We start from the raw sequence: 144179 nt of genomic DNA on the forward strand, positions 1-144179 counted from the left end.
CGATCAGGTGTGGGTCCTTCCTTCCCAGGGATTTACAAGGTTTGGCTGAACAAAGGCATAGCTGGCATGGTCCAGTGTCAGTGACCAGTCATCCTGCTGTGAGCACAAGGCTCCAGTGTTCCCATCTGAGCAGCACATCTATGGGACTGTGAAAGTCAGGTGTTCCCCCACTCAGCCCTTCTTGTCTTTCTCCTGGAGTTAGCCTGTGTTTCTGCACGTCTGAACATACATCATAAATGCTTTTCCATGGCTGGTCTCTTCTTGCTGTTCACACTTAGCAGGAAAAATAGATACTGAGGGTATGTGGTACTGCAGTTAATTCCAGGTTTTAGCTAAAAAAAACCCCAACAAGGCAAATTTATTTATTATGTCAACATTTGAAAGGTTAGAGACTTGCCAAATGGTTTTGTGATATCAGATTTGCTTTTAGAAAATTAAGGTCATCTGGTAGGTGACATACAGGAATTTGTGTATGCGTGTGATTTGCTTGGCGTTGTTGCAGCAAATTGTCAAATATAGAACAGCCAGAAAAATGCCTTTTTCGTTTGTTTGTTTGTTTGTTTAATAGGCACTCCTATACTAAATTAAAAATAGCAGACTGGAGCAAGGTGAGCATCACAGATCCTGATGTGGAAAAGTACTTTGATAGAAAACAAGGAATAGAATATGTGATGAAGATTGACATCACAAGTAAAAAGGAAAAAGAAAAAAATAACACAAAATAGCAGAAATTCAAAATGATTAGGGAGCACTGAGAGAGAGACAGGAATGGAAAGTTGGTGACAGATGAGGTTGATAAGGCAAAGGGCCTAAAGGAATTCCTTGCCCCACTAATCACAGAGGCAGCAGAAAGCAATATCCCAGGAACTGGGATTTGTTTTCCTCAGGGAAGGAAGGAAAATGTCAAAAGGTTTTACTCCTGCACTGGAGTGGATAATAAGGCAATTAGTACTATTAAAAATTCTCAGAGCACCCAGACTGGAGTGATAAATCATACCCTAGGATTGTAGAGTGAGATACTGGAAAGCTTTTGTGAGATAGTTGTAATAACGTACTGGAAGGGGAATTTTTGAGAACTGGTGAGTGTTTAATGAAGTTTCGGCATTTACAGATCTGTGAGCTTGACTTCACTTCTGCAGGAGAAATTAGATACTGGTGAGTCATGGCTGCGTACATTTGTAAAGTGACAGCATGAATATATTATTAAAAATACATTATTTGAACATACATGCCGCGGGAGAAGTATGTAGAATACAAATGATTTGGAGTCTGCTGCACAAAAGGTTTATGCAAATCATCTCTATTAATAGGATTTTTTAGTGCAAATCCTTTCTCATCAATATAAGAAGAGGTCTTGACAATGTTACACTCATCGTTTACCTTTCAAAAGCTTTTCTGATTTTTCTACAGTTTCAAATGTTGTTTTTCTCTACATTAATATATGTTACAGAGAGGCTGTGGCTGGGCAGGGCTGCACCACAGCTCGGGTGTGGACCAGGACGTGGGTCTGCACCGGGTAGCAGCTCCCACAAAAGGCTGCCCACATCTGCATCTCCCACAGTCCTCTTCCCAGCACCGGCTCAAGGGTTCCATTAGACCAGGTTGCTCCAAACCCCATCCAACCTTGCCTCCAGCACTGCCAGGGATGGAGCAGCCACAGCTTCCGGGCAACCTGTCCCAGTGCCTCACCACCCTCACAGGGAAGAATTTCTTCCTTACATCTAATCTAAATGTGTCCTCTTTCAGTCTATAGCCATATTTTATCACTATGTACCCTTGTCAAGATTTTCTCTCCAAGTTTCTTGTAGGCCCCATTTAAGTACTTTTCCACACTCTGCTGCTCAGGCAGGACATGGCCATCCCCCTTGTGCCATTGCAGCAGTATCCCTCCACACATTGAACAGAATCCCTGAGGCTGGGAGGGACATCTGGGCTACAAAGTAGGATCATGTACCTTTGCTACAAGGGATGACAGGCATTTCAAACAGCTGGCTATCCCTGTGTAGTGGGAGGTAACACCATCAACTTGACCCAACTAACTCCTAATTTCTAACCAGTCCCCAAACAGTTTCACTTTTTGGTTTTTTTTATTTATTTTTTTTTAAAAAAGAGGATTCAGCACCTTTCCCTGCAGGTGTTTTCCCTCCAGAATTCTGGAGCTCTACAACAAGCCTGGTTCAGCATCCTCACCTCTGACAGTAATTTTACCTCCTTTATCTATGTGCTGATGTTCCCTTGGGTTTTTCTCAGCAGCCTCACCCAAGGTTACACAGCTGTGCCGTATCAGAGCTGAGCCTTGGGTCCTTGAAACACAGGCAGCTGAGCTCCCTGTGGGAGGTTACAGAGATAGTGGGGTACAGCATGGTGCTTCCTGTGGCTTAGTGTGGGTGTTTTGGGAAACATAACCAAGCCTACAAAACCATGATTTATTCCTCAGGTCACACAGCAGATGGGCATTGCTTCAATTCCTATTGAACTGGGGGCAACAAGACAGTGCCCACCACTGTCACCTATCACTTTTGCTCCTCTGAGCTATCATGTCACACCATGGAGGAGCTATATATAACATGCAAACATGGTGTTTTCTGAGTAAATCTTGAGCACAAGTATCTCTACAAATGGCTAAAAGAGAAACCATTCCTGTGCAATATGCATTGTTCTCAGCACTAATTTTGAGTTTCTTCCAGCCTGCTCAGCATTGGGAGACGGAGCCTTGTTTGCTCCTTGCTTCTTCCTCAAACTGTTCCCTTTTAAGATAATGAGCAGCGACAGACTTGATGTCCCCAGTTCCATATCTAAACTGGAACAGTAGTGTGAGGCACCCACAGGTTTTGCACTGCTTTTCAAAGGCTGTCATCACTTCTCATGGATGAATGGCAGCAGCACCAACTGATTCTGGGTTTCAGACAGGGTTCCTCTTCCTTGACAAACGGGTTTAATTTTTCAGAGAAGGCAAATTGAGTTTTGTGCAAGAGGTTTCTTCCTGCAGAGAGGAGGAGATGTGGACACACACAGCTCAAGGTTTGCACCAGGAGCCACACATGCACAGCTAAGGGGCAGCTTCGGTCCTACACAGCTGAGAAAATGCTCCTGAGTGATTTCTAAAATCAGTGTTTTTTGGTTTTGTTGATTATCTGTACTGCTTTTCCTAATCTCCATCTTCTGTAAGAAGCAGGAAGTCTATTGTGTTACTATCCAGATTACCTAATATAACTCTCCTTGGCTCAGCAACTAGTAACTTAGGCCACTGCAAGTGCAATAGGGGATTAGAGGTACCAGTCAGTTAAAGTCTTCAAACATTTTTGTTGGAATAAAATTGCAAACCTTTATCTCACCAGAAGGATTTACAGATTACACATGACACCGATAAATAGGAGCATCACTTTAATGTCTGACAGGTCGCCTCTCAGAGGACTAAAAACCTGCGTTTGCAGAGGGATAGAGATGGTTATCAAATGATCATTCCTGTCTCTTTCTTTTATGAAAACTGCCTATTTTGAGGCCAAGTGCTACAAAAAGCAAAATAATTTGGAAGAGTTATTTTAAAGCCAACACCAAGTTCTCAGAAAATCTTTTTCCCAGTCTCCCAGTATGTACAAGGTTGTTATTAAAGAGGATTATGATCAACTGCTCACCACGTCCATCAAAAGGACAAGAAGAAATCAGCTTAAACTGAAGTAAAGAAGATTTAGGCTAAGCAATAGAGAAAACTTTCTAATGGTGGGAATCATGCAGCACTGGAAGACATAACCCAGGGATGTTTTGTTCAACTTTTCAAAGAGAAGATTAAGGAAAGATCCAGCACTGATGGTTCAGAAATGTTCAGCCCTGCCTGATGCATGAGGCAGTAAGAGCTGGGAGGGCATTCCTTCCAGCTGTGAATTCTTGTGACTTTGAGATGCACTAATCTAATGCAGTGAGAGGCTTTTCAGGTAGCCTAGTGTTGCAGAGGGATTCATAGGGCATAATGAAGTCTTTCAGCCATTTTGCCCTTTTCAGCAGCCAAAATTTCACCTGATGAACCTCTATCAAAAAGTGCCATCCCTGTATGCATACAATTGTTTGTCCAGGATATTGGAGATCTGGGTGCCACCTCATCTCTGCTGGGGCAACAGAGGGGGCAGGACTCAGGTAACCTGAACCAGGAAGGTCCAGTTCCTTGGGAAACCCCAGGATGTCTAACCCATCCATATAGGGTTTTGTGTCATCTCTACCAGCTATATATGGATGACTTGGATGCTTAGGGTGTTCACATTTAGACAACTGAATCACAGCCTGCACAGATCCAGCTTGTCTCTACAGCTGGAAGTCTCATCCCCACCTCTATACAGCTGCTGTTTGAAAATATGCAACCAACTCCCAACCTGTCCTCTTCCCAAATGCAAAACTGCTGACCCTGAAATGGTTTTTGAAAAGGGGGCTGGGTTATTTTTCCAAATACCCTCACAGTTACTCAAACCTCCTGTAAATTATCTGCAGCAAAACAGAGCAAACGTTGCATCCCAAGGAGTCTCTCAGCTGAGAGAGGAGTCAAGCCCAGAATGACCACACACCACATGGACTGATGTCCCTTCCCTATCCTAGGACCTTGAGTTGATACGACATGATCTGAAAGGCAGATCTGCTCAGCTGTTGCTGGCAGCCTGGCCCTGCAAAAATCTTTGTGCTTTAAATTACCACCACAGCAATCCTCACCATGGCTGACCGAGCACTGAGAACATAGAAAACTGTGGCCAGCCATAGCACAGGACAGAACGCGACCTGCTTACCATGGTAATGGGCTGAAACCATGCTATGCGTGACTTGTCATTTGATGCACAGACTGTAAAGTTGTGATTAGACAATCTCTTCTCATCTTCATGTCCCACCTAGGGAGAAACTTGACAAAACATTGGAAAATGTGATAGCAAAGCTATATAAATGAGCAGAGGGATCCCAGGATCTGTTAGTTTCTGAATTTATTTAGAATGATATTTTTTTAACTGCCTAATTTCAGTTTGATGGGTCCCTTTGAGCACTAAGCAGGTCACAGCTAAACTAAGCATGAGCTTGTCTTCTTTATGAACTGCTTCTGAGTCATGTTTGTGCTCAAAGGGAATAGTGTCACGCATTAATTGAGTCTCACTGGTTTAATTTCCAGTTGACAAGCAAATGGTTCTGGTTCTTAAAAAATTACGCAAAAGAAAAAACTCTGAATAATGCTTTAGTGACAGTCTTCTCAGGTGCATGTTGGGGTTTTTTATCTTTCCAGATCAGCACAAACTGCAAATGTGGTCAATATTGCATCATTCTGTTCCAACGAATATTGTTATAGTTTGTTGTATTAATCTGATTATACATAATTTTGGCTCTTATTTACGGTTAAATTTACTTATTCAATACAGCTGCATGTTAAACACTAACAAAGTTGCTAACCATTCCAGTAAATTTGCCTTCTTCCCAAAGCAAATTTATTAAATCTGCCAAACTGCTGGGTGAGGTATCTGGAAGAAAAGCAGTATGGACAGAGTGTAAGGGTCAGCCTTTCCCAGCTGTTTACAAATGCAGAAGAGAATTTAGGCCTGTTGATGTCTCCACAGGGAACAACAAAGTTGGAGTGCTTACTTTTCTGATTATAGAAATTACAGAAAAATCAGCCTCTCCTTTTGCCAGTTCTGAGATTGTGCTAGGGTGGAAGAATCCTGGTGGGGGAAGACAGGAAGCAAAAGGGGATTGTGGGAATCTTTTGTGTATAGATGTCAACCTATCACCCTAACTGGGTAGCCCAAACCAGCCCAGGCCATTTTTGCCACAGTTGCGTACTTGCTTCTTGTTAGAAGATTCACATATTTTCCCAGAGGCTGCATCCTTGGTCAGAAAAATAGTCCATCTAATCCAGACTCTATACTGCCTCCTAAATAATAAGGGGTCCTCTGAATAATCATCTATATACCCACAACTAAAACCTATACTGCTGTACAGAGGGATTTAGATCACAGCTACAAAAGAAGCCTTAATCCTGGCATCTCCTGTCTTTGAAGCTGTAATGTTTTTTCAGTCTTTTTTTAGATCCTATATTAATATTAATATGCCAATTAATTGTGTAACATGATGAGTAGCATTTGCAGTATCTCTTTGTGATCTAGAAAAGAGGTAGGGGAGCAATCTTTGAAGGTGACACAAAGTTATTTAGGTTAGGCTGAGCCAATGGAGAGGAAAGAATCCTTGTCATGTCCAGCATGAGCATGTGGGCACTGGGATGACAAAGCTACGTTGGTGCTCATTAATGCAAAATCATGTCCAGCAGATGTACTAACCTGAAGCATTCTGAACAGTGTTTGGTCCTAAATCACAGTCAAGAAAGTCCAGGAAAGACTGGGACATTCACCTGGAAGCTCAGTGTAAACCAGTAGTCAAATCACAAACAAGATGTTGGGATACATAGGGAATGGGATGAAAAATACACTCACTATTATGACATTACAGTGCCATCAAGATTTAGTGATTCACCTGGAGTATTGCATTTGGTTCTAGTCAGCCTGACACTCTACAGAGACCTATTCAGAAGAGGTAATTTAGCTTAAAGAGCTTACTTTCCCTGTGATCCCTCTGCCGACAACAGCGAGCTTAGGGTTCTCTCCTAGGAGGCATTTCAAGCATCTCACAGTAGATTACTGTTCTCCACCATCCTTCAGAATAACCTGGTTTTATCCATTCAAACTGAGGTTAATGTTAGTACTTTCTCTATCAAGACACACAGAAATGTAAGCTATGGTTAATGAAAACTCTTAGGGAAGTTGGGAACAAAACCAAATTAAGACTGAGGAAACTGTTTAATTTATGGAGGGAGCAGTCAGAAGTGTACAAGCTAAGGAAGTCATGAGCAGGTAGACCTGTCACTCTTCCCAACTGTTTCACATGAACAGCAAAACCCATCAGTGACATTGAGAGGCAGGCAATGTGAAAGGAAGGCTGTTGCACTCAGCGAGGGGGTGAAGCTTCATTGCGTCAACTGCCTTGCAGGATTAAAAAAATGCCATCCACTCCCTAACTAATGAGACTATCGACAGTTATGGTAGCCAGGGTTAACCTGTGAGCAGCCTCAGGGCTGGGGTAGCAGTGCTTCAGATTAGGACTTAACTTCTTAATGTAGAAGCTGGAGTCTCATATTTGCCCTTCTTCCATGAACAAGCAGTTTATTCACTGGTTACCCACTCACACAGCTTCTGCATTTCTCCCTAAGGTGTCCTGCACAGCTACTCCCAGAGACAAAATATCCTACCCACTGGACTGGTCCTTGGTTGAGTATACCGAGTGACACAGCTGCTAGCTATGCAGAAGGAGGAAAGACCACAGGAACAAGCCTGAATGTGCACCTCAGAGCAAATGATGAGCCAGGTGGCCCTGAGTGAAAACTCACCTTTCCAGTGAGGTTCCTGCCAGGCCATTACTCCAGATACACATCATAATATGGCTGAAAAACAGTAATGAAAAAGGCTGCACAAACTCATTGTAAACGTCCCACTGACCTTGAGGTGGGTCAGTTCTACCTAAGCCATACCTAGCAGAGATCTATCTAACCTTTTGTTACAAGAACTGGAAGATGAGGATGCTGTGCTCAGCAGGGGCATGTCACTCTTCTTCACCATCCTCAGCACTAGAGCATTTTCCTAGTGTAACTGAATTACTTTTTATCATGTCTTATCCACTATGTCCATTAAGCATAAAGAATCACAGCTCCAGAGAGATACTTTGAACCTTGGGCTTTCTTACATGCAGCATCTTTCCCCACACATAGTGGTCTCCTTCAGGCACTGGGACAAGCATTCGGGTTGCAGAAGCACAGTGAGATGCTGTCAGCACTGGGAAGGTTGGCTCCCCTCTTACTTGCAAGGCTTTTGGGGGGTCTTCTCCTTGGCCACACCTTTTCCTGCTGTTCAGCTCAGAAGCACAGAATGCTCAAAGCTATGCAGCAAAAAGCCCCGCACCTGCTCCCTGTGTCCTCCCCTCCTCACTGGGCATCCTCTTTTCAAAAGGCCCACAACTGCTCCCGGGTGCGAGAGCACAGTGAGAGCACACCCACCACTTATGTCTCTCTCACAGCTCCCTTCTGCTCAGGTGCTCCCTGCATTTTACAGTCTGCTGCATGAGCACTGGCAGCAGAAACCACACGGGATCTCACATTCTGCCTCTGTTTGAAAGCCCTCCAAGTGTATTTGTGGTGCGCCTGTCCAGTCCCTCCCTGACTCTCAGCACAGATGTACACACACACATGTGTACACACTTACGCACACACACATCCACTCCCCTGTGTGTGGCCCATATTGCTCCTCTTGTACCTACAATCATAGAATCATAGAACAGCTAGGGTTGGAAAGGACCTTAACATCATCTAGTTCCAACAACCCTACCTGTTTCCCCATTATAAAAGGAAATTTGGTGGATTTAGAAAAAGGCAAATCATATCAAGCTGCATCTCATTTTCAAATTTTATGGAACTATAAATCACCTGATTGGTTGTTTTAGTCTTTTTCTCAGAAATTACAGGTATGGTGATTATTCCTAATTCCCCAGCTCCACAATTCCCTGCCCCTACTTCTAACAGAAGCATTCTCTTTGTCTTCTTCTAGTCTTCTTTTAAAAAGGCACTAAGCTTTCTGAGCATCATCTGCCAATTTTCCTACCCATGGAGTAATTCTTCCTCTGGTTTTCCTCTTTGTTGCTATCAAAAATGCCCTTAAAATGCTTTATTAGTATAAGCAAAGAATAGAAGTATTTTATTTTGTGCTTTAAACTTCCTGATTTTGTCTCTATATGCTCACACTGAGGTTTTTTTAAACATTCATTTTTAGATATTTGACCTAGTTTCTATGTTCTGCACACTCCCTTCTTGCACTTGAGATTATTGAAGAGCTTGTGATTTCGCAGATAGCTCTTACTGCATTTTCTATCCTTTCTACACACCAAAATATTTTGTGATTTTGTTCCCACTGTATTTTTGTTTTGGTTTGCTTTTGTTTGTTTGTGGGGTGTTTTTTTGTTTGTTTTGTTTTGTTTTGGGTTGGGCTGGGTTTTGTTTGGTTGGGTTTTTTAATTTCTTTCACAAACCATCAGCTCTTTCTGGAGCTCTTTTCTTCCACAGATTCAATTCCTAGAGATTCAGAGCAGCCCTGTGGAGAAGGACTTGGGGGTGTCTCCTTCTCTGGAGACATTCAAAACTCGCCTGGACGCCTTCCTGTGTAACCTTATCTAGGTGTTCCTGCTCTGGCAGGGGGATTGGACTAGATGATCTTTTGAGGTCCCTTCCAATTCCTAATATTCTGTGATTCTGTGTTGGTTGATGAGAAAATGAACATGAGCCGGCTTCAGTGTGCACTCGCAGCCCAGAAAGCCAACCGTGTCCTGGGCTGCATCAAAAGGAGTGTGACCAGCAGGTCGATCCTGCCCCTCTACTCTGCTCTCGTGAGACCTCACTTGCAGTATTGTGTGCAGTTCTGGTGTCCTCAACATAAAAAGGACATGGAACTGTTGGAACAAGTCCAGAGGAGGGCCATGAGGATGATCAGGGGAACCGGAGCACCTCCCGTATGAAGGGAGGCTAAGAAAGTCGGGGCTGTTCAGCCTGCAGAAGAGAAGGCTGCGTGGAGACCTCATAGCAGCCTTCCAGTATCTGAAGGGGGCCTATAAGAATGCTGGGGAGGGACTATTCATCAGGGACTGTAGTGACAGGACAAGGGTTAATGGGTTCAAACTTAAACAGGAGAAGTTTAGATTGGATATAAGGAAGAAATTCTTTACTGTAAGGGTGGTGAGGCACTGGAATGGGTTGCCCAAGGAGGTTGTGAATGCTCCATCCTTGGTGGTGTTCAAGGCCAGGTTGGATGAGGCCTTGGGTGGCATGGTTTAGTGTGAGGTGTCCCTGCCCATGGCAGGGGGGTTGGAACTAGATGATTTTAAGGTCCTTTCCAACCCTAACTATTCTATGATTCTATGATTCTATCATAAGAATTTACCTGCTAATATCCCCTGTGTTCATTAAAGTCTGCTGCCTTCAAGTCCTTTGGCTTCAGGTTTATGTTACCCTTCCTTCACTCACTGAAGCTTAAAAATCCTGTAACTCTCTCACCACCATTGTCCTCCACCTTCACACTTCCCCGCTGTTCCTCTCCTGTGGTAGGAACTGACTCCAGGATTGCCACCTGGGGAGCTGCTTTCAGTATTGCTGCATCACAAAATGCCAGTGAGACACTCATTGAGCAGGTTGTGCCCTTGTTCATCACATTCTTCATAACTACTGGAGTAGTTAAAGACACCCCCCCCATCCCTCCCAAACCAAACAGCCCTGTTTCTTTAAATTATTCTGCTAGGTGCTCAAAAAAGAGCCTCACCTGTCTGAGGTTCTCAGGGAAAAGAAGATGAGTGTGATGGACATGATTTTTTTTAACCATATGATTTCCTGCTACTATTTGAAGATCTGGTCCATCATGTTCTACACTTTTTGTCTGTGAAGTAATGTGTGTATCTGCTTTTCCCTTGCCAGTTCATGTTTCTCCAGTTCACTGCTTTCCATTTCTTCCTCATGTACGCAGCCTTATGTAGACTCTGCAGAGCATCCTAGCAGGAGGAGAGGGCAGAGATCTGGCGGTCTCTAAACCTTCCCTGCTTGTGAGACGTGAGAGTTCCACAGAGGAACACCTCTAAGGGAGATTACTTCAGTCTTCTAAAAGGTCACATAAATTAGGCAGTAAGATTTTGCCCAAACCAGCCATGATTTAAGTGTGAGGACCAATTTATTTCCCACTTCTTTACTAGGCAGCTTTTCTTCTTGAGCCGAGACAATTTAAAATTTCATGCTGAGACCATGGTGGATCACTCAGTTCAGTTTGATTTGATTATATCATCTTCATTAGGAATTGACCCTACAATCTGAAACAGAAACATCGTAGTTACATTAAATACCAATAAAATTATGTGCAAATACAAAGATTAACTCATTCTAATGTGACTTTTTTGCTGCATGATTCTGTCATCCTCATCCACATAAAAATTATTCAGCTGCAAAAGGCCCTTGAGCATAACATGACATTTACAGCATCTCTGAGTATTTCTTGTTTATTTCTCATGAATTTCCTTTGGTAATAACTTAGTCACTCAGCAGCACTCTACAGTATACACATACATTACATGATCACCTCGTTTTTTATACAACACACGTTAAAGTAATTAATTTTCCCAGGCAAATGTCATACCATTTAGTTCATCGTTAGGAGCCAAATATTTGTGCAACCATTTGTTACAAATATATGCAGAACACTTCATCTCCGTGGTATTTATTAAGCGTAATTTAAAGGGACATTGCCGAGGTTGTTACAGTATCAACCTTCACATTAGTTTTTGTTCAACTTGAAATTTCTTTAAGGATTCAACCTCAACTCATTTCTTTCTTTGTCAACTATCCTTGCTACAGCATTTAGCACACAAAAATAAATACGGTCTCACTGTGGCGTGGAACATGCCGGCGACCAGCTAATGTGGTGCCCTAGCATGACACAAGGTTTCATCTCTCATTTAAACCTTCTTTATCTTTTTCATTGACAAGATCTGGAGTTTACCCCACCTTTAAGGTAGAACCATAGCAAGTAAGAATAGGTACCTCCTTCATAAAAAGAACTGAGCTTAATCACAAGTTCAAACTGAACTTCAAGTTAAGACAATTCTTTCTGTGCTAACACGAGTTACCTCCACACAAATAGACAAAATGCCATCAGGACAGTGGCTCTAATTTCAGCAGATAGAAGAGAAGCAGGCCATGCAACATCAGGACCAGTTGCCTTGAAAAATACATTTTAAGGGCATGAAATCGCTCTGATAGGTAATGAAGTCTGCTTCTCCCATTCCCTAAATTAGGTCTTACCCATACCCCTCACACGCTGATACAAAAGCCCTTCAGAGTACGTTTAGAGAGAGGAAGGGCAGCAGCGGAGCTCTGCAGTAAGAAATTGTGCTCAAAGACTTGACAAGGCTGAACCAGATAGCTCCATTCAAGCTAACAGCCCAAGAAATCTTATTCCCTGCAGACCACTTATTCTTCAGCACTTTCAATCATCAGGTTTGGAAAGGGGGACTTGGCACTTTTCTCACTTATTTTGGCCTTTGATGAGAAAAGCAGCAGTGAAGAAAAGCAGCAGCACAAAAAGTGGTGCAAGTGGAAATGAGAAGGGGTAGGAGGAAGCACAAGCCCAAGAAAGCAAAAAGACAGGAGAAAGAAATATTGAGAAGACACAGCAGAGTGACAGCAGAGATGAGAGTGACTGGAACAGTGCAGCACCTTGGTGAGACTTCTTTCAGGTTATTGTGAATAGCTACCTTTATTCAAGGAAGACACAGACTGGAACAGGCAGAGAGAAAAACAGACAAAATTAGGTGCTCGGAAGAATGATGAACTATCACACAGTGGAGTGCCAAAATGTCTGGTTCGCTAAACTTGGCAAAGAGCTGAAAGGAGATGTGATTGCTATCTGCCATTACATAAGGAGCAGGCATCGAACGGCACAAAAGACACATTACTCAAAGGACAATGCCAAAACAAGGATGAAAAGGATACGTTTCCCTTGAATGCCTCTAGGCTGGAAGTTAGAATAATGTTCTAATCAGCAAAGGGATTACGTTTGGGGTAAACCTCAACTCCTAACTTGTTCATAATTGACCCATTTCAGACAGTTTTGAGAAGCTGGCATTGACCAAGGCTTTTGATCCATACAGATGACCTCACTATCATTAAGGCAGAGCTTGATTAATTTAAGAAACGGTTTCTGCTGTAGTGCCCGCAATTGCCAGTGTCTTGGTCTCTCTGACTGAGGGGATTAATGTCACTCCTGTTCTGTTATTATTCTGGCAGACTTCACCAGGTTTGAGACCACTGCTTGGAAGCCCAAAATGTACTTACTCCTTTGATATCTTACACTGCCTTGATTTTTTCTATGGACAATGCACTATCATATTTGAAGCAGAATGGATGAGTTCTCAAAGCAGCTTTGATCTGTCCTAGATCCTCAAAGCTGACTGCAAGCATAGCTTGAAAGCTTTTTATTTAAAATAAGTGACATTTCCTCCCCTTTCATTTTAATTGAAATAGATGCTGAATGCAGGGCAAATTGTATTGTAAGCTTGATTGCAGAAAGCAAGCATACTTCTAAACCAGCCTTGATCAATAACTGCTTCTGGTAACAGACTGTAATCTATCTATCTATTTATTGCCATGGGAATTTTAAAAATTGTTGGGGATTTTTTGTTGTTGTTTTATCCATCAGCTGAAGAGATGAAGCTGGAAAATGGAGGATGGGAGGAGAGGGAGGAATTGATCAATCATGCAGCCTCAACCAATGGCATATCCTCCAGGCAACTTATAAGACTTGGAGAAATGCAGACAGAATTTTCCTAGGCAGAAGGAAACAGACTGGTAAGTCTGGCTGAACAGAGCCAGGGCTGGGGTTTTTGGGTTCTTGTAGTGCCTCTTGCAGTTGGCTGGATGGGAGAGCTTTGACAGTGAGCACGGAGATTGAAGCTCCAGCAAGTTACACCACTGGTGGAAAGGAGGAAAGATGTGTATTGACACTTCTGCTGAGCCAAACCCCTCATTTCTGTCAGCAAGGCAGTGTGAGAGCAAGAAGAGGAAAGTCATTAAATGTTTGTGACGTGGATGGGTTTGCTCCCATTGGCATCCCAAACAGGGCAGGAGTAAAGGAAGGAAACACAAATACAGTCAGGAGGGAAAAAGCTGCCTCCCTTTTTCATTGTGGCCATGAGTGTGACCATCATTCCGTGGTGTCTGACACTGTCATCAGGTGTCTGGATGCTGCAGTTGAGGTGACAGTGGCATTTTGCTTGCTGTCTTGTGGCTGTCTTGGGGTGGCTGCCCTTTTAGGCTGCCACTGTTGGAGAGTCACTGTGCCCCCTGCAACAGGAACTTCACATTCCCAAGTGATTTGTTTTCACTCTGAAACAGATATTATCTGGAGGGATGAACACATGCCTTGGTCTTTGTGCAGGTGATGATATAACCTGAAGGCCTTCGCTGTGTTTTGATGAATGGTTATGTGTCTGCCAAGTGCTGTATTCCTACTTTCCTCCTGTAGGTTTGTTAGTTTTGTTACCTATCATGGGTTTCTCCTACTTTTCCCAGCAATTACTGCATGCTGTATTAAATGCACAACTACAGTTTAATTGTAAAAAAAATCTGTATTCTGCTTCTGAATTAAATTAGAGGGTTTTCTGTCAGGTTCATTTTACTAGTGTGGCTGCATCTCAAATCAGCCCACATAAGGAGAGTGAAGAGGAACTGAACAGCTACTCCATACTGCATCTCTCACTGAATATATGCAGCGGGGCCAACGCAAAGGAATCTACTATCCCAGCATATTTCTTTCTCATGTACTTTCAGAAGTGTGGGGGACTGAAGAAAGTGGCCCCTCATATTCTCCCTGGCTTCAATGATGGGGAAATTGGGCTGATTGCAAACATCCCTCAAAAGCTCACACCTTATGTAAAAGAGCTGGGTATCAGATGAGTAGGAACTTCAGAACGCTTTAAACTGGCATGGCAGTGAAACATGCCCACCAACCTTGTTCTGTGAACAAGCAAAACTTCTTCCATCAAGTTTAGAGGCTGATGAATTTGTGAGATTGTGTGATGGCATGGGGACAGGGAGGGAGGAAAACCAGCCTCCTAATTGAGGCTGCACCAGGGAGGTAGCACCAATGGAGGTACCACAGCTCCTACCCTTCTCCCTGCTCAAAGCCTCGCTTCCCCAAAAGTCCTTGCAAGTTGGAGTGAGGTGACTCAAGTGCAAATGGTCCTTTTGTGCTGAATTGAACAGTTGGCCTTGGAAGGATCATTTGGGCTAAGGAAACCTTCCAATGAGACCAGTCTGGATGTAACTGTTTTCTCCTGTCCCCCACAGCATCACCAGGAGAAAAAGGTTATGGGCCATAAGCTGTGGAAATTCATGCTTAATACCTTGTCTTCTTGGAGCAGGGAGCAGCTGCAGCAATAATGTGTCAAACACCTGTGTGGTACATGGCCGGCACAGACCCATAGCTGCAAAAATGCCCTATTTTCCTTGTGTGTGTTCTCTGAAACACCCCAAAGCTGCAGCCGAAAATTATAGTCTGTGCATTGTTTTCTAGCCCCAAAGAAGTATCTTCATATGCTTTCTACATGTTTACTGACTGCTGAAAACAAAATGATTTGCCTTTCCCCCCCCTATGCTAGCTAGCTACAGGTAGCTCTGTGTGTGTATGTGTGTTTGATTCCTCTCATCTTACCCCATAGGTGATTTCTGCAATGACTATTAGTGTCTGATATTTTGCTAAGAAAGGCCTAAGGAATTTATAGGTAAGGTAGTTATAGGTAATGGTTTTCCATTCTTTATTTCTGGTGCCTAATTAAGTGCATGTCAGAGTTCAACTTCTGTTCAAGTTCCAGGGTGCTTGTGTGATGATCCGCGTGGGAACATAATTCACATCAAACTAGGCAGCCTGGGAATAATCTAATTTCGGACAGCCCAGCCTTAACATGGCCTGTAAAACCAGTCCCAGAAAGAGGATGTAGTAAAACGCATGACAGAAGCAGAGACGTCTTCACAGTGAAGTGACACTAAATTATGCTGATTTTAGTCAAACTTTCCTAATCTAAACTGACACAGCTTGGAAGTGAAAGACCTGGTCTTCCACTCAGGCAAATGGACTAACGAGGCCCTGGAGCCAATGGCATTTAGTCAGACTAAAACCCAATTTTATTTTCCTTTTTTTTTTTTTTTTTTTAAAAGACGAGCCTTTTCTGAAAAGTTCTGAGTTCCTCAGAAGTTCACAATTTGAGTACCCTCACTGATTTCAAGTTTGCTAGAAAAACACAATCCCAACACAAAGAGACTAGAATCTCTGTCTTTTCTTCACAAAACCAGTATTTTCCATGTTTTCCTCAGCTTTAGCTCCCCTCCTGCTTTCTCCTTCCTTTGAACTGTACAAATAATACAGTCTTACGTACATTCACCACTATTATCAGCTGACTACTGTCAGAATATACAGTTAATTTACTACTGCCAACTACTTGCCTTTGTTGTCATTAACAATCCTCATTTAATAAAAAGCTTTTATCAAAAAATTTTCTGTAGTACTTTCATTTTTCCCAGAAAAGGCATTAAAATTGTTTTCACTTGGTCTGTATTCTTGAGTGAATATAGAAGGAACAAAAAAGATAACACATGTAAGAGAAACCCCAAAGAGAAGGTAATGTAGAAAGAAACAATTCTGTTCTAAAGTAGAATATACTTTTTGGTTTGGGTTGGGGGAGGAGTGGTTTACTTTGGAAAGCAAAAGAATGATTGAAGACTGGTGGAAAACATCACATTGTAGCTGTCCTTTTGATGTAAAAAGAAGATGCTTCCCATCTCTGCAGCTCCCTGAGGCTGCTTTTCTGGGTGAGGCAGAAGGTAATGCTACACAGAAAAATTTGACCTGAAGGCTAAGGACCATTCATGGGATTTTCTGCTGGAAATGCATTGGAATCTGATGCTGTGCCCTTCATTAACCTTCCTAAAGAAGTGCTGCTGTTTCCCTTGCATGTTTTTCACGTGGAACAACAGTTTTATTATTGATATCAGAAGAGAATTAAGACATTTAAACTGCCCCACTATATAAAAAGCCACAAAACCCAAACAGGAGATACCAATTCTGAATGAAAAATGAAGTGAAAGAAGACACTAACTCTTCACTGTTGTGTTCTGTTGATGGTTGCTACCCCAAATGAGAAGTTGTGCCATTAGTTGCAAGGGGCCTATGGGGATTCTGCATGAACCCACAACTAGGCTGGTTTGCAAATCTCAGAGAGACGTGTTGGCACATACCTGTTATAAAATGGATCCAATCACTTCCTGAAGATCCTCAGTCCCTAATGACAGCTGCCAAAACTGAAAGGTATGTTTTGAGTATGCTAGCTGTGTCCTGTGCAGTGTTTGTCAAAAGACATACTGAAAGGATAATGGTGATCACATGAACATGCAAAGAACAACGGGTGATGCTGAAGAGCTTCACTGCTAAAGCGCGGCAGTGCGGTGTGTCCTGCAATGACTCTTTTAGAATTTGCGCCTTGTCCTGGGTTCAGCAGCAGCAGTCAGTTTTTCTCCTTCTTAGTAGCTGGTGCAGCGCTGTGGTTTTGACTTTCGGCCTGGGAAAAATATTGATAAAGCCGATGTTTTCAGTTACTGGTCAGAATGTTTACCCTGACCAAAGACTTTGTGAGTCTCATGCTCTGCCAGGGAGGAGGAGAAGCCGGGAGGAAGCAGAGACAGGACACCTGACCCAAACTAGCCAAAGAGGTATTCCATACCATAGCATGTCATGCCTGGGATGTAGAATTGAGAGTTCCGGGAAGGGCTAGAATGCTGCAGGGTGGGGGTGAGGTACCGGTTGGTGAGCGGTTGTATTCTCTTGCTTGTTATTTCCTTTATCATTATTACTATTAGTGGTAGCAGTAGTGATTTGTGTTATACCTTAGTTATTAAACTGTTCTTATCTCAACCCGTGGGAGCTGCATTCTTTTGATTCTCCTCCCCGTCCCTCCAGGAGCGGAGGGAAGAAAGGTGGGGGGGGGAAGTGGACTGCGTGGTTCTGATTTACGGCCTGGGCTTAAACCACGACACGCCTCTTCCCTTTTCCCTTCCCAGGCCAGGGTGATGGGGGCAACTTTTGGCAAAAAAATTAAAAACTGACAGAATTTTCACTGAAATTTCAGATTTTGAAATAAGAACATTTTTGGCCAAATATCAATTCAGTTAGTGAATGCTGCACAGGGAGTGCCTCCTAGGCTCATTCAGACTGAACACATTGCCCATGCTGTTCCACGAGCCTCTGTTTCAGGGAAAAGAGATGACATGTTATGGGAATTTCATGGTCTAATGCATCGTAGAGTATGAAATATGGCAGGGGAGATCCACTCCTTCTATGAGAATAAGAACATGAAGCAACTGAAGTACAGCTCCTCTGAGACAGCATGATGGCATATCAGAATTGAAATATTTGGGTTTCAGCTATTTCATCCATATCTTAACTATTTTGTCCTTTCTTTTTTTCTTTTTTTTTTTTTTTTTTTTTGTAAAAAGCAGTTCTAATTTAAAAAATATATTCCTGAACAGCTTTATGTAAAATGGAGGAACATTACGTGGCGTGGTTGCTGTTCTCTGGAATGGGCTGTGGAGGCAATCTGGAAGGCATCCTCCCTTATTAACAAGGAAAATGTTACTTCCATTAAAGAAAGAAACAGCCCTCCTCCCCCTAAGCCATCCGTGAGAAACTCTCAGTGTATTTTCTGTTTGAAATTTAAATTTGAGTGTAATACCACCCACTATATGAAATGAATGTGATTAAAACGATGGTTCCTTTCATTTTCAATTAAAATACACTTTAAATGTTTACCTTTCCGCACTAAATGCAAATGCAGGTGCATAATCCAGGGCTGGGAAACCAGAAAGTGGAAACCCACTGACCTAGTTTCACCATCCCGGTGGACTAAAATGCAAAAAATAAACCAAACAAAAGATGGAAAAGCATCCCACCCCCCGCATTCCAAGCCCGCCAGGGCCTCACTGTAAAATTTGCTGCATTAAACTCACAAAATGGGAAACAGTAAGAATTAATATGTGCAGAAAATGGAAATGTGGTGGGATTCCACATGTGGTGGGATCCATGACCCCGGTTCCAGAATTATTCTGGGGGGGGGACCCAGTCCAGCCGGTGCAAGATGGGGGAAGGAAAGAGCTGCTCAGAGCTCTGAGCCTGAGGGAAATCTAGAGAGATTTGTGGAGAAGATGGAAATGAATTCCGGAAAATTAAACACACGGATTCGCACTTAATTCTGGTTCGGTCCCAAAAGCCACAGGCACTGACCAGCCTCCCGCTTCTGAGCTCGCACCGCCGCACCCCTGCGGGGCCCGGGCTGCTGAGAACGAAGGCCAGTTCCTGCCTCCCTCCGATACCGCCTGGGCGGCCGGGCGGGCGGTAACACCAGGAGAACCGGCGGCGGGGCCGCAGGGAGCGCGCACGGGTCGTGCCTGCGGTGCGCGGGAGCCTTGAGCCGAAGCCGATCGATCCCTGGAGCGCCTCACTCGGCAAGACTTGAGACTCGCTAACGCTCGGTTTTGCTCGGCCCCGCCGCCCTTCGCCCCGCCCCCGTGACGCCACCCGTCTCCAGGCAACGGCGCCCCCAGCGGTTGGGGGGTTGTCGCGGGGCTCCCGGCGGGCCGGGGTGGCCATGGCGCTGCCGCTCCTGCCCGGGGTTTCCCGCGACCGGAACGTGAGTGATAGCGGAGGGGATGCCCCTTCTCCTTCCCTCTCCAGCTCTGGTGTCGGAGCTGCTGTGGTGGAGCCACTGACGCTGGCGTTGGCGTTGGCGTTGGCGTCGGCGTCGGCGTCGGTTGGCCCGGCCTCCCCGCTCAGACCAGGCCGGGGGCGACGTGGCCGCCACGGGGCGGGCGCTGGCAGCACTCCGCCTGCCTGACAGGGGGGCGAGGGCGGAACAGGGTGCGCTATGGCTGTCGGTGGAGCATGCCAGGGCAGATGAGAGCTGGGGCAAGAGCCGGTGCCACGGTGAGGCCTCCACCCGTCCCCTGCCCTTGCCGGGCAGGTGAAAAGCGAGGTGCCGCTGGGTGTACAAACCGCCTCCAGTTTTACCCTGGGAGTGGGAATACTGTGCGACCAGGCCGGGACTGAGGGGTCTAGCAGCTGCTGTGGGGGGATCTGAGCTCTTGAGTCTCTTAACAAAGCAAAATGGGAAGAGGCAGATACCCTCTAAATAAACCAAAAAGTCTTTGCAGAGCAGGGAGGAAACCCTAGGGATGCTAGTGTGTTTTTTCAGAGTTTCCAGTACTATTAAATACCAGCATGTGGCTATATGAATATATAAGATGGTATTTTTATCGTGAGCTACAGTAGCAAACAAAAGAGAAGGCTGCCATTACTGCTTCAAACTTGTTTGTCAAGGATAGCTAGATACACACTGAATACAATCTGTACTCTGAAATGGTGCAGGAGGTAAAGAAGGATTTGGGCATGGCCAACGTAGCTGGTGCCTCAGGAGGCAGATGAAACAAGGTGGACTTTCTTAATAATGTTACAATGCCTGGATGGTAGTCAGTCTTTTTCACACTATGAACATACCGTGGCTGTTAGAGCCACGCTGCTGCATCCTGACTAGGGTTGCTTTGGTCTGCCCTAAGAGGGACTGTTCAGGGACAATCTGCAACTGGTTTGTGAACACACATGTATTCATGCCAGTGATATAATAAGCATCAGTACCCCTTCAGTATGAGACTTCTCCAAGCTCTTAGCATATTTGAAGCCTGCTTTATGGGCTATGAATCATTTTGCAGTAAGTGTTATCCAGCTGTCAACCCCCACCTTCCCCAAAGACAGGTAGATGCAATTGTAGCTGGAACAGGCAGCATGAAATTGCACAGAAAAACGTGGACTCCCCAGCCTTGCTTGGTGTGCCAGCATTGCACAGGGATATGCGGATATGGGGCCTCTTGCAGGAGGAGCCCAGCTTACAAGTGAGGATCTTTCAGGCAACTTCCTTGCAAATAGCTAGCAGCAGGCTGGGTACCATTGTTTTGGAAGAAAAAAAAAAGGGTGAATACTCAGTCTTTCTTGCTGCATTCAAATTTGTAGTGTAAACGATTGTGTGTATAACACTTGAAGTAGCTGAGTGGGCATATCAGCAACATTGAAATAGGTGTGTACTGTTGGTATCTGCAGGGTGGAGATCAGTGTTAACTGTGACTTTATTGTTCTCCAAATTTAAATTTAACTTAATGAGTATGGATTATTTGCTTTGGAGTGTGATGGAGTGAGCTGTCTGCAGAGCTCCACTGGAGCAGTGGTGAGGTTTTGCGATAGACGTGGTGCCTCCTTTCTCAGAGAAAAGGCACAGTGTTTTGCTTCACATGCTTGGGAAGAGTTACACTGAGAAAGCATTGAACACCCCATGCTGAAGTACATATAGTGTGTATATGTGTTATGATAACCAAAGGTGTGAAAACCAAGCCACAATTGTCACAAGACAGCATTGTGAGACCATGGTTGTACCTTTGTCAGGGCTCCACATCCCTCTTTTTGACAGTCCTTGAGATAATGGAGTTCATACTGATAACATGCCTTTCTAAAAAAGTGTTTCTATCTTCACTAAGTTGTTAGCTATTAGATTTATTTTTATTTTAATATAGTTCCACAAATGAGAGGCTAAGAAGGGCATATTTAAAGGAAAACCAAAAAAAGTGCCACTTCTATAGATAAATTGAAAAGGAAGAAAGTATTTATACCTGTCGTTACCCTAAGCATCACCATCAGTGCCTCTCACTGCACAGAAACTACAGTAGCAAAGTGCCCCATAAAGAAGGACAAGTGGAGGACAGGAGGTTGCTGCTCCTGCCAGGGCTTGGTTTATAATTATGCGTATTAATTCCACTCTTACCATTGTTAAAGCTACTGCTGCAATCCTCTTTTCTCTGCCCCTAATGCTTCCACCTGCCTCGTATATAGGACCACATAGTGGAAGAGGAGCATATCTTTTTTTTTTTTCTACCGTAGTTGTGTTTAATAAGGTGGCTTGGCTGTCTCCAGAAACCCTGAGCTTTAAGGTAGTCAGGGGCACGGAATCTAACTTAAGGCAGCAGGGACTGCATTGGCAAATTGAGAGTAAGGAATCTTTTCACGGTACTTAGGTCTCTGGCCCTTGTATTACCCCTTCGTCATGATTATTATTACTTCTAGCTCGTTGTACCAGGAACGCTGAATTCCTCTTTAGCCAGGAGCAGAAACGCTTCTTCTCCGGCAGTGAGCAAGGGCAGAGAGGCCCGGCAGCTCACAGCTGCCCCTGGTGCTGGCAACTGGGAAAGGCAGCAGCCGCTGGCTGGCTTTTATTGTTTTTCCTTCTCTTTACTGCAGCCGACTGGTGCCCGATTCAGCAACGTGCCCGATTCAGCAACTTCTTGTTTCTCGAGCATCACAGCTTCTGAGACTAGAGGGGAATGAGCACTTTTAAAACAGACAGAGTGGTTCCTACGGTAGCGTAAGGAAATGTTTCCTTTGTGCTAAATTAAGAGCTGGGGTGAAAGGGGCAGTTGATGTTTGGTTTGATCGGCTGAAGAAGAATGATGGTTGTAGTAGAAGGTGTCAGGGGCATGAAATATTTACAAAGAGAGGAAAAGGAACCACCTTATTTTTTTCAAACGTCTTTAAAATCAAAATGACAGTAGTTGGTGTATACATAAGTCCACCCATCAAATAAAATCTCTTCACCTCCTTTAAAATCCTTATTCCCTGAACAGAAGTCCAAAGGTAAGCTGCTCATCAGCAGTGCCTGTCATGTTCACATGTGGGCGATCAGGAGATGTAGGACAGGCTGGGATTCTGAGCACAGATTAGCCCACCTCCTGCTCTTTTCAGGGGCTGGCTAATGGGCAGAAGTTGTGTCTTTCCCTGTTGCCGTGGCTAGGGAGGCCAGAGTCTGTGCTGGGAGTGCTGCCGCTCCTCAGCAAGCCAGCACTCCTCTGTCCTGACTGCTTTAGAGAAGGGTCCTTGTCTGCTCGGCAATGGTAGGATGTGGTACTCACACATTATTTACCATCCTGTTGCATTGAAGAGTTTATTAATTTCTTTATTTTCACAAACAGATAGTAATTTGTGACTTACCCATTTGAAAATTTCACGACCTGTTGCATACCCTTGAAAACGTGAATTCTTCAATTCTTTTCTCTTGTTCCCGACACTGAAGCCAATAAATATTTAAGAGCCACAGGGAGATGCAGGTACTTCTGACTGCAGAGCCCAACTGATACAGAAATTGTGCAATAATGAGATTTTCAGCTTTGTCCATACGTTATATGTGTGTCACCTATTTGTCAGGGCATAAAAGCACAGATCTTGATAACCATGTTTAATCCTGTGTGTGGCAGAAATGTAGCATATAACGGGTTTGCTCTGTTACCATGAGAAAAAGTTTGTGCGTTTGGAGTTTGAACTGTGTTGAGGCTGACACTGGTGACAATGCAACAACATTTTGTTAGCAACATTACTTTGTTAGTATTAGTGGTCTGCTGCCTGTTCTGAAAGGCAGCTGCCCCTTCTGATACCAAATTGATGTTGCCTTACATCAGCAGCTAAGGGAGAGGACCACATACTCACTTGAGTGAGATATACCAAGTGCTTGCTGACCAGTGTATTTTCTTGCCAAAGGTTTGAAATCCCTCTCAAAGAGAGAATTCAATGCAACATTTTTGCATGGCATTTCTCAGAGAATTGGACAATGAGTTTATAGATCTCAGGAGGAAAAGTATATCCTTGAGAATATCAGTTTCTGTCACAAACTTTAGTGGCACAGCAGAAATTCCACATCTTCTTATTACAGGAGCTTGGAATTGCCCTCAGCTGTGCTACTGCTGCTGTCTCTGTTTCCTGGCTTGAGTATTTGCTGCTGCTCTGTGATCACTGGCAACAAAATAAGACAGTTTTTCTTGAAGAAGTGCTTGCCAACCTCCTTATAAGTAAGCCTGCCTGCTGTGCCTTCCGTTCTTCTTTCTCTGGCCTTCCTGAACTAATTCCACTGCCTCCTGCACATCAGCCCCATTCCCCTAGATTTCTGTGTGTTCACAGGTGATGAACCCAAATCTTCCTGTAGCTGCCTGTCAGGGTTGCATTTTGGACCCTTTTCTTTTTATCCATCTGTTGCCTTCTCTGAGGCTGTACCAGCTCAGGCAGTGAGAGGGAGCTAATAGAATCACAGAGTAGTTCGAATTGGAAGAGATCTTTTAAGATCATCTAGTCCACCCTACCTGTAACGAGCAGGGACGTCTTCAACTAGTTCAGGTTTCTCAAAGCCCGTTCAACCTGACCTTGAATGTTTCCAGGATTGGGGCATCCACTGCCACTCTGGTCATCCTGTTCTAGTGTTTCTCTTTGTAAACATTTTCTTCCTTGTATCTAGTATGAAACTACCCTCTTTTAGTTTAAAATCATTACCTCTTGACCTGTTGCTACAGACCCTACTAAAAAGTTTGTCCCCATTTTTCTTATAAGCCCCCTTTAAGTATTGAAAAGCCACATTAAGGTCTCCCCTGAGCCTTCTATTCTGCAGGCTGAACAACTCCAGCTCTCTCAACCTGTCTTCATAGGAGATGTATTCCAGCCCTCTGATCATTTTTGTGGCCCTACTCTGGACCTGCTCCAACAGGTCCATATCTTTCTTGTACTGATTCAGGATCTTAGTGTTGGCGCACCTTGTTCTGGGGTCTGTTCGAGGGGCACCAGAGTTCCTAGGAACAGTGTCTTAAGGCATGCCTCCTTTTTCAGTGCTGCTTAACCTCTGAACATACTGAAACCTCTGCAGCAAGCTGGGGATGATAAAAGAGTTGAAAATCGGTCATGTGAATGTGGCTGGCACAGCAAGCAGCATTTGCATTTATTTCCATTGCTTAACCAAAGCGACCCGGAACAGTGTCAGCAGCCTAGAGTAGTTCAGAAATGCCACAGTTCATCCTGATACAGGATTTGAGCCAGACCTCCACAGTGCAGCTGCTGTTCTCGAGATGGGAATTCAAAGTGGATACAGGGAGGAAAACTGGACTGCTACAAGCGGTTTCTGCCATAACTCCCTGTGGAACTTAGTTAAAACCATATAGCTCCTGAGACAGCGTGTGCACAGGGCTCCCACGTCACTCCAGGTGAGAGATTTCCAGTTATGTTTGGTTCAACTGAAACGTGCAGCTCCCTGATGAGTTTGCTGTGACTCTACCAGGGTTTTAAAGAGCAAGATGGAGAGAGCATGAGGCAGTGTTCCCCAAGGACTGCAGTGGCTGTGTTTGCAAAGCTAATAGCTGCAGAGAATCCTGACCTTTGTATTAGTCACTATTGAATGTATCCTCAATATTTATTTCAGGCTTACCACACAGAAAATGGGCAGCTTTGTTCAGCAGATCTGAACAGGCCAGCCTGTTCAGTTCAGCTGCATTAGCACAGCAGACACAGTAAAGCTCTCACAGATTTCTTTTAGAAGTCATTTAATATTACTGTGGAGGTAATGTGATGTTCTGTCACTATTTTAGGTTGGATGTGGTCTGAGTGCATTAGCTGAAGTTTCCCAAGTGTCATTTTTCTCTTTTGTGATCTTCAGTTATAATTACTTTTTCCTAAACATTTTTTTTAAGAAATAACTGTACAGACTTTCAGAACTAAGAGGTTATTCTGCATATGGATGTAGGTGCTTTTTATGGAGAAGGGGCTTATAAGTAATTCAGTGGTAAGAAGTCTAAAATAGTTTTTCTGTTGAACCTTAAAAAGTTACGAGAATGCCACAGAAGATTCTTCATTGAATTGCAGCTGTTGAGCTGTGTATTTTACATATCAAATTGTGAACGGTGTTGCAGTTTCATCCCTAAATTCTGGAAGATTTCCAGCAGGTCCAAACCTGGATTACTTTGATGGACAGTTTAGCACACTGAAGGTCACCAAAACCCAGAAGCAGATGAACAGCAAATGATTCTAGAAGAAGCTTTGAGGACATGAAAAGCTCAGGAAAACTGCCACTTTCCTTGCTCAGGAAAACTGCCACTCACTGTGCTTTGATAACTACACCTTTCCCCCAACTCATGCTTTGGCAATGGGGGAAAATAATTAAATACTTGCTGTGCCATAAAGTATATCTGTTCTATAGCACTTTCAATATAAATTAGAAGTTTCTGCCTAGAAATATCCCTTTAAAAACTCAGCTTCACTATAGCTATTCCACATTTGAACAGATAAATGCAGAAAGCTCCCTTCTGTTCTGACTTCTCCGTATCAGCTTACCAAGGAACAAAATTATTAAAGGAAGAAATAGAAGAAAGGGCAGCTCGGTAGTGCCCAAAGGAGATGGAGAAAAAACATCCTAAGTGCAGATAAGTTACGAAGTGGGTGCCAGACCCCATCAGTGCCTGTCTGTTCCAGAGCCCCGTACTGGGAGAATGCCTGTGCTCACTTCTTGAGGGAGGGGTGGGATGACCACATGAAGATCCCCTCCTAATGCCTAAATGTCAGTGCTTACACTGTCCACCGAGACACGACATTTTGTATCACAGCTCAAGACAATGTGCTGATATGCCATATTTTATTTTGGGCAGTATTCCTGCAAATGTGCAGCTCTTTAATCTTGTTAAATTCTTGGCTTGAGCAATGCTGTGTGACAGGGGGGCTTGGGAGCTGACTAGTTGTTACAGAAGTGTTTCCTTTTAATGATTTTCTCTTTTATTCTGTAACCCTTGTTCTTGAGTTCTAAACATATGGTTCAGGAGTACTTCCTGTTTTCCTTTCTATTGTTCTTTGAACTGTGATAAACTTGCCATGTGCCCTTTTATTCATCTTTATTCAGAACATTGCTTACCTTTTAAATATCTTCTTTGGGGAGGTGCTTCCAAACTCCTTCCAGTCACTGTCCCCAGTATGCGAACCTTACCTTGTTTTGCAATGACTGTTTCAAAGGGTGCTGGCTGACCCAGCTTTTGTTAACCTAAGCAAGGTAGGGCCATTGATTCTTATGGCATTAAAAAGAATAATATGTAAAAATAGTAAATAATTTTTTCTACTACTATCCTTGCAAAAGTGGAATGAAAAAGCATTTTAAGCAAAAGTAAAGCTAAAGTAGTGATTCACTTGATCATGTCAAGGGCAGCTCTTTGTCCTGTGTCACAGGATTTAGAGAACTGCAAGGCAGGTGAACAGTTCAGGCTGTAACCTTCAGTGTGCAGTAGTTTGTATATATGAGCATTGGATGTTATGAGCCATGAGATTTGTTATCTGCCTTTCAGATTCCTTACTCTCATATTGGCAGAATGAAATAGTTATTTGGTTACTTTTAGGTTTTACTGCTTCACTGCTTATACTTGTTCCCGGAAAAGCTGTGCTGAGCATGTGTCATTTTGGAGCATTTGCACATTGCCATAATGAAAAATCATTATTTGTACCATTTTTTTATATATGATAGTAACTTAGAGTTGCCTACACCTTTCTGGGGAGTAGTGGTTTAAATATATCCATGTAATAATTAGTAATGCCCAGTCTTCTAAATACAGAAGGGGAAGCAATTTTGGCACTTTGCTACATTACCAACATAACCTGCTCCAGTGCTGCTATGAAAAATTTTATTGTCCAGCCTTTTCCTCCACACAGAGCCTGTTCTGTGCTCTGCCATAACATTAGTTCCTCCCCCTTAGGTTTATCTTTCCTCATATTCACCCAGTCCCAGGCTGAGGAAGGGCACAGCTGTGGTAGTCTCCATCTTCCCTGACTCGTCGTGCTGGGGTGCAGTTACCCAGTGGCCTTCTTCTGCCTTCCAAGACCAAGTGTTTCAAGGATTTGAGAGGGTGAAGAAGGGAGGAATAGTAGAGGGAGAGGAGCTAATGAGTCAGGATTGCTTCTCATGGCAGGAAGAGTTAGTTTAGCCTTCTGTTGGCTTTTCCTGTTCCCTTCTCCTCTCGTGCGAGGCTGATGTGTGGGGCTGTTAAGGGGTTGCTGCCCAAGCACAACTCACAGTGACTGCCACCATTCGAGAAAACTGGCCAGCAGATCAGGCAGCTCATTAGGAAGGACATGCCTACAGGCAGGACTGATATTCATGTCAGGCCAAAGGCTTTTCTGCATCACTGTAAGACTGGCTCCAGCTCCAGCCAAGAAATGCAAGTAGGCAAGATGGGTTTCTTTGCAGTTGATTGTGAGTATTTTTTTAAGCACTCCATCCTTAATTGCCTAAAAAAATAGCAATAATATAAAGAAATCACTACAGAGATCTTCTTTTGGAGTGAGTTCAGATGGAATGAATGTTCTGTCTTTTGATTTAGATCCAACCTTCCAAAATCCAAGTATATTCACTAGTACAGAGCTATTTATTCTGCACTTGGGGATACAAGTGTAAATAAGGTCTTTGACATAAGTAATGAGAGCAGGCTGTTCTCTGGGTACTCCTGAACTGTTTCCATTTGCCCTCTGGAGATCTGTAGAAAAGGCTTTTCCCCTCTACCTTTTGCAGCAGTTCTCGTGGGTGACTTGCTTCTTCCTATCTCATACCTCAATCCTTGTTGCAGGGGATAGGGGGGAAAAAACACCTGGTATCATCCTGTCTCTGAGCCTGGGTAAATTGCTGGGATATTTTTCAATTTTCATCTATAATGCTGGCAATTTGACCACTGAAATATATAATTTCACTTGCAGCATTCCAGTTGTTACAGGTTTTTAGACTCTGTATTAAAAGTAATTATAGAGAAACTCTTATGTGATTAATCCTCCTTGCCTAGATAGTTAAATCTCATGGATTTGAAAACAAACATACAGATTTTTTTTGTTCTCTTTTTCTTCCAAATTTATTGCAGATAGGGAAAGAAAAGTTCCACAAGTCACAGCACTGGGGTTTCTGCAATAATGTTGCTATGCTGGTTGATGAAAATAAACCTGGAGTTGGAGGTGAACCACTACCTGGTCAGAAGCTGACACCTAAATACAGTGTGTTTCCTGAAGGGATGGGAAGTGATGCTCCTGCTTGGGTAGCATTTGACAAGCAGGTACATACAAATCTGTTTCTGTATGTTTTTTATGAATAGCTACAATATGACAAAGATGGTATAAAGGTGAAATTCAGTTAGATATTTCAGAAGGTTATTTTGTGCATGCAAAGAAAGTTCCTACATAGACAAAAAGAGTGGTAGCACCTATTTTTCCATCATACTGGTATATTTGACAATTAATATAAATATGTATTATGCTGTACAGCAACATAGAAAAATATTTCTGTATATACAGGATATAATGAAAATAAGGGAGTGATTGGTGTATTTAATTTTAGAGAAGATCATGACATTGAAGCAATTATTTGAAAGCCTGCTAAGAATATAAGGTAAGTCCCAGTTCAGGAAAAAATGGGCCTCCATGGAGTGCTGTTGACTCGGAATTCCCATATGCTATCATATTTACTTGATCAAAGTCCTGCTGCCTTTGGTGTGATCTGTTCACTTGCAGGAAGGTTGGTTATGTCCATTATAGACACGGGAATTTAAAATTAATATTTGTATTTTGCATGACTGTAGTGACACCTTTAAAGATGGAGAGTTAGGAAATAACTGTAATCTATTATGGTACAAATTTTGTAGCACACTGTCATTACTCTCCATGTTTAAATTTAATTAAATTCTAGTTAGTGATGTTTTATTTCTAAAGCAAAAAGCCTACAATCAGAGAAGGAAAATGATCCAGAAAAAGAAATCATTCAGCAGATCGCTGAAATGTTGCATGACTAAATGATTATGGTATTTAAATATTGGGAAGAATGGCTAATCTTATAATTTTTACTTTGAAGAAAAGCCATGCAGGTAATTGCAGTACAATTACACATTCATTTATTTGGCAGACCAGAACTACTACAAGAAAATGTAAAGCTTGAACAGATACACGTGACTTCAGTTAGCATTGCCTCTGAAATCCGTACTATTTCTCACATAGTTTTCAGCAACGTGCTCAAGTACAAATTGGTCTAATGTTCCAAAGTGTTAAGGCTTTAGCCAGTCCTGCATGAGCTTTATCTACACCCTTCTTTCAATGGGCAGTGTGCACTCACTTCTTGGGGCTATATTTAAATTAACATGACTTGGACCCAGCTTTATGAAATAAAGAGCTTAGGTAGGAGGCAGCGGGGACCTGCAACTGGGCGTCAGGCACTGAACTTGGCTGTTGAAATGAGCTAGCGGGCCTTTTGATGTTCCTTCTCTAGTCAGTGTATTCCTCCACAGGGCAATACAGGACAGGAGTTTGCAGGTATGAAATTGGCCTCTGAAAGGCTCATGTGTTGGTATCAATTGCAGACTGTTAAAGGGCACTACCCAATTAATTTGGCTTCCCCAGTTATGAGCCTAGAATGCAGCTGTGTCCTCCAGTGCTGCAGTTTGTTACTCAGCAGAATGGACTGCATGAGAAATGGTCTGAGTAGTCTGAGTTGGTGTTTATCTTTTTAAATGTAGTCTGCTTTCTTACCATTTTAATTTGGTTTCCAACTTTCAGTAGTACCATAGTACTTGGAGGAAGGACAGGCATAAAACTTTATTATTAAGTAGTTTGAGAAATAGTTTTTGCAATTTCATATGCTTAATAGGAAGCAAGTGTAAATTTAATGTCTTCCACAATTAAGTACACACACAAGGCCTCCTAGGCTTGAAATTAAGTTTATAATTTGATTATCACAGGTGCTAAGGAAACCTTGTGCCAACTTCACAAAATGGCACAGAGTTTATTCAATATTTGTTACTTTTGGACTTCATAAGTAACATTTATTTTTTTTTAAATAGTAGGATGGGAACTTTGTACAGAGCAATGTACTACAGATGAGACATGAGCTAGGAAGTGTTACATTTCAAGTATTTTTAAAAATTAAATTTGCTTTTAAATGAAAAGCAAGCCGCCTTCTTTCCTGTTCCTTCCACTCTTCACCCTTCCTGGATCATCTGTTTTCATCTGCAAAACTGCAGTTTGTGTTGGCTCTGTTGTATGTTTTATCCGACAGTGTTTTTGTGCTTGTTACTTGGAACAGTGAAATCCACAGTTAAAAGTTACATGTAGCCAGAACAATTTTTTATTTATTTTCAACTATTTCATCTGTATGCTCTTCAGAAACTTGCATTTTGTACTACTTAAACAACCATAACCCATAGTGTGTAGATCCTTTTGTGAAGATTTAATGCCATCAGGTTGAACAGGTAACAGTTATGTCATTTTATTACAACTTAATTTCTCTTAATGGTGGCAGGTCACAGTGCAGGAGAGTTGATGCCGAAAATGTGTCTGTCATATTGTTTGATGCATGCTGAATATCTTACCCTTTGTAATAGTTTCTGGAAAGAGAGTGTTCTTCAGCCTGCCTGGGAAAAGGGAGAGTGGCCTTTTGGGAGGCCTGACTAGGGCATGGGGTGGCTGTTTTATGTGCTCCTGAGCAAACCACTAGCTCTCTCTCCCCAGATGTAGAAAAAGAGGCTGTGTTTGTCTGTTAGGGTGTTTTAAAATTTGTGTCATTAGTATTCGTGGAAGTACTTTGAGGTTCTAAAAGGCATGTGCTAAAGGAGTACAGACTCTTAACCGGCCTGTTCTGTCATATAGGGGTGCTGGCCAGCTTCCTAGATTTCAGATATTTTTTTCAAACCAGGGTCTGCCAGATGCTTATTGAAACACAGAGAAAAGCTAAGTTCTTTTTGATGCTTCAGTTTGTCTAATGAATCAGGAATAAGGGTAATTGAATTTATTAAATAGAATAATCATGCAAAATGAAGTATGAATTAGCACAGATTTGACACAAATGCACTGGGGGAAGGGGGCAGGATGAAAACCTGTTTTAGTTAATGTCTTCCTGCACATACTTACCACAGCAAGCTTCCTATTAGATAATGCACTACTAAGTAGGTACTTCTTAGACATTCCCTTAAAATTGGTCTTGATGATTAAAGACCATAAACAATACCAAGAAGTGCAAAATGTGTAGTGGTTTGCTGAGTTTGGGCTGGGATCTCCAGACATAAAGGCCACTGTAGTAAAGCACCTGACACCTCACCTCTGAAGGGATTTTTTTCATTGCATTATTTTATTGCAAGAGATTATAAAGGCCAGTTGGCATACCCTCTGTCTGAGATTTCCCCACTCACTGAAGTGCAGGACCAGGCAAGTTTCAAAATGCCAGTATTGCAGAGCTCTAAATGACTCCTGAAAAAACACCATTTCTCTCTGATAGTCTTCAGTAGCTTTCGTTAGACAGCTTGCAGGATCTGCTTGAAAAGAACTCTCCATGTACCTCAATAGTGAAGCCATTACTGTCATAATGCACTTTATTTTTCAGCAATTCATTGAATAGCAGTCTAAAATTTGCTTCAGGACCTAGGTAGCTCATTGTGTTAGCAAAAGTGCTTTGTTGAGAAGATTTTCTAAGCAGCCTGCTGATAGCTTTATATTTGATTTATTTCTTTACTTTAGACTTCTATCTCTGCTTAGATGTTGTGATAATAAAAATGTCAAGTAAAGAATTTAAAATTTATGGGATTTAATGTGGATTTCTGTTTTTACAATTCTGAGAAACAAATCTACCTCCTGAGATCCATACATTTAGTTACTTATAATCTATACAAGTTTATTTTATTGACATATTTTGCAAAAGCATTGGAGATTTTCCTGCTTTATACTTATTTATTGTTCTTAATAGGTATTGTCTTTTGATGCCTATTTTGATGAAGAAGTGCCTGACAAAAATCAAGAGCTATATAGAATCAGACACTGCAAAATATACTTCTATCTTGAAGATGATACAATTCAAGTGATTGAACCCCGAGTGAAAAATAGTGGCATACTTCAAGGTATCTATTTTTAATAGCACTTGGTTATTTTTCCTTTATATCTTTCTTCGGTACAGTCTTGGTCCATTCCAAAGGATACATAATGTGACTTCTTATAGTCAAAATGGGATGTAAGTGAACAGGTACAATTGTCTTTTCTTGCTACAGATTATAATGTGAACTTTCTTGTTGTCTTAGTTTCTGAAGATGTAGGTTTTGAAAGGTAGAATCCCTTCCCATATTCAAACATACATTTTTTTCTCTGATAGTTTTTGGAAAGCATGTGATGGTATGTCTTTTGTCAGTGTTGTGCCACTCCTGCAAAAGCAATTTGAGTTCTATGTCTCCATTCCGGAGCCTAGCTCCTCCTGTCTTGGCACTGACAGTAAGTTCTCTAGCAGCAGCTCTGTATTCTCTAGCAGCAGCTCTGTAATTGTTCATTATCTGCTGCAGTATCTCTGCTGTTACTGAAGTAGCGTGCCTTTTGTGCCTTTGTCTGTTGTTTTTTTTATGATTAATGTGCCCTTGGCACAGTAATTTTTCCTTGACGCCTCTAAGTTAAGAAGCTACTGTTCCTCAATGCCACATCACTGTGCTTGGGCCAGCCTGAGGACTTTTGGAGGCAAGTTTACTGAGCTGATTTACTGGAGTACTAATGGACTTGGGTTACATTAAGAAAATGTGACCTAGCGGTCAACATCCTCTTGCAGAAGGGGAACACAGCTGCTGCTTTTTGGTGTTTATGGGTCACTGCCAGAATTAAAAAGTTTTCAAGGGACGTAGTCCAGATAAGCAGGATGTCTTGGGATGAGTATCTTGGGATGACTGCACCTCCCAATCCCCAAAGACATTTTTTACATTCTGGTGGATCTTAGCACAGCAATTTTAAAAAATAAGTTAACCATGTAACTACCATATTCTTTTCCAAGATGAGCAGATGCTATCAATTTCTCTGTCTACAGAGCAGGATAATATTTAAAGGTGTTACGTGCATCATTACTGTTAGACCTGGGATAAAATTACCTGTGAATCTTTTCTTAAAACAGTACTTCAGGTCTCACTGTCCCTGTGTTGAGTAGTTCTTCTTGTCAGAAATCTTGTTGGCTTTCTGGCAGGAACTGATTTTGAATTCAAAGAAACCTCGTCCTACTCCTACTTGGGCAAGTGCTTTTTCAAGACCTGAAGAAAAGCATGTTGGATCTCCTCTGGGAATTTACAAGTTAATTACCCCCTACCTGCACTCATATATGTGAGGCAGGAGACTTCACTGGGTTTGGATTTTCTTTGTCTTGTGTGTCACAGGAGTGGAAGAGTCTGTTTCTGGATTTTGAGCGTTAGAACAAATGGCCACCAACAAAGAAGTACAGTTAGCCTGAGAGGCAGAGGCAATGTCTTTGAGAGAGAAGGTGGAAGCCAGGTTCATCAGAGCAGAATAAAGCTGATGCCTCCAAATCTAGCTATAGGAATGAGTAATTTTCACTGTCTTTGTAGTAGAGGTTGTGCAGGCTGTCCCTTCAGGACTAATGTTCCTGGGGTGACTGGAAGACTACAATTTCCCCCTGTTTCCTTGGTTGCATCTTGTGTTAACAGTTGTTAGAGTCACTTTGGTACTGGATCTAAAATTAACTGAATTATATTAGCCAGAAACAAGAATAATCTCAGTCTTCCATGCAAGGATGTTTTGAAGGCCTCTATGACTTTGTATGAATACTTTATATAGGATACATATGTATACATATATATCTATATAAAATATGTATTATATAATACGTATTACCTAATACATGGTATTAAACTGATGGATTAAGAAGAAATGTTCCAGGATCTCAAAAGTGCACTAAATTTATTTGTTGCTGATACCTGGGCTGGTAAGAAAGCTGTCTATATTGGTTGAGTTTAGGAAGGAAGTGATTCTGTAGACTGAAAGGCCCAAGGACTGTTTGAGATGATGATGAGGCTTCACAGTTGATGTGAAGATCTACATAAATTTTCTTATTATCATAGAAATTAATATGATGTAGAGGAAAAAATGTGGTGGAGATGCCTATCAGAGAATTCTTTATTCACGTGCACTTGGGTATTGACTTCATACTCCACAACTGAAGAACAACCACAAAGTTGTTATATTAAAGGCACTAAATATTGTTGTTGAATATATGCAAACGCAGTATTTCTTAAAAGGAAATACTAAACCATTAACTGCTAGTCTTACTCTGTTTTCAATCAAAAATTGTCCCATTGCCTCTTTTATTATAGTTATGCATACTTCTTATATTATTCAATTTCTTTGCACTGACTGAGAATTTGTAAGCCTGAGGACAATAGAAGTATAACAGTTTGCATTGTGAAACTGGTAAACTGAAGCACAAAGGAATGAAAATCTTGCCCATGATCATGCAGAAAAGGTCTAACAGGATGAGGAACTGAAGCTCAGTATCTTAACCACAATGCTGTCCTCAGCACATCTGCTGAAATACAGCATTTCAGTTAATTAAAATGACAGGGGTTTGTGGAGGGGAGTTGCAGTCTAGGGGAGCTTCAGTTGTTGAAAGGCAAACTGCACTGAACAGAAGAGCACAAGTATAGGGATGTGAGTGAAGAGAGAAGTGTGGTAACATCAGGAGCAGGGCAGGCTCATTTCTGTGTGAGCAGTTGGAGAGTTGCAGTGGCAGGAAAGGAGTTGTGTACAGGAGGAATAGCAAAAAACAGTGATGGAAAAAGTGGAATTGAACTGGTGAATACAGAAGATGGTGGTAACCTTAACTTTTATGTTTATCCTGGCGGAAAAGATGTAAAAGAGACAGCTGAAACAGCTGTTCTCAGCAGTCTTCTTGAAGAATAGGTATAGAAGTGGTGGGGTAGATCAAAGGTAGGTAGGTGGTGGGATAGATCAAAAGTAGATCTTATGAAGTTGGCTGGTTAATGCCTTGAGGCCATGGGATTACCAGTGCTTGTGCCATAACCCACAAATAAGAGCTTGATGGTCTGAGTGGGTGTCCATGGACATGGTGGGATCAGAGAAATGTAGAAGTTTCCCACTGTGTTTGCCATTGTGGGTAGTACTTGTGGCTTTGCAGAAAAAACTTGGAAAGGCTTAAGGATTGCAGGAGGATTGGTGAAGGAACAGCTGTCAAGAATTTCTAACTTTGATTATAACTTTACAAAAGTAAAACAAATTGGCTTTGAAAAAACAAAAAAAAAGGTAAAAATATGCTTTTACCATTGCTGAAATGTCAGAGTGACAAAGTAAATGATCTGTAGGAAATGTATTTTGGTGACTTTTAAAATTGCTTTATGGAATTGGCTGCTGTACTTGGACATGGATTTGGACAGATAAGGTACTACTAAATAACTGAAATTTAAACTTAATTTAATTTTGGAAACTGCCTTGCTATAGTTTGAACTTTGGAAAATATTAGAAACATTAGAAGAAATCTATACAAACAGAGAAATTCAATGCAAAATACAGAGGAATGCAGAGGCCAGTGTGAACTTGAGAAACCAGAATCAAAGCAAAAACCACCAGGACTATCAGAGTGCACAAGAGCTAACTAAAGATAAGGGAGTACAGAGTGAGGAGAAGAACAGTAAACTCAACCACATAACAAAGTCCACAATGTTCTTCCAGAGCCAGAATGCTAATTACTCTTCCCATATAAAAAGAAATACTCCCATAGAGAGCCGGACTAGCTATGGCAGTGCAAGTGTTTTGTAGATCTAATTCCCAGTTAACAGGACTGTGGCTGGCTGATACTGTCTTATCAAAAGGTCATTTATATCCCATGGGGTCGAGTGTAGCTTCCAGTGCAATCCAGGCCCTGCAAGCCAGACCAGAGTGAAGCAGCTGGCTGGTTTCCCCAAGGTCAGCCAGCTGAAAAAGAGAGAGGAGCTGCCTGCTGGCTGGGTTCCCAAGGCTGGCTGGCTGGAGAGGAAAGTACGAACACGAAAGTGAAGTTGCAGTCAGTTCCTCCAATATAACCATTATCTTAAGAGTTTAAGACTTCCCCTGAGGCCTTGAAATAATTGTGCTTTTGCCATACTTGATGTTGGCCAAATTATGACCTTGCTATGTTCTCAGACGGGTGAATAATTGAATGTATGAAGCTCCCTTGTTTATTGGGTTGCAGGGATAGTAGTGGTTGCTTCTCCTCCTTTCTGTGCAAGCAGAGTGTACAAACTCCAGGTGCTACCCATTCCTCTCTTCTCTCTAAATGCACTCTTGAGTAGCACAGTGGTAGTCAGAAACCTGTGCTGAAGAAGAGACTAAATCATTCACTGCCCAGTTTTGTGAGCTGCCCCATAGTGAAAAGGCCTATGAAGGCCTCCTTAAACTGATGCTGTAGTTGCCAAATAATCAGAAGCCTTGAAAGAGGAGAAGATATGCTACAAATTGTAGTGTGGGAACTCGATGCCACCACAATTGTCAGGGAAAAACGGTACCCAAACTCCCTTTACAGGAGAGCAGTATAGGAGAGCTTTAGCCTGGTCAGCTGCAAATATTTAAAATAATGCTTGGTGGTGCTAAATAAACTGACAAAAGACAAAAGAAACATCAAAAGTAGCCATCCGTCGTCAGCAACTCGAGTGTTGCACATGCCTAGGTCCTCCTTTAACAACTTACAGTAAATTTTTAGAAGTAGAGATGTAATTATTCTCCAGAAGGAAGGACAATTTTAAAAATGCTGAGACCTAACCTCAGCTGATCAGCTTTTATTAAATTTCAAATTCAACAATATAAAATGTATCCTCTGCATGGATAGATCAGGCACAGTGATACCTAGTAAAAGCAAAGGATTGCTACAGATACTATCTTTTCAAGACGTTTTCCATTAGGAAAGAAATTTTTGTCCCTCAGAACAAAATGGCAATGTGTATTATATTTTGACAAGTGATATGAAAAACTGGCTGAAGGCTTATTCACCAGTTCTGAGGTGAATATATCCTCAGAAGATAGCTCATATTAGAAAATTGTCAACCATTATGTTTCCACTAAAATGATGATTCAACAGGATTTGCATTCCTGTGGGGGCTGTTCTGACTTAGCACATTATCTGTTGATTTTTGTAGGAGTGACCCAACAATTAGCCAAAATCAGGTAATGTATTTTAAAGTATGTGGGTTTGTTAATGGGAATGCAATGCAGTTTTGCAGTGTGTTAAAATGTGCTAATTACTTTGTTTTCTAACTAATTTTTCCATGAGAATGCATCTTAAATATGGGTATAACTAGGTTTAAACAGGTAGAGGTTCAAAATTATCTTACAATCAAAGGTCAGTAACCAGGATGTCAGCTTTGGTACATGTGAAACATCAGGATGCTGAATGCATCTTCAAATAATTATTTTAATGGGAACTTAAAGTAAATCTGCTTTGTTGCTTTATTCCCCTGAAAAAATGAGGGCATGTTTTCGTTGTAGGAGTTAGAATTTAACAAACAACTCTGATAATGTGGTAATGGAAGGTATTTCCACGCAGATTAGTCCTTAGGGAAATAAAATGAACAATAATAAATTTCCATGAGCTAACTCAGGAATAAGGCCCTTCAAACACCGAACAAAGCCATACAAAGATATATTTCTCCCTCCTCCTCTGCCTCTATTCCCTCTCTTTCCAGGTCCCTCTCCACCCCCACCTACCTCCAAAACAAAATAGCAGTGCTGGAAAATCATCAAACAGAACTCAGTGGGAAATACTACCAGATGCATAGCTGAAGGGCACTGGATAGAGATCCAGTTCTGTAGTGAGAGATAATGAGATAGACGTTTTAGATAATTGTGTCTAATAAATTATTGTTGTAGTATTAGGTTAGTACCGGAACTATTTTTAGTCTTAGAACTTTTGTGTGTGTATTATAGTTGCCTTAAAGTTGTACCTTTTATAATTACTGAAATTTTTAAGTTGTTGGGAACCTATGGCGGCAAGGAATTATAATAATATGAGTTGGTGGTTCTTGCTGGTCTTAGCCGCTGGTTATCTGCATTATAAAGCTTGTGTTACAGAGGTGTCAAGGTTGGTAAGTTCTGCAAAGAGCCTGATGTTGAAGGCTGGACCATCTTTTTATTCCCTGCGGGATATTTTCGCACAACTATACTGAGGTATTGATGTGACAAAACTTTCACTGTTGTCCTTTTTGTTCTCTCATAATGTGGAAAGAGGAGTTCAGTCCCAGCTGTGATGATCTGCTATTCTTTGTGAACTCTAACTTCACTTGGAATAAATCATAGCTTGTCATGCATCTGCATACCTCTCTTTAATGTATGAGTTAGGTATTTGTTTAACCTACAGAGGCTGTAGCTTAATAAGCTGTTTCTAAAATATGTGTAGTATCACAAAATTGTTGAGGGTGGAAGGGCTATCTTAAGATCTTCTAGTCCAACCCCTCTGCTCCAAGCAGGATCAGCTAGAGCCAGATGGACAGGGCCATGTCCACTTGGGTTTTAAGTAACTCCAAAAATGGAGACTTTCACAACCTTTCTGGGCAGCCTGTTCCAGCATTTGATCATCCTCACAGTAAAAGTGTTTTCTTGTGCTCCTATGAAATTATGTATCTTTTTATTTGTGCCTATTACCACTTGTCCTGTCAGTGGGCATAACAGAGAAGAGCCTAGTTCCGTCTTCTTCATTCCCTTCCATCAGGCATTTATAAACACTGATAAGGTTTCCCCCCCAAGCCATCTCTGTTCCAGGCTGAACAAACCCAGCTTTCCCAATCTTTAGTTGTATGAGAGATGCCCCAGTCTCTTAATCATCAGCATTGAGTACTTTTGAAGCATTACCCAGTTCACTAAGGTATTTGTGAGTTTTCAGCTGATAGACCAATAGCAGTTTTCTTCTCTTTTAATGTGGTTAATGTAAACAAATACAATGCTCTCAGAAGAGCAGTCCTTTCATTTAAAGGCCATCAATAAGAAAATTAAGTATGTGCTTATTTTAACAAAGTTAAAATGTCTCTCTTTTTCTCTTCTTCTCCTCCATCCCTTTGCTTTCTCTTTTGAATAGTGTTCCTGTTAGACTATGGGTTATGAGTTACTGGCTCTGTATTTTTCGGGTGGATTCTTTACTAGAGCTCAGCAATCAGCCCAACTCACCTCTGTTGTCTCTACTTCCATTGTGCTCCTCAAAGAAGCTCAGTTGGATGCGCCTACCTCCATGCTTGATAGGTCACACTTTTTTTCCTTGGTGGGGCAGTTTTTTCTCTCACCTTAGTGACATATTGCTCTCCTCACGCTGCAGAGTGTATGGGCATAGAAAATTAGCAAGATCCTTAAAGCAAAGGATGTTTACTCTATGAATTTATTATATTTTATGTATTTACTTATTATTTAATTATTATTTTACAGGAACGATTGTTCGACGGCATCGGATTCCACTTCCACCTCCTCGTGGAGATCAGTTCTATACTATAGATCATTTCAATATCAACATAGAAGTAACCTTTTATGCCCGAAAGTATAAGATCACTGATTGTGACCAGTTTACAAAAAATTTCCTGAGGAAAATGGGAGTTAGATTAAATCCTCCCGCAAGTCGTCCAGATGATCCATACACCCAAGAGAGGCAAAAGGTCAGATGAGGCAATAATAGTGAAAACTTAATTTAATAGAAGTGCCATTGCTATTGCTATTAGCAATATGCATTATATAAAATACTTCTCTAATAGCAAATAGAAAGTAAGTATTTCAACATTAGTAAATACCAAGAGAAAACTTGCTTTAAAAGATTTTATTCTATGGCTCATTGTACTTGCATAGTACTGAGTTTCTCCTGATGTGTTCACACACCTTTTGAAACTTTGAAACAGAGCAAAATTAAATGGTAAAAATAAAAGAAACCTCTCAGTGTTTAACTGAAAAAGAAAAAAAAAAAAAAAGGACCTATGATATATTCTACTTATGATGATGCCTGAACTAAGGTAATGATAATAAACAGTTTTAAAGGAAGATCTAATTGGAATTGTGGTTCAAGCACACCCATGTCTTCCTGCAGACTCACTTGGTCTATTCATGAGTCATCTTTCTTCTCTAGCCCACATGTTATTAACAGCTCTTTGCATATATAAAGCAAATTCTTCGGTTGCACAGAACCCAGCACTCTGCAGTTTTTAAAGTTTTGAGGTTTTATTTGAAGGCAGTTCCCTCTTTCATGAGTATATGGGAACACATACACACCTCCTCCAAAAATCTCACTTGCAGCTCCTAGATGCTATATGGATTCCCTTCTGTAGGATTTGTGGTCTTTACTCTGGGAATGGTAGTGATGTTTTCTGTAAGGAATAGTGACAGTTTCTTTATGTTCTATTTTTCTTGATCAGAATGAGTGCAGATGGCACTGTAATTTTCTCTTGACCTGACTCTGTTAGGACTGTTGGCCCACCATATACAACCGGTTGTGATAAATCCAGCCTACTAGTCTGAAAACAACAAATACTCCATGAGTCTGTTCCATTCATCTTAATCCTCCTGTTGAGAAAACTGCTGCAGCTCTCAGTAACAAAAATGGAAGGTAGCTGTGACTGAGATGTATACAGCAATTTGCATGTCTCTGAGGCACCCTCAGGCTAGTGTGTTGGTTTCACTTAATTCATGCTTTCAGCCTTTTTGCAGTCCCCCAGTAAAAGGTAGTATTTGTAATACATCTCCTAGTTCTGCAGAGGGGTGACTCAGGCTGTCCAGAGGTTGCTTTTCCCTTACTCAGGTCTTGCAGGTAACAGGTGTGTATTAACACATGCTGAGTTGTCTTGATATTGGCAGGCTGTGTCAACATTATATATGGTACTGCATAACCTGCTTAGATTGTGGGGTTTTTTTTGTAAAAATTACAAGCAAAACATCCAAGTGTTAAGCATATGTGTGCCTGAAGAGGATGGAGAGGAGAAAAAGGTTTAAGAAATAAAAGCAGGCTAAGAATTACTAAAATCTATGTCTTAATATTCTTACTTGTTGAGGAATTACAGAAAAGTTATTCTGGCTGCTTTATGTTTTCACTTTCCTGTGACTAACTTGTGGAAGGTGATTTTTTTTATTTATTGAGGGCAGATTGCTCTGGACTGCTTTGGACAGAGTTAAATTGGTTTGTACCAGACTCCCAAAAGACAGGCAGAAACTGAAGGTATGAAAGGAAGTAAGGAATACTATGAGAAAGTGAGACCAATGAAAAATGTAGCAAATCCCTTAGGTTCATATTTCCATGTTGCTGGAGATGATACTTCATGGCTGTTGATGTTATCTGTCTCTGTGGCTGTATTTGGTTGCTTATTGCATTTTCTAAGGTCAGGATGGAGGAAAGATGGTGCTGGGAAAGTAGATAACTGACTTATAGCCTGTGAGCATGATGATGCCTGAAATGGCAAGTACTGCAGATCAGCAAGGACATTGGCAGGCAGAACTTGGTTCTGCTCTCTTTATTTTAAGATTTTATATTCTGAAATAAAGTGCCTTTTCTCTTTCAGATTTTTAAGGCCAGAAGATATATCAGTGGATAAACAGAAATTTAGACAGTGATATAAACTACTCATAGTTGACAGTTCTTTCTGTTCAGGCAGTTCAGTTTACACTGTCACCTTTCTTCTTTCAAAGCAATTTTGCAGAATTTTGTAGATTAGGACTGTCTTGCCCCTTTAACCCGTTTTGTACATGATGGATTTTGACTTAGGAAAAACACTCTGTTCATGTCACCATTTTCATGTGGCTGTAACATGTATGTAAATGCAGTCTTCAGATTCAAATCATCATCCTGGGATCCAATTTAAGGCAGTGCTACTGGTTTTGCAGCAACCATGACTGTAGATGGCCTTTGTCATAGATCACATCAGCTGGAATAGATCTTTAGTTGGAGATTTCCTATTCCTTTTCAGACTGTTGGATGTATGTGGAGAGGAGAACATATGAACCCAGCACCCATCAACTGTATGACATAAATCAAAAGTTAATAAATTATGGCTTAAAGCTAAAAGAAAGATGACATCAAACAGGAAAGAAATAATTAATTCTTTATGCCAGATGATTTATAAAAAATAATTTCCAAGGAAGTAAATTGGGAAGGTAAGGCTATTAGGAGTTGTAGTCGTCAGATTACCATCGATAATTTATTGAAATAAATTAACAATTCTCTGATCTGAAGGATGTTATTGCAAGAAAAACAAGGATCAAAACAATCCAAAATTGTTTTCATCTGTTTTCTGAGGGCACAGCAACCCTGAAAATAGTTCTTTGGTAATGGCATAAAGAGTGTAAATGTAATTGTGTGGCATTACTTGAAAATCCTAAAAGCATATTATAAGATTAGCTGGTACCCTGCAGTTTGGAATCCTGTTTTTAAGAGCAAATAATTAAAAAGTTGTTTATCTTAATTTCTCCTTTATCTGCAGATTCTGGATAGTATGACGCCATTTCGCCCTTATGAGCGCATTGACACTTTGAAACAATTTCTAGAGCATGATGGACATGTTTTACGTTTTTTCTGTGTGTGGGATGACCCAGAATCCATGTTTCATGACCAACGAGAACTTGTGCTGCACTATTATTTGTCTGATGATACTATTGATATTAAAGAAATTGTACCAGTAAACTCAGGCCGGGATGCAGTTCCACTTTTCCTCAGAAGAGATAAGCTTCCAAAGGTGAGGAATGAAAATTTCAACTTATTTCAACTTCTTCAGCTGATTGAGAAACATTAAATGTGTTGTTTTGGAAATCCTGTATTAGGATTGTAATGATATTTAGAAAGTGTCATTAGAGTATTAATAAAAATTGCATGATTAGGTTTTACACACATACTCATAGGACAGTTCAATAAGCGATGGAAAAAAAAAAGTTTAACCTTCTCATGCTTAAATTAAAAGGAGAGAAAATTTAGGCAGAAAGATATCCTATGATTTTCTTTCTCCCATGTTAATGTATTTATTTAAATGTTTCAATAAAGCTCTGCAGTGATGGAAGTCCAGAAGATTAACTAATATTGATAGGTAAACTAATGTAGAACAGAGGGGAATTCAGATTTGATCCATGACTGGTATCTGGAACATTTGGAAAAGTGCAGTTTTAGTATTCCATAACATTACTTCTGTGTAGCAAATCTAGATTGATCTCTTAAAATTAAGTTCCTAGATTTGGGACCTTATGCAAAGCTGGTTAAATAGGAATCCATGAATAAACTTTTTCAGGCATTAATCAGGTGCTTATTTGAGAAGGCTTCTCTCAGAGAAATCTTCAAGAGGGTTGTGTTCTCTGTAACCTATTATGATTATAAAATTAATGAGCTGGATACACTTCTGTATCACTCCAGACAGATCCTGATGGTGGAATAACTTAAACCCACAGCTGGAGTAAACTACTGGGGTATCTTTTCCCTTCTTCCCTTCTAATATTGACAATCAATTTATGATGCCATAGATGTACAAGATATTTTATAGTAAAAACCTAACAGCAAAATACTGCGCTTTTCTCACTTTGTGCATCCTCTGTTCTGAGCTGCTGATCTAGCAGTGGCTTTGTGTAAAGACTTCTCCTACCATTGAAGTGCATGGGGTGTCGGAGAAGGTGGTTTGGTTACCCACTTTGGTTACCCTGCATCATCAGTTTGTTAGTAATCTAAAAATATGTAGGTGTTTGTGTATTAAGTATGGTATTAGTGGGCTAAATTATTATTGTAATTTTGAAACTCCCCATAGAAATAAAAATATTAATATTTTTTCCAATAGAATCATGCTGACTTGAATCTCCTGTATTTGTGCAGTGGCTAGTAGAGTAGGACCAACCCTGAGTGGTTCTTCTGCATGTTTTTATAATTGACCAATCAAAGTAATAGCTTTTAGAACAGATGTTGACACTGATGTGGTGGTTTGGGTGTGCTAACTTCTGCTTTCTGTTTGCTTCCAAGAAAAAGGAGACTTTACTCTTAGATACACAATAAGATTCTGGGTGCTTCTTTTGGCATACAGTACTGGTGTTTGACATATATGTTGCCTAGTAGGTTTGGTGGTATAAATTTGACTTAGAAATTACAAAAAGGTCTCCCAAGAAAATACTGCAGTTACAGTCAGTCTGTAAAAACCTGCTAGTTCTAAGGTAATTGAGTTCTCTTTCATCACTGTTAACTGTATTTCTTAAGAGTTGGTCTCTTTTCTTGCAGCATGCTCCCATCGGTCTGTATCAGCCAGGTACAATCACCGATCGCACTGTTCTCAATGTGCTTGGGAATTTAGTAGGAAACAAAGGCCGTTATATTCTGGACAATCGTAAGGTCAGTTATTATTGAATGCCTCTAGCTGTTGAATGTCTTTGTAGTAGCTTTTGTAATTTCTGTGGTTGTTACTCTCTACAACAGAGACAGTTATTTGTAAAACTGTGTTGCCACTGGAGAATAGCTCAAATGAAAACTACTCAGATTTATTGTATGTAAATATCACACTTGTAAAAGTAAGGTAGCTTAGCATGACCCATGCTAAATGAAAAATACTTTCAAATGGACTGTGAAGGTTGTATTTTAAATCACACACACTAAATGACCTAGATTTTAAGGAAGGTTGTGGGATTCTGAGATTTATAGAGCTGCTGTACAAGTGCTCTTCTTTTATTAGACAGGAGCTGTGCACCAGGAATTTTACAAAGACAGTGACCTGAAAATAGGGGCAGTAATTAATGTGTGGGGAAGGAAGATAATTCTCTGTGATTGTGATGAATTCACCAAAGAATATTACAGGACAAAGTACGGAATCGGTAAGTAGTGATAATTATCCTTTCCATATGAGCATTTTTATACTTCAGAGTTTGACAGAGCTGTCTTCCAATTTTATTACTGACAAAACATGTTCATTAAAACCTTTAGCAATAACAATCTCTTGTAGGCTGTTAACAGCAAAGCAGTAATTTTGCAGGTGATCCAGAAGGGCTTTCTTCTGTATTACTCTATTGAAAACTAACACATAATGTACATGTTCTGTTCCTAACTGCCTCTATTTTAAAACTAGAATACAAAATAGTCATATGGATAGACTGCCATTTCTTCTTCTTTCCTTCACCATCCCATTCCAGTCACTGTGTTCGCAGTCAGAAAATAGTAAAGAGCGTGTAGTAGTGGGTAAGTAGAATGAGCTCAATTATTCCCCATTATGCTATATTTCATTTTATATGGATGTCAGAATCCTCACATAATAAGATCTTCTGACACAACAGTAGTACTCTATCACATTATTGGTTTTTACAAAGCAGTTTTCTGTATTCTGGACCATTAGAGAAATATCATGTGAAATTTTAGCACTGAATTCTGGAAACATTTAGCAACTCCGTCCATACTGGAAAAGCAGAATAGGTGCTTTCATTTATCTGTCTTTGAATCCCTCCAGTCAGACTTGCTAATGGTTCTATTATGGACATCTTCCTGCAAAAACAACTTAGTTAATTTCTGGCAGTTTAGTCATTCAATAAATATAGCTAAGTGTGTGTCTGTTCAGAGGTGGTTGGAAGGATCCTAATATGGCCTTTCTCTGACACTGTGAAACATAATACCTGAGTAGACTGTTTCTTTCAGCTTGACTTGTGATCAGACGGTGTCGTGTTTGGATCAAAGCTTGGCTGCTGCATTGGGGAAATTAAATGATGTAGCACTACCATTCAAACACTAAATTTCTTAATTGGCAAAACATGTCTCATTAGGACTTTTTTAATAATAGCTCAGCATGTCTGTACCAAAATAAATCTTTTCTTATTCTAGCTGGTGTGTGAGGAAGCCATATTCAATAACCATAGTATTATCTACAATAATAGTGAGTCTAACTCCAGAGATGCAAAACAGGGAGTTCTTCCCTGAGAATTTCTTCAGCCAAGACAAGACCACTGCCGCTGTTTGGCAGCAATAATCTCTGTCTGAGCAAAATATCCTGGAACAGTGAATGGGGATTTCTCACAGCAGGCAATAAATGAAATGCAGCTGACCATTCTGTATCAACCAAGCAATGCAACAACACAACGTCTCCTCTCCTCCTATACTGCTGGCTCAGTAATTACTGGTTATGTGTCTGGATGTTAAAGTTAGGTGATTTGCAAGTTAGGAGAAGTCAGAAGTTGCTGATGTGCGGAATTCTAGAAAACTGGAACAGTAGGTGATGTAGTCGTAGAATCATAGTATAGTTTGGGTTTGAAGGGACTTTCAAAAGTCATCTGGTCCATTTCCATTGTTCTGAGACAGGATAGTGTATGTACACAGATTGTCACTGGCTGGTGTTTGTATAGCCTTTTATCAGCATCCTTCAGTACAGGAGGTTTCTTTGCTGCCTGAGGTATCTGGTCCTAACCTTATTGTTAGAAATGCTGTTTAATAGCTACTCTGAAGCTGGATTGTGTAAACTGAGAGAGTAACTTTTTTATCTTACCTTTACTGGACATGAAGAACAACTGCTCAGTATCATCTTTTTATAACAACCTTGTACATATTAGAACACTATTCCAATGCACTATCTTACTACTCTAACCTCCTTCTGGGTCATTTGCTGCTAGGGGAAACCTTTCAGTCTTTCTCCATAGTCCATTCTTTAATATCCATGATAATTTTTTTCCTTCCTCCTCTCTTCTGCCCCTCCTTCCCCCAGTGCTCTCTCCAGTTTCTCTGCCTCCTTAACATGAAGCACACAAAGATGTGCTCTATCTGAGATCTTTGGGAAACTGGGAAGTCCTTTACACATATCTTTAAAGGATACATGATGGCAGAGACTCTGGCTAATATGAAAAAAAGATCCATCTTGATCCAGTCTGTCTTGTTCGCAGAAAATGCACACTTTCTTAGAGCTAAGACATTCTTAGGGTTTTCTGAGACTCTTTCCTGCTTTCCCCATCACAATTAAAAAAAAAATGGAGCTATGACTTTTTAACTAGAAGGAACTAGTAGAATCAGGGTAGCTTTTGGCTTCGAAGCAGGTTTTGAGAGAGAAGGGGTGAGGGTTCACCTTTTATTCTTAGCGAGTTACAGATTTTTCTTGTGTCTGGTGGACATACAAGATGCTGTCAGTGGGCTCAGTCCCACAAAGTGCCCAGCATTCTGCTCCCATCCAATTAAGCAGTTTGAGTCCAGGGAGACCATTTACTTGAATAGGAGTAGGCAAGTGGATAAATTAGTTCTTACATCAAGGCACAATGCTTAGCACCTCATGGCATCAATCCAGCTGTTTGTTATTGTGTTTTCACATTACTCCCCTTCAGTTTATGCTCTTCTGCCAAAGCCATTAAAGAGGCTGACATTTATTTTTGACTCTGCAGTTTCAGCATAAGTTGCTTGCTGATGGAATTTGCCCTCTAGGAGAATTAAGGGCAGTTTAGATTTCCCTTGAAGTGCATGATTATGATATCTGATATATTTCCAATGTTGGTGCCTGTTTTACTCTTTACACTATTTGTAGAAAGCAAAGGAGTGCTTTTCCATGGGTAAACAATAGCTAATGCCCTTCAATAGGAAGCTAACAACATTACTGTCATCTAGCAGTGCTATGAATGCAAGAGAAAATGTCTTAATGTGTGATATTACCTGTCCAGACTTGCTAGTGCAGCCTCAGAGGGGGAGAAAAGTATTCTATAGCCATGTACGTGTTGTGGTCACTCAGATGAAATAGACTGATGTGCAGTGGAGGAAGCTGATACTTGTTCTTCTTGCTGAATACAGTATCTTAGCACAAAGTTGAGTATAAAGTGCTCTTAAATGACGGATTGTTCCTGAAGGAACAAAACAAGTAGAATCTGGTTTCCTTCTGCTTTTTGTTCAATGTCCCAGCGCTTCCCAGGCCTGTCTGTTACGCCTTTTCGCAGCACCCTGCCATCCCTCTCCTGTCCCAGCTCTCCTCGCCCTCCCACCCCCTCATTTCTCAGGCTCCCTCCCTGACCTGCTGCCTGGGCAGAGCAGTGTGTGGGGTGATCGGCTGGCCAGTACATGTGTGCTTTTGGCCAGGCAGCTGCTGCTGGATAACAGCTGACTTCTTGCTTTTCCCTCAGTGGGGGCATTAAAGCCTGCTGCCAATTTTCACTAGGCTTGTCAGAGATCAGAGCCTCTCTGGCGTCTAACCTCTCTGCTCCATGTGTAGGAGACTGAGCAGCAGCTTCTAAATATACTTGTGCATTTACAAATTACTTTTTTCCTCAGGTAACCAGAATAATCCTGAAATAAGACTCTTCTGTGAGCACTAGATTTTCTTTAATCTTGAATGTATGTTATGAAGATGGTGGTATTGCCATCTTCTTTTACTTCTTACCTAATCTGTGAAACACAATCTCACAAAAAAACAGGTCTCAGCTGTTTGTTATACATGTCCTCTTAGGTATAGAGAACATCATGTTAACAATGTCATCCCTCCAAGGGTATCACCACCTCTCATATTGTCTAAGGCTAGTGGGATTTTTCTGTCCTGTTCTTGGCTGTAATGCTCAAAGGTATCAGTCCTTTTCCTCTGAAGGCAGAATTTCTTTCCTGTCTGCTATTTATCGATGTTTAGTATGGTTATCACTTCAATCCAAACTATGTAGCACTTGACTCTTCCTTGAAACATGGTTTCATTTAACATTTGAGGGTTTTCCTACAGTTCATTCATTGAGGGCAGAAGGTAACCTTACAGTGTGTACCAAAATCTTACAGTGTATACTGAAACTGAAAGCAGCCAAGCTCATTTAAACTGGTTTAATGCTGTCTATGTGGAAGAAAATTTCTTCTTGAGGAATTTAATTTTTCTTTCTAAGGAGGCTATCACAGAATCATAGAATGGTTTGGGTTGGAAGGGACCTTAAAGATCAACTAGTTCCAATCCCCTGCTGTGGGCAGGGACACCTTCCACTAGACCAGGTTGCTCAAAGCCTCATCCAGCCTGGCTATGCTGTCTTCAGATTGTTTATATGCTAAAGATGTGAGTGGAGCTGTTTTGTTTCTTGCTGTTCTCATTGCTTGTTCAAGTTTCACTCATGAGAAAAAGTTACTAGTATGTGGTAATCATTTGATGTACTAAGTGAAATAAACCCCCTGGTGCCAGCCCATCACCTGCTGGGCATCAGTCAGTGCAGTAACAAGGGGTGAAACTGTCCATGGGGAAATTACCTGTGCTATTCTTTCCAGAAATAGAAATTTGTAATCCCAGACTTTCAACTTACCCTCTATCCCCTGTACCTTCACACTGAAAATGTTATAGCTTTGAAGAAGAGAGCACTGATTCCTTTTCCAGACTGGGCAGAGGTAATTTTCTTAAGAAACAGTGATACCCTTGAGAGGAGTGTATTTTATGTGTAAGTGTAAGTTGTCTGTCTGATTCCACCCTAATGGTGTGTAGCAGAGCAAAGATGAAACACATTTTGAGCTGAGGTATGGCTGCATATACTGTATATATCTCTATATAGTATATATGTAACTCTCTGTCTGTATAGACATATATATGCTACCACACCTTGCTGGCCATTCAGAAGTTGCAGAAATGAGTTTTTAACTGGTTTCATAAACTATATTTCTCACAGTATCACAGTAGGTTAGAGATTGGAAGGGACCTCAAAAGATCATCTAGTCCAATCCCCCTGCCAGAGCAGGAACACCTAGATAAGGTTACACAGGAATGTGTCCAGGCGGGTTTTGAATGTCTCCAGAGTAGGAGACTCCACAACCTCCCTGGGCAGCCTGTTCCAGTGTTCTGTCACCCTCACTGAGAAGAAGTTTCTTCTCAAATTTAAGTGGAACCTCTTGTGTTCCAGTTTGTACCCATTACTCCTTGTCCTATCATTGTTTGCCACTGAGAAGAGCCTGGCTCCATCCTCGTGACACTCCCCCTTTATATATTTATATACACTAATAAGGTCTCCATGGCAATTTCTTCCTGAATTTCTTCATTCACAGGAGAGAGTCCGAATACATAACCCTTTTAAATCCTGGAAGCTGTAGGTAGCACATGCATGTTTTGTGTTGTTCTCTTCAGTGAATGAAGCAAGGTCATTTTACCTCGGATGGGATGGGAACCAAGTGCTGAACTTTTCTTTGGACTTTGTTTACTCCAAGCTGGGGTTGTGAGGGATTCAACATTCTGTCAGGGGCTAACACAATATTCCTCTTAATATGTAGTTTCCTTTTAGCTTGTAAATCTAATTTTCATCCACATGTGCTGAAGTGTATACGAAGGGAATTGCTTTAGTGTTTCTTAATGATTGTTAATGTGGCTATGCTGTGACCTGCATGTAAACTCATTAGCTTGTCTTTTATCAGCTCGACTGAATGTCCCAGCTTCCCAAACTCTTTTGGCAGGATGTGCAGTGTTTGCAACTGCACAAAGAGAAAAGGTTTATTTCTGCTGAAAAGTGCTGTTCCAAACCTCTGGACTGTGAGGGAGAACATATTAGTGGAGGTTAATCACAGAATTCTAGAATTGTTTGGGTTGGAAGGGACCTTAAAGATCACCTTCCAAATTTAAGGTCCAGAAAGTTGGACCTTAAATGCCCCAGTCATGGACAGGGACACCTTATACTAGCCCAGGTTGCTCAAAGACCCATCCAACCTGACCTTGAACACTGTCAGGGATGGGGCAGCCACAGCTTCTCTGGGAAGCCTGTTGCAGTGCTTCACCACCCTCACAATAAAGAACTTCCTCCTTATATCTCACTTAAGATTACCTTTTGTCCTATCCCTGCCCACTCGTGTAAAAGGTCCCCCTCCAAATTTCTTGCGGGCCCCCTTTAGGTACCTGAAAGGCTGCTCTAAGGTCTTCCTAGAGCCTTGCCTTCTCCAGGCTGAACAAGCCCAGCTCTTTCAGCCTGTCTTTGTAGGAGAGGTGCTCCAGCACTCTGATCATCTTCATGGCCTCCTCTGGACTCACTTGAGCAGGTCCACGCCCCTCTTGTGTTGAGGGCTCAGAGATGAACGCAGTACTCCAGGTGGGATCTCAGAGTGGAGAGCTCTCAGCAAGAGGAGCAGAATATCACCTCCTTCGATCTGCTGGTCGCGCTCGTTTTGATGCAGCCCAGGTCTCATTGAGCTTCTCATCAGTCAGCACCCCCAAGTCCTCCTCCTCAGGCAACGTATTGCGTAATTAAAAATTTAACCTCAAGGTTTATAAAAAGCATCCGGATGCTGATGAGACCAACCCGGCTTCCGGGCGGGAGCGCCGTGGGGGAGCTGCGCGGGACCGTCCTGCCGCGCGGCCACTAGGTGTCGCTGTGGTAGCGTGGGAGCCGCCCCGCGCGGCGGTGGGACACCCGTGTTAGCGGCGCGCAGCGACCGGGCACAGTGCGTTTGAGGCCTCCGTGTTTGTTGTGACAAGAGTCGCCTCTGTCATTTGCCTAATAGAGCACACGGAAAATGCCTCGAGAGGCGGTTTTGTCACAAGTGGTGTTTAGGAAGTAGTGTGTTGGTGCGTGTTTGCATGCACACGCTCTTTCGTGGTGAAGGTTGCTTTGAAAACTGAGGAATGGGCTTTATATACCATCTGCTTCTGGATCACAGAAAGGGCATGTGTGATTTACAAGGAGAAAAATGTTGGTGTGGTGTTGCCAAACCCTTTTTTGACTGATTCGGGTGAAGGCATTAGCAATATGAGTCAGACCATTCTTCTAAGAGGTAAAGGCCAAAGGAGGTCTCGTGGTTTTGAGTAGGGGAAAAACTCTGGCATCTGAATGCTTTCAATATTTTTCAACTTACGTACCACTTTTCAACTTATTTTTCAACAACACATCGCTATTAGTTAAGATTTTAAGAGAGTATGTGACGTTGATTGTCTGATCTAGCCATGTTTAAAACATTTCATTCACATACCAGTTTAGAAAACATTCCAAGTGACAGCAGTTTTGTCATTCTCCTCTATTTGCTCTGAAACCTATGCTACAAGTTTAGGTTATTCAACTCTCTTCAATTCTGGGTAGAAAAGTTAAGTTTTAAAGAAAACCCCTTTATTTCACAGGACCCACTTTTATACACTGGTCACTTATATCACTCTTTGCCCCCTGGGCTGTGGTTTGGGATCACTCTTCTTTCAGTTTGCCTCATGGTGCTTGTCTTTCACTTGTTAGCCCAGCCAGCTTTCCCTTCTTCAGGGCAGCATCGTCAGCCCACCTGGGTGTGGAGGTGATGCTGCTTCATGGCTGGCTCTAACCTTCTAATTGCACCCATATTGTTGCAGGTTGTAGGGGGCAGTGAGCTGGGCTTGGGGCCATAGCAGAAAGGGCCAGCCACAGCCTGGGCTGCTCAAAAATCAAGGCAGTGATTATTGACCTCTGCTCAGTGCTTGTTAGACCTCATCATGGTCCTGTGCCTCTTTTGGACCATCCAGTGCAAGTTCAGGGGAGGCCCCAGGAGGATCAGGGCAAGAGACCTCCCAAGGTCCTGGCCAACCTGAATTATCCTGTGTTCCTATGATTTATGTTTCCATTTGACTCAACTCAGGTCTGCCTATTTATTTTCTGCCATATACAAGTTACTTTTTTCCTCATATTTTCCATTAACCTAATTTAACCAGCAGACTGTATTACTCTGTTGAAGTTTTATGTGAACCCCACTGGCAGCTTGAAGCTGTGTGGGAGTGAAAGAGCAGAGCAGGGAAGTAACAAGGGGTCAGATGGGACTGCAAGGTTTTCACCAAGAGAGGACTAAGGAGGGACCATAGGGTAGCAAGGCGTTTGGGAGAAATCCATATGGGAAGTGAGTGCAGGTCCTTGACCAGACATGTCTCTACTGAGTCAAGAGAGCTCCTGATGTGTATCTGGGACAGCTGGGACTATTGATCGCTGCATGGAAAGATGTGAAACTGAGGAAAACGAGGAAAAACCAAGCTTCTGAAACTGTGGATAAAGTGACATGTGGACTGAAGTTATTGGCTTCAATGTATGAAATTATTCTTATATGTATATGACTTAAATAATGAACAAAATTTTATTTATTGAGGCATTTATTTTCCTCTGGCAAAAAGGAGAGGGCAGCAAACTCATAAACCAAGTATTTACTTAATCATGCTGTCTCAAAGGATAAAATGGAAAAATTGATTCAGTATTGTTAATTTATTATTTTATCCCTTTTTAAAACTGCTTGGCTTTCCTTTTGCCTTAATGATATTTGTTTAACATTTTTAAGATTATAGATGAAATCCTGAAACTTCTGAAGAAACAATAATTTTGCTGCTGGCTTCTATGGAGTATATGGAGTCTTTTTCTACCCTGTAACAGTAAGAGGGATCCTGGTTTGACTTTGATCAGTGCTCTGTTACAGAAATAGGCAAATAAGGATTCGTATTGAAAGTTTAAATCCTTAGTAGAATGGCTTCATCAGAACAGTAATTAGTAAGTCTTACTGTCTTTGTTGCAGAGGATTTCACCCCAGTCCCATATAAGGCTCCACCACCTCCAAAATCAGAAAAAACATTTCCTCCTTATACTGGATTTGGTTCTGAAGAGGATTCTCTGTGCTCCTGTATGGGTCTAATTCTCAAGCCTCCAGCAAAGGATTTCAAGAAATTCCTGGAGAAAGACAGGTATTTCAGTGAAAAATAATACCAACTTTTTAAATTATGTCTTTTTGTGAAGGAGATAAATGTTAAGTAGGGACTTTTTTTTTTTTTTAGTAAAATATACAGCTCATCAGACTTTAAGGGACAGAAGCATGAGGAGTGGTTTAGTGACATGGTACTCCAATTTTCTCCAAACTCAGGAAAATTTCCCTGTTGAGAAAGCAAATATTCTGACCTTTCCATCTCATATATCCTTATCTGGCAGGGGAGATACCATGATGAGGCAGGTTGTTTTCGCAGGATGAGCTTCATCCCCTGCACTCTGGATGTGCTGACCCCTGTGATTTCTGCAAATGTGGGAAACTTGACTGCATAATTTGTGCTAGTGGGGACTGCATTCGTGCTTTCACCTGTATATTTTTAAGGTTGGACTTTATGATCTTGAAGGTCTTTTCCAACCTAATTGATCCTATGATTCCCTTCTGCTGTTTTCAGTGGGAATTTGATGGAAGTCTGCGTTGAGGAGTTAGGCAGGAATCATTCCAACACTGATTTGTTTTTCTGTTTGACTTTCTGGCATTTACTTTTTTTGTCTGATGAATTTCATGAACTTTGCTGTAGCGGTATTAAAAGCATTAACCCTTTACTTTCTATTATGAAATTATTTGGTAGGGGTGTGGTGTCGAAGCCTAAGCTGAAAGCAAAGTTACATGCTAGAGATTCACCCATAGAACCTTCATAAAAGAAGAAAGCTATTAGAAATGGGCTTGGGAATGTATTGATAGTGCATATAGTGGTAGTGTAAATCATTTAAAACATAATCACTTAACAAATATCCAACTAGTAAGATCATCTGTTGGGCCTGATTTTGTGGAAATAATCCTGGTATGTATTCCTATTCAGAATTTGATTTGAAAATATACATAACTAAATATGTTATTCCTTTATAATTTTTCTAGAAAGAACCTTTGAGCTTGATTTGCAGCTGCATTTGAATACAAATTCATTCTGGACTTGCAGCAGAGAAGTAATTTTCCTCTGAAAATTATTTCTTTCTATCTGGCTGATTTTAGCTGGTTCTTTAAGCTGAAAATGTTTTTTGATAAAGTAGGGAAACTTCTGCCATTTCACTTCTTGGTCCAGAAATAACACAATTAATGTATGCTACAAAACTCAGGAGGATGCATCTCTTAGTGATGAAAACTTTTCTCACGCTCTGTTTTTGATTTCTTACCTCTTTTGCTTTTTAGAATTGGCATGGAAAGTAACATACTGCGCTTTCTTGCAAAGCTCATCACAGATAGTCCTATTGACAAGGATAGGAAATTAATAATTTCCTACTTCCTGAGTGATGACACCATTTCAGTTTTTGAACTTGTACAGCGAAACTCAGGTGAGATGTACTATGTCTTGCAATCACTCCCAAGTTGCCTTGCTCATTTGATAAGAGCTTACAATAAACATTGTGGCCAGACAGCACTAGCAGAAGCAGGGATGTGGATTTCTAAATGCAGTGGGAATTACATCAGCAGGTCTGCTGCACTAGCTTGCATAGCTGAATGTCATAGTAATTTATAATCTTCATCACTCAGAATAACACTTTATTGTATGACAGTACTTCAGAATATCCTTTGGGAACTGGAAGTTTAATGCATTTGAACTTTTATTACATTTTAATTTGCAAATTTGGTCTTTAAACATTTGCTTTTGTTGCGGATAACTTACAGGAATTGTATTATAACTGATGATAAATAGGGACAGGAAATGTAAGACATCAAGAATGAAAGAGTAAATCCTTTGTTTTGCAAGATTGTGTTAAGGTGTTATGAAATCAATATAGCGTTCATTGTATAGAAGCAGCTCATGAAAGCAAAACAGCTGTTGTATTTTTTGACGTACATTAATGATGTTATGTTGAGCATATAAAGAATAAAGACTGCCCTGTACTAGTGTGTGTATGTGTGTGTATATAAAATTGAATTTCAAGAGCCAGACTATCAATGTGGAAGTGACAAATGCTTTGTTACTTCTCAATTGCTTGATCACATTTATTCTATTGCTGGAGCATGGTCACCCAATGTTGTAATTGTTAAATTCTTTTGACCACTGTTATCTGTTGTAGGCTGCCTCCAACTGAGGATATGAAAGGTTTTGTGATTTTCAAGCATCTTTTTATTTTCGTGGAGTGTCTTATTCTTGGATGGAAGGACACAGCACTGGGAGGGATGTCAGAAAGTCATTCTGTCACTCAGAGAGATTAGGAAGCCTTGGCTAAACATGACCCTGTTGGAGACATTAGGGTATTTCTGTTAAGCCCACAAAACATCTGCAGGAGCAGTTTCAAAGCAGTTAACATCCAGAAGTACTCTGGCACCTCTTAACGTGCAGTTGAAGGACTGACTCTTAAAAGCTGCTGTCAGCCTCTGATAAAACCACAGAGAGAAAAAGAAATTGAGAAATCACATTCTCTCAAAGATAAGGGAAAAAGCATAATAGAAGGTTTCCTTAGTTACCATATTAAGCTCTTGTGGAACTTTGTGGCTATCTCTTTTTATACTGCCTAAGTTGCCCTATATCAGCTTCTTGGCACAGAGCACCTTAATATGTTATTTGAGGTACACCCTGCAGTGGTGACCAGCTCACTGTGCTCAGAACTTACCTATTTGGTACTTCCAGCTCACTGTTTAGAGGAAAGACTAGGGAGGACTGTTCAATTCCCTTTGCTTCAGGCTTTGCTGCTAGCAGGTGACCTTCTAGAGTCCAGTTATTCAGCTTAAGGACTAAGTATTCTAGACACCCTACCCTTAAGCCTTTACTGAAAATGATTTCTGAAGTTCATCTTTCTCAGACCTGTGATGTACATCACATCCATATAAAATGAAAGTGTGGTGAATATCTAGACCCTTCTGTATTCCTAGAGAGCTTTTTCTGTGCCAGTGGTGCTGCTAAGTCCTTTTGACTACCCCCTGCACATGAGTACGTTTTTGGGAAGGCCTGAGCCTTTTCAGTGCAAAGAACTTCTAATGGCATCTTTGTTCGTATCCAACTATATTAAGAATGCATAAATAGGAACCTCACCCCCAACTAGGATACAAGCAATTCTCTGAGATGTTTTGAAAATGTGTAGAGTACATGCTTAGGCTTCATTGAGCATTCCCAGTAAGCCCTGCTCTCCACTGCAACATCAAGATTTCGCATTGTTTATGGCGGCAATGTCCTGTCATCATTATTTCACTAGTTTCCTGCCATCCAGTGGCCTGTAATTTATGCAAATTTTTATTACAGCTAAATACACATACACTTATATATATATGTATATATATTTTTATTATGTAATGCTGCTGTGAGCCTCAAAAGCAGCTCAGTTCTCCACTCATGAATGAAATTTTTGATTGGCATTCTTTATGTCCAGAAACATGAAGGATGCTAAGGGTGCAGCTTCACTGTTAAATTATATCATATATATATAATCATATGTATTGGCCATTCGGTCACGCCTGGTCACTCCTTTGCATCACTGCAACTAGACAAAGCTCCAGAGAGTGTGGGACCCCTCCTGGAGGATGCTTAACTCCAGAAAACTCTCCTGCAAGGCAGTGAGGACAAGGCTGCACCAGGTTTGGCTTGCTGCACCCTTATCAGTCATCTAACACAGTCCCAGGAGGTTTTGCACACTCAAAATTTCAGGTCCTTCTGCCATACCCAAGGGCTGCAATACATATCCTGAGGTTTATGCAGTAAAATGCCACTTTGTTTGACCACAGCACAGCCCTCATGTACCTTCAAGCAGTTCGAGCACACAAAAATTATAGCTGTGTCTTATGACCCCAAATTTATCACATAGCACCCAGAGCAGTCAGAGCCACACACTGCGCAGTGCAGATGTGATCAGTTGGTCAGGCTGAGAAGAGCCTGACCATATGGGTGCCAGGCCAGAAGTTGTTTCCTGACCTCCTTTTATTTTGGGATGAAGAATATATGCTGGGATTGCTGCTGGTAGCCTGTTGAACATTGCTAGTCAAACAAAATATGTAACCAATGTGTAACTAAAATAAGCAAATTTGCACACCAACAATAACAAATGCTTTAAGATGCATATGAAAGGCAAGCATCCTGTAAATGGGTTTTTAACTTCCCTGGGATGTGAAAGTGGATGGAGTAACTGACTTTCAGAGGTGGTAGGAAGGTGAAGTGGAAGGATGTGTCTAAGAACTGTCCATTGGAGAGTTTAGTGAGAACAGCCTTGAAGAGGCAGGATAGAAGTAGGGTTGGGGGGGAGGGTTGGGGTGGAGGGAGAGGGAGGAAGAGGTACAGCACCATTTGGAAAGAGGCCTGGAACTGCAAAAGTTTCTTTTTTCCCACCTTCCTTCTTCTTTCTTCTCCCTTTCTCTTCTTTCTCTTCTCTCTCTCTCCCCCTCATTTTAGTCATGTTCGAAGGAAAAGTGAATGGGTTTCTTTCAGGTTAAGCATGAGAAGGTTTTGCAGAGTTCAGATAAAGGCAGTGAGGAAAAAGGACCAAGGCATGCAAAATGGAAGTGAAGAACATTTTTATGTGAGAAAGAAAAATGTTGAAGTGGATGGGGTGGGGGAAGAGGAAGCTTGAGCACGTCTTAGAGAGGAGATGTGTTAAAACAGTAAATGACTCCCAAAATAACCATCCGTTTTGTGCACAGGTTCAAAGAGCTATTTTTGCCTTTTTATTTGCATGAATTGATGCAAATTGACAAGTGAAAATGTTTCAAATCTCAGTCCTAGAATGGAAGCAATAAGTTGCTCTTACTTTTGTCAGTCCAGCATTCTGAAGGTTGTAGAGAAGTACTTCACACTGTTAATAACACTGGGAAACTGCATTTAAAATATACAGGCCTGGACATCTTGAAACGCTTTTTGAGAAAGGGGTCAAAGCATGAGAACTTTGGCTCCCCATGCAGAAGATTACAACCACTTTTTTACTCAGTGTAAGTCCAAGCCAACAGCTGTACAAACACCTGCAAAGTCTGATCTGATCTTAATGGAAGAGGGTCTTTGGTTCTGGTGTTTATTTTGTGCTTTGAGCCTGGCTTTTGTAGATTTCCATCAAAATTTCTCATCAGATTTCAGTGTAAAATCTCTAACCCAATGAGATATTTTTGCTTGTTTTTCTTTATCCCACTTGAAAGGAACTAACTCGTAACATTTAAAAAACAATTATGGAACAGAGGTATTACAATGAATTTGCAATCTAAGTGCACAATTGCAGGGAAATAGATACAAAAGTGAAATTCCAATGTTACAGAGACCAATTCTATTTAAATATTATGAAGAGTTGCCAGGATTATATAACCCAAATTTTCATATTTATTTTAATAGCTAGGTGAAAAGGAATGTGTTAAGATTCGAGTTACACTAGTGATTTGAAATGTTTTTTGAGTCAAGCTAGATCTGACCATTACCATAGTGTATTTTTTGTCTTTTGCTTTTACAGTGCTAATAAAGCAATTAAGACAGACCTGCTCCAAACTCTGGTTTCATAAGTAGTTTGGGTTTCACATTCATTTCTAATTTTGACTATAAAAGGCATTTTATTACATTGTTCATCAGCCTTCCATTGGACTTTTCCAGTGGCATGAATAAAATCATTATAATATGAAAAGAAATAATGTAATATACCCAACTCGCAAGGGAAATAACGGATCACAATTAAATTGCATGGGCAGAACACTTTGAGGAAGATAGTGTCATATCACTCCTATCTCTATTTTACATTCGAAAGCCCTTAAAAACAAGCTAGAATTACAGTCCAGCAGAATTTGTGATCTGTGTAGGACTGTGTTATCCCAATTTGTGAGGTTTTCTCTTTCTTTAACTGTTCAAGGATAATTGCCTGCGTCTTACATTTTGCTTCTTATATTTCTCAAGGGGCAGTCCCAAAGCTGGCAACAGGGTTATGGGAATGATTTGAAGAGGCACATTTCTGTCCCTTTTTAAAGAAAACAAAAAAGGGAAAGGTGTTTGGTAGGCATTCAAGTGATACATGCCACAGAATATGCACAATATAACTGTTGATGTGGACACTGACAGGGACAGTTCTTTTTGTACTGAGAGGGAGGGGAAGAGTATATTACGAGACAAGAAACTCAAGGATAAAAATTAATATTTAAATACCAATAACCTGATTTGGAGAGGTTTTTGGCTTTTCTTTTTGTGTGTTTGTTTTTTTTCTTCTTCTTTTTTCAAAGTAGAGCCACAATTAATTATTAACAATTCTATTTCCATAGGGATACATGGTGGGAAGTTCTTGGAAAGAGGTCGCATTAAGAAGCCTGGGCAGGAGATTTTTAAGAGTGAGCCATCTGAATACTTCAAGGCTCAGGATCTGTTTGTTGGAGCCAGAGTTTGTTTCCATGGTCACAACTTTCTTTTGGTGGATGCTGATGAGTACACATTGAACTACATGGAGAAGCATGCAAATGAGGTGAAGCAGGCTCTTGTTATTTTCTATTACCTTTGAAGACTGTACCTTTTCTATATATTTTTCAGAATTATTTATACCTAGTTTCTTCATCCAAAGCTCACAGTCCAGTGCTCTCTGATAGCAATGGGTTTAGAAGATGATAGCTATGGAGTCTATGCAAGCTTGACCACTCTTTACAGTCCTTTCCTCTTCTACTTTCTCAGCATCCACTTTTATTGTATTAGGGTTGTTAGAAGGTGTGTTCCCTTCCTATTACTTCTTGAGATTTTTTTATGGACCTCTTGTTCCCAAATTGTTCTAACCTACAGTTACTCTCTGTTTCCACAGCTTTCTGTGATAGCAAGCTGAAAAGTTCACTGCCTGCTATGTAAAAAATATATGATAAAAGAAGTATCTTTTATCTGTTTTAAACCAACCCCTCACTAGTTTAAATGCCAATTCTAGTGTTTTGGGGTTTAGTGAAGATCTCCATTCACCTTTTTCACCACCTGCATAATTTCGTAAATCTCAGACACTCTTCCTCCTCAACCTTTTCAGTCTGTCCTTGCAAGGCAATTGTGAGATATGGAGACTGGAACAGTGCACAGTACTCAAGATATGAGCACATCCAAGTTAGAGTCTTAGTAATTAGGCTGTTTTATTCCCTGAAATGGTTTTTGGGTTCATAGGTATTTATCTGTCAAAATGTTTCCATTGTAATCTTAGAAATTCGTATCACAGTCAGAAATCTAAGCTTATAGTTTGTAACGAGTTTCACTCAATACACACCTTTTGGTGTGGCCTTCAGAGGGGAAAGCAACAATAAATACGCAGCTGGTGTGCATATGCTTTATAGCTCATGATGGGGCAGCAGCATGAATTGTGCCTTCAGCAAACCTTCTCCAGAACTGCCCATTTTTTAGGCTTGCCTAGAGCATGCCTAGGGAAAATATCCAGGAGGGTTTGTTAAGCTGTGTTACTCTGCCCATTTGTCCGAATCTTTTGTGGATGGAGAAAGTCCTTAGTGCAAGTTTTAGTTGTTCAGTGTCTGCTGGCTCTTTAAAATGAGTGAACCTGCAGGACTCCCAAGACATCAGTAGGCCTAGCGTAGTTCTGAGGACTGCTGATGCTGTTGTGCTGATGAGGTGGAGGTAGATGCAACCTGATCCTCTGCTGCCTTTGGGCCACACATGCTGTTCTCTCAAATGAGAATAGCAGAAAGGTGTGATTTCTTTGTAAATTAAAGTGGAGTTAGCACCACCTGCTCTGCTTGGAATAAGGACGAAGATCTGCAAAATCCTTGTTGATGTAAAATGCTACAACTGCTAAATGCTTTAAGCAGTAAAGAGCAAAGCTCTATACATTATGTTTTCTTACTGCTGGACTGTTTCTCCTCCTAGTAGAATCAAATCCAAAGCTATTCTCCAACATGCAGAACACACTATCAGATTATAAATGTGTCCTGGGTTTAGCAGTAGCAGTAATTTTTTCTCCTTCTTAGTAGCTGGTGCAGTGCTGTGGTTTTGACTTTCAGCTTGGGAACAGCACTGATAACACCAATGTTTTTAGTTACTGCTCAAATGTTTACCCTGAGCAAGGACTTTCTGAGTCTCATGCTCTGCCAGGGAGGAGGAGAAGCCGGGAGGAAGCAGAGACAGGACTCCTGACCCAAACTAGCCAAAGAGGTATTCCATACCACAGCACGTCATGCCAGGGATGTAAACTGGGCGTTACCCGGAAGGGCTAGTGCTCCGCTGGGTCGGGCTAGGTATCGGCGGGTGGTATCGTATTCTCTTCACTTGTTATTTCCCTTATCATTATTATTATTGGTGGCAGCAGTAGTGATTTGTGTTATACCTTAGTTACTGGACTGTTCTTATCTCAACCCATGGGAGTTACATTCTTTTGATTCTCATCCCTCTGGGAGTGGGGGGAAGAAAGTTGGGGGGGGGGGGGAGTAGACTGCGTGGTTCTGATTTATGGCCTGGGCTTAAACCACGGCAGAATGTTCTTTGGAACTGCTGGTTGCATTGATTACCTTGGATCAAAGAGATGACATCTTAGTTTTCCAGACTGAATGACTCTATATTATCAAATAAAATCTGCAAAAGGAGAAGAAGCAACACTAAAAATGCTTCTTTAAAGTGAATTTTGAAATGTTCTTTGTGCAGTTAACATTTTAAAACACCTGGTGGTAAAAAAAAATGTTTATTATCCCAATGATAGACATTTTATTCATATCCTTTGAATGAATGAAACAGCTCCAGAAGTAAGGGTACACCTGGTTTGCCTCAGTTCATCAGCAGATTGCATACTCAAATCGTAAGAACTTCAGCAATCATTAGAGAAGAGCAGAGCTGGAAGATGGTTTGAAGAGGAAGAAACAATTTTAAGATGTCTATTTGCCAGTTATTTCTAAAATAAGAAAAGAAATAATTTTCCTTCTGAATAGACAGAGGTTTCCTTTCAGCAGAACACATTGGTATGTTTTCTGAAAACTGGTGAAAGAAATCCAGATGGAATGTTTTTCTTCTGGAAAATGCTATTTTGACCACATTTCTATAGGCATATGTTGATTTAGGTGAAAGTTTGATTGGTACTCATAATGCATGTGGGAATTGTTTTTGCTGTCATTGAAACATTTGACACTGCAAGAGATATTCGGAAAGTTTTAAATTTTTTGTTTCAAAATTATATTTATATTGTATAATATTGTTTCAAATTTGTATTTATTGTTTTTAAGTTATGGGGAGAAAAAATCGTGGAAAAAAAGCCCCTCTTGTAATTTTGATTGCCACCTGTACTGAAAATAACTTTAAGGATCTCATTCTCAAACTTTTCAACACTTTTAGTTTCTTTTCCAATTGTGCTTGTGAAACAGAATATGTGTGTTTTGCACAGTCTTACTGGTGTTATCTTAGTTTGAGGAGGACTCTTTCAAACAAGGCATCACTGTGTCTCCTTGGAAATGAATTCATCGTCTCTGAAACAGTCCCAATTGTTCAAACTTTGTTTTCTTATGTAGCACAAACATGAAGGTTGTTTTTACTATCATTGAGTTCAACATAATAAACTCTGGCTTAAGCCAGACAATCAAACAGAACTAGCTTGTGACTACTAGCATGTCAGCAACTACTTAAGAAGGGGAGAAAGCAGATGAAGAGCTCTTGCCATGCTGCTCGGACACTCAATATCTATGTAGGTGTTTGGAATTTGTAGTTTAGAAAAAAAGATTTAAAAATTATTCCTTTGATAATGTAGACAAGGCAGGTTTTTAAATAGATGATCGATTTGTCCATCTTTAAATACTCTGCTCATTGATTCCTTCTGCTTAGTTTTTCTCAATCTCTGTTCCTTGCTTTTTCAGCAAAAAGCTCTGTGTTATGGTCCAAACAATGTTATTGTTTGGGAAAGGAGCTAAAAATGTTGCTGTGGTCTCTAAAACTTTTTGATTGCTGGTCCCGTTGCTCCACACCACTGCCTTGCATGGCATTGCATGCCATGGTTGTACCTGGAGTTTTGGCATAGGCAGTGATCATATTTTCTAAATCTGAGCATGTTACCTGCAACCAGTGGTGTAATAATTAAACTTGGACCAACTTGTGCTGCTCTGGCAGTGTTATAGAGACTTTAAGTACCCTTTTCTAGAGAAATTGGTTCCTAACAAATTTTTGTTCTGCTAATTCTAAGTATGTAAGACAGCATAGTCTAATGAGAATATCTGTTGGAACAGTTCATTGGAGACAATGGTGAAAAGATTAGTTTTAACTTGGTGAAGTTTATTAATTGAGAATTAAGTGAGGTGCACCAACATAAAATGAGGAACAAGTTATTGGAACTCTACTTTAAATGTTTGTACTTCTGCTTTAGCAACACAATGTTTGAAGCAAAAGTATATCTCCTTTTATGAGATGGAATAGCTTCCTGAGAGTGCATGATCTAATGTTTTTTGTTTTATTTTTTATATTCTTGGCAGGAAGCAAACTTTTTCAGTACCAAGGTTCCAGCCAAACTTCACACGGTGCTTACTTATGCATTTAGAATAGAATCAGAGAATCATAGAATAGTTAGGGTTGGAAAGGACCTTAAGATCATCTAGTTCCAACCCCCCTGCCATGGGCAGGGACATCCCACACTAAACCATGTCACCCAAGGCCTCATCCAACCTGGCCGTGAACACTGCCAAGGATGGAGCATTCACAACCTCCCTGGGCAATCCATTCCAGTGCCTCACCACCCTCTCAGTAAAGAATTTCTTCCTTATATCCAATCTAAACTTCCCCTGTTTAATTTTGAACCCATTACCCCTTGTCCTGTCGCTACAGTCCCTGATGAATAGTCCCTCCCCAGCATCCTTGTAGTGAGGCAATGAAGAAACTGATAATCCTTAGCTTCTTGACAACTGTTGTTGGTACATGCATAGTTGGTTGCATAGTAGTTTTCTCTCTAATCTATGTCTTGCTTTTCTCTGTTAAGTTCTCTGTGGCTGATGTTGGTGTCATCCTCAAGAAACTGAAAGTTATAACTGAACCTCGTTCCCGAGAAGTCAGACAGTTGTTTGCAGCCACTGACCCAGACCATAACAAGGTGATTGAGTATGATGCTTTCAGGTAAGACAGTGGATTTTGGTTTTTAGTATTTAATGAAGGCACATTCCCCCAAAATTTACAGAGCATGACTTTCTTGATGCTTTCTGCATCAGTGTTAGCTGACAAATGGCATACATTTGGTTCGCATTTACTTGGAGACTGTGTGTGAAAAAGTGAATCAGAATCATAGAATCCATGTCCCAGAAAAAAGGAGAAATGTGGTAGTTTCAAGTAAGCTGAAAAGCACAACTCGTATCTGTCTACTTTTTATGGAGATAGCACAGGGTGTTGTGAAGAAGTCAGCAGTAATATACAAATTGAAAGATAAAGAAAAGTCCATCCTAAGAGTCAAATAAATTCATTAGTAGCTTTGAATTTCAAGAAGGAGTGTTTGGGTTGCCTCTTGAAAATGTTGTTATTTGGGGTTTTAATCACTGATTCTGGTAATGATCCAGATATGGCAATGGGCAAATGTATAGATACATGAAAGAGGAAATCACTCTCAGATGCAAGCTGATTTCAGTTTATTCCACAGCCAGAATACTTGAGCATATGAACTGTGTTGGTTGCTGGTAAAGTTAATGATGTGGAATAGAGGAGGAAATTTTATCTAGAAGCAATTGTTTTTCACAGTGGTAATACATGATGTATTTAAGAACTGTCATAATGACTAAAGCGTATAAGTAGGTGTGTATTGTGTGGAATGCCAGCCCTATAGGGATGTTAACCAAGGCAGAAATTGCTTCTGAAATACCTCAGAAGAGATATAGATCACCAGAAGGTTCTTCCAGCAATTCAAAGTAGTGAGAAATTAAAACAAGCTGGTATTCAGAAATTAAAAATAAGTGATTAAGAGGTATGATTTAAACTAAGAGGCCACACTAGTCGGCAGCTTTTGGTCAGATATTTCAAGTCTCAAATACTTTACTCAACAGAAGAAAGATTTTGAATTGTTAATTGCATTAGGAGGGGAAATGTCATTACTAGAGTAAGAAGGGGAGAAAATGAAAGTTAATGTGTATCTGGATAAACTTTACAGCACTTGGAATATGATTTTAATTTATATGGACAATAACCATTTAAAATAAAATAATTACAGTTTTTATTCAAATTATGAAATAATCATCTGCAAAACTTCATCTTCTTACATGCACTAGGAGCAGGTCAAAGTTCCGGAACATTTGCATGACAAAATTAGTTGAGCACACTTTTAGGAGGGATGATTGTTCTTTCAAACAGCAGAGAAAGATTTTAATTTTATCAAAAAGAGGCTCAGTTGAGTGTAAATTTAATCATAGTCACATTCTGTGCAGCTGTGAACAGCCCAGCTGTTTAATTTAGGGTAGTGCTGTTCAGTGGCTTGAAGTAGGTATGTCTAGTTATATGGTACTGAGGCACTTGGTTTCAGTAATAAAAATGCAGTAGCCCTCTTCATGAGCAAGAGAGAAAGCAGGGGAACCTTCTAATAAGTGTTGTCTCATCCTCAATGCTCACCTGGGCCAGTCTGAGCAGCTACTAATGGCCTACATCCCTCCTGTGGTGGGACCACAGGGGTCTAACAGGAAGCATTCACATGGCCAGAGGAAGAATTTGCCTCTTATGAACATTTAACTTTTGTGCCTTATAGTGACAGTAGGTTTTGTTTCTGTTCATTCATATTATAACCAGTAATCTAAAGGCTCTCTTCTTTTTATTATCTATGTGTCTTATTATAGAATGGAAGAAACGTTTTTAATGGCAAAGATGACCGCACTTCTTTGCATCTCTGAAAAGTCAAATATATTTTTCTGTGAATAGAACGTATTTTTCTTTCAGTTTTGTATTTTCTTGTGTACATCAATATTTATTTTTAATCTGTCATGGCATTTCATAATTATGACTAGCTATAAATGATTATTTTTAGTAAAGGCAATTATCTGTGTGACAGCTTCAACCAGCATGATAATCCTCTTATCTTAAATACAGCTAAAGCTTTACTATGCTCTGAATTTGGCTGTTCAGATTTCTTGCTTTCTACCTAAGTGATTTTATGAGCTAAGTTTAAAAATACACCTGTAAGTATGATGTAGTGAACAAAATTGTAATTACACAATTTAACTACTTTCAGAACTCAAATCTATGGCACATCATCCAGGAATTAAATGCATGGTATGCACTGAAGCTATCCCCTAAGCTATCATTAAAACTATTGAAAGCTTTGTTAAAAAGAGAAGAGAGAAATAACTAAAGCGTAGATGCCTGTGCATCACATGGTCCTATCCAAGCTCCTTTGTCTCGTAAGTTACTGGCAAGACTGTTTGCTGTTAGAGACAAAAGAACCATGTGGTTTTAACAAAGATGCTTATCTTCAATTCAGCTTTGGAAACAGCTCTATTAAGCATTTAATGGTTATATTTTCTTTCTCTACCAAATTCAGATTGCAATCTGTCTTATTCTTCTAGAACAACAAGAAAGAAAAGTAAAACAAAAGATAACTAGGCTGTGGGAACAATTGCTGCAGTTTGTTTCTTTTTGTCAGGAAGAGTTTAGATGTAATTCCGTTTGTGAATCTTGGGTCTCACTCAGTAGTCCCTAGCAATCACAAAAATAGTGCTTAATTTCCCAAATAAGACAGTAATTTTATCTAAGGGTTTTAGTGACTTGATTGTTAACTGACTGACTTGAGAAAATAAAAGACCTTTAAAATCCTGACACTAGAAGAATCTGGGCAGTGTATGGAAATCCAGTCTGTGGAAATATTCAGATGGATGGTATTTATGCTTTCAGTTTTGCCAGCCCAAGCATTTAGAGTGCCAGGCTAATCTGGCAGTATTGTCCTCTTCTTTGTGTTTGCAGTAGTATTACTGCAGGCTCCAGTTTTGACTGGATCTCTGAATGCTGCTACAATATAAGTCATAATATTCAGTAAGTTACTGAGGTTTGGTCATTGAGTCTGCATAATCTCAAGGTTTGCTACGGTAAACAACCTGTCTTCTCCTTATATTTATCTCCTGCCACTGCATATAAAGGATGTTTTTGATCTACTTAATAAAAAAACCCCAGTAGCTCAAAGTAGACACTATACAGTGTTTAGCATCCTTTTTTGCATAGCTGTGTATGTACAATTGTATTTTACAAAGAGACGTCTTCTTCGAACAGGACTGCACAAGCCTCTGAGAGGAAGCAAGTGAAAAATTGTTTGTTGATAGAATTTTGTTAATTCACTATCCTGTTGCATAAATGTGATGCCAGAATACCTCTGCTGATATTCCATGCCAGTATGGTATCTCTGGAAAAAGGCTTCAGTCGTGATTACTTTGTATTTTTGTATGTTTAGCCGACTGCTGAGGAAATGTGGACATCCTGCAAAGTTTAAGAGTTCAGGTGATTTCTGTTACGGAAGAGATCTGAAATTCAAATTTAAGTAGATGCATTCTTTACAGATCTGAATACAGCATTATATAATGAGTGCACTTTTTTTTCTGCCTCATAAAACTGAGCGATTAATTAACTGTTTTTAACTCCTATACTGAAATGTAATGTAGACTGTTGTTTTTGTGAACAGAAATTTGATAGTCAGTATCAGTGATGAAGTGTTTTCAGACCATGAAATAATGACTCTTGGGCGTTATTATGGTGTGAAAGATGAATGTGAAATGGACCTCCACTACCTCCTTGCAGTGACTCAAGAACAACTAAAGAAAAATAGGTTTGAGAGTTTTGAACAACTGACTGCAGTGCTTCAATACAATGACCGTCAAAAGTAAGATTCCTCTATTTATCCTAAGCTGTTATTTGGAAATCTCTGCTTGTAGACCTACTTTTCTGTTTGTTGCTGAGCAATTTATATATTGCAGCCAAAGAATATTATTTGTTAAGCCTCTCTCAGCATTTGACAGTTGAAAGAAAAGGATAGCCTTTTTGTCTTTTTTTCATTTTGCTGCTGGACTTTTTATTATAGATTCTGTCCTGAGCATTCTGTGACATAATAAGATGCCAATTCACAGGCAAAACACAGTGTTCTAAAACAAAGAGGAAAAATAGTGATTTAATGGAAAAAAGATGGATTTGTAGCTGAATCTTTGTATGACTCATTTGCCCTTTTTGTACCCTGATAGCATAGATAAAGAATCACAGAGAATCAGTAAGGACATCAGCATGGGAGAGACAGGCCATCATGTTCAATTCAAGCTTCTCTGCTTTATAATAGCTTAATTTCATAAAACCTTGTTTTCTTTACCTCTAGCCTGATATTCTTTACATGTTTTCCTATTTACAGCAACATTCATTTGAAGTAAATCTGGAAAATACCTCATGTACACTTCTCCCCTTCTCTTTCTTTTGAGTAGATGTGGAGTGTTGCCCCGTGAGGTGTGCAGGACTGTTTGCAAGTCGTTTAAGTTGCCACTGGCTGATGACGATCTGCAAGCTTTATTCACCATGTAAGTTAAGAGCAGGTATTATGACCTGCATGCATGGGTGCAAATCAATGCTAAATATCTGTTGGAGACACAGGTCTTAAGAATTTGTCATTTATGTAATGTTAATCTTTCCATGATGCTGATTTTTGTCCCTATTCAAATGTGGACTTTCTTATTTATAGAATATTTATAATCAACTGAAGTGCAACTTCTCTTTATTTTATCTGACATGGTAGATCATCTGGATTTGTCAGAATTCTATGGAATTAGTCTTATGGGAATCAGCTACTGATACTTTCCCTTATCAATGAAATTTACTTTTCTTTCATTAGTTGTTCCTGTGTATATATAAGATAAAAACAATAGTCTTATGAAAGCTCATTGTATGAGTTTTAACAAACATGCCAAGATGAATACAGTGAAATGACCTTGAATCAAGTAGACAGCATCAGTAGCAAATAAAAATGGTTTGCTACTCCTACTAATGTCACCTGAAATATATATTACTGTAATTTTTAAAAAGGAAAAGGAGCATTGGTATGGTTTTGGTATTTTTCCATAGCACATTTAATTGTTTCAAAGCAAATTGCTTGGCTAGCTGTATTAATGGGAATAGAACTGAAAAGATCTGGTATTCAGTGCACTTATTTTAAAGGCTGGAGTTCAGAGTAACCTGTGCTGTTTTGAACACTTCTGTCATGTTGAGTTTGGTTATCATGGCCAGATTTTCTGGTAACAGGTTTAAATGCGTGCTCATTGGTCTCTTCTTTCCCCTGTGGGAAATGCTTAAATTAAATGCTTGATTTCAGAAGGAATTGCAAACTAAGCATCAAATAATGAAATTACTCAGGCAGAAATGTGGAATCTGTTTTAATAAAGCGTCTTTGTACTGCAAGCAAGAGTTCCTACTTAAATCAGTATCAACAAGACTGCATTAAGTAGCCTAAGGGGCTATTTTTCAAAAAGGCCGTATTTTCAGACCAAAAGCTTTCAGAAGAGTTCCATGCAGTAGCCAGATAGACACTTTTGGCAATTTGTTTGCTGTTCAACACTGACAGTTAGGTAACAAGCATTAGTCATCAGAAGCATATCTGAATTTTAGCATTAATCTGAACCTCATTTTTCAGAACTCCCACTAAGCTGCCCAACACAAAAATTGTTGGAGGGCAACTGACATCCTGTACTACACAAGGGGTTCTCATAGTTTCCATTTCATTAAGGCTGAAATTGAATAGATTCACAGAGAAGGGACTGGAGGCTTTCATTTATGTACTAATGCAGTACTGATGAAAACCAGACAAGCCTTGACACATCATAGGCTCCAGAGATGTGTTTATTGTTTGCGAATTTGTACCAGAAAAAGCTTTTGTGAGATGAACCTCTTTCTCTTCTGAAGAGTGTCAGTGTAGGCAGTTAAAAAGAAAAAGCTCAGCACACTTTAATAAAAATCAGAGATAAGCTTGGAAGACAAGTCGGAGGCTAAGGCTGGATTTCACTCAGCTTTAGCCAGGTATCCATGACAGCTGAATTAGGGTTCAGCTGTTGTAGGTTCTTTTTCTAGGTGATGGAGGAGGAGACAGTTATCACCTCAACCTGGATAAGAGCTGGATTTCTAAATTACCACCTGTTTTCCTTTGTGTCTAAAGGGGCTGTGTCAAGCTTGTATTGTAGATTTCTGTATGAAAAACATAAATGGTGTGAAGCTGGCCTCAGAAATCAGTGTGAGAAGTAGTTCATGTGGTAGAGTGCTATGTGCAGTGCCAGTTCTAAGTTAGAGTATCAGCTGCTTTGAAAGATGGCAGTTTAAGTGGTGAGTCACTGTGCTGCAGGTAAGAAGGAAGACTGTCACAGCCTTAATAATGTGTGCAGTTGGCACAGGTTGGTAAGTTTATTGTTTCATGAGGTTGCAGTTAGGGAAATATTTTTTTGAAGTCTATTAAATAGGAATTAATTTCCAAGTAATCTGTAAATTGAAAAGTAGAGTTGTCTGCATGAGATTTAGACTTTTTCTTTCCTCTTGCTTCTTGTAGTTTTCTTGAAGATAAAAGAATCACAAACAGGCAGGTTTATTGTTAATGTTATTGTTAATTGCATTCTCCTGGGGAGTATATGATTCAGTGTGGGCAGTTTGTCAGCAATATTCTTTCTCTGGGTAGGTTGTTTTTTTTTTTCTTTTGATGAGGAAGCATGTAATTTTGTGTCCATTGAAGTGGTGGTGGTAGTCCTACTGTGCGTATCTGTATTTATGAAGGAAGAAATTTGTACAATAAAAGTTGTTGGATTGATTCCCACAAAATCAGTACATATAGCTAATGCACTAGCTGGACCCTATTCAGCTTTAAAATGATGCTAGACAATGTGATCAGATAATAGCTGAAGACTGAAACTGTGTTTATTCAGCTTTGCTATCTGAGATGAGGTGGCAAAGACCTTCTGTAGGACTTAATGGTTCCATTTTGAAAGGTAATACTCTTACAGAATTTATTATTTACATTTGTAAATTATACTGCAGTGATCTGTCACTTATTAAAAGCATGGGATGGGACTAGAAGTTACTGTCTAATTTTGTGGTCACCCCCAGATGACCCAAACCTTTGTTTACTGTACCCAAAGACCATTCAGTTTCCAGAGAGTAGAGAGAATTAGCACAAATACTGAGGTTTCATAAGACCCCTTCATATTGTTTGTTGAGAGTAAATTTATATTTTTAATTGTGGGATGGTGAAATAGTAGGATTTAGGTACCCAACAGTGTGTACATTTTTCCAATTTACCTGAGCTGGCTTGTTAAAAAGTATTTCCTTTCTCCATAAGCATTTTCTCACTTGAATTTTTAATCACTGGGCAATACAGACTTTTATTCAGAATGTGTTAAGCAATGCAGATGGTAGCAATTGTTTCTGCTAGAAAACTGCAGTAGTAATTATAAGCATTTCTTAAAATTAATGCAGGCATAATGAACAATTACAGTTTAATAAATATTGCTAAAGTGTTTAAGTAATGAATTTAGTTTAGTTTTGTTTTGGTTTTTTTCTCCTGTTATTTTTATTTACTGCAATGATAAATGTATGCTAATGAGGATTTAAAGAGATCCAGTCCTTCCCCAGAGGAACAGCTGGCAGATAAAGAAAAATGGAGAGAAGAAAGAATAGATGACAAATTTACAAGTATTACACGTTGATTGTTCTGCATTAGTTTTGTTGTTAAGTGTATGTCCCTATTTTAAAAAGTATGCCTTTTAATTTCTGTTACAAGTGGCTGTGTAGTTCTTTACCTCTCCACAGTACCAGGGTGAGACTGCTGGATTCTGGAGGGGGGCTTGTTGTTTTGAAAAAGTGTATTCATAGTGTCTCATATAGCAGTGCCCGATAATAATAAGCCTCCTGCATGGTCATTCCAGCTCCCAAGTCACTAATAGGCCAGGCCAAGCCACTCCTGCCTGCTCAGCTTTTACCTGGTTTGTGACTGGGTCATGATTTTTTACCTAGTTGCCTACCTGTAATATTTTTTTAGGGCTGACCTGTTTCTTTCTGGAAGCAAACCCTCTTTTCCTTCAATAGCAAGGGTCCTTTTAGCAGGAGCAAGATCAGAAATGGTCACAGAATCTTCCTCCTGCACTCTGTCTTCTGCCCATTACCTTTGATGTCTGAGACTCCCTGTGCCTTTTGTGATGAAAAGACTGCAGCATTAATATTTGTATCAATATACACCAAGCTGTGTGGTTCGGTTGATATGGTGGAGGGAAGGGATGCCATCCAGAGGGACCTTGACACGCCTGTGAGGTGGGCTGATGCCAACCCCATGAAGTTTAACCATGCCAAGTGCAAGGTCCTACACCTGGGTCGGAGCAATCCCAGGCACGGCTACAGGTTGGGCAAAGAAGAGATTCAGAGCAGCCCTGCAGAGAAGGACTTGGGGGTGTTGGTCGAGGAAAATGAACATGAGGCAGCAGTGTGCGCTCGCAGCCCAGAAAGGCAACTGTATCCTGGGCTGCATCAAAAGGAGCGTGACCAGCAGGTCGAAGGAGGTGATCCTGCCCCTCTACTCTGCTGTCGTGAGACCTCACTTGGAGTATTGTGTGCAGTTCTGGTGTCCTCAACATCAAAAGGACATGGAACTGTTGCAACAAGTCCAGAGGAGGGCCACGAGGATGATCAGAGGACTGGAGCACCTCCTATATGAAGACAGGCTGAGAAAGTTGGGGCTCTTCAGCTTGGAGAAGAGAAGGCTGCGTGGAGACCTCATAGCAGCCTTCCAGTATCTGAAGGGGGCCTACAAGGATGCTGGGGAGGGACTATTCATCAGGGACTGTAGTGACAGGACAAGGGGTAACGGGTTCAAACTTAAACAGGGGAAGTTTAGATTAGAAAGGAAGAAATTCTTTACTGTTAGGGTGGTGAGGCACTGGAATGGGTTGCCCAGGGGGGCTGTGAATGCTCCATCCTTGGTGGTGTTCAAAGGCCAGGTTGGATGAGGCCTTGGGTGGCATGGTTTAGTGTGGGGTGTCCCTGCCCATGGCAGGGGGGTTGGAACTAGATGATCTTAAGGTCCTTTCCAACCCTAACTATTCTATGATTCTATGATTCTATTCTATAAGGAAATTATTTCTGTTATTCAGTATGCTGAGGAACTTACAGTTCAATTTGTAGTTGTTCAAGACATGAATAAATACATACATGAATAAATATACACAAGATGGTAGCCATTACTTAATTCAATGATTCAATTAATTCAATTAATTCAATATTAATTATATTAAATATTAATTTTTAAATATTATATTAAATATTATATTAAATAATATTATAAGTAATATTATATTAAATAATTCAATTAATTCAATTCAAATGATCAGCCACGTAGACTTGTCCATGCTTGCTGGTTTAAATTTTTTCATATGAGTAGTTTATGACAGTTTAGGTATATACCTATGTTACACAAAGACTATCAAAAAGGCTGAATAATCCCAACATTTTTTCTAAGGTTAAAGTAGCATGATGCTTCTTCTCTATTACTATTGGACTCTCTTCTTAATATATGTTATTCAAACCCAAGGAATTAGAAAAAAACTGCATGTATATTAATTTTTCACATAAATGCTTGGGCTACAGATTTTTAATGGGAAAGAAAAAATATTTGTAATTAACCTTTACTCACCAAAGCATGCTCAGGAATGGTCATAATGCAATTTAACCAGATTTTTCACATATCTGGAATATTTAATTATGGATATTTTTTAGAAACAGAAATGTACAACTATTTTTGTAATGTCAAAGGGGGAAAAAAAGCACTCTGCAAACTATGATAGGGATGGGGGAGTAATTTCATAGCCTAACATCACATGTATTGGTGAAGTCATAGGGCAAAACTGAAGAGAAGCATGGCTTCAAGAGATCTTTGTTGCATCTTCTTGATAAGACAAATCTAATTTCCTTTCCTGAAAAGCACTGTCAGTTTCGGTTGTATTTACTCCAGCCATCATAATGTATGACATCTTTGTCCTAATAATGCACAAATTGATAGCATCTCCTCAGTCCATCTGGATTCTCTGCCAAATTGCAGGTGTGTGCTTTTAGTAGATTGATATAGTAAGTCATAGCAGGAAAGAGATCTAAAGAGTAGGGTTTTTTTTGGTTTTTTTTTTAATGGATAATTCTAGAGTAATATTTTAAGCTGGTTTCTGTAGCTATTTAAATATGGGATTTAGGAATCCCATTTCCTCTGCACATGTTAAAATCTTTGATTACAGTTAACTTCATGCCCATGTTGTCATCTCAGTTTGCCAGTGCTGTCACATCAAAGGACTTCTCCTTGTTAATGTTTGTCAAAAGCAGAAGCAATGCTTTCCTTGACTTCATTGCCTTAACATAAGTTTAAGTAGTTACACGCCTTCACTAGTTCTTTATTTAAAAATCGTGCTTATACAGCTCTGCATCTTGGCAGTAGACTTAATCTTCATCACAAAGAGGAAAAGACTTAATCACAAAGAGGAAAATACAAATACGTATTATGGCAAAACAAAATTAATTGTCATCATAGCTCTGAAATTCAGAATAATTTTTCTATGAGGTATAATCTACTCCTAATGCGAAACTCCTTTCTTTTACCAATTGCCACTTACAGAAAACCTGAAACAAACAAGAATCTCCTAGAAGTGTTTTCTTGTATATTGGATATATTCCCCAAAAGTAAGGCTTTATGAAAAAGTTAACTTGCACATGAGCTATTATAAAGAAGCAAGCTATTATAGGAGGGTTTTCCATGGCAATGTTTAAGGCTCCTTTTTAACACTAATAACAGTAGCATTCTTTTCTGACTTTGCTTTCATCTTCAGCATAACTCACTGTACTTAACATTCCAGTTTATCACTAGCATCTCTGTTTATGGGTCTCAGTGTATTTTATTATTATCTCTCCTGCTGACTATTAAATGAAAGGTGGGGGCTGGGGGAGGAGAAGGAGAGGATGAGCTGCAGTTTATTGCAGTTTATTTTTGTCACTAGATTTATTTCTCCTCTTCTCTGTTATTTTTTTCCAAGTTTGTGTTGTAAATTGTCTCTTAAAGTACCTTACTTATTTTTTACTAGAACCCTCTGCAGTGATTGAAGGGTTTTGAGGCCCATGCTTTGTGCAGTGCTATTTCTCTAAGAACAAGATGAAATGATTTTCTAAAAGACTTGTTTCCTGGTGATGATCTTGCTCCTTGTCTTGCCAGATTACAGGACAGAATTGTTTAACCTGGTGTTTCCTGCTGAAAATAGGTTTTGAGTCTTGCTAGTTGTATGTCTCTCCATGGAACTCAATGAGGCACAGACATTTCCAGGGTTTGCTTATATGCTTAAACCAGGTCCCTTTTATCTATTAGTGTTGGTTGAGACAGATGTCATTCAGATGTTATTTACGGAACCTGCTAGTACAGTATTTGTAGCAGAGCAGTTAAACTGTTCATTTCAAGAACGATTTGCATGGTAGCTTTAGCTTGTAGATATCTTTCAAGTATTTGACTAATGCCATGGATATAACAGTGGTTCCCAAGTGCCTTGATCACCAGAGTGCTTTGCTGAACTGGGGACTTTTCTTCTGAAGCTGTTTCAATGGCAGAATGACAGATGTATGATCAATTGCAGAAGTATGACGCGGCTTACAGGTCTGCTTTCATGGGGTTTATTAGTGCAGGGTAGTGATTTTAGAAACTCGCATGAGGGAGATACTATGTTCCACATATACCTGTAGACCTCAACTGGCAGTATATGTATCTTCATGCATTTAGAGGACCTTCATAATTTGTTCCATAGACATAAAGAACAATGCCATAAACCAACTACTGAATGACAAGATTTGTGATTTTTAAATCTGGCTGTTATTTGATAGGATAGAGAGCTGTGTTCGTCAATTGTAAATTAATCCCAAGGTGTGTGCAAACAGCATTTTTGAAGGACTGCTTATTTTCAGGAAATGACTGTAGAAGCTGTATAAAGTAAGTCAGTTGTTTTATAACACAGCACTCTCATGTTATTGCACCTGTTCCTTTTCTACACAATGGAATCATACACTGATCGCCCCACTTCTATGTTCCTCACCAATTGTGAGATCCCTTTGTTTGAAAAGTTTGCAAAATGCTTCAAAAATAAAATTAAATCAGTTGAAATATAATAAGCCATAAAGAAGCTGAATTTTACTATGAAAGACAATAATAAGGTGTAAGAATTAGGAATAGAATGCATGTTATACAAGTCCTGACAGTTTGTGTCTTTCTGTACTCCTGCCAGGTTTTGATAATAAAGAAGTAAAAAAACATTATCCAAAAGGTAATGTATTAGTATGCTGTAGATAACATGATGCAACTCTGTTAAATATTTCTTTTAAACTTGAGTTTATATATATTCTGCTTAGGTTTGAAGATGGCGATAAGCAAGTGGCATATAAAAAGTTTGTGGATGGGCTGAACTGGAGAGAGAATCCAATCCCTGTTTTCCAGACAATAAAGGTAAATTTTTACCTCTCAAGGTAAAGCCAGTGTATCTCAGCAAGAGAACAGTACAAGTACATTGATATAATTTGCCAACTTTAACATGAGTGCTTTATCCAATGTAGACCACAACAGTTTTCGTATTTGCGTGTTTGTGCCTTTTTTCTTTAAGTAACTATTTTTTTTCCGGGAGGTTTAGAATGAAGCAGAGAAGTCAAACAGGGACGAGGAGCCCTGTAACACCCCTGTGCCTAATAGGTGTCACATCTCTGACATTTTTCTAGAAGAAAAAGAGGAAAAAAAAAAAAAAGGGGAAACAGGGTTATTTATCCATGAACAATTGGGTGAATACTGCTTCACCCACAAATGGCATCGTCATATGTCAAATGATCTGTTTGCTTACTGAGACAGTCAGGAAATAATTTAAACTCTGACATGGCAGAAAATAGCTATGTATTTTTTATAACTCCATAGAAACTTGTGCATAAGGCACCACATCACTGGTAGGTGTGCAGCAAGAGCAGTATTGATGGATCAACTTTGTACATCTCCATCAGCCTGCTACTTGGGGTAAATAAAAATGTGGTATCAACAAACTGCAGAGATGAATCTGATCTTGCCATCTTGTGCTGAATGGAACATTTAAAAATAAATGGTGCATAAGGCAATTACGCTGATTTTTAAAGGCTTTGTAACGGATAAATCCAAAACCTTTCTGCCAACGCATAGTTTTGCTTTTCTGGCCTAGGCAATGTGTTGCTATGCTTGTACAGAATATGTTTGATTGTATTGAGACCATTTAGAAACATAGCATTCCTTTAAATTCAAGTTCACAAGTGACATAGTTTAAAACAATATTCCTCAAGTACTGTGCCATTAACCTGACTCCTCTCTTACTTGGCTTACCAGCTCTTTCTTCTGTAGCATCTCAAACTGACAATGTCTAACGAGCTGCTGGTTTGCTCTGCATTCCATCGTGGTTTATTTTTCACTTTGTCATTGAGAATTTTTCCATCTTGTACAGATAAAATCAAAGCTCTTCCACATGTTTTATACAGCAGTCCTGTGGTTCAAAGTGTGTATTATGTTTTGTTCAGTTAGTATTCTTTGGTTTTACAGAAGAATTCTGTGCCTAAGTTATAACTCAGTGTTTAAGCAGTGACTGCTTTCAGGAGATTGTGTTAGCATAAGAGGCCTCGTGAGCCTCAGTATCACAGAACCAGAAAGAAGGTCAGAACCTGTGCCCAGAGGATTTTTGCCTTGAAGATGGTGCTCTATACCAAAATGAAGCTCTATACCAAAAAGCTGTTGAACATGCTTGACTTGCTTTTTCTCCTCTCATATGATAGCTTATCTAGCCATTGAGCATGACTCAGTTTCCGGCAAGTGAGGGAAAGAGACAGCTCCTACAGGTTGGAGGTGAGGTACAGGTGGTGGTAGAACCAAGAGTCAGCCTTCATGTAGTGAAGATGTGGAGGAAAAGGTTCTTGTGAAACAAGCAGGAGGTTGAAGTGGACATTTGTGGTGAAACATATGTCCTGATCAGCATAAAAGATTAGGTTTTGTTTTGGTGTGAAGAAGACGTTATCTTTCCTTGGAGGACAGCCAGTGGATGAGCTGATGTCTAAGAGTCCCTGTTGAGAACGGTACATGGAGATATGGGAGGAAGACTGCAGCTGAAATAAAAAAGAGAGAAAGAGCATCCATAGAAATTATCACCAGTCATCATCATGCTGGGATAATCAGTTCCTCATCAACTCCAAAGCCTTGCTGTAACTGTCACACTGACATAAAGCTCTGTTTTTAATTAACAGTGTCCAAATTGGGGCCAGCATAGTTTACTGAGTTTTATTGACTTTATTATTTTGTTAGCTGCAATACCTCTTCTGTCTTTGGTACAGTTCAAGACTATTATAATGAAGAGATAATAGGAAATAGAAAAATCAGAGAAAGGAAGGGATTTAGATCTCATTTAACCTTAGAAACCAATTGTCATTCTGTTCATGACTTACCATGAATTAACAGCAATATTTGGGGCTGCAGTGGCTGTATTTGACAGATAGATTTCAACAACAGAGTTGTGCTTGTTCAGCACACTTTTTTCTTCTTTATCTCATTGTTTTGTATGATTTTTGGTGTTGAGACATAGATGACTTCCAATACTTTGAAGTATAAATGCCTCAGTAAAGAAAATGCAGCATTATTTAATTTAAAAATAACTGCAGAAGGGCTAATAAGAGAAAATATTTTTATTACAATAATCTGCAAGATTGTTAAAAATGTGCATGTAGTAATCTTTTAAGAGGATGTGTTAAATAAAGATCCACTTTTTCAAAGATTCTTTATGTGGAAATGTAGCAGCTCATTCAATCTTATCTTGATCATCTTTTAACTATTCTTGTTTTCAACATTATATTCTAAGTTACTCTCTGGGTTACTAATTTCAGAATGAAGATGACTGGACCAGACAACCATCAATCTTTCGTGTGAAAGAGATCAAATACTTACCTCTTCTGGATGATCTGTTTGGCAAGGAAGAATAATCTGATCTATGCAAGGCAGTGCTTTTGGATTAATGTTTCAGCTCCAAAACTTGGACAGATACTGAAAAGATTCATATATAGGTTTTACTGCATTTAATTTCTTATTCCAACATAGATGTACACTTTATGTGGTTTTGTAACTCCTTCTTAATCAACAGTACTCTTTCATACTTATACAAGCATAATTAAACCTGTATCCTCTCATTTTTGTGCTTGGTTTTATGGAGAATTTACAAGTATTAGAAATATTGAGAAAATCTGTCTGACCCTGCTTTGTTGTACAAACAAAGGTTGTTGATGACCTCTTAAAATATTAGGTCAGAATGTATTAGCACAATAAGGTAACTCCATTCAAATTTCCTCTTTTGCTCTATCTTTTGCCTCTTATATATGTCTTTTTGCTGTATCCCTATGGTGATGCTTAAGTACTGTTTGTGTCAAAGACTGTTATTTTATGAAGGAAATACTAGCAAGGTTTTAGCACAGTATAAAGTTGCTCTGGTATCAGAGATAATTATAGCCTTCAAATGTAAAAGTCTGCAGGCATGGCATGGAAGCTATCAGTTCTTGCTTTTTGTTTTAAATGTGACTCAGATGAGTAGCCACCAAAGCTTACTTGGTGAGACATGTAGGAAGAGATGGTCCTTCCATACAATTTTAGAGGGCAGCTTTCTTGCAGTAGCACTGTACTTGCCCTTTGAAAATTAGTTGATGTCTTTCTCTTTGCTGAAAATTGCAGTGACTAAATGGAGTCCCTCCTTATCAGTTTTTGTATCTTTCTGAGCTTATGCCGGCTCAAAGCCATGATTAGATCTGAATTTACTGCATGCTTTTGAGAGAGAAGTTTAAAAAATGGAAGGGCTGAGGTGAAGGTGGGTAGCTGACTCATGCATGGTTATTCCACAGGGGAAGGGGAAGAGGTGTGAGCCAGTGGCTGGCAAACTTACATGTCAGAAGACTGAAAATCCTGAGCTTTCTGTAATCTGAAGTTACAATTTGGGGAAGAAGTGCTTGATTTAAAAGGATGAGAATTCATCACATCTAAATCCCCCAACTGAAGGAAAGACAATAATTTGAACCAAAACTTTATTCACTAAATCTGTATCTTTTTGGAAACTTGAAGATCCCTTTTAGAATTATGATTCCATTTAGAAATAACTTGCTGCACTTTTGCATGATAGTGTAAATGAAATTTTAAATTGTATGTCTTCTCTCTAGCCTTCCCAGCTCCTGAGAAGAAATAATTTTTCCTCTATATGGCAAAATATGAAGCTTTTGGCAACTTTTAACCTTTTTTGTTAGCAAAAAAGGGACTTGAGGCAAGACATAATTGTGTGTTTCTGCTACTTAAGAAGATGTTTGCAATAAAATGGAAAAGTAATGGTAACCCCTGTGAAAACTTGCTAAGATGCTCCAAGTTGTAGACAAGGCCATTTACTGCTTTTTGAACCGAAAGAGGAAACTCCTTTCTTACATGACAGGAAAAATATCTGACCACAGAGCTAAAGTGTCAGGAGCTCAAAAAATAGTAATGTGCATTTGAAGACAGTTTAGTGAAAGCTGAAAAACATGCCACCAAGACTGAACTTGACATCTTAAAAGAATGCAGTTACCCTTGTAAATTTTTACCAGACTTCAGAAGGATATGTGTCAGTTGTGGAGATCTTGTACAGCTGAGGGTTTACAAAGAAGATTGAACATTTAGAACTTCCCAAATAGCTTTTAGAGATGGGAAATTCACTTTAGGTGGTTTTTCTTTATGTGTATACGTCAAAGAGGAGCCTGTTTTCAGAAAAAAAAGAAAATAGTACAAGAAATATAATTTCATGTGTCATGTGGAACCCTGTGTTTAGGTCTGGTCAGCCATGATCTGGTCTGGTCTGGTCATGTTCCAGAGAAGCGATTGCAAACTGGAACCGGTGCAGAGAAGAACTAGAAGGGTGACCGAGAGAGTGGAGATAACAAAGGAGACTAAAGGAGCTTGTATTATTTGGTGAAATAAAATTAGGTCTTAGAGAGAATGTGACTATTCTGTGTAAATACATTATGGTCAAGTGAGGAAAATAATCTCAGTTAAGAATGTTGGTAGTCTAAGAACAAAGGGGTGTGATTTGCCATGAATAAATTTAAACTGGACAAAAAAAGGTGGTTTCTGACTTCTGAAGCAACGAGGGTCCCAAACAGCCTTCCAAGACTAAGGTACTCTGTTTTAAGGTTGAGATGGGTCATCTGGTGACAGTAATTTATGGATGTTTATTAATACCCTTTTGAAGAATTATTCTCATTTCTCTTTCTCCTCTTTTCCCATGCATCTTGCATAACCCTGACGAGTACAAAAGGATCACCTAGGAGCAGGGCAGGCAGTGCCTGAAAAATATTTGCAGTGCTTGTCACTGTACATACAATGTGTCATATGCTGTGGTCTGATGTGTTACAAACACTTTTCACCAGGTTTTCCTTTTTACAAGCAGCAGTGCTTCCAGAAGGGAAGCCCTAGCCAATGAGCAGTCCGGCAATATTCTGTATAATGTGATTTACAGCATATGCTGCCCAGAATATTTCAGCCTCTCCTCTAATCCTGCCACCAGCTTCTTCTCTCTTTTCACATTGCGGATGAGGGGCCTGAATGAAGACAATACCACAAGATTATGTTTCAAGATGGCAGGAGGCCATAGCTTTAAAGCATGCATGGTATAAAGGGGAAGACAGCCCTCCCAGTTGCCATTAATCTCAGCTCTCGATCTCTGTAAGGAAGCCAAAGATATCTTCTTTCCGCAACTATCTGTGCTGTCCATAGGAGGAGTGAAGAGATTCACATTACTGTACTGGCTCTCCTTCTCACTGCTGGGGTCTGCTGCATGTTCAGTGTTAATTTTTATTTCCTCAACTTGGCATTTGAGAATAAGAGGCTTCAAGTTCTCTGAAATACCTGCTGCTGCACACAAATGGCTGGTTGCAAACAGCAAAGAGGACCAGTCCTCTGATCCAGGTGACTCACTGGTTAGCTCACAGTCTCGCATCAGCTACTGCTCCTGTCCAGGTCAGCGTGCCCTCTCTGGTCACCAGCAGCTGGGCTTTCTCAGACATGGGAGCCACAAACAGCCATAGACAATGTGTGGTCAAAAATGAAGTTCCTTACCAAGCACTATTTTCCTGTGTTCTGCATGTCACGCAGGCATCTACTGTGGTTTTTTAGACAGAGGCGTTTGTACCAATGTCAGACAGATGTTCATCTATATAAATGAAAAGATGTTGAAGTCTTCCCTCCACATTTGTCTCTTGTGCTGATGTGAGTTAATTTTACTTCATGGCAGGAAAGCTCTTCACAGAAAAAGTTTGGGTGCAGTTGACTTCTATGTCTGCTCCCTTTGTCTTGTCGTTTTAGCCCTGGAGACATTTCTGCCTCCCCAAGGAGAACTTTCTGTGGGAAAAGCTGCAGGGATCCTAATTCCACACTAACCAAAATACTGAATGTTTTCAGTCACTTGACAGCATTCAAAGAACAGAATCTATATATCACTAATAGTAATTCACTGGTCTCTTGCTTGGTGAACCCTTCTGTGTGTTCCCATGGTTTGAGACGTGGAACTAATCGTTAGAAGAATTTTCCTGTTTTTAACATCTTGTAGTCATATGTAGGTTATTCAGTGACATGGAGGGAAACATTAGTTCCTTAATATCCTGTGCCCTCTGTAATTTGTCTGTAGCATATCTACTTGCAGCATTTCTTTCTCTTTGAGGTGGCTTAGTCAGCAAGCCCCAGGATGAAGAGAAAGACAAATGGCAGCAAGTTTTGAAGAAGTTACAATACCAGGAGGACAAAATACTGCAGTCTGAGGTCAGTTAGATTTTAAAAATTATTTATAGGTTTTAGAGGGAAGTGTAGATAAAACTTGAGAGACAGCTATCTTGAAAGAAGGCTTTTTAAAATCCTGTTTGCTCTGAATTAATTTCTTGCTGTTTGTTGAACGCTTTAGGCAATGGCCATGCTTTAGGCAATGGTCAGACAAGCCAGATAAGGAGGTGGGGGGGAAATCCATGTTCCCTACCAGTTTCCAGTAAAGTTAAAACCACTGAGGGAGCATAACTAAGATAAGAAAGGAAATGAATGTAACATATTAAGGTTATAGATTGATTATATAAACTCTTTCTCTGCACAGCTGGTCATTTCTGAATCATCTGGAAGTTTCTTCTAGTATGTATTACACACAAATAAGCTAGCTATCCTCATCTGCCTTTCACCCTAGCCATCTGTCCTCTTTGGTGTCCTGTTTTGACAGGCTAGTTTCACATTAAGAACTATGAACAAAGAGAAATAAAGGAGCCGATTCACAAACTTCTTCGAAATCTGATGCAGATTCCTGGCAAGCAGCATTGTGGGATGATCTGTAACAGAAAAAAATCGTTGTATCACCTAACAGTACTTGAGAGAGCTCCCACTTTCAAAGGCAAATCTGTCAGAAGAATGGCATTGTTTTGGAAAACAGGAGGAAGATCTTTTGCAGAGCTGCTGTGGTGCAAGTGGGATGAAGCCTCTGCTAAGTTATGAGGTTTATGGGTGAGACTTACGTCCGTTGCCTTCAAATGTCTACGTTGCAGATGTCTACACCTGCAAGAGATCTCTGGATCCATTGCTTGCCAATGGAAGGGTGATGGACCTCATAGCCTACAGGAATATGTACAGGAATACATACACTGGCCCTCCCCCTGCACTGACTGAAGGGATTTGAAGCAACCAGCTAAACAAAGATGTTTGTATTGCTGTCAGGTGAGATGAATCCCACCTTTAGGGTCCTGACTGCTTGGCTGCTCCCCACCCCCACTGCAGTATTGTACCTGTAGGAAGGACTGAACTTCAGACAGCTGTGGGTAGTTCGGGTTGAGCTGGGCAGGCTGGACAGGGGAGATCATGAGTCCACAATATGTGCTGAACATGCATGTGGTCCGTTTTCATGGGGTATTCTGGAACTTAGGCTGGGCTGAGAGCTGGCACCATGTTTAGCCTAAATGAGACTGACTCAGTCTCTGACTGGTGGGTCTTGGTCAAATTTCATTCCAGCTAGGCAAACACAAAAACCTGGGTTGTTGTAAATGGGACTACAATTTCTCTTGTTAGAAGTCTCTGAGAATCTAATTTAGCAAAGTATTTAAGCGTATGCATAAGGCTATACCTTTGCACAAAGCCCTTGACTGTGTGCAGGTAGCTTGCTAAAATCTGTCAAAAGAAACGCTGGTGGCAATGTTTTCCTGACAAAGAGGAATTCCTAATTTGAGGCATTTAGGAATTAAATCATTGTCATAAAAAGCCTCACCATAAAAGAAGGTAGCAGTGAAAAGAGGCAATATAGAATTGTCTGGACATGTTTATACAGGCTATATATTGTGTTGTTATTATAGTTCTTCTGCAATATAAGCTAGCAATTAGTAATTAAATTCCCATTATGGGATCATGTTGGTAATTGAGATAAACTGTAAGTGTGTAACTGTTTTAAACCTTTCCTTTAACTAACCCAAATACTGTAGTACTTATATAATTTAAAGATAATATCCCCATTAGTAGACTTTATGACTCAATAAACAGCTCCCACAAGTTCATAAAAGCCCAAACCGTAAACACCAGGACTATTAATGCAATAGAAACTCTGTGCCTCCCTCTTTTCTTGGTGGTCTAGATAGAGCAAAGAGAAATGCTATCTCAGAAAAAGAAAAACATTTATTCTGGCTAGATAAATATAAATGAATTGTCTTAAAGCCCATTTGGAAATTTCCTCTCCTCCTCATGTCCCAGGTGGTCTGGCAATAATGATGCATTCTGCTTTTTTTCTCCAGGCAAGAGCAAGAGCTCCTATTTGAAATACTTGAAATCATTTACATGAAGGGATTGCATGTAAAAGTGCTGGTGGTATCCTCGCCTTGCCTCTCCCTTCTGGAGAAATGGGAACAAACTCTTCTCCACTGTTGAGTTTCAGTGCACATTTCTATTATCATTATTAAGGAAAAGCCTCACTGAAGTGTCTGGACTTTACCATTTTTAACCTCTCTGCTGCTGTCATTTTTTCCCCACTTTGCAGGTAAATGAATTTTAGGGAAGAGTGCCTGTTTGCCTGGAGGTTAATACAAGCAGAGCTTTTGTAGCCTGTCTCTTTCCTTTGGGAGTTGAAGGAAGTGATTAATTAAGCCATTTGCAACTAAAATTGAACCCTTTCCACCCTTCCCTTTGTCTGCAAGAGTTTTATTTCCCAGTGTGGTGGAGTGTCATTCTGCTCAGCAAATCACTGTGCAATGAACCACCTCTATCTGGTCACTCACTTTGCTGCTGAAGGACATTCCTTCCTCTGTTGTTAGGATCATATTGTTTGAGTTAATCAAAATGCAGGAAGTTTCTGTCATCGCTAGCAGGGTTGAATTGGATATGAAAAGCTGGAGGTACCCGACAGAGCCACTGCTCTTGTCCTCCCTCTCCTAGTAGGTAACTCATCCTGGGACAAAACACACGATTTTCATTTATCTTCTGTTTTTGCCACTTTTGTGTGAGAGTTTGTTTCCAGAGGAAGCATCTGAAGTGACTGTTGGGATTCATGTCCATCACCTCCCTGCTACTGGATTCCTGACCTTTACACCTAAGAGCACATTTGGCCTTTAGGAGCCCAGGAAAGCTCATATTCACAAAGGCAGAAACTCAGACATTTTGTTCTGCAGAAGCCTGGTAAGTAGTGAGCAAATGCAGTCTCACTTGGGCTTTGCACCATTTGCATTTCACCAGTCATCCTGAAGTTTTAGGTTTCCATGACAATGGAATCAAACAGAGAGGTACTGCCCACTTGCTCTTGCCCCACTCATAACACTCCATAAAGCTTCACAGCCTCACAGCAGGTTCAGAGATGCCCCTTTTGATTCCCTGTTGGCAACTACATAATGAAGACAACCCAAGACCTGAAGCAAATAAAATATTTGAATTAGAAAGACTCAGCATCCTAATGAAGCAAAATTCCTTTTAGAAGGCAAACAATCACAAAGGACCTGAACTGCTGCTGCTGAGGTCCTAACAGTTTCACCATTGATTTCTGTGGGAACAGGATTTGGCTTTACTTTCAGGGAGACCTAATTGCTTTTCTGCTTTTCTACCCTTGCACACAAGGTCCTTAACTCATCACAGGACAGTCCACATGCTTCAGCTGCAGCAGCCAGGTCCTAGGACTGAGTCAGATCATGGCAGATCCCAGCTCAAAATGCAGTATTGCAGATATGCAGCTATGGGGGTCTGTGTTGGATGCACTCGACACCTTAACCAAACTAACAGTAGTTTGGAACAGTTTCCAAAGGAGGTAAAGACCTAAGCCATAACAGGGCCAAGAACTTCTCGACTTCCAGTCTGTTCTCTGAAAACCCACAAAGGAGCAGAGTGACACAGTGAGCATTGATGCATATGAGCTTGAAACACTGATCATGCAATTAATACATAAATACCAGGTATTTTTTCCAAGACTTATTTATCAAGGAACAATAAAAGTTGCAGGTACAAGGAGTCTCATGCATACCTTTTTCCAGCACATGTAATTTGACTACAGGCCAACTACTTTATTCTCTAAATATGACAGCCTAAATGAGCCTTCTTTGAGCTCTCCTTGCTAAGCAGCCTGGCTGCATTGTGGTGATCTCCCCTTCAGCTGGAATGCCTCTCAAAGTTGTTCCATGAGGCAGAGAGACCTATGAGGCAGAGAGACCTTACCAAAGATCTACTCATAGATCTTTGGTAAGGGACTGATATCACACACAACCTGGTATTATGGTGACTTTGATTTGTCTTGGTAAGTTTACTTTTGTCTTGGTAACTTTGACTCTGCCTTGGTAGTTTTGAATCATTGTTGAAATGATTGTGCGGTACAGTAATCAAGTGAACTTTGCCACTGAACTTTGTTAATGTCATATTCAGTAAAACCACTTTTGCTGATACCTTTGACAGTGGTTCTTTAAGCAATATAAGTTGCTCATTCATGACCAGGTCACACTGCCTCCTCTGTGGCCACAGCATTAGCAGCCCTGGCTCCCAGCACCTGGTGGGACAGGGAGCCAGAAGGACAATACTCTGGCTCCTAGCAAGATGAGAGGCTGGATCAAAGCCTCGTGCAGGCAGGAAAGAAGATGGTGACTCCAGTGCCAGCTCCAGCCTCAGAGCAGGAAGGTTTTGCAAGTAACACTAGGAAGACTGCATAGGGATGGGAAAAAGAGTAGTTCTTAAGTAATAGATAATGTTCTTGAGGTCATGTAAGTATGTTGCTGAGCAGGACAGGATCTGAGGTTGTGCATGAGAGAAAATTGTCTGTAATATTGTCTGCCTGATCTACTACATCTCAATTATCCTGTGTCAACAGAGGGAATTGATGGAGTAACTGAGAAATTTTCATAAGAAGCTTGCATAAGAGGAGAATTAATGATTTTTCATTATCCTAATGTACACCTTAATCTTATGTGGGTGGGCTGTTACTTGAATTACAGAGGAGAAAGCTGGACTTCTCAAGCTTTGACTCCATTGTATGCAGTTATGAAATGCTTCAAAGTCCCCTGAGAGTATCCTGGTCACTTAGGGGGAGCAGGATCAGGTCCTTCTTTCAGGTTAGAAACTCATCATTTGAAGTCCGCAGGTAACTGCAGGCCTTGTGGGTTACCCAAGTCCCTGTGTGTAGCTCAGGCAACGGGGTCTGTATTCCCAAAGCTGGCCCAGCAAGCTGAGGAGGACTGCCTCCTCACTCAGTTTGAGGTTTCAGCTTTTTGATCTTTCTTTTCCCTCCTGGATTGCTCTGCTCAGTTGCACAAATCTACCACTTTCCTTGGGTAAGAAGCAGCACCACATTTCTCATCGGTCAGGCTGATGGCATAGTCTTCCTCCTGCTTCATCAGCTGAGGCTTTCAGTTACTCTGAGACTGTTTAGCCCTGCCCTGCAAAGCCTCTGTCTGAGTTTTTCCTACTGATGGCACATGTAGAGCTATAGAAAGAATGACTGGCGTGAGTATTAACACCCAACAAGTAGGAGGAAGAGCTGCACAACTAATGTGTGGATGTTGATGAATGCTCCCCCACCTCACATTCTTTTTATAAAAATGTCCTGTTAATGGCATTTGAAAACTCTCTGCCTCAGTGTGCCAAAGACCTCTTGTACCACATGAGGTAAACCGTAAATCACAGTGCAAGATATGATGCTTTTGATTTAATATTGCTAATTTAATCCATGCTAGTGATGCTGAGCATGCATCAGTTAAGGAAAGCAATCACTTGGCCATCTCTAGGGAGCATTTTCAGAGTGTTTTCTAGTCCAAAAGGCAGAACCCAAGTTTATGGAACAGGATGTTTCCAGCACAGGTGAGTGGAAATTGTTCTCAGGGTGATAGGGTGTAACGTTGCATTTTTCTCAGGAGTACAACTAATAGATAATGTACCAGTGTGAATAGATTTTACAGTATTATGTCATAGCAGCTTTTTATCTGTGGGCCTAAATATTCAAACCAAGGTAGCATCCTTGAGGGAAATGATTACTGTCCTTCTGGAAGACAATAATGTAGGATTCAGCATAAAAAGTTGGCCTCCAGTAGACTGGGCTACATCAGTTAAAATAATGTTGGTAATGTAAGCAAAAGATAGGTGGCCTTGTTAGGATAGTAATGGGATTGTCACCTCTTCCCTCCCGCTGTTCGCATCACTCTGGGTAGTACAGTGGGGAGAAAATACAGACCTCTGAGTCTGACAGGAAAGGAAGTGTAGGTTGCACCACGGCATGTTGTTTCCGAGAATCAGGCCATTCTAGGAAAGATGAGCAAGAAGGACTGGAAAAGACTTGCTGCACAAAAATGATTGCAGTTTGGTGAGTAAGCCTTGCTTTGCCCACTGGGAACTCGTGGCTTTGGTTTCAAGAAAGCCACTGGGTATCAGATGGCTGATGGTGACTAGTTAAACAGCATATGATAAAATTACACTAGTGTTGGAGTGAGAAGGATCAGGAATGGAAGGAGAAAGAGATAATCAGCACCTATTTTCTTTTAACAATACTTAAATTAAGCATTTTTATTTTCAGGGCCAGCTTGCTAGTTGCTATGCTCCCTGAACCTCTGTTGATGGCTGTTGCTGTTCCTTATCCAGAAAGGTCTTCCACATAAGGTGAAATCCAGCATTATGAGTTGGGTACTGGCCAGTGTGACCAAGGAAGGCTGTGCCTCTGGCAGGCTGCACTTGCCATGTAACTAGTAGAGATTTCAATCTCTATTATTTTCAATTCAAAGTGTAATGCTGTAATGTTGGACTGGTGGGAACACTGCTGCACACAGTTGCTAGGGAAACATCTTCAAGTTAATTTCCCTTTGAGTTTTGTCATTCAACTCACAGAATTCCCATAATTGTTCTTTTAAAAGTGGGACGTGTAAGCTATGAAGGGATGCCAGTCACTGATACAAGAGCTGGCAATGATCAGCTGCTCTGGCTTGAGTCTCACCAAGGGCCTTAGGATCAGCAGAGAGATTTCTGCAGGTGCTGGAGGGGGCTGAGAAGCAAAGCAGCATTAACATGGATTTGATTATTGTGTTGAGAGATCCCTTCCATTATACCTGCAGCAATGATTCAAGTTCAAGTTTCTATGCTTGAGATGTTTTGCTAGACTTTGTATTTATGTTTGAGTAGCCTTTTCTTCTGGCAGTGATGCCCCTTATTTTGCTAATGAGTCTGCTGGCAGCTCTGTAATGACAGAAAATATGAGAGGAGTTATTGACACAATACTCAAAACTGATCAGAAAATTCTCCCCTAAAGATGAAGTGACAAGCTTTTTTCTATTATTCAACCTTATATGCCATTAAAATCATTCCTCATCAGCATGCCACAGATGCAGTGATGGAAGTTGTAAATGCTGAAGTTGTAAACTTCTTTTTGTGGAAGAAGAGGCCTCTCAAAATAGGTGTGCGTCCCAGACATTTGTATCTCTAAACTCTCCCTTGAAAAGGTAATAGGGCACAGAATCACCCGCCTCTCTGTAGGGACTGAGCTGGGGACCAAGTTTCTAATGGACAATTCTTGGAATTGCTCTGTGTGAGCAGGGGCAAAGCAGATATTTAGGAAAAACAGTTGCAGTTTTGTCATCATCTCTCTGTAATGCCTGTGTGTCAGCAAAGTTGTGCATGGAGCCTTGTTGTCTTATTGCACAGACACAGCAGGAGTCAGCTTGTGATCCAGAAATACCGCCCTTGAAGTAGATCAGACAGAAGCTGGGAAGGGGTCCTGAGAAGAGAGATAAAGTGGCACATCCAAGATTAGACCGAAGGCAAAATTCTGGCCCTTTGTACCCCTAGATAGCATCTTCTCCACTGGGCTTCATCTTTTCCTTTGTGGTTTTGAGTCTACAATTCAGGTAGGAGGATGGCTGCTCTCACTCAGAACTTGGCAGCTGAACCAGGATGGGGTCTTATGTGGGTTTTGCCTTCCCTGGCAGGCCAGTGTCCGGGCACTGGGTGATGATTTGTACCTCACAGAGAGGGGGACACATGGGAGGCCACCACAGCCCCTGGGGCTGTGCAGGAGGGTGAACCCTTCTGGGCTATGAGCCATTCCTGGAAAGTTGACGGCTTGTCCTGCTCCTGTCCTCTGTCTCCTTCACAGCCAAAGGCTGCCAACTACAAGGAGTCTTTTTTGAGTGAGATGGGGTCCTGAGCGTTAGGAGGAAAGGAGAATGATTCCATACCAACTCTCTTATCCCTGTCTCCCCCTTTGTCAGAAAGTTGGGTCAGTGTTGTTCTTGTTTCTGCTTCTTTCTCCCTTGCCAAAGAAATCATGGTGACTAACTCCTCATCATACATGTCCAACAGTGTTTCTGGGATCAGGTCCTCCTCATGAAAACAAAATTATCCCTCTTGCCTCCCCTCCCAGCTATCCCGTAACATACGTAAGTGTTCAAGGAAGCCAGGAATGTATTTTAATTCAGATAATTATTAGTAAGTTCAGGAGCTATGAGTTTTCCCCTCTTCATTCAAAATTAATTATGTTTTGGAGAAAAATATATCCATCTTACAGTGTTTCAATCCGAAGGGACACCTCTTAATTAAATTAACCAGTGAAAAGGAAATACTTGTAATAAGGGTGCAAGATAAATATTTGTACCGTGCACATTCCAATTTATCACAGCTTTAAAAGAGTCCATAAGGTTTGTTTTTCTTCACTGAAATGTGACACATTCAAATATCATTCTCATTTATAAATTAGTGTATGCCACATGGGATACCCCCCTATGGGTTAAGGGTATTGGCCTGCGAGTGATATACTACAGCAGAGAGAGCTGCAAAGTGAAGATGAGTAGTCCTGGGGCACAAGCCCTAAATTTAACATTACCCAGAGGCAAACACAGCCCTGAACTGACTTAAGGGTGGAGGCAAGGCTGCACAGCCCTGATGTATTACCATGTGGGAATGCGCAGTGTGGTATTCCTGCTAAGTTTGAAGGAGAGAGGTGAAAGCACCCACACTCCCTCCATTAATCTGCATTTGTTTACCATGGTGATACCCACTGAAGCTGTGGGTAGGCAAAATATTTAAGCTGAAGCCTGTTTTTAAAGCACCTGATAGGTTGAATCAATTTCACAGACAGTGCTTTCATATTTGTAATCATGATCACAATTAAATACTTGATGCCTTCACTGCTATAGGTAACTTCTGCCTCTTTGGGTTTTATTAGTGTTTTGAAATAAAACACAATTCCTGTACCTTTGTCTATGCATTTACCTTCTCTAATGTTTGTATGAATGCTCACTTTTGCACAGACACACAAGTCTACACACTCAGGTGTGTAAGACAGATAAGTCAAATACAGATTTGCATTTTTTTACCCTATGTTATACATTTGACTACATTTTAAAAGTATGTAAATTTTTACTTTGTAAAACTGGGGGATGACCGTGCTGAAGGAAAATATGCTAAACCATCAATAGTTACACACAATTATTCCACAGGGAAAGCTTTGATTTAGAATACAATAGAATAGACTGTTTCAGTTGGAAGGAACCTAAAATGATCATCTAGTCAAAAGTGCCTGATCGAGATAAAGCATTGTCCAAATGCCTTCTAAACACTGACAGGCTTGGAGCATCAACCACTGTATGTTGAAGTTATGTTTAACCTGCAAGAGGCTATAGGAACAAAACTGTGAATACAAAAATGGAGTGTATGGGAGAAGAAATTGTCAGCGAATTTTGTGGTGCAAAACTGAAGCGAACACTTTATGGACAACTTTCCAAATGTTTTATTTGTGGGCATACATTAGCTCAGTTTGTCAACAAAGTTAGGCTTTTAATAAGGAAGCTAGCATAGACGATGGAACTTGGATGCAGGGAGTATTTGTTGTCCTTCTATTTGACAATAAAACCTCACACTTGAACCTTTTATTCCACATATAGTAACTTATAGTTAATTTAATATATGTGGAATATATGAACCTAAGAACTTCAAATTAATGTACTGGCCTTCTATAGTGGGTATTGAAAATAATAACACAGGTTATCTCACGTATGTGAGATAGATAATGAAAAGAAAGAAAGGTTGCTTCTGTGGGGGAGAATCAGGCTTCACAAAGTCTTTGCAGTGGTTTGTAAGTATGTGACTAAGCAAGGCATCATCGATAACCAGCTTTCCAAGAATGGTACTTTGCTCCAGGCACATTGGAAAGCCAAGCTATAGAGGGAAAAAGGCCCAAGTTCTCTCACAGAGCTGTTGTAGCCCAGAAGGTAGACGGTGTACTCCAACGTATTAATCAAAGATCTGGAAGAGGGGATGTCCAGTGAGTTGACCATGTTTGCAGATGATGCAGAACTCTTCAGAAAAGCCAGTAGTAAACAGTTGCAGCAGGATCTCACACTGCTGAGTGACTAGGAGATAAAACATCAGGATAAAGCCAGTGCTGGTAAAAGCAAAGTAATGAAACAGAGGGGAATTAACAAAATGACCACTGCTTAGCCAGCAGTTAGTTTTCAGCAAGCTGCTGCCTTTTAGGGAGAAGTTTGGAGTAATGATGGAAAATTCTCTGAAAGCATAGTTCTGATACTCAACAACTGAGTTAAAAAAAAAAAAGTCAAATTAAGCACTAGATATTACCAGAAAATGAAGTTGGCATATGAATTCTAAGTCCAAGCCATGCCAGGCTTCAACCCCCTTAAAATGGAGACAGGAGAGCCACAGGTACAGCAAGAATTAAAACAAGAATGAGGAGGGCTATGGCCAAGCTTGCACAAGAGGGGTGATGAAACAGCTTCTGAAAAAAGACCTATTCAGGGGGAAACACCTATTCAGTATTTCTCATAATGTGAGAACTGAGAGGCTTCCAAGGACATTATCAAGTTTAAAAAGAGGGCAAGGAAGTATTAATCTCACATGCAGCATAGCTGCCTCGTGCATGTGTCTTTGCCACAGGACACAGCAAAGGCAAAGAGGGTAGAGGGGCTTGAAACGGGGTTAGACATATTTAGAGAGGACTGGGCTGTTGGTGACTGCCAATGCAGCGTTCCAGCTGGAGCTCCAGCTCAGGAAGCCCTGAGTGACCACTCAGTGCTGGGAGGGCAATGGGGACACTGGAAAGGCCCCTGGGAGCTGGTCATGTTTGCTCTGTGCTTTGCTCTGAGCATCTGCTACCGGCCACTGTTGGAGGCAGGATACAGGGTTGGACCGATCCCCGGTCTGACCTCGCAAAGCGGTTCCTATGTTCCTCTGTCTCACCAAGAAATACAGATGTGCTGTGCTGACAGATAAATAAAATAATCTAACTCTAAATAAACTGAATGTTCTCCTTGAACTGAAAAAAAACCCAAAACAAAACAGCAGCAACAAAAAAACCCAAATAAAACCAAGATAGTGTTTACACTGGGAAGTGTGCATTTTTTTTCTTCCTGGACAATTAAAAAGCAGCTGTAAGGGTTTTATTCAGACTTCCCCCTCCAAAGTTCACTTTTAGGTTGAGACAAATGTTTTCCGTGCCAAATAAGACACTTGAAGAAGGCTTTAAATGAGAGAAAACAGAGTTAAGATGCAAATTGTGTTTTGCTGCAAGTTTAATCAGTAATCTTACATTTTGCTAACATTTTCTAATCTTCAAGGAGAGAATGGCTCTTGTTTAGTGGAAGCTGTGTTTTACCAGGAGGATAAACAATGACTTTACTGACTAATCAGGATTTCCCAATATTGTCTCATGAAGATCTCAGGAAAAAATCTCCTCACAATAATGCTCCTGATAGTAAGGCTGAGAGATTTGAAAGACAGCATTAGACCTGATAGTGCTTAGCAGCTGCTAGGACAGGCTATGCGTATGTCACAGAATCTAAGGAAATCTGGAATTAATCTTGGTGGCAGGCACAGTGGGGGATTTCACCTTCAGCAAAGACAGGATTGCCCAATACTTCCCAGTATAAGCTCTTGCTTTTAGTTTCTCATAATATCAGCAAACTTCAGCTCTGCAGGCCATAATCAGGCACACTGGAGATCTTTCCCTGTCTTACAAGTTTGGGAAAATGTCAATGCAAATGGAAAGTTCTGAGGAGGAGAGAATGGAGACAGAAATGGGAGCTTGCAACCCACCTGCCATCTCTCTCCTGTAAAGGTTGCTAAGTCCCTCTGGAGGTGCTGCAAATACTTGAAACCTGGCAAAGGAGCTGTTGTCAAGAAAGTGTGTTTTTCTTGCTGTCACCACAAAAACTGGCTGTAGTTTACTTATGTAACACCAGGAAGTCCCACTTACATTTACACATCCAGAGATGAGCAGAGAGGCTGCTAATGCATCACCAATACTGGGAATGCTCCTGCCCTGTATGGATGCCACTGTCCTAGAAAAGAGGAATTACACTGAACAATGTTTTGGCAGGTTAGGAAGAATTATGCATTCTTGGTTTGGCTCTTCCTCGTGCAGTTAACAAGAAGCTGATTTTATAACAGCATCAGACTTCAGGCCTTGCTGCATTAGAGAGTGCTGGAACTGAGTGTGCAACCTCGGCAAGGCTGGACTTCAAGGAGAAGTCCCAGCACCCTCCTGTCTTCCAGGTGGGGTCAGTCTGGTGCTCCAGCAGTAACGTCAGAGGCAGGATTGTGTGTTAGCAGCCATGGTGTTCCCCCTCTGAAGGGAAGATGAGAAATGACCAATGGTGATAAGTACCTAAAAGCTGTTGATGTTCATTCAAGACTGGGAAGGAACGTAGGAAATTTGTGTTTCCTGTTCTGCCAGAGGCATATTTGATGAAACTACCATAATAAATATATGCAGAAGGTTTGAATGAAGGGTAATTATATGTTAAATTAACGGTATTGCAAGAGCATTAAAGAAAACAAGAACAGGAGAAACTCTTCAACCCATGAGAGGATTTGTGTGATGCCTCAGAAAAATAGATCTTCTTGTTAGCAGGAAGCCTATCATTCTTACGGGGTCATTGGAAGAGACTCAGGGCCTTTTGCACTCTGCATGTGCAGCATAAAATAGCTTTGCATTTGCTTGATCTTTTTCATTATATTATACAACCTTGAGGAAAGAAAAGCAAGCATTGAATTTGTGATTTATAGCTTGATATTTACTTTCCGTATCCGGGTGCGAGACCTAGTCCAAGAAAGAAAAAGAGACTGTGAGCCCAGAACAAAAGCTACATGCTTAAGGACTAAATGTATTTTTCTTGGAGAGCTGTCACCATTAGCTCTGCTTGGAAAGCCAACCCCCTGCTCACCCTGCAAGGGTTTCCAAGCTCATGGGCTTCCACGTTGACGTTTCTCTCTCTCAGCACTCCTTGTATTCGGCTCAGTGGACCTTAACCCCCACACTCACTACTCCTTGCAGAGGAGATTCCTGCACCCCTTTTCTGGGCTGAGAAAACCCCTCTAAATAAATTAACACAGTATGATGTGATGCAGGAGCATCTGGTGCTCCCAATTCTGATTTATTTCTGCAGCAACACACAAAACATCAAGTGATAAATTATTGAAAGTCAATGGGCCCTTGGAGAATAAAGCCATGATGGATAGTGAGCAGTTGGCATCCCACATAACTGTGTGTCCCAGAGGGCTACCTAGGGAGACGGTAAGGGGAAAGAAAAGGCCGGAGCCTTTGAAGGATACAGCTGTTAGGAATGTCTTTCTTTCAATGAGAGATTACGTTGATTTTTAACGCCTTATTTCAGCAATGGGAAATGGGATTAGTAGTCACCTGGGAATAAATAGTAACCACTAAACTCACTTTCACCTGCAGCTTGGTCTGATTAGGATGACAACGAAGCTGAATTTTGACTTAACACTAAATGAATTTTTCATTAAGGACACCAGGGACTCCCTTGAAAGACGTTGCAGATAGCAGAGCTGTCTTTTGCAGCTCCCAGGGCAGGGAAATTCTGTGCCCTACCAGTAAAGAGTCCACAATGTGCTTTTTTGGTATGGAAATCAGAATTATTTTGGAGTCATTGTTTGCAGATATCAGAAAAAATGCCAGACAGTGTAAACACTTTCTGGTTGCCCTGGTTGTGTAGGACTTTCACAAGGAGCAGTGGAGAAACCACCAAGAAATACCTTCCCTTAATGGTCCTGGAGCTTGTGGTCAAGTGGAAAAAATTTCCAGTTGAGAGGATGTGGTGACTGGGATCTCTGCAGGGTGGGTGCTGGCTGGGGCTGCTGGGTGGCATAGGTACAGGCAAACAGCCCCTGTGCCTCCATCCCATGTCTTGAGAGCTGGGTGCAGAAAACACAACACTGGTCATGAAAGACTGGTTGACAGAAGGTTTGTTGTACTTCAGATTGTTACAGCAGCCTTCTCTAAGCCTATAAGTGAGCTTCACTTCATCCTCTGCAGCAAAAGATGCCCATATATTGCATACATGAATGTGAGAGTTAAAATGAGCCCAGGAGTGAAAAATTGAGCCAGAATGAGAGCTAGTGCTCTGGGCTCCAACCACCCCTGCCTGACTCCAGATCTTCCCACTGTATTTCCCTTCAGGAGGACATTCATGTACCTGTGCATGGACATCTAGCGCATCCTTGTACAAGCACTTTGAAAATCTTGAGCTGGTGCTTCAGCCTGTCACGTTGTTTGAGTGATGTGACTATTTACCCGTATTACAGCTGGCAGCTAGGAAATATCCCACAGTCTTATTTGGGAACACTCTCATTTGCAAGATTGTAACTGGCAATTAGTGACAACTTCACTTTGGGTCCAAAGTTTTCATTTCAGTTGCCACAGGAAACTACAAATGCTACATTTTCCTGGCTGCTTCTGCTTCAGAGAGCTCAGCTTTCAGATACATGAGTTTGGGGGAGCTGTTCACGTGTATCTACCTCAGTGAGAAAAAAGTCAGTGCAACATTTTCATGTTTGTTTGCTCTTGTTTGCATCTGCCTCCATCTTCTACTAGAGTGGGTATTGGTATTTATTAGTTATTATTCAGTAACTGGGGAATTCCTTACTGGTAGTGGTTTTCCTGCTTTGCTTTTGTCTGAAGTACATGTTTTGGAAGTCCCTAAAAACTGCTTAGTTAGATGATTCTCATAAACCACTATGGGTTACTCTAAACAGAAAGCCAGAAACACGAAAACACCAGTGTAATTTATAATTGCCCATTAAAAACCTCTGTGTGGGTTTTTGTTGTAACCATGAATTTCTCAATAGGCCGGTTGAGCTTGTTTGTTGCAATATGTCGCGGGCAGTTGCAAAACTGCAGGTGGGGAACGGGACGGGTGCCCACAGGCTTAGGGATGCGGGAGGAGCCAGTCACGTACACTCCGTGTTCATCAGCAGCAGCTCCAGGTTTCCCAGCTCCAGCTTTCCATGACCAGCCCGGGCTGCTATGGCACATTGGTTAATGAAAGCTAACCTGGACTTGCCTCTTATTCTTCCTAACTCTTTCCATTTCCAGCTTTTCCTTCTTCTGCAGTGACGTTGACAAACGTTGACTGTACTGCCTCATCTCCCTCCCCCTCCATCCTTCCTGCCAGCCTGTGTTTAAACAGGGCCTGAAGGCACATTAGTGTCTGAATTACTTCTGACAACCTATTCTCTTTGACAGGCCTCCAAATGCACTCAGCAGCGCCGATTCTGCCTCTTGAGCTAGGAGACACCATTGGGGATGCAGCAGGTACCTACTCTGCTCATAGAGGACTTTGTTTTTTCTATAACTAAACCAGTGACTTTTATTAGTGCACTACATGAAAGAAAAGCACAGCACAGGTATGGCATTTAAAGTGCCTTAATTAGAATAAATTCACCACTGATGATATCAAGTGTCCTTACAGCATGAAAACAAAACATTTTTCTTTTTAATAGAGATTTTTTCCTCTTTGCTTCTCATATGAACAGCGGCTTATTATCACCATTTCCACTGCTATATTCCATATGTGACTCCAAATCAAATCCTGACTTATTTCATCTCTTACCTGTCAGGGTCGGTTTAACGTACCGAAATCAGCTTCACTTACATCTGCTTTGCAGATCATCATTGGCATACTTTAAATATTGTTATATGTCTATAATGATGCCTTCCTCCCCTCCCTCAATACTGCAGTAATGTCAGGATTTATTGAATCTGAAGGTCCAGTTGTGATCCTGGCTCCCACTCGCTAAATCTGAACCTCTGGGGTCTATAAATCTTTGTGCGCAGTTCAATTTATTGAAGTGAACATCTGCTTATCATACAATATTTAAGTTGCAGGTGTATTCTACCAGTAAAATAAACACATGAGTTCACAGTTGCCCAGGCTATAGCACGTTAGGCAGATGTTGAAGAGATGGCGATGGTTTCTGCTGTTGGGAGAGTCCTCAGTAGAGGCACTCACTGTTGGCAGAGTTGCTGGACGATGAGGTGGCTCTCAGGGCTCTGCATCACTAAGAAGCGAAGGCAGCATAGCTTTCACCCCAAAACCTCAGCCTAATTATCTTTTTGTGCAGAGAACAGCGTCTGGCTGTGATGAACACAAATCATGTAAGGGAAAAAATTTCATCTTCCTGCCTCTCCTGTGTCTGGTGGGAAAGGCATCAGCCCACGTAAGGATGGTTAGCATTCTGCACAGCCTGGGGAATGAAAGGCAGAGCACTGACTCTGTTTCTTCACTCACATGATGAAAAATACAATGCACAAGAGAGTGCCATCTCAGAGCGTGCACGGAGAGGGAGAGGCCTACGAACACCTGAATATGATGGGAAAGGCTGAAGAGTCCTGTTCCACAGTGTGAGGAAAGCATTACCAATCACAAATCATTGGAAAGAGAAAACAAAAGGAGAAGAAAGTATTCACTGTGAATGGAAAGGAGGAAAGAGGAGATGACCAAGGAGAGTCACTGATGGCTGAGCTGGGAAACAGAAGAGCGGCACGAAATCAAGATGATTTTTTATGACACATAGGAGACGACCAGGACAGAGGATTTTTGACAACAACTGGGGAAACCATGGGTGACAGCAGTTTCACTAACAAAAGAAGGAGGAGATAAAATGAATTGCTAAAGTGAATGAAAATCTTCCTAGTTTGGAAGGCAAAAGTTGGGTTTTAAATACTGCTTCTGATATTTTAAGGCTATCTCATATCAAAGCTCCAGACTCCTATCTAGATCCTAACTCCCTGTTGGAAGGTTACCCTCCTTCCTCTCTCATTGCCCATGGGGAAGGAGAGGTGGCTAGGGGGGCCAGCTGGGAGTATGGTGTGCCTAGGACCTCCTTGGTGTGCAGCCTGAGGCCCCGCAGAGACGAAGGACGCTAATATAGCCATTTGGGACAGTGGGATCACTTCACCCAGCCCCCTCCCCATTCTGGGGCTGGTCACACCATACACAGAAGTACTACCTCAAGCAGTGAGTTCAGAGTAACTGAGCTCAGAGCAGTGGTAAGCATGCACAGAGGCCGGGGCAGCATTTTTGGTTGCCCTCCATCCCCATGGTTGGCAGGGGCAGAGCCTTTCTTCTGGCTTTGCCCAGGAGATTCCTTGAAAAGGGCTTTGGCTCATCACCTGGTGAAGTGTCAACTGCAAGCAAACAGCAAAAAGTGCCTTGGGGCATGAGGCATTGAGAAAAGCATGTTTGCATTCAAGAAAGTGCTTGTGCTTCCTTTTCAGGATAAAGAGCCTCTCTGCAAGGAGCCCAGCTCTAAGGATGGAACATGGGCATTTCTCCTCCCATCAAGCAGCTGCCTGGAGAGGGAACTGACTGCAACGGACTCAGCTGCACAGCATGGCATGGTGCTGGGCTGAGAAACTAGTTGGGCTCTCACACTCCATGTACCTGTGTCTCATCAACTTGTTGCATGCATTTTGGAGGGTGAACAGCTCAGTTCATAAAGTTGCCCCTGGAGGAGGGCAGGAGGGCACCTAGTTAACATCACAAAGCACCTGAAGAAAAAAAATAGTGAAATATTTTAGCTCTACTTAAATCAAAACATCTATTAATATATTTTAAGACCTTCCATAGTTGTTTTCACCTCCCTCCAGGCTAGTCTAACCCCAGACATAATTTAGCATGAGGCATGAATATCTTCACTTATTTTACCCGTAAAAGAAGAAAATAGGGAATTTGTTCAGACTGCCAGGAATCTGGAATTTGTTGATGAATGGACATTTGGCTGAACATAGTGAATTCCCAGCTAATTGAAAGCAGATAACAAAAGTAATGCATTTACCTTGAAAAACATAATTTTCTTAATAAATAATTGAAATGGCAATATTCTGACAGATGAAAAAAGAAAGAATACTAAATAAATTCAGGATTAATTCCTGTCCTATATATTATAGCATACTTAACAGTCATACCTTATGAGGAGATTAAAAACTATAAATCTTTTTTTCAGCACCGTACCAGAGAGTACTTTAGTCTAGAAAGTGCAAGGGCCATCCCATTCAGGGGAGCGTGGTTTTAGTTATCATCAGCCCATGTTTCTGTCTCCAAATATCTTACCTAGGGAGAAGAATGCAGAAGCTAGGGGAAGAAATTAACCTTGGAAAAATAAAGGGGTAGCCAGTGCGATCACAAACAATTGAATTAACATCTTTGTAGGTGTTCACTCTTCCTATGTCCTTCCTCTCCATGAGCGTGGGCCAGCAAACCCCTTTCACATTACACTGGTACGGAACAGGGGCTAGGATTACACTTCAGTCAAAGGGCAATGGTTTTCAGCTAAGGGAAGGTTAATGGCTGAAAATCTTAGCTTGAAAGACTTGCAGATGATCTGAGCACACCCTCCATTTTAAGCAAAAAATAGTGAAGGATCCAAATGAAGGCATATGGGTCCAAATATCCCTATCTGGGTAGGGCTATGGCTTGGAAATCATTCGGGATGTAGAAGCAGGTTCCTCCCATCTTTATGCAACAGGACAAAATTAAACTGCAGATCTGAACCCCACCAAAGTATAGAGTTTTCCAACTGCAAAGGTGGATTTTATTTATTTTTTTTTAGCTTTAGTTTGGGCATGATTTGCTGTGGGATTGGGGTTTCAGTGAAACAAATTATTCACAGAGACATGAAACATGACAATTTTTAATCTGCTAAACTGCAAAATTTGGCCATTCTAATTGGAAGCACTATTAATCTGTGTTAACTTTGGAATTACTTTTCTATCTGTTTGCAGCAGGTTGTGGTTTTGGGCAAAAGCCGTGGAAAACTTGGTAGTTTCACAGATTTTTCAATAGGAAAAGGGGAAAAACCATGGTGATTATGCTTGAGTTGTGATTTAAGACTTTAGGCTTGGTCAAACTCTTGGGCTGCAAGGCCATGTGAACTTCAAGAACAAGTCCTGTAAGTGGAAACTTCCCCACTGAATGCAGCATATCCACTCACAGAGGTGCTTCCTGTCTGACAAGCAGCAAGAGATGCATACAGCTCCTTCATAAAATCAGTGGGCAAGAAGTTCTATGAGGCCACGAAAGGAGCTGAGGAGTATGAAGAAATGGGATAAACGGTTTTGAACGTCTAGCTTCCTTGCTACTGAATGTTCACTACTGTGCAAGATCTGTAAGTTCTATTAGCATGGGGAAATTGCCATACTCTAAAGATTGAGTTAAAAGAACAACTGTTGAAAAGCTTGACAGTGACTGAATATGGTGGCTACACTAGCCAATTCATCTTGTTTTGTCTCTCTGTAAGAGCATCTTGCTGGTAAAAACAAACAGTAACTTGGGGAATGTTTGAGCACTCTCTTGTGTAAAGAAAGGTCTTTCTAGTTGTCTCAGTGGTGAGACAGTCTGCTGGATGAAAGACTCACTGGAAGTGTGTCATAGAATCATAGAATGGTTTGGGTTGGAAGCAACCTTAAAGGCCATCTAAATCCAACCCTCCTGCCACAGGTAGGGACACCTTCCACTAGAACAGCTTGCTCAAAGACCCATCCTGCCTGGCCTTGAACACTGCCAGGGATGTGGCAGCCACAACTCTGGGTAATCTGTACCAGTGCCTCACCACCCTCTTAGTGAAGATTCTTTTCTACTGACAATCTGTTTTCTAAGATTTTTTAAAGTTAGAATATATTTGAGGGTCTTCTTGACAGATCTTCATTGTAACAGAACTTATGCACAACCCATTGGAACAGTCTCAGTTTTACAGTATTATTTTCTTTTGCGGGGGGGGGGGGGGGGGGGTGTTGGGAAGAGGAAGGGAATCCTGCAAGCTTTATTAGAAACTCATCAACAACAAGAATAACAAGGAGCCTATTGGTGAGTAATTCTGCAGTTAATTACTATTCCCTCTGAAAAACAATGTCTTATTCCAGTCAGAATTAATCTAACTTCAGCGTCAGACCGTGATATTTGTTAAATATTTGTCCAAAAATTGAAGGAACCCACCTTCATGAAAGTTCTGCTGTCTGTGCAGCCGTAAATCGTTAGTATCAAGTCATCCTCCAGCCTTCCTTTAGATGTCACATAAACTGAACTCTAGAGTCTCTCAGAATAAGGCATGTTTTCCTATCCTTTAATCAAGTTAGTGTGTTTCCTTCTGAATCCTTTCAATTTTTTTCAGGACCTTTTTTCTGAACACCAAAACAATCATAGGAACCATCACACCATTATGAAATACAAGGGATACCTTGCTCCTTAATGGACCTTGTTTTGCACAGCCAAAGGCTGTCTCAGCCTCTTTAAACACTGAGCTTGATTTCACAGAATCATAGAATAGTTTGGGTTGGAAGGGACCTTAAAGACCATCTAGTTCCAACACCTGTGCCACGGGAACTCAGCTGGCTTTCTACCAGGATCTGGAAATCTCTTTGGAAACATGGATTTCCTCACTTGGTAAGCCTGGCCTCCTTTGCTGTCCCTTACTTGTGTATTGTCTGTTATGAAGCAAACCAAATTGAGCTCCCGCATCAGCTGTTACATCCTTGCCATTCACCAGTCTCTCAGAGTCTTTGTCTTATTTGCCAACTCCATCAGCAGGGAAAGGTTGCTAAAGAGTGAAGGGCCAACAACCCAGCTCATGAGACTGCTGATTCCCCAAAGACAATTTTATTTGAAGATCTACCAGCTGGTAAATAGTCCAACACCATCGTTTACGTCAGCAGTATTACCTTTATTGATTAAACTTGTACATGCTCCATCACTATAATATTATTTGGATAGGGTCTGTTTTTAAAAAGTTCATGATAATTTCAATGCAATTCTTTTTCCCCTTTAATTCTTAATAGAGTCCCCAGATAACCGTTCTGTTATTTTTTGCAGATTGATGTCAGGCTGACAGGCCTGTATTTATTCATGTCATCCTAGTTACTGTGTTTAAGTGTTGGCACAGCATTATCTTTCCTTCACATCTCTAACTTCTCTAGTGTTCCAAGACTTATTCAAAATCAGCAACAGCGGTTCAGCGAACATCTTTGCCTCTTGGATGCAAATTATTCAGAAACTGCCAATTTAAAATCTCTAAGTTTAGAAATTAATGTTATAAAAGAAAGGGTTGTTTTTCTTAAACAAGATGCAATGTGTTTCCTGGTTTTTCTCCAAATACAGGTGGAAAACATTTACTCAGCATTTTCACTTCTTTGGCTTTGTTATTGCCAGTCTTAGCACGTCCATTTAGAAGCAATGTGGTACCTTTCTGCAGACCCTTTTTTAAGCTCCTGCTGACCATAGATGGCTATTTGTCTCTTTTTCTTACTATGCTGATATAATTTATATAATATTCATATTAATTCTTATTCATTGCCATCAATCACTCTTTTTTGACTAGTGACTTCTCTGGATTTAAGCCTTTGGTACAGGTTGTCAACTTACTAGATGTCAGAGGACCCAGTGCAGAGACACCTCTTACGAACAGTCGACAATGAGCAAAGCTTGGACCACGCTCAAGCCTTGTCAGACACCAACAGCCACTTAGTGGTGAAAGACATTCCTCACAAACCAGTATTCATTCATCTTAGTCATCACTGACCAGCTATCATTAAGCAGTTGTCCATCAGCCACACTTCTCTCTTTAAATTCTTCCTTGTGATATTTTCAGTTTTCTGAAGCCAGACTTTTCAGAATACCCAGTCCTGGCTGGGGCTGTCTGATGATGATGATCCCATCCAACCATGATGGCTTGTATCCATGCAGCAACTACCTGGCACTGTCTGATTTGCTGGTAACCTGTAAAAAAAACCCTAGCAGATAGCGTGTTGCACACCAGATTCTACACACACCACGTTACACGCTGCATGTATTTAAGTTAAGCTATGCCTTCTGTATGTCTGGACATGCCATAAATGTGTTGACAGATGCCATGGGAGGTCTCCCACTTGAACTACACAGACTGCAGCACTCATGACAATGCACTTCTTTGTCCCTATGTATCATAATCCTGGGAGATAGATTCACCTTGTCTTTGGAGGTGATGCTTGTTGCATACGTCTCAGGCACCATTTCTGAAGACACTAATCCATAATAATATGAGAACACTTGCTCCTGAGTTGCTAAAAACTTGGAAACAGGTGAAAAGCCTTTTCACAAACAGTGCAAGTCGTCCTTAGCTTTTTCTTAGCTGATTCTCCTGAAATACATGGTAAAGATTGATTTAAACATTCCACACATGGGAATCTTCCCACCAGATTTCAGCAACATTGATCAGGTCAAGATTGTGTTTCTAAAGGAGCAAAAATGGCTCCCAATTTACTATATAAGCAATTACATAATGTCTTCTATTGGTCTATAAAGATATTTTTCCTGAACATTCTGAGTTGGTGCTAAAGGACCAGTTGAACCTTCTTTTCCTTGTCACCCCTTTGCTCCAGTGTGCCAGGAAGGTCAGCTCCTTCCTGAGATGAAGGCTGCCCAGCCCACTGCAACCCCTGCACTAAAGAACAGAGCAGAACCACAATCTGATGCTATTTGCTCTTGGCATTTTAAAATGGCCAGCGGTAATTTTGCTTATGAAATGAGTTTTCTAGCTTTTTTTCACATAGCATAGGAGACAGCCTGTCTCAGTGCAGATTGAATTATTATAATGAAGCAATCATCTTTTTACTGCCAATCTACCCATATTCTGACAGAGTTGTGCCATCTGACAGAGTTGTGCCAAGTGATAAACAAACATAATAACGAATGCAGCTAAGATACTGGCTGGCTCCCTCCAAAAAGTCCCCTCAGGTCTTTACAGAGGCATGGAAAGAGCGTTTGGGTTGGGCCAATGTTCTGTGATAATTAGGATGATGATAAAGAAATAAAACATGAGGTCATTCTCCTTTGAATGCCTAATTTATTTATTACATTTATTAGGATAGTCTGGCTGCTTTTCATATTGATTTAATGGAAATGTGTCACTTCTTTAAATTTGCTTGTTGATATTCTGTTTTGTGTGAAAAGCACAGGAAGAATAAGTTAACTCGAAACAAACTGGTCATCTCTTCGCAAAGGCTTATTCTTCCTTTTGTATATGTTTGTTGGATGATAATGGTGAGGCTTAGGCCAGTCATCTTAAAAATAATTCTCCAAAATGAAACCAAGCTGTACTTGGGTCGGATGGTTTGCTCTGACCAGAGAGGCGGAGTCTATGTGGAGCAAGTAGACACCCAAGGCTTGAATAAATCCAGGGCAGGATTCATCTCACCTGGCTTCAGAAAGCTAGAAGGAAGCTTTTGTTATTAGCAGAGAAAAGTAGGTTTGTCCAAGGCCTCACTCTTCCTCTCCTGTAGTATATGTCCATAAAGGTGTCCACATAGTCTTCAGTTTTGATTAACCACTATTACTTGTTCTCAGCAGCCCCAAACTTTGTGGGCAGAGCTGGTCTCCTCAACAGGACTGCCCAAGCAGCAGAGTCCTGACCAGCTGGCAGAGTGCAGGTCTAAGCCAGCCCACCATTTTGCACTGGAAGTGCTGTGATTCGATCCATTTCTTTAGATTTCAGAGTTTGAGAGAGAACAATGAAGCTCTTCCCTTCCAGTTGTCCTGCCAGACTTGGAATGTTCTTCAGCCATTTGGGAAGGTATTATACTTGCAAATCCATTTATTACTTTGACTTTGGCATTCTCATTAGAGCCCTGGCTGTATATCTGAACTATTACCCCAGATCAGTTTACCTTCTTGTAAACTTTGCTGATATGTGAAGTGTTGGATGGGTCCTGTGTAAAGCATATTGTCCTATTAAAACACATTTAAAGAGTCTTGTAAACCCTGGAGATTAACCCCAGTGTTTATGGAGAGTTATAGATGCTAATTCTTGCATACTTGTCATTCCAAGACACGGCCTGGTGGCAAATATTCTTGCTACCCCACAGCATTTACGTCAATGGGATTTGTCCATGCTCTGATTCCTTAAGACAGAGAAAAGAAATGGTGGGAAAGAGAGGAATATGGGCATTTACCATCCTAGATTACATCAGCTGACCATAAAATCTTACAGCTATCTCATAACAGGAGACCTCAGACTGGGAAATAGAAGAAGGACCTTCCCAAGAGGACAGTTTTGGTTAAGATCATGCTGGTTTTGGCTGGGGTAGAGTTAATTTTGTTCATAGTAGATGGTATGGGACTATCCTTTGGATTTGTGCTGGAAACAGTGCTAGTAATATAGGAACGTTTTCATTATTGCTGGGCAGTGCTTACACAGAGCTAAGGCCTTTTCTGATCCCCACACCACTCCACAAGTGAGTAGGTTGGGGTGCACAAGGAGTTGGGAGGAAATGCAGCTGAGACAGCTGACCCCAGCTGACCCATAGGGTATCCCATAACATATGGGGTCATGCTCAACATATAAAGCTGGAAGAATAAGAAGGAACAGGGGGGACATTCAGAATGATGGTGCTTGTCTTCCCAAGTAACCATTATGTGTGATGGAGCCCAGGGATAAGAGAACCCAGCTCTCTCATTGATGGCTGTATATCTGTCTGCCTATGGGAAGCAGTGATTGAATTTCTTATTCTGCTTTGCTTGAGTGCATGGCTTTTGCTTCACTTTTTAAATTGTCTTTACCTCAACACATGAGTTTTCTCGCTTTTACTCTTTCAGTTCTCCCCTCCATCCCATCAGGGTGGGAGTGAGTGAGCGGCTGCATGGGGTTTAGTTGCCAGCTGGGGTTAAACCATGACAAGAGCAGTAATATTCCTGTGATAGGGTATATCTGTGTATGATCTCCTCTCCTACCTGTCCTACTGAACACGCTCAGTTGGCAGCAGCAACTCCACAAACCATCAGCTTCCTCACCAGCTGTAGGCATCTTAATCTGCCCAGCACCCACCAGTTTCTTTTCTGGGTTTAGCAGACTTTTAACATCTACAACCTTTTGTCTGGTGGTAAAATAGTAAATAAAAATTGATGTGCTCAACACTTTGGTGTATATGGGTGTAACTGTAGGAAAGTATATTCTGTGTGCTCCTGCAAATATAAAAGTATTGATTTAGTACATTTGTGTGTGTGTGTGCCTGTGTGTCTACGTGTGTGTACACGTGTGAAGAGTTTGGTGCATATTTATATGGCTAAAATAGATCTGAGCAAATTAAATTTGCCTAAGCTAACACCTAACTATATTTCTTTGTAGATCTCCATAAAGCTAGTCCTAGCAGCTTTTTAGTAGGACAGAAAGCACGTTTTGGGTGATATAATTTCTTCAGGAGACAAGAGGTTTATTGACTACCACATTTAGTGGAGCCACAGATAGTTCAAGAATTTGAACTTTATGGATAGATGGGCTTTTGGAGGAGAACTGAAGTTTATGAGAGAGACCACCATGAGACCACCACAGAAGGAGATAATGAGGATGGAAAAGTAGTGAAGTTCTGACCAAGTGCTTTGAGAACAGCTGCCAGCTAGAAAAGTTGTGAAGGGTACCTGTAAGGAGCTCCTTTCCTGATGCTGATTATTCCTGTCTTCAGGAGAACAGGTCTTTCTAGTTTGTGGGGTTTTTTGTTTGTTTATTTGGTTTCTGTTTGGTTGGTTGCTTGGTTGTTTTTTCCTAATTTGATAAATAAACAGATGCCACCAATAAATCAACTGAGTTTATTATCTTCTTAATTTGACACAGTCTTATGGATTCCAAATTTTGGCTGACCACTGTGATTAAGATGAGTGGGGAAATCAGCAATCCTCATACTAGCCAACTGAAACCCAATTTTTTTGATGGAAAGAATTTTCTGAAGCTTGAATGAAGAGAAAAAAGTGCTCAGTATAACTGGGAAACCAAGAGGCAATAATAGGACAATTAAAGGAAAGCAGATAATAGTCCTTTGCAGTTAGACTGCTACTTCACAAAGCTGGGCTAATAATTTGTAGCAAAAATCAATCTGATGAATTTCCTCTTTTTTTTTTTTCTTTTTGTTTCCAAGAGAGCTCATTATTTTAAATGCATTCATTAATCAGCAATACTTTCTGGATAACTTTCAAAACCTATTTCTTACTCTTTTGGGCTAGGTCACAGTGAGTGATAGATATTTACAATGCTTTGGTTGCATGCTTCACCATGTACCATGCTTCTGCTACCTGCCTAAGGAAGTATAGCTTAAAGCATCAGATTTCTAGCAACTATATTTATTACCCAGCTCTATCTATGATGTAGCACAGAGACAGGTACACTCACCTGTATAAGAAGATTTTAGTTGCAACATAGATGGTAAAACGATGTGCTCCCTTTGGCTTTTGGAGCATACTGGGTGTCCTAGTTTCCAGTAGCAATTTTATCTTTGGAAGCTCTTTTCCTTAATCCCTTTATTGTGCCCAGCCTCAAGAAACACATATGACTAAGGGAGGTGTGTGAAATAACTCTTGTCTTCATGATGACCTGTCTGCATATCCCTAACATTTGATTGTGCTTCCAAATCAAAAACCTAGAAGGATGCCCTTGTAAAGAGAGATTGGCATCCAGCTGTATGTGGTGCTGAGTACAACCATTTTACACTAGCATGCTGATAGTGGGTTTTTTCCCAATGTTTAGTTCAGTCAGAAATATCCATCAACTACTTTATGATTTACCTACTACTTCTGAAGGCAAGACTTGGCCTGCCTTGTTAAAAAACAAACAAAACAAAACAAAAAGCTGGGAACAAAATGTCACTCAGGGTTCACAGGTGCACATGGATTTTCAGAGTGTTTATAGTGCAGCCTCTGAGAAATAACGCAAAACCTAGTACTGTCTCCTGTCATTTTTCTGGAGCTATACTTTATGATCTTTGTCCCTTGTCTCTAAATTGGAGAGACATCAATTTGATGGGTGGACCACTCGGTGGATAAAGAACTGGCTGGATGGCCACATGCAAAGAGTTGTGGTCAATGGCTCGATGTCTGGCTGGAGACCGGTAACGAGTGGTGTCCCTCAGGGATCGGTGTTGAGACCGGTCTTGTTCAACATCTTTGTTGGTGACATGGACAGTGGGATTGAGTGCGCCCTCAGCAAGTTTGCCGATGACACCAAGCTGTGTGGTTTGGTTGATACGCCGGAGGGAAGGGATGCCATCCAGAGGGACCTCGACACGCTTGTGAGGTGGGCTGATGCCAACCTTATGAAGTTTAACCATGCCAAGTGCAAGGTCCTACACCTGGGTCGGAGCAATCCCAGGCACAGCTACAGGTTGGGCAGAGAAGAGATTCAGAGCAGCCCTGCAGAGAAGGACTTGGGGGTGTTGGTTGATGAGAAAATGAACATGAGCCGGCTTCAGTGTGCGCTCGCAGCTCAGAAAGCCAACCGTATCCTGGGCTGCATCAAGAGGAGTGTGACCAGCAGGTCGAAGGAGGTGATCCTGCCCCTCTACTGTGCTCTCCTGAGACCTCACTTGGAGTATTGTGTGCAGTTCTGGTGTCCTCAACATAAAAAGGACATGGAACTGTTGGAACAAGTCCAGAGGAGGGCCACGAGGATGATCAGGGGACTGGAGCACCTCCCGTATGAAGGTAGGCTGAGAAAGTTGGGGCTGTTCAGCCTGGAGAAGAGAAGGCTGCGTGGAGACCTCATAGCAGCCTTCCAGTATCTGAAGGGGGCCTACAAGGATGCTGGGGAGGGACTATTCATCAGGGACTGTAGTGACAGGACAAGAGGTAATGGGTTCAAACTTAAACAGGGGAAGTTTAGATTGGATATAAGGAAGAAATTCTTTACTGAGAGGGTGGTGAGGCACTGGAATGGGTTGCCCAGGGAAGTTGTGAATGCTCCATCCTTGGTGGTGTTCAAGGCCTGGTTGGATGAGGCCTTGGGTGGCATGGTTTAGTGTGAGGTGTCCCTGCCCATGGGATGATCTTAAGGTCCTTTCCAACCCTAACTATTCTATGATTCTATGATTCTATGATTCTATGATTCTATGATTCTATGATTCTGATTCTATGATTCTATGATAATTGCATTCTCCTGTGAACAGCTGTGTGGGCACAGCATGGAAATTTTACTGATAATGGTTGAATTTCTGCTCCTGCCCTTCCCAAATACTTCATTTAGGAAACTTGCCTCATGTAGAAGCAGCTTCTGTGTCTTGCTGACCCAGATGCTTGCAGCCAGAGCACAGTTTATTGCAAAAGTGAAGCCGTAACACCAGCAAGGAGCTAAAGACAGTTTTGCCTTTGGATGACTAAGAAATTTGAGTTTGTTATCTCAAATAAGTAAAATGCAGAGAGCCAAAATTACTATTACTTCATCTTGGAGCAGTGTGGATTTGGATAAGACAGCTCCCTCACAGAGGGAGAAGAGGAAAAGCTCCCCAGTCATTTACTAATTTCATGCTTGACATGGGATAGCTGAAAGCTTTAAATAACAAATCCATTCATTGCATTTGCTTATGGGAACTGACTGCAGTGGCTGATCTTGCTGGAGGGTGTGAACCCATGCATTTCCTGTGGCTGTGCAGCATTCTTCCAAGCACCACATCTTGGATCCTGGGGCTACCAAAACAGCAGGCAAGCATGGGCTAAGTGCACTGCACCCTGCCTAAGTGGAGAGTCTCCCCCCCAGAAAGTGGAAACCTGTGTAACTGGTAAAGGGCTTTGTGATAGAAGGCTGGCAAGTTTTGCTCATATTCTCGGAGCCCTAGTGGCCCCTTGGGGTTGGTCTCTCCAACTATTTTTCTCTCAGTGAAGTTAATTCAGACCTTTGTTTTGCAAAAAATGGCTTTTTTTGCAGGCTCTGCTTGAGCGGGAATGGTCACAGCAAGTCTTTGTGGGAGCAAGGGAGTGTTTTCAGTGTGTGCAGACTCCCTCTGCAAAGGTCTCGGGATGAGGTAGCAGGCAGCAGAGATCAGGCTTTCAGTGTCACAGGGAAAGCTTGAAACTTCAGGATTTCTTACTCACTAACAGGTTTGCCTAACTGGACCTCATTTATTTCTTCTTCAGTGAAGAAAAGAGAAGATGATGTTAATTTGGTCAATAAAGAAGACTAATCAAGAAGAAATCAAAAGAGCTGAGTGGCTTGTAAGCTCAAGGAACACACAGCCATTGAATCTGCTCCGGGTGAAAGATTGCTTGTTTGTTCAGTTACTGGAAAATGTGGCTTGAGGGGCAGTGCAAGCGGTTTGTTATAAAGCTTTGGGAGATGCTGGGTCCCTGCTAAGCCTCCCACATCTGCTGATGGGTGGAAAGCTCTGGGGGTGGAGGAGGATGGGGGAATGCTGTCTTCATGGCAAAGGCTGGCCAACAACATGGACTCTGTGGGTGCTGACACCCCCACTGGCCACCCAGTGGTGGGAAAGCCAGCTGGTGTTCCTATCAGATGTGCAGTCTCCTTGTGGAAGCCAAGGCTGCAGCATCATCAAGTTGTGACAGTTTCAATTGTAAACAACTTGGTGGATTGAATGAAATTGGTGAAACATTTATGTTCCTTAGAAACACGCCACTCTGCCTTTCTGCTTACAATGGCTTTGTGACCACAGAGACAACAACCGATATCTTACTTTTTGTGAGGAAGACTCTGTGTTGTTTGTTGTCCTAAGAAATTGCTTGCTGCAATTAGTCTGCTGCTGCTTGTCAAAAATTCTTCTGCCTCTTTTTAAAATAAACTCTTTCTCCCATACCTAGGCTTGTGGTGTGGGGCTTTAGCTGGCTGAGCAAATGAAGGGGTGGCAGCTAGTAGGCTGACATGACTTTAACATTCATACCAGCTCCAGCCTGCCTGGGCTTGTGTTAGCATTGGGTTAGCCTTGTCCGTGGCTTAGCTGGGGCTGCCCACAGCTGCTTCCCCGCTTTGGCTCTGCACAGGAACTCCTTTGGACATGAGTAAGTCAGCTTGTCCAGTCTGACCCCTGAATGGCATTTTCTGGCTTGGATGAGTACAGCAGAAGAAAGAATGTGTAGATCATGGGAAAGTGGTAAGGACTCCCTTCGATGAGCCGATTACTCAGATTTTCCCCCTCTGATTGTGTCAGGTGCCTCTTTCAGAAACCTTAACTCACACTGTTTAGAGTTTAATTTTAGGACCATGCCTCCCACATATGGCTTTTATACTGTGGGAAGCCTTCAGACATATCACACGTAATGACTGTTTATCCTTACTCACTTTCTTGCCATGTTTGATATTTGTTTTTAATCAAGAACAACTTTTCTGTCTCGTGCATTCATCCAGCTAAATGATGATGCTCTGCTCCAAGAAGTCACTATGTGCTTGCTGCATCAATTCAAAGCAGGGCTTGCTGAGTTGGGTTGCAATGTGTTTTTTCTTCTGCTGTCCCTGAGAAGTCAGCACAGAACAAACCATATTTACTGCATGAAGCAGTACAACAAACCATATTTTATTTTGTGCTTCAACAAAAGAAACAGCACACAAATTCCTTATCTGTGGCCAGCTGTGTGACACTTTGAGGATGCTTGTAGGATTTTTCCTAGGAAGAAGGTTAGTAAAGACAGAAATATTCCTATTTGAGTGACATTGTTCATCTGCTCATTAGAAAACACACAGTGAATGAAAGTTTGGCTTTTCAGAAGACAGCAGGGGCTTTGCTACAGATTTTCATAAAACCAGGATTAAACTCCTCTACTCTTAACATAAATAAAGCAAATTTTGCAGCCAATACATCTGTCACATTTCCCATTGAATTATCTAGTAGCTGAAATGGGATCTTGGGTCTGAAAGATATTAAACTCAGAAATACAACCGTACTTCACTGGGGAGCCTACACTCCCATGCTGCAGCTGATGTTGCCAAGGCAAAAGTACATGGAAGAGAAATGCAGACGTTTTAGTTCTGTATACCATAGACATAACCTGGAGGAAGAACTGGATTAGAAGAAAATACGCTATTGCTTCTCTTACAGTCATTGTAGCCATGACAGAGAAAAAGAAAAATGCTCATCCACAACATGTATCTATACAGACAGGAGTTCGCAGGGTGTTAGAGGAAATGACTTCTATGAAAGCAGCTTTGTAAAAACGTAGGGATAAAAGGTGTATGTGGGGGTTTTGTTCAGACGTCACATTTTAATCTGCCTCTCTAATTCTGTTGGCTATTTTAGGGAATGTGAGCTGTACGGGGATACCTGACACACAGATCAGGTATTTTCCATGTCAGAATCACCATTTAGGAGATAACATGATGTTTTTTCAGCACTCATTTTTATCTGTTAGTGAAGCAGATGAGCGAATGAATCTATGTTCCCAGCAGAACTGCCCAGGTGGGATAGACATCCTGTACAGACAGCCTCTTCACAGATGCTGCCAGACACCAGTGCTTTAAAACTGCTTATCTTTCACCTTCCATTTCTGTGTACAAAATACCCTGCAAAAAGCACATGGTCTGGAGGGGTCAGGGGCTAGGTGAGACATAACCATACCTAATTTCACTTTTACCCTCCCCCCTTTCAGAAACCGCTCCAAGCCTCTTCTTTTAACATCAGCTTTGCTTTGGTTTATAAGGGGTGTTCTTCTGCATGTTTTGCTTTCCTGGAAGATGCTACAGTCATGGGACAGATGGGAGAGTGGTGACATTATAAAAACCAGAGAGTGACCGTGGCGCAGTTGGAAGGGAAGAGGTGCTTAGTCAGATGGTTGGCTCTTCTTTGGGCCAGAATTTCTCCCCTGTTGAAAAGTGTTAATTCAATGTATCTCCTGTTATGGAACAGACAGTTTTGGTTTTGGCTTCTATCAGCACCCACATAACCCAGTGACCGCTTCTTTATAGAAGGGACCATTAAGGACTTAAATCCTCTGACACTCCACAGGCAGGTGTAAAAAACGGCAAAAAATACGTAACACCAGTAAAACTTCTAGAACAAGGACAAGAGTTTTTGTGTGTGTGTGTTTCAGACAGAAACAGAAAACACACCTTTAAACTTCGATGTTCTTATATGTCATTAGCCAAAGTGGCTATAATCCTAGATTAAAATAAAATATCCTCTTAAGTCCTCCGTAAGTTGGTCTTACCTACATTTCAGGTACTGAAGAAGCAAAAACAAAGCCAAGCAGCTTTTCAGTCTCATAAATCTGAAAGCTTTTACCATCATACTAAAGCTTCGTGCCAGAATTTGTTTTACAGATAAAGGTACACATATGCTCTGCCTGAAACACCCACAATTGCTGGGAAACACACAGAGGTTTTGAAGGATTAAAAGAGAGCATAGGACCTGCAAATAGAATTTGGATCATAAGAGGTTTTTTTTCAGTTTGTTGGCAGTATTGAAAGAGCTAAGCCACAGTTTGCTTCAGGTTGCCCCAAAATGGGAATATTCAAAGTGTTCTGGATGAGTGAAAGAAGAGTGAAAAAAGTAATTTGTAGCTGAACAAAATGGCTTATTGTGCATGAAATCAAACACTACAAGTATTTAAGTGAAGCTGCAACTCTGTTTTCAGTCACGAAAGCGTACATTTAATTTTGCAAATGCTAACATTCAATTGTTTTTTCACTTTGTCAGGGTTTTTAAGATCTTATTTTTCTGACCAGTTCAACTAGGCAAAGTTGGACGTAAATTAGAATTTATTTTTGTCAATTTGTGTCAGCAATTCCTAGGAAAAATCTATAGCTGTAAATGCTAACCATCTGTCCAGCCAGAAGCCATGAAGTTACCTGTTTCTTATTTGTAGAAGTGTGATTCACTATGACAGGCAACTGTTAGGAAATTATCATGAACCCTCGAGGTCTCACAGCAGATCTCTATTTTTCATCCTTTTAGGGTAATGTACTGTAGAAAAGAAAGACATTGATCTCTGCTACCTCTTTGGGAGGAGGTTTTTCTCTGAAGTGTTCATTCCGCCTCCCATGCAGCTATGTGAACCATGGAATCTGCTAGGGCTACCTGGCATGAATAAGTTTCTAGATCCAAAGTGAACAAGTTCTTGAATGTTGTAATCAACTAGCTTTTTTAATGGTGGGAAATCCTCCATCTTGCAGTGGGCTTTTACCTAAAATAAGTTATACACCAGACTTCCCATCCAATCCTAAGGTTATGCAGAAAGCTACTGAGAACACATAACACATCTCATTTTACATAGTAATGTTTTATGTGCTGCACATATTCTAAGTTATTTGCCCTGCAAAGACCTGTGGTAAAGCGTATGTTGACTTTAGTAACATTTTGGTTTTGGGTTGGTTTATTTTTTATTTGTATTTTCGTTGGAAAGCCAGAACTTTCGTATCTGTGACAGCCTTGCATCTGAGAGTCAATATGGGAACAGAAGACTCAGATAATGGGGAATGAATATATCTGTCAACTTCACATTTCTTTCTGGCATGTTAATGCCCATCATGAGGTGGGATCCTCACTTCCTGCATATTGGGTCCCTGTGTGTTTCCTTTGTGTAGCATACTGTGAAGTCCAATGGTAATACCACAACAACAAAGCAAACCCACTAAACCTGGAACAGCTGCAGTGTTTCATAAACAAACACAGAGGGCACGGAAAAGCAGCAGACATTAAAAACACTATCACATGCTTCTTTTCCATTCTCAGAAACCCTGGTTATATAGTCTGCTTGTTCTTAAGGAGGAAGGAGTCATGGGTATGAGGGTGGGGGGACATCTTTCAGTTCAATGCGGAGCTGACTTTGCTCTGCAAAGAAGGGTTCCCATTCCTTCTCCATGTAGAAATGGGTAACCTCCAAGAGACTCCAAAGGCATGCACAGTCCCAGAAGGATGTGCTTTGCACAACTTAAGAAATATAGCAGACATGCATTAGTTCATGTCCATCGGTGGGAAAGACATTTCTACCCTGGGTAAGATTATGTCTTCGGCTCTGCAGATTTACTGCTTGGCTGTGGGGGACTCACAGAAAATCCTGAGTATTCTGGTATGAGCTGCGATGCGGAGGCAGGAAAAGTTTACACCTGCCTTGCATTGGACCATTGTCAGAGGACAGTGAAACTCTCTGACATGATCCAGTTCTGGACTATAGAGGACACGTACTTAGAAAATGAGTCTGGAAATGGCAAGTTCACAAAAAACCCAGAACCCAATTAAAATAATAAAAGAAGTCCTTTTCGGTTCCAAAGAAGTCTAGATTCCTGTGAGAGTTCAATTCCTGTCATTTATTTGAATTGTGTTGCTGCCTTCAGGTCCTATTGAAATGCCAGCAGCCTGATGTAGCTGGCAGTAGGAAATTAGATGTAGATGGTACCATTGACAGAGGAGCAGTTACTATTAGGGTAAGGTCTCGCTATTTCTCAGAAACATAAACCAGTATAAAACTGCTCAAGGTACAATTTTGCATGTCATGTTTCAGTCTTTACCCTGGCTGAGGAAGACTATGCCTGACAACGTGATGTGCAAATATTCCTTCCATGGGTACTGCTGGGCAAAGTGAAGACCTGAGCCTGTCACCAGAACCTTGATGGTCCACATAGCCCCCCTGGTCTTCCAGTGTCTATTCTGGAGATCTCTGAGAGATAGAGCCCCTTACCACTCAGGGTGGCTGGAGTTTCCAATCCTTTATCAGAAACCTTCTTTCACAAGAAGAATAAAGGAAAGAAATGTATCAGTAAGTGAAGACTGAAGGACAGCATAAAAGCAGCCAAGGTGCAGTGTGCAAGAAAATCACTGCACATGTCAGTCTGTACAGCACGGCACCCAGTCAGACTGGGATACCCTGCGCTTTTATCACGAGCAACAAAGTAGGCAAACTTTACGGTTGCTTTCTGATTTTTCAGAAAAGACCTGGGCAGAGGCACATCATGTGAAGCACAGGGAAAGCCAGTGGGAGTTTGGTTTTCCAAAGACTATTAAGCATGGTTTTGGCAAGCGCCAGAGACACATATGATCTCCACCTCCCACCCCAAAACAAGTTGTACTTGGTAGAAACACCCCCTGCCAGTGATACTAGGGAAAGGTACTCTGTCCTTATATCTGTTCATAGGAAGACAGTCCTGAATGAACAACAGCAGCAATCTCCCACTCAACCTTTCTCAGCTGACTGATTCACTCTGTTTATGGAGCTAACCCATCTGTAGACGTCCTTTGCTCCACAGCCAGAAATTGTTTCCTCTCTATTATTTTTTGCAGTAGAGTATGCTTGCTCCACACCTGCCCAGCCACCCTGGGTGGGTGCCATGTGGCAAACAGACTGACAGCTGAGTCCTTTCCTTCCCACCCTGCGCACCCAAAGCGCATCACAGCACCTGCAGGGGCTCAGCATTGCCTAAGAAAATCCTGTGTTGAAATGTAGGGTATGGGGCTTGGTTCCCTTCGCTCCTTTCACCAGTGGTGTGAGCTCAGTGCAGACAACTCACAGAAGATGGTAGCTCTGACGGGTTTGGATCTCAGTCAATAGGTGTATGGGACTGTGAAGTTGTAGACAAGGAAGACAGGTGGGTGGCCCAGAAGGCCAGTGTAAGCACTCTTCAGCGAGACCTGGACAGGCTGGAGAGTTGGGCGGGGAGAAACTTGATGAAATATAACAAGGGCAAGTGTAGAGTCTTGCATCTGGGGAGGAACAACCCCATGTACCAGTACAGGTTGGGGGTTGACCTGCTGGAAAGTAGTGAAGGGGAAAGGTACCTGGGGGTCCTGGTGGATAGGAGGATGACCACGAGTCAGCAATGTGCCCCTGTGGCCAAGAAGGCCAATGGCATCCTAGGGTGCATTAGAAAGGTGTGGTTAGTAGGTCGAGAGAGGTTCTCCTCCCCCTCTACTCTGCCTTGGTGAGGCCGCATCTGGAATATTGTGTCCAGTTCTGGGCCCCTCAGTTCAAGAAGGACAGGGACCTGCTGGAGAGAGTCCAGCACAGGGCGACAAAGATGATTAAGGGAGTGGAACATCTCCCTTATGAGGAAAGGCTGAGGGAGCTGGGTCTCTTTAGCTTGGAGAAGAGGAGACTGAGGGGTGACCTCATCAATGTTTACAAATATGTAAAGGGTGAGTGTCAGGATGATGGAGCTAGGCTTTTCTCAGTGATGTCCAGTGATAGGACAAGGAGTAATGGGTGTAAACTGGAGCATAGGAGGTTCCATGTGAACATCAGGAAAAACTTCTTTACTGTGAGAGTGACAGAGCACTGGAACAGGTTACCCAGGGGGGTTGTGGAGTCTCCTACGTTGGAGATATTCAAGGCCCGGCTGGACAAGTTCCTGTGTGATGTACTCTAGGTTACCCTGCTCTTGCAGGGGGGTTGGACTAGATGATCTTTTGAGGTCCCTTCCAACCCTTGGGATTCTCTGATTCTGTGATTCCTTACTCTGAAGCAAGTCCATGTGCATCTGCATTGCCCCTGGCAGCCTGCTTGTTCCAAAGCATTTTGGAGCAGCTCCCCAGTTCTGTGCCCAAAGCCTCTCAGAGATCCCCAGCTTAGCTACCCCATGCCAGCAAGTCTGTGAATTTCAGCATTTAATATTGTTCTGAGTATTATTTGCAGCGGAACCCTCTTTCTAGCCTAAACAAATTATTCCTTCATCTTTTTCTCATGAATCGTGTATTTCAGCCTGTCACAGCGCCTCACACTCCTCTTTTCCCTATGTCCTCCCATCTGCCTGCATCCTCTGCATAGCCTGGTGCCAAGGTCTGGGTACAGGGCTGCTCCTCAAGGCTCCCCAGTGTGGGGCAAAGCAGAGTAATTGTTTACAGCACTTGCTGGCATGTCCCAAAATGACATTTGCCATTTTTCCAACAGTATCACATTGTTGATTCATGCTCACTCCCTGCTTTGCTCCGATCCCGACTGGTTTTCACAGCAGCCCAGTCCATCTTTCCAGCTTGTCCTTCTGGGCACCTGAGTTTTCCCTCCTGCATGCTGCCCTCCACGTCTGTCCCACTGAGTTTCACCCTGCTGATTTCAGGTCTGTTTTGTTTTATTTTATTTTATTTTATTTTATTTTATTAGGACTACTTTGAGTTCCAGTTTTGTCTGTGAAAGTGCTGCTCAGGCCTTTCCAGCCTCAGGCTGTTAAAAATCTACTTGAAGCCAAGATATACCACAGCTACAGCTCACTGCTACCTGTTGGGCCCGTGACCTTGCCAGAAAAGGAAATTCAGTTGGTTTGACATAATTTGCTCTTCACAAATCCATACTGTCTGTTTCCCTTCCCTTTGTCATGTTCTGAGAGTCACACACTGATTGTCTAATAATTTGGCTGAGTATTTTTCAGTCAAACACTGGTAGAACACTGCTCTATCATTCCACAGGTGGTCTTCCTCTTTCTTTCTAAACCTGGGTACCACACGTTGCCCTCAGTTAGTGAATCCCATATCTCAAAATTCATTCACACCTGGCTTACTGAGAGCTCCTTCCCTGCGATTGCCAGGAGCGCCAGCGTATGCATTGAGTGTATGGCTAATCCCGTAGGGTAGATCTACACACACTTGCTGGAGAGCTTTCAATGAGCTGTGTGTTCCCAAAGAGCAATTTGCTGCTTTCCAACACGTAGCAAAAATGGTGTCATAAGAACAATGCTGCCGCAAATAAGTCAAGTCAAAATCTGCTGTGTAATTCTGGGAGCTGAATTTGTCCCATGAGAGGTGAGTCTCCATACACGACTCTGGGAGTGATGCCTGAGCTGATCAACAGAACAGCTGTCTTTTGCTGTATTTTTGGAAAGTGTCATAGGGAGTTAGCTCCTCCAAAATAAAAAACTATAGAGCAACATCCTCACATTCACCTCTCCTCAAGCCTCTTTTCATGGAGTTCTCTCCCGTTCCCTTGAGGCTCACTGCTGAGTTTTCTGCATTTGGGAATGATGTAATTTCCTTCATCTTAGCCTGGTCCCCCCGCCACCTAATCCTGCGCTACTTGCACCTACCCACATGACTCAAATCTCTGTGTGATACCTTTTACAGATTCCTTCTCTAAAGATAAACATATGTGGGACTAATAGTAAAATAACACATTACTCTTGCAGTCCTTTACACTCGTTAACACTCATCTGGATCTACGCAACCTCATTTTTATGTCCATAATTTTATTTCCATAAATTTTAAATCCATACCTAGGCTGTGGGATTTAATAACAGGTAACTAATGCCTTTCTTTATGAACCTTACTGTTGGTGCACATAACTGTAGTGCAGAGTACAAAGCACAAGACAAAATTTCTTTGCAGTGGACCATATGTTAAAAGCATAAAGCTCTGACTTAATGCCATATCCTTGCAGAGTAGCACAGTCAACAAACCATTAGATCATGGGATGAAAATCAACAAGTTCTAGTGTATTGTTTAAGCTTGTTGCTGTAGTAACTTGAAATTTTGTTCTATTATCAACCACTTAAGAAAGGGGATGAAATAATATATTGGTATTAGATTCTTCGCAAATTTTCTACATTGGCACCACTTAAACCGGAATCATCTGTTTTTAAAAGAAAAGTGGAGCATAGACATCTCTAGGTGAAGTTACTCTATATAAACTTTCACCCTGGAAATTATTTTTTCATATTAATGGAGAAGAACAGTCTTTTCCCTGCTCTCTCAGATGATGATTAAGGTTCACAGCTCCAAAGCAGATGACACTGCTTATTTTTTGAGCCACATAAGTTTATAATGCCATATGAAGGATAAGTGTTTTAATGGGTACTCACAGAAGGGCATAGGGTCATGTAGCAAGCTTTCCTGAGCAGTGAACAATGAGTCTTTTAAGCACAGTTCTGGAAGGCATGTATCATCCATAATGTATGGACTACCCCTGAGAAGACTTTCTGCTGTGTGAAAAGATGGTGTGAGTGCATTGGGGAATAGCAGAGATGAAGGTCAGGAATATGGGCAAGCCTGAGCTGACTAGAATTATTGTAGGATTCAGCAAGGGCTCGAACACTGACTCTTACCTGAGTTATTTCTTCATAGATACAGGAACTGTGCGAAGCTCACATCTCTAAGCAGGACCCAACAAAGTGACCAGTAATATCTTTCTCTTGTTTTTTATGCATTTCCTTGCACATCCTTAGTAAATCTTAGTGCAATCTTGAGGCTGCATCAGTCCCCTCCTGCACGCACAAGTTGCTGAAAAGTGTGTGTAACTTGACAAAAAAGTTTCTTTTGCATTTTCTCTGAAGTAGGCAATAGTCTTTTACCCCTCTGTTTTTTACTGTTTCCTTTATAACCTGTTACAGGTGTTCTGCTAGTTAATTTCTTAGGATTTTATGGTTACTCTTTCTTAATATAAAGCTGTAGTTTAACTCAGTATTTTGTAGTTTTAGAGCTCTGGAAGGGAAAGGGAAGTGGTTTTCAGTCTCTGGTACACCCATTGTGCTGGTCTGTAAGTCAGCAGAAGGGTGGTCTGTGGCTGAACAAAAGAAGTAAGAAAATAAAAGCATTCCCATACATATCTGAGAAACAAGCAAACTAGGTGGGGGGGAAACAAACTTTAAAATTAACATCTGAACTTAAGCACCAATTGCATTTGGCTGCAGAGGAAAAGCAAGTTGGCAGCACTACACAAGCTGGCTCTTGACCTTTTTTTTCAAGATGAATGGAATAAAGAGTGATGAAAAGCACTGTTGGGCAGTATTGCTCACACTGTTGCACAAGAGTTATGGAGACTGCAACACCACCCTGTGAAATCTGGTAAGCGCCTTTGTCTAAGTGCATGGGGGTAGTGCAATTGCTGATGTGTCTTTGATTTCGTACCATACTGTTTATTGTTAAATATATGGCTATCTATCTGCTCTGAAGCTACTGTGTAAAGGTCTTTGATGGCAAAGACTGATAAAAGTGATCTTCATCAGCTCATGCAAGCCAGAATTTGTCATTCTGGTGAGTTTTGGTACCTGCCTGGGCACATTCGCTGTCCCTGCAACTCTCTGCAAGAGCAGCCTCGGAAGTATTAAATCTTTCCAGTGACCGATTCACACCCTGAGTCCAGCCTTCCTCTGAGGAGCAGCCTTTTCCCCTTCTCAGTGCTCAGAAACCAGGCTGCTGGCCTCCTGCCCATGGCTTGTTTGTCAGAAACTGGGATCCTTTCTTTTCTGGGTGCATGGCCAAAGAGCAGCGAGTGTGCCTGGCCTGGCCTGGCAATGCCCTGCCTCTCTGGGGCTGCAATGTGTTTCTCACAGCTCTCATCCTGGATGACATTTTCTTTTTTTTAGTATTTTATTTTTCGTTTTTCCTCTTTGCAGTCCTGGCAGGTGCAAATCTTCTTCATGGCTCATTTAGCAAGCTTCTTCACAAGGAAAGGTTTTCTTCCCGATCTTGACATGCATGACCCAGAACTGAAGACATCATGGTGTAGAGAGTGGAAGGCAAGGGGAGCAAACCCTCTGCTCTCACCCTGATGTCTGCTCACCCTCCATAACTGCCACAAACACCTCCACGGGCTGTCACCCCGGCTGAATTTCATGCAAGACAGGTAAAGAGGACTTCAAATGGTCTTCTTAGCACATGTGACTGATGTGGAAAGTGCTGCACTGCAGCAGCAGCCAAAAGGTCTGGGACCAGTTTTTTCAATAATCTGCCCTGAAGCACCATTGCTTGGGCTCCTGGCAAAGTAAGTAGCTGAGTGATGGGGTCAAAAAATGCTTCAGCACACTTAAGACTCATATTTTCAGGGCTCCACACATAGCTCTCATCTGGATTCTGACACACAGAGTCTATATATATTCAAAAGGTGACAATCTAGTTATTTTCATGTGACTAAGTTGTCTGGGCAGTTGTGAAATGTAGCTGCTACTCCAGTCTGGAAACTGAGAAAGTTTGTCTCCTTGCCTCCTTTTCCCATGAGAAACAATGGCAGACAATTTCATTCAGCATCACCTACAATGTCCTGCCCCATGCACTGCCAGACACCTCCCACAAAAAGCATCTGGGGAGCTCTCTCATAATTGCACTCTGCGATGTACAAGTTTGTCACTTGCCTGCATGATGAAGCCACCCTGAAGCTTCCAACAGCTGCAGAGGACCTGCCTCTGAAGTCTTCTCAGAAATGCCCAAGACATACCATGCGCCCATAGACATTTTTAGGAGCTACCTGTGATTCTTAAAATACTGTATGCTTTCTGGGCCAAAGTCTCTGTCAGCATAAACCAAGAGAGTGTCAAACACCCAGTAAACCAAAACCAGTGTGTGAATGGAAGGAGTTACACCACTGAAGGCAGTTATGAGCTTGCTTTCACCCAGCAAAAGTTCGACAAAGCTTAATTCTACTTTGTTCTACTGGATGCTGCTGTCCCCCTCAAGCTTAAAGCTTGTCTTCAAGCTCTTGGCTGTAAGGACAAACCTGTTTGCAGCAGCACCACCTGCATGGTATTTTCTGCTGACAAGACTGAAGAGGAAGACCTCTCATTTTGGAGCTACAAGCTCCCCAGTCTTCCCTTGCAACATGCCAAAATGAGCAGAGAAGGAAGGTGTGTTGCAGTTCCCCATCTCTCCAAGAAAGAGAGCTGATCTCTTCCTTTAGGGCCAATGGGAGTTTTCTACGCAGAAGCCCAGGAAATGTCATGGCTGCAAATTTTGGGTGAAGGAAGAAGAAGAATGTGGCCTACTAACAATTAGCACTGTTAGGCTCACTAAAGATCATAGGTTGAACTCTGGGGCAGCAGCTTTCTGCAGATGCCACTGGCAACATCAGTGAGAATTAGTGGAAAATTTGTACCAGTTTGTGAAGCAGTAGCTTGGAAATGAATCGAAAGTTACTTGGAAAAGCAATATTTAATGAAGCTGTGCTATTGTGGCTGAGAAGACAATATACTCAAGGAAAATATAAGTGAAATGGCTGAGAAGACAGCTCACCTACGTGTCACAGAAAAAATATTTGGGCAGCCTTAGCTCACTAGCACACCCAAGGTAGTCTTGCAGGAGTTGTTATTCTTCAGATGCAAACTCTATTTTTAAACCCTTATGCCTTTGCAATGCAAGGATGGTTCCCGAAGTGCCTCTCTAGGGAGCTGTAACCCTGTGTATGGTGAGTTTAGGGAGGGAATGCAAGCAGGCAGATGTAGCAATCCACTAAAGAAAAGGCTATTGAAAAGTAAAGTGACCCTGTAAAACTGAGATGCTCTCTAAGAACTAGGTGCAGTTGGCAGGTCTCAGCATTGGACAGGGCAAGTGGTGGGTATGCATAAGCAAACATGAAAACAGATATGAAACCAGACAACATTTATTTTACTTAGTCCTTGGTAGAGGCACATTCCTTGCACACATGTGGCACATTCGTCCCACAGCAACCCTGGATGCCTTGTCATGGGGTGAAGGGCTCAAGTGCATGCAAGGTTAGTGCAATAACACGCACTTCACCCGCTGGCAACTAAGTACCACACAGCCGCTTGCTCACTCCTCCCTGTCCGCTGTCATGGTGAGATGGGGAGGGGAACTGGAAATAGGTAAAACCCATGGGTTGAGATAAGAACAGTTTAATAATTGAAATAAAGTAAAATATAATACTAAAGGAAATAATAACAGTAATAATAGGAAGAAGAGAGAAAGAGAAATAAAATTCAGGAAATAAAAGTGATGCACAATACAGTTGCTCACCACCCCCTGATGCCCATCCCACCCTCAAGCAGCAATTGCCAGCTCCTGGCCAGCTACTGTCAGGGAGAACTCCACTGTGGTCCCTGAGGGTCTGGACTAAGGCTCAGCAATGTAATTTGTTTCGGATGGTTCCAAGCTCAGTGGAAATACATGTGTTGACTTGCAGGCATGTTTGTGCATGGGAGATTTAAAGTGTCACTTAAGTAATGACAGCGCCTACAAAGATGGTAGAGGTGTAAGAATATTTCAGAGACAGCTTGATGGCATTGCTGATTAGTGAATTTGCTATGGGAACAGAAAACAGTACAGGCTTCTAATCCAGATGGTGACCATGGGATTTCTGAATGTTGGTTAAAGCATAGGATTGGTGGCAGTTATTTAAAAAGAAAAATCTTCTGTGAAGTTGATTATAAAGAAGTTGGTGTAGAACTGGGTGCCTACAGCCTGAGTTTATTAACTATAATAATTGGTGGGATCAGGGATGAAGTAGATGAGTTTGGTGCTGTGTTTGATCTGGGAACCTGTGACTACATTGTATTTTTTAGGTTCTTAAGAGAGGCTGCAGTGCTCTCCCTGGGAATGTTGCTGTGTAGGTGGAGCTTGGCTGTGGTAGCATGAGTGGTGCTAATCTGGGGTGCGTTATTTTACCCAGCCCATGGAAAAAATCCTCAGCTTTCTGTGCAAGGAAGGGCTGAGGATCGTTCCTCTGCTTTGTGGTAATTGTTCAAGAAAGTTGGAAGCAGCTGGGTGCTTTTTGTGTGCTGTTGGCTCAGGAGAGCAAGAGAATTGAATTTAGAATTGTTGTCTCAGTACAACCTTTGTGCGCTGCAGGCCTTCCCAAACGCTGCAGCCAGGCAGCTGACCGGGCTCCGCCAGCCACCAGGCTCCTGGCTGCCAGTGCTACGTGTGCATGCATGCAAAGAGCTGCCTGCTGTGCCTGCTCCCTGACCTCCTGCGTCTGCCCCACTTTTTCACTCAAATCCTGTGAAGAAAGAGGTTGCTGCATGGCTGAGGAGTAGCTCAGACTTGGAGCTAGGGGGATATACTGGGATTTTCAGTCACGTTATCCTGACTTGGGAAGTTGTTTGTCCTCCTTTAGTATTCCAGGCAGCCATCCTGAAAAGAAGTCCTTATCCTGTACTACAGGCCAGCCGTGTTCACAAAGGTCTCTTTGTAACACCCATGTCTGTTGCATTGTTCCTCTTGAAAAAAACCTCTTCTGCCAAAGTCCCGGCTGCTTGGCTCTGAAAGTGCCAGGCTGGTAGTGAAAGGGGTGAATTCCTGCTCATTCCTCCTGTCCTGCCTTCTGCATCCTCCTGCCCCATAGCTTTCATCTCTCTCATGCTATGGTGAGTGGGAGAATGCAGGCAAGATGTGGTGGTGCAGCCCCCTCGCAGCCCATGTTTTTCACCAGCTTCACATTACCAAGTGGACAAAAGTCCTGCTTTCCAGATAGGTTTGGATAGGTTTGCCTAGTCTTGTCTTTGCCTTGTCTCTGAGCAGATGATGTTGACCAGGCTTTCAAAAGCAGGGCTGAATGCTCAGCCTGTGGGGAACTGAAGCACTAACCTCTTCATTATACAGGAAGGTTTCCAACGCGTGTGGAAGGCTGCTTGGTGTATGAACAATCTACACTGCCAGGCACGTGGGAGAATTTGACAGCTTTTTAGTGTAATGCACCCATTTCTGGCCCCTGGGGCAGGACGCAGAGTCGGAGCAACATGCTCTGCAATCCCAGTACTGCCAAAGGCTGTACCTGGAGTTCCTGTTGCTGGAGGCTTTACCTGAATTGCCGTGCAATATTGTTAATACTCTCTGTTATTTCTAGTCAGCTAGCCCTGTACTCCTGCATGTATTCACCACTGCATTTTTCACTACCTTAGAGGAAAATCAGGAGAGCTTTTCAACCAGAATTTCTGCTCAAGTTGACTAGTGTTTCATAATAGGAGGCTTAATAGGAAGGTAAGAGAGGTATCCCTTTCTTCCACTCTGGCTTTGCTTGTCAGACCTGAAAGGTCTCTCTAAGGCATTGATCTGCTCCGGCAAACAGCAGTCAAACACTTGTGAGCCAGATAGAAACAGCTGAATGGTAGGTGTCATTTGTGATCCAGCCTTAATACAAAGCATGCCTAGGAACAGTTACAAATGTCTCCATAAAAAAACCCGAAATACATAGAACAGGTAAGTAGCACCTCTTTTCTTTTTTTTTTCATCTTTCCTTTTATCTTATTTGCTTTCATATCTATGGTATGGAGAACACTTTCGTGTGGCAGAATTTTGGCCCCAGCATATTAAATTAAGTAAATGCTTGAGCAGTGTTCTCAGTCTAAACATTTCTTTAACTGTTTGCTTACCTGAGCAGGAATACTTCTGTACTGTTACTTACCTTCATTAACCTTAGCGGCTAGTCTGGCAGGCTGGCTAGTTCTCTCTTTGATATTTAACTTGATGCAAGTAAAATTACCCAATCTAGGAGCTGCTGATAGCAAATCCCTTTACACACTGAAACCCCTAGGCAGCACAGACTTTGCAAGGGCATAGCCTTACAGCAGAGTACCTTCTGAAGATTTCTCTGGGTAAGGGTAATGTGCTTTTTGCCTTGAAGACATTAGTGCTACAGGCTGCGGTTGCCTTTGTTCCCCCCTCCAGGACTGGCTTTTCACTACTTGCTTACGTTTTCCAATTTTGAATATTTCGGATTGGTATCAGAACCCCCTTTCCTAGTTTATTTTTATTTTAAACTTGCAAATTCTTGTCTTGTTCAAAGGCCACAGTTAGCAACTGTAGAAAATGCACTGACTATTTTCCAATAGTCCGTGTGCCTTTGCTGACAACTTCAATAAATATATTGAATTTCAATCTGGATCATAATATTTTATAATCTCACATTTTATAATCTCACATTCCAGGCAGTTACAGTTCGATTCTTCTGTCATTGTGAACTACTCATATTTTTAGCAGGCTGCTGCATAGTTCCTGCTGTGTCATATCAGTCTGGTTTCTCTGTAGTAGCTGCATTATAAGCCCCCAAGGAAACATATTCTGTAAAAGAGGTTTGGCTCTGACTGGATGTTAAATCAAGGTTATAAAGAAGGTGGCACTTTCTTTTCTGTCTTTCCATTCCCCCACTTCCTTCCTTTTCCTTCTTTCTGTCTCTTTCTTCCTGTTCCTTCTTCCCTTCCCTTCCCTTCCCTTCCCTTCCCTTCCCTTCCCTTCCCTTCCCTTCCCTTCCCTTCCCTTCCCTTCCCTTCCCTCCCTTCCTTCCCTTCCCTCCCTTCTCTCCCTCCCTTCCCTCCCTTCCTCCCTTCCCTCCCTTCCTCCCTTCCCTCCCTTCCATTCCTTCCCTCCCTTCCCTCCCTTCCTTCCCTTCCTTCCCTCCCTTCCCTTCTCTCCCTTCCCTTCCTTCCCTCCCTTCCCTTCTCTCCCTTCCCTTCCTTCCCTTCCTTCCCTCCCTTCCCTTCTCTCCCTTCCCTTCCTTCCCTCCCTTCCCTTCTCTCCCTTCCCTTCCTTCCCTTCCTTCCCTCCCTTCCCTTCTCTCCCTTCCCTCCCTTCCCTCCCTCCATCCCTCCCTTCCTCCCTCCCTCCCTTCCCCCTTTCCCCCCTTCCCCCCTTCCCTCCTTCTGTCCGTCTCTGGCATGTATCTGTTTCTTTTTGCCATATAGGGGGGGAATCCTCAGGAAAAAGGAAACCTTGAGGTTGTTCTCACCTACCATCAGGCAAAGTTGCCAAAACGAACTTGTACACACCAGAAGCAAGATCAAAAGGTTAATGATGAATAAAAGCCATGTCAATATACTGCTTTTGCCAGCCAATCTCAGATACATTTCAGAAACCTTTAGAAAGTAGAGTACCTTTAAGTAGACTTTTAGTGCTCCATAAGCGCTATGGACTTTATACTTTCAGTCGATTGCTTCATGTTTACTTTATAAAACAAACAGCAGCCATTAACTGGTATTCTTGATATTATCCTTACTAAAATTTTAAACGGCAAATAAAATACAAATCTAGAGATAACAAGCATACGTCTAACAGGTAGGTTTGCACATTCATGCAAACCTATAGCAGCCACTCCATACAGTAGGGCTGGAGATTAAGTCTCCCTTAAATCAGGAGATGAGTTAATAGTGGTGGTCTCCTGCAAGGGTGCATATTCCCTGCCATCTCTGTGATGCTGTTTCCATGGTATCACTTTGGCGACAAGTCCTGAAGAGGTGGGGAGAGATCGGAGCCAAGTGTCTGCTGGTACTATCGCACATAAACATGATCTACTTAATCTCCAAATGTCAAAAGAAAATTTAGAAAAGTTGGGCTCAGCTGGCAATACCAGTAGTAGGTTGGAAACTTGAAAGCTAGGGATTCAGTAAATAAAAGCTTTTTTTGCCTTGTTTGCTCTTACTTACTATCTCCATGCCCTTTTCCCACCCAACACTTTGCTTCCTGACCCAGCAATAAATTGAATGATTTTTGTTCCTATTCCAAGAAGTTCAAACAACAAATTTCAAACTCTAATAGAAAGCAAGAAATGGGACAAAGGAAATATACCGGATGGATTTTTTTCTATTTTTTTTCTTGAGAGGAAATGTGCAGAATGGTATTTGAATAACTTAATTTATAAGGACATAACAGAAAATGGAAGAAGGCATTTAAGCACGTTTAATGTCTGGGCAAACTTTTAACATGAAAAAATCACTTTGGCTTTCTTTGAAATCCTTGCATTGAGTCTGGGGTTTACTATTGAGGGGAAAAAAAACAACCAACCAAAAAGAGAAAAGAGCAATAGATGGGTTGCTTTCCCCCATCAAAAAAGGACTCAAACATAGTCTTCATTTGGAAAGCAAATAAGAATAAAAAAATAGACTTTCCAGGGTTGAGTAACCCTTGCTAACAGCTACTGGCACGGTGCTTGAATCTAAATGAGAACTGTACGCTGCTTTGAACTACGTGTACAGCCTCTGCAGTTAAGCTGCAAAGGAGGAAGTAAAAAGTTATGCCATCTCCGTATTTCATTGAAAGGCTGTAACTTGTTCGGGAAAAAGAGTGGTACAGATAGACCAAGTTAAAAAAGTCACACAATGATCCCTGAAAGCTTCCAACCCTGCACCCACCCCTTCAGGCCTATACTTTAATGACCTGCTGTTTCAAAACAGCAAGATCCAATAGCCACCGAAGGCAGTAACTTTCTGGTCCCTGCCATTTTGATGCCCATCAAGTGGCTGGACAGTGCAGGCATCCCAAGGACATGATGGGAGGTGGCATAAGCCCTTTTCTCACCTCCCTTGTAGGGCTGTGGGACAGCTGCCTTCCTAAGAAAACCTATTGCTGCCTAGCACAAGTCAGAGACGCTTTAACCATCTCCTTCTGTTCTGCTTTCTCACACGGAGTTTCAGTTCCCAGATGCCAGAATTGCTCCATCGCTTTGTGGGTGGCAGTGCTCACTTCATGTCCCTAAGGAGGGCACTGCACACAAAGGCTGAAGCTGGGAGGTAAATTATGGAGAAGCAGTGCTCCCCACTGACCCTGTCATGCCCCCAATTCTTCATATGGATGAAGCATGATGCCAGACCGTGCTTCAGCCAGACTTCCCCACATGAAGGCTGAAGCGGTTGTTCATCCTCCCACCTTTGCATGAGTTAAAGACAAGAATAAAAACTTTCAAATGAGGTTCACAAGCCCATGCAGTGTCTTAGTTTTGAGTATAGCAGCGTTCATGATGGCAAGTAGGGATTTGCTATTTATCACGGACCTTTACCCCCTAACTCCAGGTACAAAGCCAAACAATTTGAAGGACACAGCAGGGATGACAAGGTAATACCCCAAGTCATTGCAATTAATGCCTTTGGTCTGTGTCTGATAAACACTGCCCTACAGAGGTACCATGTTTATACAGGAATGGAAGTGAGGATCCTGATGCTCTGAGGGTGCTATGAGGAGTTGCACCAACATAGTGCAGTGGCTGTGAAGTGGTTCTGGGACTGCTCCATCCCTGCCACTGCAGCCCCAAACCCCAAGCCTCTTTCACCAGCTTGCTACAGTACCAACCACTTTTTTTATGATGGCCCCTGCCCATCTAGAAACTGCTAATGAACAGCAGGATTTCAGTTTGCCTTTGGAACCCACCATCAGTTGGATGGCAACTCTGGAGCATCAGGTAGACTTGGACATGGTCATGTGTATTAGTGAGCACTAGAGCTTGTCTCTCCAAATGATGCTCCTGCCTGTTTCTGTGAGTCTGGGAGGGTGGTGGGGTATTGCTGCTGATGGAGTTCTACCAGCTGGAGACCTGCAAATGAATTAACAGTTGACTGGTGGGCTTAGTTCTTATTTTTAGATTTCTGGTCCTTTGGACACATCTGAGTTACCAGACAGGTTGATCAGATCTTCCGGATCTTTGTATTTTTTATTTGGTAGCATTAAGTTAACTTGTTGACTACAAACAATCTTTTCATTCAAGACCATATAAATGAAGTCACTGCACAGCTTCTGGGGGGAGTTGTTTCTTTGGAAGAAAAAATATCTTATTAGCTCTCTGCCATAAATTAGAGATATTTGTGTCTGCCACAAAAATTATGTTTGTTTTTTTTAAATTATTATTCTTATTCTCTTCCGTGATGCTCCTGTGTCAGACAAGATGGTAATGTACATGAATTAAACTGTTTATAGTCTTCCAAGCTTCATAGCTTTGCCTTACTATACCATAGATGGAATACTTTGGGATCAAAGCATGTCTCACTGCAGTGGAGGATACCAACAAACTCTCCTTTACGATAGGTGATAAATGATTTCACCATTTTAGCAAGGCGGCTGCCTTCACCTGCAAAATCAGAATTGGCAATGGTAATTAAAGGAACTGTTTCTACAGAGACATCAATGCTTGAGCAGTCTGAGACTGCTGTGCTGAAGAAAATGCTCCTTAGTTACAGACTGTACGGATACAGCTGGCCTCTGGAGCTCTGTAGACTAAGCTATCTAAATAAATGGATTTGATTTACAACTACAGAGAATCTCAGTTGTAATTTTAGTATTATAAACCTCCAGAAGATATAATTTCTGTTTTATAACAGCATCATTTTCTCCAGGAAAGTACAACATAAATGCAAATGAAATGTTCTGTGAAAACTTTAACAATCTCAGAAAAATCTCAGACAAACAAAATCAATCATGACATATTGCTTTTCTTTGTCAGAAGGTTTGATTTTAATAATTTAGAGATGTTCTGTTCTGAAGAAGCAAAACCATTTCATTTGGATTTCATTATTTGCTTCCCTTCATTCAGCAAACTATTGTGCCATGTTGTGTCAAGCTATAACATATCTTCTTATATCATCCACAAAACCCTAAGCACGGCTGCACTGCACCAGGCAGATGTCCACCCAGCGAGCACCCTGTCTCCAGCAGTAATTAATTGTCACCATTACTTCACTCCTGTGCAAGATCTGGAAGCAGCAATTCACCCCCATTCTCAAAGGGGAGAGATCTGGATAAAGAAAGAAGGATGGTATTTCTCCTGCCAAGTTACTTAACTGTGCTGTAAGCAGCTTTAGAAAACATAGTACCAAAAATGCTGGTGTCTTGTCTATGCTACAGCTTCTAGTCCTCCAGATAGTTGAATTGGCTTGCCCTACTTCCAGTGTGGCTCTACAGCATTAACTTATATCTCAGATACAACAGAAGGGTGGTTTTGCATGACTATTTGCAGATGACAAATGCAGGAACGGGCAGCTCAGGCATGCACAGGGAGTGAAGCTGTGACAGCAGAGGCTCAGGTGCACCTATGGTGTGCATAGTTCAGAGTGCCTTCATCGCACTAACAGCCAGCTCTGCTGGCTGCTGCAGCTCTATCATAGCGCTGTATACAGTTCAGTGTTACTGAAACGATTGGTCTTGCTGGTTGTGAGTGTATTTCTCTTTTGATACCTAATTTTGAAGGCTGCCTGTTTTAAGCCAGAAGAACAACTAAAGAACAAAATGGCAACAATTATAACAGACTGAGCATCCCTTTTCTGTGTTGAACAGTAGTACAATAAACTGCAAGAACCATGTTCCCAAACTCCAGAGCATTTTTAGAAAGCTTAGAGTGTAGCCATGATTCCTTCCCAAACTTATACTGAGAAATCAACATCCGACAGCACTACATTTTAAACATTGAAAAAATACAACTGCATCATCCCATTAATTTGATTTATTAGATAGATCAAAGTATTGAAACCACCAAATTAAATATTAACACTGTGTAACTGGAAGGGTAAGTTCAATGCTGGTGTAAATTTAGGAGTCTCCCTGATGGGATTAATTCAAGCCTTCAGATTTTGCAAAGTAGGGCTATGGCCTTGCCACTTTAATTGCCAGAGTGGCCTTTTGAAATGAAAAGGGTGAACTTAGCAGAATGGGGCACTCAAGTTCCAGAGCATTTTTTATAGTAATTGCGAACAGATTTTATAGGCTGGTAGAAGATTACAACCTCAACCTAATCTTACAAAGGGTGTAGCTACCCAGGGTCTCAGTGCAGACAAGAGAACTGCAAAGGGGCAGTTGAAGAGGGGATGAATAACAGGAGCTTTAATGAGCTTTGGACCAGTTCTGACTAAGCCAGTCCACAGTCAGAGCTGTTGGCAGCCACAGCCATGTCTGTGAAGCTCAGAAACCGGGGAATCTGACAAAGACCTGTGTAATTAATTTGTCCATTCATTCATTTATTCATTCATGCAGTGGCTGAGTTGCCAAGTGATTGGCCTAGTCCAGCAAAGAAGTATGCAACTGACAACCATAATTCCAATCAGCTTTTAGAAAAGCATCCCAAACAAGTTTCCTGTTTCTTTCCTATCAGGTTAAACAATAAAAGTAACAAGGAGGAATCAACAACACAGAAATTACTGCCACGTAGGCAATGTACTAATTAGTGGTGCTTGCTTGCTGAGCCTCTGATAAAGCCTCTGGTTGTTGAGTGAAGCTGCTGACTTTGCCTGAGATATCTGCACCAGTGATGTTAGGAAGCAGCAAACCCACTGGCTGTCCTCGCCTCTGGAGCCCTGGAGCTCACGCCCAGTCTGCTGCAACGGGACAAACTGGGTAGGGGCTTTCAAGGATGCACAGTTCTATTTCCAAACACATACCTCAGGGTCTGGCTTGTCACCATGAGGCTGCGCCCTTGTCAGATGTTCTTAGACGAGGTACAACACCTGTGGAAAATCTCAAATCCTTCTACCTATTTTACAAGTCTTTTCAATTAATGTTGCTCACAGCAATACTGGTAAGTCCTTTTTCCTTCTCTGTGAGGTTTGTCTTGGAGGCAGCCAGCTGGGGTGGCCAAGGAGTGTAGCATGGACCAGCAGGAAACCACACCTAGGCTTGCTGCATCAGCCTCTTGATGCTTGCTGCATCAGCTAATCATCAGTTAGCAACATGCCCAGACACTTAATGCCCTTCCTGTGTCCTTCAACCTTCAAAGACTTCTTTTAGGACTGAAAATTTTCCCTTTAATGCTTCATAGGTAATGGGAGAACCCAGTCCCCTCATCCTGGCCAACATCTTAAACTGCAGGGTGGGAGCCTGGGCAGGCTTTGGCAATCACAGTGCATGGTCTGTAAAATGTCATTCAGGTCTTTTTCTTTGCTCTTGCTGCTGCGGCCAGGCACATTTAGTGCACAATGAACAAAATGCTGATCTCCAGTCAGGAGACTCACTCATCTCCTTGGAGGTGTCTGTGGGAAATTTAGTTTTCAGCTTACTCTCACAGTGGTGCAGGGTCAAGGATTTTTTAAAGCTTCCTTTTCTTTCACAAAGTCTTTATCAGAATATACACACTGTGAGCAATGATCTGCCCTTGAGCTGCCCTTGTCAGCTTGCTGGTGCTGCAGGTAGGTTCCCATACAGGTCACCATCCAAAAGACACTTTGCATCCTGTCCTTGTCTTCTGGGATGTATTATGGTTTCAGCTCTAACAGGATCTGCCTGCACTCTCACTGTGCTATTCCCCCTGCCAAGGATGTGATTTCTGTTGCATGGAGTTGGCAGTTGTCAGCCCTGGGAGGCTGAGACATTTCCCAAGCTCAGATTTCTAGACTTTCTTCCCTTCAGACAATACAGACTGTGTATAGAGACCAGGAAGCTTTATATAGTCAAAAGGTGGCTTGAGAGGTTTCTTTTCCTGAGAAACACCTCTAGTTTACCTCACCAGGCAGTGAAATGAGGATGCTGAACGCATTCTCTGGTGTGTCAGGTGTAGTATCAACTATCTTCTAAAGTCCATTCCCCTCTGGGAGGAGAGGAAAATGTGCTCTGTTCACATACTGACTTCATTTACCTTATTTGTTAAGGAAGTGACATGTCCTCCTGTGGATGGATGTAGAGTGCCTTCAGGGTTGAGTTTCTTCCTGGACCACTGATTCCCACAGCAGTGCACCTGTACCCTTCTTTGCGGGGCTGGTGATGAAAGACTCCATTCACCCCCCCAGTGCAGAGATGAGAAGGGTGAGGTGCTTCTGTGCCCTGTTCTGCAGTTTGCAGAGAGCATCTCTACCCTCTGAAGTCCCTCAGACTTTCCTGCCACCGTTTTGACTCTAGTACATTCACGTGGAGGATGAGATCAAGGGATGTGACATTTTAAAAATCCCTGACACCATTATGAACTCCTCTTTCTTTTGCATGTGCCTTTATCTCCTTCAGTGGGGAATAGCCCTTCTGAGCCCTTTCTTTCCTTACCTTATGTTGCCTGTAGCTTTTCTTTCAGTGCTCATAACCCCGTCAGACACCTTATCAGCTTGTGCAGCTCTGTCCAGCTGAAAATTGGTTATTGCCATTTGCCTATGGGCTGGTTGTCCTTTTATCTTGTGCACAGTATCTTTCATGGCTCCTGTGAGTAAGCCCCTTCACTTTAATGGTGCTGTCACCAACCTCTCTACTCATGCTGTGTACCATAGGTTAATGCTGCTTCTTTCTCAGGCAATGCAATGTGTTGCTATTCTTGCATCTTTTCCCAAATGGTGGGCATAGCTGTGTCTTGTCAAGGCATGTGCATCATAGATGGTCTTTCAGTGTCTTCCAGCTCAGTAGATATTTCATTTAAGGGCTCTTTTCAAAGTCTCTGACATCCTTACACCAGCCTCATTCTGTTACAGTTGACTTCTTTGCTTGGCAAATCATAATTCCTTTCTCCACAGTTAATTCTGCTTCCTGCAGTAGCCTGCAGTCTCTGCCCCAGACAGCATTTGCAGGGGAGGTACTTGCTAGGGTCTGCTCCTGAAGCTCCTGAAGCTGTAGCTTTGGCTCTGCCAATGAGGGTAAACTTTCCTTTTTGTACCCTCTCTCTGAAAACCTCAGATTTATTCCTTTAGCTTTTAGATTACAGGACTCACATTTCTACTTTTTTTTTCTTTGCCCAGCAGATTTGAGGATTATTTGGAAACACCAAGGAATGGCTCTTTCTCCTGCCTTTCCTGTCTTTTGCTGGCAACCTCTCTTACCATTTCTATTCTCACTCTCAATTCACCACAGTTTAAAACCTCTTTCGTTGTCCTATTCAGCTCCAGTGTGTTTCAGCTCTGCCAGGACTTTTGCTACCTCTGGTCTTACAGAAAGAATGTTGTTTTCATTTATTTTGCTCCTGAGGCTGTGTACTGATGTCCTTGCGACCCCAAAAGTCCCTCTTGGCTTGCTCATCACAAACCAAGCTAGGACCAAGGAGGACAGTGAGCCGCTTGGTTTTCTGTGACCTCTCACCCCTCTGTGCCCTGGGCATCCCCCTACAGTCAGCAGGGCCCCAGAAACTTAATCAGCTGTAGAGAGTGCCTGGATTTCCTTTGGGGTCCCTGGTCATGCACAAGCATTGGACCTGCAAAGTGTCTTTCTTTGTAGAGAGGAACCCAAATCACTCTTTTGTAAAGGTAGTAATAAGTTCATGGTTCAAAGGGTTTTTCTCAAGTTCAAAGGTGCTTATAATTGTAACTGTATGAGTCTTTACTCTCTTTCTGTACCTGAAGTCTGCCTCTGATTTACATTTGTAGTTCGAGGCATATACTATATAAGAAAAAAGTTCTTGCTTTTATTTTGGGGAAAAAAAAATCACAAAAATTTGCATAAGATGCCAAAACTTCACTCACATCAAAATCCATAATAAGATCTATTTAAATTCCTATTCTAGGCTTATGGTATTGTGGAATAATTAAGTTCATATGTTCATTTGGACTGAATAAACTGCAATACTCTAAGGAAATTCAGTGAGCTTCCCTTCTGCTGGGGAGAGCTGAAGGCAAAGCACCAAGCTGTCAAGGACCAGGCAGTGATGGCACCAAATCTGCACTTGGTGCAAGGTCACAGGTTGCACCAAAAGCCACAAAGCATTGCTGTCTTTCATTAGGTGAGGATCCCGACTTGGGGCTGTCTTCCTGTAGTCTGAATTATTGCAATCTCCCTTCTGCAATTTTGGCATCTGCCAATATAGGCATAGATTGCATAGGAGCTGGGGTCCATAGGCAGCTGTGTACAGACATGTCCTTGTGGCTCTGCTCCCATCAACTGCTGTGGCTCCAGGAGTTCATCTGAGTTCAAAGGGACTTGTGTGTGTATAAAACTAGAGACCAGCATGGATTTCAGGGCAATTAGAAAGCTGCCCACAAGGAGAGCCAAAAAAAGTACTTGTTTCTGGCCTGGTCTGGTAAGTGGGAGTTTCAACTGGGGACATTTATGAAGCTGGGATTTTGGTGAATTGGCCAAAATGACCATACGTCTGAAGAGCTACCTGCAAAAAGGCATTAAAATGCACAGGTTTTGTAGCTGAGGGTGAAGTCTGAGCATCTGACCATTCCACTGTAATGACTTTTGTCCTAATAATAACTTAAATGGTTTCCTAAACATTAACTTGAACTTGCTCAAGGGAATGGCCTTTCTTTGCTTACAATAATTTCACATGAAGTACAGCATGCACATTGGAGGGTAACTGGAGTTAATGTCAATTATGAATCACCAATTTCCGCTCTAAATAGCATATCTTTTCAGCAACTTTGCATACAGCAAACTCCCCTGCAATTTTAACCCAAATTATTTAGCTGAGACTGACTTTCATTTAATGTTTCCTTTTCAAACATCAGATTTTGCACAGGGAGTGACCTCACAAACCTGAGTGGTAGACACATAAATTGGCTTTAATTTTTCATGGCAAATAGAGGAGAAAAACACCTTCTACACTTTGTTTTTTGCATTTTTACTGCCAGAAATTCACATCATGTGGGTATTGGTAGGAGACTGCAATAAAATAAGGTTGTCACTATTAGTATCTGGTTGTACTTTGTCATGTCATTTTGGCAGCTCTAAGTGAATTTATGGAAAGGTTTTTGTCATTATGAAGATTTTATTCAAATCACAGTCCTAACCTGATATTATACTGAAGAAGGCAATGATGCCCTTTTCAGGTAAGTGAAGATACTCCTGCCAACTTAGTGTCTTCTCTCTCTCATGCAAACCATCCTAGAAATGAAGCTATATTTGACCCTCAGAGATATGCAAGCTGCAAGGAAGCCCTCAGGATCTGACCCATGCTCAGGGAAGCTACTTTACATCACAGTTAGAAACATTAACCCCAGTTTGTACTCAGAAAAAACTGAGTGGCACTGAGTCCAGTTGTGGCACTGGGTGCTGTCTAGGACTTTCTGACAAACTCTGACCTCTTCAGGAATACGGTGGACAGGAAACAGCAGAAATGTTATTGTTCGTGGTTTGGCAAGGTGGGGTAGAGAAACCAGCATTGGTACCCAAGGTGCGCCATATGTCACCCACATGGGGAGGTGGAGATGCTAATGCTGGAGAAGCATGGGAGAAATTGCCAGAGACACTACATGTAACCTGCATCCCAAGGTCCCAAACTCCTTGTTGGAAATCTGGAGGGTATGATTGTAAGTCATTCGTACAAAAGACTGGACTTACTACAGACTGCTTCTAGATGTGGTTTGGGGATCCTGTAGAGCACATCATAACTGTTCTTTGATATGCAGATAAACATTTGACAGATTACAAGTGTTCATAGAGAGACTCTACCTCTATCAGGTGGAAGAAATACACTGCAAATTGCATACTGCACGTAAGTGTCATTATCCCACAGTTTGACACAAAACTGTCCCTGCAGCCTTAGCAAAAAAGCAAGATCTGTAGTATTGACCTACGTACACCTATAGATAGCTGGTATGTTATGTATCTACCACATATGCTTGTAAAATAATTTGAAACAACCATAAAGGTAGAATTCATCTGCCCTAACCAAGTCAATTCAACATCTGGATGACTAAATCTGAACTACTCACTCTTGGCTCCCTTTGTTATTAATAGAGATAAATAGATACTGTCAAAAGGCAATTCCACCTCATCCCTTCAGGCAGTACCTATTTATGGTGTTTACTGACAATAAAAGGATCCTAGCTGGGACTGAGATATCCAACTTCAGGAAGGGCAGATAAATCCCACAGGTGTCTGCAGTACTGCTGATACAAATTGGTGAGATTCAGAGAAACATAGTAGTTTTCCTCTTTCTCCATTGTGTATAAAGTAGTGGCAAAGGACACCAGAGAGGTGCAGCCGGTCACTCCAAAGGTGATGAGGACAGGGATCATGGTGGCCACAGTCTCCTCTCTGAGAAAGAGACTCTACCTACCAGCAGTCTGAAGGTAGAAAAAAGGACATCTTTACTCTTCTATTTATGATTTTCTCATAGGATTGAGTTGCCTTTTGTCTGTCTGCCCTGATGTCAGTGCTAACCTTCCCCTGCCTGACTGCCACCTGTCTCTCTCCCACAGACATGTTCAAGCCACTGTTCATCCAAGATCTCTCCTTGGTACATTGTTTTCCTTTCCAAGCTCTTCAGCTTGTCTTTTTTAAGCATCGATACTCCGATGTCATTTATTCCTTGTAAGCAGCACACCTCAGGGGAGCCCGACCTGACTGACTACTCCTTCTTGCTGAAGGAGCCAGGGGGACACCAACATCTGGTCCTCCTGCATCCACATTTTCAAGTCAATCTAAAGTCTAGAATGTAGTCCACAGGCAAGATGTCTTTTTGACTTTTGTCATAAAATGAATAAGTAAATAGTTTAGACCAAATTTTTACTGCCTTCTCCATCTTATTCCCAAGATGAAGGGAGTCCTGCTGTAATAAAGGCACTGAATAAACATTTCCAGATACTGTGTCTTAACAACACACATTCATAGATACATATAAACATTGAAAGAAGAAGCCCATTTAAGTTACAGAAGAATATATATGTTTAAGCATAAAATATCCTTGCAAAATAAATCTGAGATATCACACAATGGGGAGAAAGAAGAAATGAAAAGCACTGAGTGTTGAAACAGACTTTTGTGATAGAAAATACTTCCTCTAAGAATTATGGGTACCTCTTGTCCGCACAAAGTATGTATTCATTATATAAGTATTATGATGCTTGTTACTGTAGACCATCATTACATTTTCAGTTCTTTCTACATTCCCAACTATAGAAAGAACACCAATAACCAAGCCCCAAATACAAACTACCCTTTAACAATTCAATAATGGCACAAAGGATCATCCTTCCCTGAACTGCATTCTTATACATCCTACTCCCTCTAACTGCTGGCAACAATAGCATGCATGTTATTTTCTGTGCGTGAGTATATATCTACACTTAAAAATTATCTTTGCATGCATGCTCCATTTGTGATCTTTGTAGACACAACCAGCACAGATACCAACTAATGACTCTTCTGAAAGTACATTTGATGGCATGGAGGTCTGTTACCCACTGTCTTAGAATGTAAAAATTGCCTAGGGAAAACTAAACAATGGCAGCACTGGAAAATCCTGCAGATGAAAACAGAAGATTGATTTTTGCTGCAGAAATCTGAATGCATTTCACAACATGCACACGATGGAGAGGTGAAATCCTGCTCCTTTGGGGAAGCAACAGGGTGTATGATGATGACAATGGGACAAACAATTTGGTCCCACTGAATTGCAGGTGATGGTAGTACAATGCTTTTCTGAGGACAAACATGAGTTTTGTAGGTCATACAGTGGTGGAATAAGGAAACCAGGAAAGTAGGGTTTCATGTCTGCAATGTACTTCATGAGGATGGAACTAGGGAGGTTGGTAGAACTCCATGAAGAGGTGGATGCATGGAGTTCTTCACCTCTTAAAAAACAGCCTGAGTCTTTGAGGGATGGATGTGTCTCACCTAATTTTACCTATTTAAAAAAAAATAGCTATTTTGGCCAGCTGAGTCAGCAGAATATCTGGTTGTTCACAGACAGAAAAACTATTATTGATGCTGACCTGAAACTGGTCTGAACTCAAGATAATTTGGGATGGAAACTTCAATTTGCAGCTGGGAAATCCTATACTTAGTTTTCAAACAACTACTGTTAAGTGAGATAAACTCCTTTTGAAGGGAACTCAGGTCAGAACTGATGGGAGTAGGATACCTTAGGTCTTCTGGAAACCTTATCTAATATCTGGGGTCATCTCAGGTGTCTAATCGTCTTTGAAAACTGAGCTCTGAGCTCCTGTGCTTTCCGCTTTTATTTGTTTCTTTAAAATGACTGGTTTTATGGGTGGGATTAAGTCATAGTGGTTGAGACAGCCTAAAGATTTATGAACAGCTATGAAAAAGTTATCAGCCATAGTGTTCCTGAGGTGGCGGCAGGCTACATTTGATGCTTCTATTCTTGTGCTTGTGATAATGTGTAAGTTCATTTAGAAGACCACAAAGAAGAGTGTCACTTTATAACTCGCCAGTCTATGAAGTCAGTTAACTTCCAACTAAGTTCCACTTTCTGCTAAACATGGCTTTGAAGCTGAAGATAAAAAATTGAAAGCCAATTTTTTTTATTTTTTGTTTTTAGTCCAATACCTGCAGATTTTCCTGTATTAGGAATTTGTAGCTGTGGTAGCAAACTGCTGAGCATTACTTCTCAAAAATACCACTGTTTGAGGTACCATTGATAAGTGTTATTTAAAGTATGCTTAGCACCCAGCAAACAATTAGTACAGATATTGCCACCTGTAGATGATACAATGATAAGAAACCGAAGCTGCACCAGTAAAAAAATTAAGCATCATTTTCAGTAAGGACCATGAATAGGATATCTCCTGTTTCCTGGATAATTTAATCCAGGAGCTATTTAGCCAGGCCTTTGTCTCTTAAACATGGCAGGCCTTTAGTGAAAGCAACTAGAATATGTGAGCCACTGTCTTGCCCATGGAAAAAGAGAGACAACCTGGCAGTATAATCAGTAAAGGGCCGATAGCTTCAATTTTAAAAGATGGTGTTGCCTAAATTAAAAAAGATTGCTATGTGTAGTCTGTCTGTTTAAGGTAAGTGTAGTGCCAGACATTTCAGTTTGCAGTTACAGCAAGGCAAAGATGCTGGTGAGCTCTGCCATAATCCACCCTGCGTGGCTGCAGTAGCATCTGCAAGGGAAGCAGTGAGTGGGTACACATATGGTTGGTGAGAGAAACCCAGGATTGACTTAAGAGGCAAAACAATATAAACACTGAATATGAGGGGGAAAATGTTCGTCAAAATTCACATCCTGAGAATCTGGGTCCTAAGTGAATCATTTGTTTATCCCACCACCAAACCTGGCTCTGCAGCAAAGCGAGCCAAAGAATGTCTCCTTTATTGTTTCTATCATGCTTAATCATCTACTAGCCATTCCTCTTTTAGATTATTCTATTTTTAAGGCATAATTTCCATCTGTTCTTTGATCTTATACCACATAAGACATTTAGCTAATAACATCATCCATCAAATATCAACTTTCCTTTAGAGTTCAAATGCAATCGACACAGAACCCTGTCCATCTGCTGGACAGTGCCTCTGAACAGATCCAGCTTGTGAATGACCAGCTATGTTGCCTATTTTTTAACTAAGCAGATAAGGTTTGTGTTTCCCATGATGCCACAGGACAACTAGGGGGCACTCCAAAGGGAAATGTGGAGAGGAGAAGAGCGTTTGGTGCATCCAGAGCTGTAATGTGCTTGTTATAAGCAGGCTTTTCCAGTGGACGGAGTCTGCTTTCAGCCCCTCGGTTGGTGTGTTGGCTTTTTTTTTTTTTTTAATTTGCATAAACCCACAATATTTGTATAAAAGGTTTGAATAACAACAATTTTTAAACTTGGCATTCTTCAGAGGAAGGTGGGTTAAGCAGAAAGATAATGTTTGCTTCTGTGAGCAAATCTTTGAGTTTATTTGAGAGA

General features: G+C 41.4%; 1 protein-coding gene across 1 annotated transcript; it reads left to right on the forward strand.

Moving 5' to 3' along the window:
* Positions 1-19284: 19284 nt before the first annotated feature.
* EFHC2 (EF-hand domain containing 2) lies at positions 19285-79777 on the forward strand (the record flags this gene model as incomplete). The annotated part of the gene is made up of 15 exons (XM_080614204.1): positions 19285-19326; positions 28424-28612; positions 32281-32431; positions 39750-39973; positions 42776-43027; positions 44539-44649; positions 44987-45125; positions 53704-53869; positions 55096-55238; positions 60103-60299; positions 64755-64888; positions 68412-68609; positions 69196-69288; positions 77159-77252; positions 79682-79777. The coding sequence occupies 15 exons, from the start codon at positions 19285-19287 to the stop codon at positions 79775-79777; spliced, it is 2229 nt and encodes a 742-aa protein (XP_080470330.1).
* Positions 79778-144179: the final 64402 nt, after the last annotated feature.

This window comes from Psittacula echo (genome assembly GCF_963264785.1).
Source record: "Psittacula echo genome assembly, chromosome: 3".
Taxonomy (NCBI): Eukaryota; Metazoa; Chordata; class Aves; order Psittaciformes; family Psittacidae; genus Psittacula; species Psittacula echo.